The 144,179-nt window shown below is 42.5% G+C and overlaps 1 protein-coding gene across 1 annotated transcript; it reads right to left on the bottom strand.

Annotated features, from left to right (window-relative positions):
- Positions 1 to 70,504: 70,504 nt before the first annotated feature.
- Positions 70,505 to 119,749, bottom strand: LOC135460668 (guanine nucleotide-binding protein G(q) subunit alpha-like). The gene is made up of 5 exons (XM_064737572.1): positions 119,700 to 119,749; positions 117,165 to 117,293; positions 116,074 to 116,203; positions 81,733 to 81,886; positions 70,505 to 75,092 (listed from the first exon to the last, which is right to left on the bottom strand). The coding sequence occupies exons 1-5, from the start codon at positions 119,747 to 119,749 to the stop codon at positions 74,902 to 74,904; spliced, it is 654 nt and encodes a 217-aa protein (XP_064593642.1). The 3' UTR covers positions 70,505 to 74,901.
- Between the last annotated feature and the right edge of the window lie 24,430 nt (positions 119,750 to 144,179).

Raw genomic sequence — 144,179 nt, 5'->3', positions numbered from 1 at the left:
AGTAAACTACTTATATATCTCTTTTACGGATGTTAGCAATGTGTTACCACTAGATAAATGTCCTTTGTTATTATAGCTATTGCTCTCAAATCCTGCACTAATCTATATTCACCACTTGGCTTCTTTACTGGAAATATTGGTGTATTAAATTCTGATTCACATTCTTCTAAAATACGGTATTTCAATAATTTCTCAATAATCATTACTATTGCTTGCCGTGCCTCTGGTTTTATGGGATATTGTTTGACTTGTACAGCCCTTGCCCCTTCTTTTAACTCTACATGCACTGGTTTTGCCAATTTAGATTTTCCTGGTATATCTGTCTCCCATACAGAGGGAATCACTGCATCTTCTACCTCCCTAGGGATAGAGGGGCCAGGTTTTTCTTTGATCATTAATATCTGTCCTGTCTTTGATTCAGGTATTTTCATTATAACCTCTCCATTTTCAAAGGTTATTACAGCATCAAGTTTCGCTAGCAAATCTCTCCCTAAAAGTGGAATTGGACACTCAGGTACATATAAAAACTCGTGTGATAAAACCTTGTTTTCAAAACACAAATCTAGGGGTTGCAAGAATGGCCATTTTTCCTCTTTCCCTGTAGCCCCAACTATTGTTATTTGCTTGTCCCCAATTTTGTTGAAGTGAACAGAGCGACCCACCTTTGTTGGTTCAGCATCTGACTCCGATTTATTGATCAACCAGGCAGTTTTTATAACAGTGGTAATTCACTTCATGCATATTGCAAAATCTGAGCTCCCGATAGGCTGTAGAGAAAACTTCAGCTCCTCCTTTTGTTTACAATACCTGAAGTTAGTTTATTGAAACCAAGGTCAGTGTTCTCACCATGATATGAAAAGTTCTCAAAACCATTATATCTGTTCCCAGTACGGCCATCTGTTCCCGGAGCAGCCAAGGACAGAATATTGCCTGTTTTTGAGGAAACGGTCTGAGAATCTTGTTGTTTATATAAAAGGTGGCTGAGAACCTAATTATTTACAGGATCAAGCCTGGGAAAGGCTGCTTTTTCCCGTAGCTGAATACCTTCATGGCCTCTTTCTTTAAGCCATGTTTGAACTAGGCTCTCCACACAATTTGTCCTTGCAAATCATTTAGTACAGTGTAAGTAGCTCCTGTATCTATTAGAAATCTGACCTCGTTATGCCCTAACTGCATATTTATAACAGGCTCTGGAAGTTGTTTTACTGGTTCTATGTCTAGTCAGCTGGTATACTCCCCCAAAATCATCTCTTTGGTAACCTGCTGGAACTGATTGCCCTGGCAGGACAAGTCTGGACAATATCGCTTCCAATGCCCCTCCTGCTTGCAATATGCACATTGATTTAGGTTTAACCCTTGCATAACTGGTCTCCTACCTTGGCTATTCCTGTTACGTCCCCTGAAATTTGGGTTCCCTTTTCCTTGTATTACTGCCAAAAGATTCTGCTGCTGCCTTTTACTATCTTCTCTTTTGCGATTGTTATATACCTTCCAGGCTACCTCAAGTAGCTTATCCAAATTCCTTAATTCCTCTCCTTTCAATTTTTGCAATTTTTTTCTAATGTCATCTTGTGGCTGACCCAAGAATATGAGAGTGAGCTGAACCTTTGCTTGTTCTGTGTCCATTTGGAGGTCTCTATATTTCCTTGCTACCTCCTTAAGCCTCTCCAAAAACACAGTGGGAGATTCTTTCCTTTCCTGTCAAACCTCATATAGTTTAGACCAATTTATAGTTTTGGGCACAGCATTCTGAACTCCCATTTGGATCCACTCCTGATATTTCTGCAGTTTCCTCATATCGTAAAATAAATTAGGGTCCCATTTTGGGTCCTCAATTGGGAAATTTTCATCTAAATTCCCTGTTACAAGCCTGTTTCTGATATCCTCTCTTGCCCTTTCTTTGGCTGCCTTAAGTACCATCTCTTTCTCAGTAGAACCCACCAAAGTATCTAATATTACTTGTATGTCATCCCAGTCAGGATTCTGAGTTTTTATAACTATTTTTACTATTCGTGCCATTTTATCAGGATTTTCTCTCTAAGTTCCGGCTGATTGTTTCCAAATAACTAAATCTGCAGGGGAAAAAGGCACTTTTACAAACACTGGCCCTTCCACTCCTACACCTTGTCGCAAGGGGGCAATCACAGTCCATTTTGGTCTGCCTATATCTTTTCTATTCACAACTGGGGCAAGCTTTGACTGGCTCCGAGTTCTGTGGGCTATTGGAGTCGCTGATTCATTACTGTTGCTATCTTTTTCACTTGCATTCCTCCCCTTTCTTTCTATGACAGTTAGGTTTTGCTCATCTTCCAAGGAAGAGGAATCAGGTGACGATGGGAGAGGAGGATAAAGAGGGAAAGGTGTACTAGAAGAGACAGGTTCAGGACTAGGCAGTGGGATACGGACAGATGAAGCAGGTGGGATAGGGTTAGGTTCTCTTGGTCTTATTGGAGCTACCTGTAAATCACTATCTGTATAATTTTCCTTACGCAGGCTTTCTTTCAAGGCCAAGTGTTCTAGACAATGTTTCTCACAAACCCCACTCTTATCACTTGCAGATGTTTTAACCACCATTAATCCACATTCATCCTGCCATTCTGGCTTTCCCCGTAAATAGAAAAACAAATCAACATATGGAACTTCATCCCATTTTACTTCTTGTTTACAAAATGACATTAATTGCGAAATAGTGTTATATTGCAGAGTCCCATATTTTGGCCATTTTTCGCCATTCTCCAAGACATATTCTGGCCACCATGTATTACAATAATCAATCAACTTAGCCTTATGTAATTCTTCTCCAAAATTACCCTGTTTACAATGTGCTAATAGGCACCCCAAAGGAGAAGTTTGCGGAATAGAGGCATTGCTGCCCAAAATCCCTTTAAGTTTCTCCATTTCAAATATATCACAAATTGCCGAACCCGCAGCGCTTTCACGACTGACTTACGGACGGCGCCTAGGCAATACCACAGGAATTCCTTAGCCCAATCCAAGCGTAGCTTTCACTGCGTCTTATTGGCAGGCACCCAAACCAAAATAGAAAGCACCTTACCTTTCTCCCGGGGATGCTGTGAGCAGCAGAAGCGGTCGCGGCCAATCGAGCTCCCCAAGAAATCCCTTGGTGCCAGCTGGAGCGTGGTCGAGTCACAAAACTCGCTTCAGCAGCACAAAGGGCACCATCTGGGTCGCCAAATTGTTAGAGTTCAGAAACACATAATCACATAAGCAATTATATGCAGGTGCTTTTATTCAGAGCTCTGGGAATCGGGGTATTACAACCCAAATCTGATTCCGACCATACAGTCAAGATGAACATGTTTTTATATTCTATTGTTATATAACTTTCATGTTAATTATTAAACTTATATTGTTCTATTATATACATAGATTTCAGCTAAGCGTAGCCCCCCCTTAAATTTCCAACATAGTTTCTCATGATTCTTCTTTTGATTATATAATAATTATATTTAATTACTAAACAATCATCACATCTAACAATTATATCATTTATCATACTGCTGACGCAGGTGCAGTTGATCTGGGAACACGCAAAGCTTTACACTTTTAGATTCTATCTTTAACTTTTTCCACGGCTCCACTATCAGAGTCATAGTCATGAGTCACTGTATCTCAGGATTCTTACTTGTACAAGTGTATACTTGAGTGCAATATCACTTTTCTTTTATCTTTGGATTCTTTTGCCTTGACCTTATTAAGGCAGAATATTTTATACCAGCCTGTAAGGGATATTTTGGAAGGCCTGGATTCCCTTCCCAGTCCAGACACCACTGGACTGGCTGGATATATTCCCATTGCCCCGTTTTAGGGCTGTTCCATATTTCCAGTATTTGACATCCCCAATTGTGGCAGCAGCTCTCTGGCTACAGAGAGCAACACATAACTTTCCCAGGCATCATCCTGGGAAAGGCTATGAGAAGATCAGAGAAAAGAATGATAAACAATTCTTATCTTCACTTGCTGCACCTGTTGTTGTGAACATGTGGAATGTGTTATGGAGATTTGTTTACCAAAGGGAGGTTTCTTGCTTGGCCAATGGTGATGGTGTTTGGATTGAAGGACCAATTGGGTCCACCTGTATCATGACTGCCTGTAAGGGCAATGGGTTTCTTAATAAGTATAGTATAATAAAGCAATTGATCAGTCTTCTGTGCATCATGGAGTCAATGCTAATTATTACTCGGCTGGGGGCCTGTGACAACACTCAAGGGATATTATTGCAGTCTATTGGCCAGTTAATATTTCCAGTGGTTATTTCCAGATCTGGGTTTTAGATATTGCAATTCTCAGCAGTACCATCCGTATGTGTCCATGGTAAGGAATATTCTCCTTCCATCCCCATTCAATTGGCACGGATGCTATTTCCTTCCCATGTGTTCCCAAATTTTTGTCAAATTGCTGACTAAAGCTCCCCATGGAACTAGATTTTCTGCAAAGGTTTGTGTTGGCCAACAAGCTGTTATAGAGATTGCACTCTGTAATCTGCCAAAATCTTGTAGTACATGCTAGAGGACACCAAAAGGGAATGACCCCAGAACTAAGAAGGAACAATTTGGCAGACCAAGAGGCTAGAGATGCAGCTGAAAATGAGAGTGAGAGGGTTATGGTAATTTTGATTACAAGCAAGGAAGAATTGGAGATTCCAAAATTTAATGAAACAGAAGAGAAAGGGTTAAGTAAGATGGGGAAGAGCGAGATCAATCTGGAAAATGGAAACTCCTTGATGGGAGGCAATTACTTAATAAGCCCCTCACTAGGAAAATATTGGATGATATACATAAGAAGACTCATTGGAGTACTCAGGCTTTGTGTGATCGCTTTTTAAGGAATTATGGGTGCATTGGGATCTTTGGATTAGCAAAGCAAGTAACTGAGAGATGTATCCCTCGCCAAAAGAGAAATAAAAAGGTTATGAGAAAAACAACACCAGGAGGTCGTGAATTAGCTATGAGACTATTTCAAAACATCCAAGTGGATTTTGCTGAACTTCCCCAAGTTCAGAGATGGAAGTTTTTATTGGTAATAATAGACCATTTAACTTATTGGGTGGAGGCTGTCCCAGCTGTTAGAGCTACAGCTAATGTGGTATGGAAAAACCCTTTTGGAACAAATTATTCCCAGATATGGAATGGCTACCAAGATAGACTCAGACAAAGGAACACATTTTATGTCTAGAGTCCTATAAAAAATAACTCAAGCCCTGGGAATAGAATGGGAATTATATACCCCATGCAACCCACAGAGTTCAGGCCAGATAGAGAGGATGAAATGAGACAGAGTAAAATTCCCTAGAGTAGAAATCCATTTTGATTTAGGTGAAATGTACATCTTTAAGTCTGTGTAGCCTGACTGCAAGGCCTAGGCTCAAGAGAGACTGCTTCAGTGAAGGACAGAGATAAGGAGGGGGAGACAGAGAGACTGCTGTGGAAGCAGGTCAGCCTGACCTAGGAATACTTTCTGATAAAGAAGAACTAGCAGCAAATGTCACACGAAATTCGTAGAAATGAATATGTATGAACCTATTGTGAAAATGTATGCATATGTATTTGAGAGGGGGATAGAAAGGGACCTGAAGTTCCCAGTTACACAGACCTTTAAAGGAGAGTAATCTCCGCATGCATCTGGCACTGTAATTAACATACCGGCTTTACAACTTTCACAAAGTTGTGGAGTTTTTTGCTCTCTCTCTGCAAAACATTCTGGCAAGCCAGCCAGAAGGAACCGTCTCTGTCCCCACAGAGGCAGGGGAGAACAGACGGACTCCTAGGCGCGCCCCAGGATTTTCCTGGAGGGGCTACGCTCATCTCAGCTTGCCTCCTGCAAGGACAAACAAGGACCTGCTGGCCTGCGGAGGATACGGTATGTATTGAGGGACCCCCGGGGGAAAGGAGAGATAGGACGGCTGAGTAAGTCACTCAGAGACGTCTGAGTGCTTGGCCTGTGGTTGCAGCCGATCAAGTGGCTAAAGGGACAGGGGTTCACTGCCTGATAGAGCAGCCACTAGTGACCCTGGGGGTGGGTCAAGTGAACCTGTGTGTTTGTGTGGTGTCGGGACACTGTATCATTGTATGGTCAATGCATTGTGTGGTTAGTGCATTGTGTTTCTAATCATGCAAGTCTATAGGTGTACGGTGTATAAAAGAGAGTATATCTACAGTGCGGGGGGGTTTCTACCCACTACAGAAAGTGCCGAGTGAGGCCTGAGGCACGAGCCAGGGCAGGCTGTGGGGGCAGGGAGCGCCCAGCAGAGAAGTAGAGCAAGTAGCAGAGAAGTGTAGGTGAAGACGTCCATTGAGTAAAGGTGGTGAATTATGGTGTAGATTGTGAACGCTTTTACTGTGGCTAGACAAACCCAAGGAGTTCTTCTTCCCCGGTGGTTTGGACTCGACCCCTAGGAGTTTGTGAATCCTGTGAATTATTAGATAGATAGAGGAGATGAACGAGTTCATTTAGAGGGGGTTTACCGGACTTCAGCTGGTACTATACCAAGTCTAGCCTGGGTACAACCTGCCGTATAGGATTTAGAGTTCCCTGTAATAAACGGAATAGCCTGCCTCTGCGGGCAATTCCTGAGAGCCTTGGGTGCATCAAGAGGCTGGCACGGTGCGTGGGTATTATTGCAGTGTGAAATTTGTGAGAGACGCTGGTATTGCTGTTCTAATAAGCATCAGGGCACATGCTCCGAGTGTAAATTAAAGTTTCCTGATCAAGCTGATTCAGAACCTAAGATCTTAAAGCTTGTGTGTGAGAAATCACATCTGATACCTGCCACCTGGAGCTGTGTGTAGGAGGAAGACTGGGAAACTACTGTGAAGCTCTATGAAGAGAGGTTTGGGTGGAAGCGAGATAGAGCAAGGAGAAGGAGATAATGAGAGCTAACCAGAGCAAAGAAGTTCCTTGGGCTAGCCCCTTGGGGTGCATCCTGGCTCACTGGAAAGAAGGCACCAGTAGGGGGGGCTCTGAGAATAAAAAAGAACTTATCCAATATTGAACGCGCTGGTGGCCATTATACAGGTTAGAGGACGGAGCAAAGTGGCCTCCCACTGGAACTTTAGATTATAATAGCTTACTGCAGTCATTGTTGTTTTTAAGATGGGAAAGTAAATGGGATGAGGTTTCGTAAGCTGATATATTTTTTGTTTTAAGAAATCACCAAGAATGGCAAAGGGACTGTGTTTTGCGGAGAAAAGAAGAAACTTCACAACTTTATAAAAGTTGTAAAGCTCGGTATGTTTATTTACGGCACCGGACACATGCGGAGAAAACTCTCCACAAAAGGCATGCGTACCTCTGAGAACTTCAGGTCTCTTTTTATCCCCCTCTCAAATACATATACGTACAATTTCACAAAAAATTCATACTTATTCATTTTTATGGGTTTCTTGTGACTTTTACCACTAGTTCCTTTTTATCAGAAAGAATTCCGAGGTCAGGCTGACTTGCCTTTACAGCAGTCCCTGTCTCTCTCTATCATCTTTTGTCTCCCCCCCTTTATCTCTGTCCTTCGCTGAAGTAACTTCACTGAGCCTAGGCCTCGCAGCCCGGCTAAATAACTACGATTTCTAACCACAGGCTCAACTCAAAAATGTACATTTCACCTAAATTAAAATGGATTTCTATCCTGCGAAATTTTCACTTTGCTTCAACTGAGGTATCAGACTGCCCTCAGATCCACTGGTCTTGGCCCTTGAAAAGTAAAACAAGGCAAAGAGAGGGCAAATCAAACATTGTTGTTCCGCATGTAGTATAGGACAACGGTGTATGAGATCAGATAAGGTTGATCATTCTGAAGAGCAAGAACGAGATACATTTGAGTGGATGAAAGCTCCTCCTAGGAGGAGACAGGTTGAAGATGAAGAGGAAAGAGACTTCCCCAAAAAGGAGGAGGACTCAAGCTGAGAAGGCACATCCACTAGAAACCACCCCTCCTCCGACAGTCTATTTGCATCTAGAACTAGGAAGCAAGCAGTGTTACAAGCCCCTCTGCGAGAAGCAGTGGGACAAGAAAGAGGGACATTAATGATTAAAGTGCCATTTACCACTCTTGATTTAGAGGCATAGGAAAGGATTGCTAGGAATTATCGTGTTGATCTGATACTTACTGCCAAATGTCTACGATATGTTATGAAGCAACACAATCCAGATTGGGCTGACATCCAGTTACTACTGGATGCTTTCACTGAAACAGAAAAACAGTTGATCTTAAAGACAGCAGGGACTTTGGCAGAGGATTATTGCAAGAGCAAGCAGCTAGATGTAAAAGAACATTTCCCCCTCCAAGACCCAGAATGGGATCCTAATACATCAGTAGAGGTAAAGAAATTAGCAGATTATCAAGAGTGGATAGCAACAGGAGTGGAAAGAGCTATTCCAAAGACCATAAATTGGTCTGCCTTATATTCCCTTAAGCAGGGGCCTTCTGAGACTCCATCTGAGTTTCTAGAGTATTTAAAGGATGCTATGCGTCGTCATACATCATTAATTCCGAGATCTGAGATAGGGATTGTTCGGTTTATCTCCCCCCGAAAGGTTGTGGTGATTCGAGTCCGTCCAGGGACGCCAAGTGTCCGGTTTATCTCGGCTGTTTGAGGGGCCTGGAAGGCCCGTGGTGGCCTTGGGGCAGCCCGCGTATCGAAAGACGAGAAGAGGCTTCAGTTCTTCTTTCTGGTTTTATGTTTATTAATTGTTTATCTAAAAGATGTTCTTTCAGCCGAACAGAGATCTGCACAGCAGTCAGCCATGGGCACACTGTCTCGTCCCCCTGACCGCCACGTATCTTTATACCCCTTGCTACGTATACAATATTTATCATTTTTCCCCAATACCATCTATTGTTATAACTCGGTGTACTCTTAGTGATAACCAATCCAAAGGTGCCACCGTGGCCAAAGAAGATGGAGGAGAAGAGGAAGAAGAAGGAGGACAGGACACACCCCAATTCCTCCATCTTACTCCTCCAAACCCCCCTGTACATAAATCTTAAACCTTGTGTCTCACTCTCTAATTAACTAATCCCTTCACCATTCTCCCTGTGAAGCCCTCATCCTTGTCGTCTCCTGCGCAGGGTTAAAGTCCTGCCACCAGACACTTCTGGCAACATTCCAGGACTCCCGAGCCCCCCCAGGGTCTCGGTGGCTCAGCATCTCAGGACTGAGATCTTGAGATCCGACATCTCCCCCTTCTGTTTGCCCCAAGAAAACCTCTTTTACAATCCGATTCATGGCATCTGGGACGACATGGATGAGGACTAGGAGAGCTATTACAATATAAAATCCTAAACTGTTAAAGCATAAAATCCTACCCTTAAAATTCTTCTCCAAATGGGAGAAATGTCAAAGAAATCTGCCCTTAAAATTCCTCTCCAAATGGGAGAGATGTCAAAGAAATCTACCAGCTGATCAATATATGATCCTTTGTCAGTTTCCCCTGTAATAGGTAAATTTACCCCATTGCCTATTGCAATTCAAGACCCCAAGGAGAAAACCTCCCAGTCTTTCGTTCTTATACAGAAATATTCAAGACCCCAAAGAGAAAAACCCCCCCAGAGTCTTTCGTTCCTCTTGTTTCTCTTCTGAGTTGTCCTTTGCAGTCTGAGTCCCGACTTTTGTCTGAGTATTCGTTTCTTCTTATATCTTGTTGAGGAAAATCGCTGCATAGTTGCAGACTCGTTACGAAATGATGCTGTAGCTCTGCTGAACCGATCCGGCCTGTCGTGCACTTCGGTCATTCCCCCACGAGGTGGCGCTGTCACCGGGCTCCGTGGCTGGGATGACGTCATGAACACAACTGCCTCTCGTTCGGCTGATTGTCGTTGTTTGCAAGCTCACTTGAGACCGGGGCTACCTGGCTTTTGATTCAACTGACAATAGGGTTAGAACACACACGCCTCCCCAGGAGGGAAGAGGCTTGGACTCCGAGGGTTTTAACCAAAGGCACCAAGTCTGGAGAGGGCCCCTCCTCGCCCGAGACGTTACCGGGGGTCTGGCCCGCACCCGCCCGCGCTCTATTCTCTGCGCATGCGTGCTTTCCGAGCCGCTCCCTGTCTCTCCCGAGGTAATTTCTCCCTCTCCCTTTTGTTCCGGCCCTGAGATTTCCCCCCCTCGGTCTGACTCTGTCTCCTCCTCCTCCGACGCTGTGTGTGCAGCCCCCCTCCCGCCGGCACCCGCGCCCGCCGCGATTCGGGCCGATCTGCGCACCGGGTTTTTGCGTCACAACCGTGCGCCTCCTACGTCTCTTCATGGCAGCTTTCTGGGGCTGCGCAAATCCCCCTGTTTCGCTGCCTATGTCAGACGCCCCGGCGTTGGTATGTGGTTCTCCCCCCGGGTTTTCGCGAATTTCGCCTGCTGCGAGCGTTTCCGCATCCCTGCCGGCTGGGACCGCCGCCGCCCCCAGCCCTGAGCTAAGCAAAGCCGCGCGAAAACACGTGTCCCTTGTTTTTTCTTCACCCGCGCTCCCCGCCTGCTCCGCCGCAGCCTGGCTGCCCTGCTCCGCCGCCGCGGCGCCGCGAGAAAGCGCCCCCCCCGATCCCTTCTCTCCCCCCTGCTCCCCCCCTTCTGCTCCTGAGTCCTCCTTGCTCTCTGGAGTTTCCGGACGCTTTAGGGGTTTTCTGGGGTTTCTGGGTTTTGGGACCGGGGGTTTTAATATTATTTCCTGCCCTCTTTCTCCAAGAGCATTTCCTTCCTGGCCTTTTAAGGCCAGAGCTAATTTTTTCGCGGAGCTTCGCTCCCCCCCTCTTTCTGAGGGTCCTCCAGATGTCTGCTGCATCTGTTGGTTTTCCTGGCATTTTGTTTGCATAGAAATCCCTTCCAGCATTATTCTTGCAGGAGACAACAGCTTTAATGCTGTCTCATCCTTTTTAGTGGCTAAGAAATATAAATGTCTGTTTATCTCCTGCCAAAACCCCACTTCGAATAGCAGGCACGTTTCTGCCAGTGGGTAGTTTAGCCTTGCCCATAGCAATAATTGTTTTAATTCTTTCTTTGGAATTCCTTCTGTATATGCTTGTGTCACGCCTTGTAAGGCGGACAAAATTTCCCGATGTTCCTGGGAGAGTGTGCCCCCCATGTTCTTATTTCTGGGCCTTCTTACCAAATCTATCGTCAGGGCAGTCCGGAGGTCTCGGTCTCTGTCCAGCAGATCACGAGAGGTGGTCCCAGGGCGCCTTTCTGGGTCCGGTCCGGGCTGTTCTGCTACGAATTGTCTTCGGCAGAAGCTGAGAGATGGAATTCTCAGTGACTGCTGTTTTTTGCAGACTCTGTTGGCTTTTTTGTTTTTTCTCCTCTTCTTTCTTTTTTTTTTTTTTTTTTCTTTTCAGGCTTCTTTCCTCAGGAGTTATCAGTGCTCTCCTGGGACCTCGTCTAAGATCGGAGCTGTTCCCTTCGGTCTTCTGGTTTTCAGGGCTTTGAGGTTGCCCCCCCCCGAAAGGTTTTGTGGTGGTTCGTGCTCACCCAGTGGAAGCCAGTTGTCCGGTTTTCGGCTGTTTGAAGGGCCTGGAAAGGCCCGGAGTGGCCTTGGGGCAGCCCGCGTATCAAAAGACGAGAAGAGGCTTCAGTTCTTCTTTCGGTCTTTATGTTTATTAATTGTTTATCTAAAAGATTTTCTTTCGGCCCGACAGAGGTCTGCTCAGCAGTCAGCCATGAGCACACTGTACTGCCCTCCGGACAGCCACCTATCTTTATACCCATTGTTACGTGTACAATATTTATCATTTTTCCCCAATACCATTTATTCTTATTGCCCGGTGCACTTTTAGTAATAACCAATCCAAAAGTGCCACCATCACCAAAGAAGATGGAGGAGAAGAAGAAGAAGAAGAAGGACAGGACATGCCCCAATTCCTCCATCTTACTTCTCTAAACACCCCTGTACAGAAATCCTAAACCCTGTGTCTCACCCTCTAATTAACTAATCCCTTCACCATTCACCCCGGTGAAGTCCTCCTATCCTCATACAGGTGTCGTCTCCTGTGTAGGGTCAAAGTCCAGCCACCAGACACTTCTGGCAACATTCCAGGACTCCCGAGCCCCCCAAGGGTGGTCTCGGTGGCTTGGCACCTCAGGACTGAGATGCTGAGATCCCACATGCCATGGTACAAAGGGCATAGGAAAATGAAGATTTCTGAAGCTTCTTGCGATAAAGAACAATACCAGGAGAAGACCAAGGAATGCAAGAAACTTAGATAAAGGAACTCCTCTATCTCCAAGCTAATCAAAATCGACAGACGTACTCAGATAAGCATCAAGGGACCAAAGTGCACATGCAAAGGAGAAAAGTTCAAAAGTTCAATCATGAAGAAGACCATGGCCTTAAGCCTCAGAGACCACCTAAAGACCCCTTGCAACCACCACTGTGAACAATGCATGCTCAGAAGAGCGTGGATCTAATTACCATATGAGGCGAGAACAAGTGGGGCCAGGGGTTGAATATGCATGGAAAAGTTGTGCAATGTAATGTATATGGAACACCTTTGTGAATAAAAATGTGGCTCAGACCAGGGCTTGGGGCACAGCTTTTCACCAGAGCTATCTCGCTTGTGCTGGGTGCTGACAATACATATCCACTTCATAACTACATCAGGTTGTGGAGTCTATTTACTCCACGTATCGCTTCAATACTTCTTGTATGATAGTCAAATTTGCCTCTAGATACTATGTGCTACAACAAGTGCTTGATAGGGGACACAACCTTGACCTATATACATGTTATAAATGATCAAATCGTGAGCCAAAATTATCAAAAATTTAGTAAAGATTTATTAATTTTTCTGCGAGACCAAAGTTCGGTCTTCAAAACCACCACAGCCAAAAAGACAGCGTCGAGCCCAGGATCAGTGGCGGGTGAACTCGGATCTGACCTCCCAAGTGTCAGAGTCCCCCCTGTTCACGCTTGCGGTTTCTCACAGTGAGGTTTTATACAGTTTCTTCTGCCCGAGGCAAATATGACCGAATTATCTGTGTCTCTTCACATGCATCACTGTTGCTTTCCATGTGCAGAGCTGGACAAAAGTCCAGTCCAGGTGTGCCATTGGTGTCAATTGACTTCGGAGGAGCCGTGTATTCAGATGTATCAGGGTGGCATCGCTGACTATCTTGATAGATGGAATCGGCAAGGCAATAGTTGCTCTCGGGTGGCTCCCCAACAACTTGGGAAACCCACGATCATCATCCTGGAAGCTTCTATTCTTACGTTAAGGCATCGATCATTATCTTATCTTGTGTCCGGGAACTAGTTGAATCTAAATAAGACAGCTGTTCCCGGCAGGGGTGGTCAAAATACATGGTTTGGATTTCACAATATTTTATACCATACATTAATAGCATGAATTATCCCTTCCATATATTACAATACACAAGCAGGGTTGTCTGGTTGACTGAATGAACTTCAAAGTGATAAATGCTTTGTTCTGTATCTAGACAAGTATCTTGATCATTATTCATATTTCCTTCACATATAAAACCTAATTGTCTTCTCATGGCACATGACTCTATATTAATAGTCTGCCACTTCCCTTCAACTTTCCATGCCCATATTGTGTTCAGAAGGATATAGTACAGTTCTTTCATGATTCAACCCTAAGGTGACTATTGGGTATATTAAATCCACTAATGCATTATGTATAGTCAAGACAAAAGCAGTCACTACACTTGTGACAGGATCATAGGTAAAATTGACAAAGACCCACCAAGACCCACCAAGACTGAAGTTCTCTTCCCGTTGTGGTAATGTCTTGGACACTTTCCACTGAGTGGTACCTAAAGCTAATGAAGAAGATTGTAGAGGCTGTTGTAACTTAATTGTGTCACGACCAAATACAGTTAATTTGTTCATTAATACATCTGAATCCATTGTATTCAAAACCCCCAGTCCTGTTCCTAATAGTCCAGTCAGATCTCTTTTTCCTCTGAGCGTATATGATGTACACTTCTCTAATCAAGTGGTCCCATCCATAAAAGAGGTCTTAAGGAATGGGGTACACTCCAGTCTAATGGCAGAAGCATTTACCTGCATTGTCATTTCTACTTGCTTCAGGGACCATTCTAGGTTAAGCAGTAGTCTTTGGATTCCAGTCTTTTTAATGGCATATTGTGACCACAGTTCTCTTCACAGAGAGCAGCAGGCACAACTTCCCCAGGATTTTTCTTGGGGAAGGCAGTGAGAAAGCTCAGAGAAGAAGAAAAACAATTCTTATCTCTACTTGCTGCATCTGTTGTTTGGCACATGTGAAATGTGTTATGGAGATTGTTTACCCAAAAGGGATTTGTTAATTGGACACTGGTGATGGTGTTTGGATTGATTGACCAATTAGGTCAAATCAGTGTCGTGACAGTCTGTAAAGGGTCATGGGTTTTTCTTTAGTATTAGCTGTAGTATTAGTATAGTATAGTATTAGTATGTAGTGTAATATAAAATAGTATAGCTTAATAAAGCATTTGTTCAGCCTTGTGAATCATGGAGTCACAGTGCATTATTCCCTGGCTGGGGGTCGCCCTGCATCAATAGCATATGGTCCAATTTTGGTAACTATAGGTTGAACTGCCTCTTTTAGGATCTGGGTGAGTGTAGTCTTAATCTGGGCAGTCTGTCTTGATAGTTGCATTGTTCTAATTCTATACTTCCGAGAAACACCACAAACTTGCATTATATTATAGTCAATTCTATAGTTCTTGTCTGCACATCCTTCTATTCTGAGTCTGAATTCAGGGCAGTTGCTTAAGCATTTGTCACAACATTCATGGCCAATCAGGATGAGTTCCGTAGGTTCTCGATAGAATTCAAGGAACCCATCCTGAACAAATGCATATTCACATCCCCAGACAGATGACAGATCTCCCTTCCCAGACAGATGCATTCGTAACTCTCATCATTTTCAACAAGGACCTACGGGAGTAAAAGTCATAAGCTTTTCCTTCCCAAGTATAAATACCAGTTGCATTGTGCCTATTAACTTCGGTTGTGGCCATAGCTATGATTGTGAAGGACACAACTTTCCAAATTGTACTTGCCATTCTTTGAAACAATGTCATTATAAATACAAACTAGACTAAAATTTCTTCCTACAATCTATTTATTTTTCTGAGTGAGTTTTAATTTCAGTTCGTTAGTGTAACTTTCCAAACATCTCCTGGGTCCTTTTTCACTCACATATGGTGGATCCAGGCATTCTGTTCCTTGACCTTGATTGCAGTAAAAGTGGTGAGGAACGCTTGGAAGGGTCCTTCCCACTGTGGCTCCAGAGTTTTTTTTGCAAAAGACTTGACATACACATAATCTCCAGGCTGTATGTCATGTACTGGTCCATCTAATTCCCTGCTCCGAGCCCCAGCCACGTGCTTCTCAATTTCTCTGAGTTGTTTGTTTAGGACCACCATGTAGCTGTGTAAGTTTTCTTCCCCTACTTGAGTTGATGTTCCCTCTTGTACCTCATATGGCCTTCCATATAATATCTCAAAAGGACTTAATTTCTCTTTTGTCCTTGGTTTAGTCGGGATTCACAGTAACACTAATGGAAGAGCTTGGGGCCAAGGTAATTTTGCTTCTTGCCCTAGCCTTATAATTTGCTACTTGATTAAATGATTTATTTTTTCCACTTGACCACTTGACTGGGAATGATATGAAGTTCCCAGTCTATGCCCAATTGGTGACTAATTTGCTGTACAATTTTTGAAATAAAATGTGGCTCCCTATCTGAAAATATTGTGGCTGGGACTCCAAAGCGTGGTATTATCTCTTGTAACAGTACTTTAGTCACTTCGCACGCCTTGGCAGTTCTGGTAGGAAAGGCTTCCGGCCATCCTGAAAAGGTATCTGTCAATACCAATAAATATCAATGTCCCCCTTTCCTGGGGAGTTCTGAAAAATCAATATGCCACTGCTCCCTTGGCCCATAGCCTCTTCCAATTTGTCCAAGTTTTGGTTTAGGAATATTTTTTGGATTAGTTTAGAGGCAAAGACTACATTGTCAAGTCACTTAAATAACTGTGCCTTGTAAATTTCTGGCTACAATCCTATCTTTTAAATAATTAGACAAAGCATCTATTTCCCAGTGGGTTTTCTGATGCTCCTCTTTCACTAGTGACCATAACAAATAGGAGGCGACTACAAGCTTTCCTTTCCCTTCTTGTGTAATGGTTCATCCTTCCTGCTTGTATTTCCCATTCTCAGTCTCACTAAGTCTCTTGTCCTTCTTGTTATACTTTGGCTCACCTTCTATGGAAATCTATCCATCTGGAGTTAAAGCTGCTTCAATGGATACTTTACCTTTAGCTGCTTCTTTTGCCTCTCTATCTATCAGCTCATTTCCTTCTTCCAATTCAGAGCTCACTTTCTGGTGTCCCTTGATATGCATAATAGCTACCTTTGCAGGTAGCTGGACTGCATCTAACAATTTTGCTCTTTCTTGTGCATGATTAATGTTTTTCCCTTGTGAGTTCAATAGTCCTCTTTCTTTCCAAATAGCTCCATGTGCATGTACAACCCCAAATGCATATCTTGAATCTGTATAGATGTTGACTTCTTTCCCCTTTGCCAATTCTAAGGCAGGGGTCAAGGCAATTATTTCAGTCTTTTGTGCAGAGGTGTTCGTTGGTAATGGTCCAGACTCTATTACCTCTCTGCAGGTGGTAACTGCATACCCAGCATGCCTGTTTCCACTGATGACATAGCTGCTTCCATCAGTAAACCATGTCTCAGTGTCCTCAAGAGGAGTGTCCTTTAGATGTGGGTGACTGGAGTAGGTGGCTTCTATAGTCTCCAGGCAATCATGGATCACTGGTTCTCCTGCATTCCCACTAAGAAAGGAAGCTGGCTTCACAAGGTTAGTGACCAAAATCTCAACATGATCTTGCTCTATCATTATAGCTTGATATTTCAGGAACCTCTGTGGGGAGATCCAATGTCCCCTCCTTTACTTCCAGTACTGTAGACACTGTATGGGACACTAGCACAGTCATCTTCTGGCCCAGGGTGAATGTGCGTGCTTCCTGGATGTTCAGCACCACTGCTGCAACAACTGTGAGACACCCTTGCCATCCCTTTGCTGCCACATCCAATTGCTTGGGAAAATAGGCAACTGCCCTCCAATACAGGCCCAAGTCCTGTGCTAGTATGCCCAGGGCAATCCCCTGCTTCTCATGAGAAAATAGGAAAAATGGTTTATTCACATCTGCAAGTCCCAGAGCTGGGACTGACATGAGGGCCTTCTTTAACTGGTTGAAGGCTTGTGTGGCTTCTTCTGTCCATTGAAGATCTCTGTTCCCTTCTGTGATTAGGGCATACAGGGGTTCAACCAACAGTCTGTAATTGTAAATCCACAATCTTCACCACTCCATCATTCCCAAGAAGGTTCTTAGTTCCTTTATTGTTTGGGGTTTTGGGGTCTGGCATATTGCCTCTTTACGGTCTTGTCCTAGAGTCCTTTGTCCAGCACTGACCTCATAACCCAGATAGTTAACTGTTTATCTCACTATCTGAGCCGCCTTCTGAGATACTCAGTACCCTTGTAAGCCTAAAAAGGTCAGGAGGCTTACCGTCCACTCTATGCATACCTCTTGGGTTCGAGGAGTAATCAGGAGGTCGTCAACATACTGCAACATCTGTCCTCCTGATGGGGCTTCCCAGGATTCCAGATGTCTTGCAAGCTGTTCTCCGAATATCGTGGAACTGTTTTAAAAACCTTGGGGCAAATCTGTCCATGTGAGATGAGTCTTATGACCACTTCTGGGAATCTCCCACTCAAATGCAAAAATTTTCTGGCTGGCTTCATGGAGAAGGAGGCAAAAAAAAGCATCTTTCAAATCTAAAACAGTAAACCAAGTTAGTTAGTTCAGGTGTTAAAAATGTTAGCAAAGTATATGGGTTAGCCACCACTGGGTGTAGATCCTCAGTTATCTTATTAACAGCCCACAAGTCCTGTACTAATTGATATGACCCATCAGGTTTTCAACAGTCGAGATGGGAGATTTAAAGTCAGATTGACATTCATTCAGTAGCCCTAACTGCAAAAAATTCTCAATCACTGGGCTAACTCCTTCCCTGTCTTCATTTTTTCAAGCGATACTCTTTGACCCTAACTGGTTGCTTTCCTTCTTTAAGCCTGACCTGCACAGGGGGTGCGTTCTTTACTCTTTATGGTACACTAGAAGCCCATACCCCAAGAAATACCTGATCCATTATATTCTTGTTAACCTTTTCTTCATCTTCAATTGTGGTCTTATTATTTTGCTTCATTAATTGGTAATATTAAACTCAACATTTCTACATACTGTTGATCTTTGACCTACAAAGCAACCTCCCCATTTTTAAATATGATTTTTTCTTCTAGCTGCTCCAACAAATCCCTACCCAACAGTGCCTTTGGAGCATTGAGCATATACAAAAACCTATGAATTCCCACTTATTTTCCAAGTTTATATTTTAATGGTTTGCAAAAATATGCTTTTTCAGATTGACCAGTTGCACCCATTACCAAAACATAACTGCTGGAATGTTGGGGGACACAAAACAGATGATGGACTTTGGACCTGGTTACCATAAGAGATTTGATAACAGTATACCTTGGCAAAAGCAAACGGAACTTTGAAAATTAGACCTAGATTGCAAGAAGATAAAATCAGACAGGTTTACCAGAAAAAGAAAATCCCATTAAACTCTGCAAGCAAGAGATGTTGTTATATGCATAAGTTTGTGTATGCGATTTTAACCTAATCATTGTAGTACATATTACTAGTCTCCCTGAAATAGTATATAAATGCTTATATTGAAGTGATACGTGGAATAAATTAATTCCACAACCAGATATAGTTATGAAGTGGGTATGTATGTCAGTGCCCAGCACAAGCGAGATCGCTCTCGTGAAAAGTTGTGCCCCGAGCCTCAGTCTGACCCACATCTTTATTCACAAAGGTATTCCATATGCAATACATTGCACAACTTTTCCATGCATATTGAACCCCTGGCCCCGCTTGTTCTCGCCTCGCATGGTAATCAGATCCACGCCCTTCTGGGCATGCGTTGTTTGCTGTGGTGGTCACACAGGGGTCTTTAGGTGGTCTCTGAGGCTGAAGATTGTGGTCTTCCTCATGACTGAATTTTTGAACTTTTCTCCTTTGCGCATGTGCTTTTGGTCCCTTGGTGCTTTTCTGATTGTCTGTTTGCCTTGATTAGCTTGGAGATGGAGGAGTCCCTTTATCTGGGCTCTTTGCTGTGGAGAGCCTGGTTCAAGCATGGCTTAAAGAAAGAGGCCATGAAGGTATTCAGCTAAGGGAAAAAGCAGCCTTTCCCAGGCTTGATTCTGTAAATAATTAAGGTTCTCAGCCACCTTTTATATAAACAACAAGATTCTCAAACTGTTTCCTCAAAAACAGGCAATATTCTGTCCTTGGCTGCTCTGGGAACAGATATAAAGGTTTTGAGAACTTTTCATATCATGGTGAGAACACTGATCTTGGTTTCAATAAACTAACTTCAGGTATTGTAAACAAAAGGAGGAGCTGAAGTTTTCTCTACAGCCTATCGGGAGCTCAGGTTTTGCAATATGCATGAAGTGAATTACCACTGTTATAAAAGGTGTTGAATTTGATCAATAAACTGGAGTCGATGCTCATCAATCGGATGGTCGTCTCCCTTCACTTCAACACTTTGCATCCCTTGGTCTTCTCTGGTATTGTTCTTTATGCAAGAAGCTTCAGAAATTTGCATTTTCCTATGCCCTTTGTACCATGGCAGAGGTTTCTTAAGTAAAAAGGTTGAAATTCAACACATAGTTCTACAGGCTAAACTTAAAAATGCTTAATTCATATTGCTAATTCAAGTGAACTCCAAAAATCTCTATTTCAGTATCCCACAATAAAATCAGATTCTGATCACCGAGTCAATCTCCCCATCTGTCTCCATTGCCGACAATTGGAGCCTCCGTGTGAGGAAATGAACCGGCCTGACTGCCGGCAGTCGGCGAGCCCCTGTAACTGATCACAACAGCCAGAGAACCGTGTTTGGGCCTGCAATCCCTCTCTTCTGGGACTTGACAGGTGAGCTAGGGGAACTAAAGGAATGGGAAATGAAATACCCAAAGAGAGAGACGTCTATGAAACCATGCTTGCCCTTCTGGGCAAGCATGACTCCCCCATCGTAAAGAAGAACCTTAAGTCACCTTTACTCCCATCCTGGAGAATACTTTCTAAGACGCTGAAAAAGCAAGAGTGGCCAGATGCTGCCAGCCCCCTACCCCACTCTGGCTCTCTTCACTCTGATTCTTCCTGCCTGCTGGAAACTGGCACCTCTGGTACTGAAGAGCGGCCACAGCCATCAACCTCACCCCTGCCCAGACAAAGGAAGGGAAGGCATCCTTTCTCACAGTTGTTAGCAGTTTATATCACTGACCACAGCTCTAGCAGGGAGGAAGGGGGAGCCCTTTGATCCAGGGCCTATAGACGCAGATTATGAGACTGGTCCATTCCCTCCTGACCCTCATGATAACTGGATGCAACTAAAGAAAAATGCTCTTAAGGAGGGGGACCCCCAAACTTGCGGGAAATGTCAGCATTTGAACAAGGACTGTTTTGAAAAGGGGGAGGCCAGATCCACAACTCCCGGTATTTGCTCTCGATGCAGTAATCAATTTCGGTCCAAGTATGATTTTGAAGGGTGTCCGATATGGGGAAACCGGAGCGGAAGCACTGAGTGGTGCCATGTGAGACACAGATGCCCCAGCCAATGCTTCAGAGGGACCACTGCAAGCCTCAACCCAGTCTCCCCAAACAGCCTTCACTGGACCACAGGCAGCCCTGGCCAGACCACTGTGGCTGGCACATGACCAGCCACACCAGGGGTCACAGGACTGGATATATCAACCTCCAACACAGTAACGTTGCCTGATTCATCAATTCATTTGATTCCCACAGGAGTTTTAAGGCCACCTGGAAAACGTATGCATACTTTGTTTGTTTGTTCTCCCTGGGGCTATAGACTCTGATTGCCTTGGGGAAATAAAGATCATGCCTTGGACTCCCCAGCCGCCCTGTGTAGTCCTGGCCATGAGCCATATATCCTAACTGTGAAAAGTGCATATTATATGGCTCTACGCAGAGATTTACTATATGTATTTTGTTGTATTGAATTGTAGCGTTGTATTACCATTTTAATATTAGGATAAATGTAGTCTTGTAGTTGAAAGGTAACTTTTGTTGTTAAAATAAGAAACTATGAAAGTGGAATTTTTTTTTAAAGAAAGGAATGAGGCACTCAAAACAGATAGCAGCCACAGGACACCTAAATCTTTCAGAAAAAAGGAATTTATTGTTCTCTTATCAGAAGAAACTGAATTCTTCCTGCCTAGCTAAAGTTTGAAGGCGCCTTAGGATTAGGAAAAAGAAGTTGACGATGACTGTTATAAATAAAAGATCTGCCAATTTTTTTTTTTGGAAAAAAAGAATGCAGTACCAGTTGGACCAGTTGCCACCAAGGTGGACTTCTACCTGTTTGTTATTGTAGTCACCAGTCATTTTAGTTAATTGTTCCTTTTGTATCGGTAAGACCCTGCCTGAGGCTAAGTTCATAGTTCTTCTCCCCAGAGAATGAGAGGAGGGGACATGGGGGCATCAGAGAGAATGCAAAATTAACCTCAGGACCAGCATGCCATGGGAGGCTACTCCACCAAACTTACCGAAAAGACCTCAAAAACAAGGAGCCAATACAGAATTAAGAGATTAGAGTGATGTCTGGACTTGAAGAACAGAGTACCGAGCCTGCAGAGATGCTGAAAACCTTTGTTGCCCCTCGCCCTAAGCAAGAAGACTTCAGCTGAGGCCAAGACCCGGGATGGCAAACCCTAAAGTTGCAAAACACGGGATATAGCCCCACTGCTCTCGTGTGGATGGGACGCCCAGCTCTGCCCCTTAGTGGACAAAGCTGCCAATTCCTCGTCCTCCGAGTCACCCTGGGAGTGGTGATGGCAAACCGCAGACCCGTCAAGCTTCCCAACCTTGAGCTGATCACTTTTAATAAAGGCATTAAAAGGAGAAAAAAGTCTTCTGCCCTGTTTATTTCAGCTGGGAATTCGTCCGGGATAGCCACGCCCGAAGAGGACACCAGGACTAGCCATCTTGGACCACCAGGACAGCTGGCTATCAGGACCAGAGAAGATTGGCTCAGGACCAGTGACACAGAAGAGCACTGGACTGGTGATAAATATCAGGTGGTGGGAGTAGGAGACGAGTCGGTGTGTGTGTGAGTGAGATGAGGGTAGGCAGGTCGGACCCTCGACCTGAGTGTGGACCCCTAAGTACCGCGTTTTCAGACTCCCACAAGGGGGATGACTGGGAACAGGGGGAAGCGAGTGGAATTAGCGTGAGTGAGTCGTCTCCTAAGGGGGAGAGACGGCCCCCCTCCGGGTGTGCGGAGGAAATAGTTGTCTGAGTGGCAGGCTCTCCCAAAAGTCCTGACATAGGGAAGTCAGGCAGATTTCAAGTCCCAAGAAGGATTCGGGCAAGCTTACAAGCCCTGCAGGCAAATTATGTCCTGACAAAGGGGTCAGGCACAAATCCCAGTGAAGGAAGCTGGGGTTTGTTTTTAAGTCCTGATACGGTGAGGTGTAAGATTTGGAAGGTTAGGCAAACTAGAAATCAGGCAACTGTTTTTCCTGACAGAGGGGAGTCAGGCATGAATCGGCCTCTTATGCCAGGGTTTCCTGTTTTTTAAGTCCTGATAGATATAAGACCTGACATTGGTAAAGTTAGGCAATCAAGAGATCAGGCAGTTGTTTCAGTGTAAAGTCCTGAGCGTCAGGCAAATATATTTTTCTTGAGATTACCTGTCAGTAGAGGCACCTTTGGGATTTTTTCTGTTGAAACCCGAAAAATGGGCAGGTGTAATAGTAAGAAGACAGGCAAGAGATTGGGGAATATACCTCCCAATAGCCCCTTAGGGGAACTGTTAGAAAAATGGGATTCTGTAGAGGCCACGGAAGGATTAGATAAGGTGAAGATGATCCACTACTGTGTAGAAGTAAGGCCAGAATTAGAGGTGCAAGGAGGATGGCTTTGGTGTGGGACAAGGGACAAGTGGATGTTGTCACAGTCGAGGCGGTCACGACATAAAGCAGAGACCACAAGCAGTCTCAGTTGGCAACACTTGGCAACAGTTTATTAGTGAAAACGCCTGATCTTTTATACACTTTCCAGTTGTTTACCCTTCTTCTACGTTAGCTATTGGCCACAATAATTCAATACCACGCCATTGGTGAAAAGTTACTCTAACTCCACCAAACTTTCTAAAAATGCTTCATCCAGCTGCAGAATGCTCTTATCTTTCTTCTCTCGATCTCCTTGGTTACAGCCTTGGAGAAAGCTCCTTATCAGCTTCTTCTTCTTCTTACTTCTCGCTCCTTTAGCTAACAGGCCCGCTGCTAGCCCCTTCCCCAGGATGCGCCAACAACTAAATCATTATTTGACAGCTCAAGGAGATACTGATCCTGAGCAATTATTGTATGTAGCTTGCTAGTTAAAGAGTGCTGTTGGGGATGAAGGTGTGCGAATTTGTAAGGTGCGGAAGAAAAAAGAGGGGAATGAAGGAGGGGATGCTGGAATTGGGAAAAGATGGGACCCCCTGGATTATTTGCCTCCTGCTGCCCCTCCACCTTATAATCCTCTTCCTCAAGCACCTCAAATGGCAGGTCCGGTTCTTCCCCCGGCTGCCATCTCATTACTGCCTCCTCAAATTCCTCCTTCTACCTCTTTGGCTTCCTCTATGGTAGACCCGGTATCTCCCCTAGTAACCACTCCCTCACCACCCCTTCAGCTCCTCCAGTTCCTTCTGCACCACCACAAGTGCCTATTCCACCTGCTGCATTCTCCACTCCTTCTCCAGCTCCACTTAATATGTACTAAAGCTCTTCTCCCCCTCCTATTGCTGTCGCTTTACCTCCTCCTAGTTGGGACACAAGTGCCTCCTTGCCTGGTAAACAGTTATCACCAAATACATCTGCTGATCCGCAGAAAGTTCAGGGTAACTGAAATAAACAGGGCCAGGAGACTTCTCCTTTTTAATGCCTTTATTAAAAGTGATCAGCTCAGGATTGGGTGGCTCGGCAGGGCTGCAGTCCCGATCGCGTCTCCCAGGGCGACTCAGAGGAGGAGGATATGCGCAGCTCTGTCCACTGGGGGCAGAGCCGTGGGATCCGGTCCTCGTGGGAGCCTTTAGGGCGTGGTGTCCCCGTCAGATCTTGGTTTCCGTAGCTCTGTCCCGGCGTCGGGACGACTCTCTGCTCAGGGCGAGAGGGGCTCCGAAGGTGTTCAGCATCTCTGCAGGCTCAGCACTTGGCTCCTCACGTCCAGACATCACTTTAGTCTCTCAACTCTTGTTTGGCTCGTTGTTTTTGGGGTTTTCTCTGTGCCTTTGGAGTCAGGGTCCCAAAAAGCATGCTGGTCTTGGAGTCACTTTGCATAACCCCCCCCACCCTCTCAGGTGTTTTCCCTATGCTGGGAAGAGTACACCTTAGTCTCGGGGAAGGGCCATTACCTCACCCTAGCCAGGGCTTTTACTAATACAAAAGTGGCGATAAGCTACAATGACCCGTGATTACAATAACAATGCACGCAGAACCCTGGCAGGGACAGAGATCTGGCTGCGTCCCTGTAACTCTTTCTCACAAAAAAATATTAACCGAATTTTTGTTCATAACAGTAACCCTGATATCTCTCAAATTAGTAGTTTGGCGTCTGACGATGGGCCGTACTGTAGTACCAGATCCAGGACCTCCAAGGTAGAGAGACTTTTCCTCCTAGACCCAGACACCACAGAAAGTCAAGTGCTACTAAAGGTCCGATTTGTTACCAAATCTTGGCCTGATATACAGAGAAAACTAGAAAAGAGTGAAGATTGGCAAGAGAAGGACATTAATGAGTTATTAAGAGAAGCATTGAAGGTGTATTTAAGAAGGGAAGAAGAAAAAGCAAAGGCCACGCTGGGATCATGGTTGCGGTAGCTAGAGAAAGTGCAGGGGCAAGCAAGGTAACAAAAGAATGGGCAGGTCCACCACCAGGAGGAGGCAAGGATAGGCCAGTATTGTCAGGTACAAGAGGGATGGAGAGACCTCAAGTCCTTTTGAGTGAACGACACTGCTATTATTGTGGAGTAACTGGACACTTCAGGAAGTTTTGTAAAAAGCTCAGTCTCCATGAAGCAATATCCAGGGAACAAGAAGCCTTGGAGAGGGTTCTTAGAGGTGAGAACTGGGTGTGTCAGGGGCTCTACACTTTAGGGGAAGCGATGCAACCTCTAGAAATGCCCTTGGTAAACATTGAGGTGGGACCCCTAAATTAAGAATTGGAATTTTTGGGTGGATACAGGATCAGATAAGTCCTGTCTCAACAAAGTACCAGAAAGTATAGTAAAATACCCAAAAACATCTGGAGTTAGACAAAACAGCTAGGTGGAAAGAAATCCAATAGCACTGGAACTGGACAGTAGCACTTAACTCATAATAAGTGATGTGAAAGTAAAAGGTACCCTATTGTTGTCTTGTTGTGTGTGTAAGAGTGAGTAACAAGCAAAGTCAGCCCCAACTTCCCGGGTGGGTGGGAAGGTGGGGCCAGTGGAAAGGTGTGTGTGACCTGCAAACCAAGCTAGTGTTCCCTGGGTGTGTGAGGGGGCCATAGCTGATGAGCGTGAGTGATATGCAGAGAGCCTCACAGGTGAACAGGTACCAGAGGCAACCAGAGTCAGGGCCCTTCCAAGAGGCCCAGAGATACTGAGACCTAGAGGCCAACCCCAAGGTGAGGGGGCCACAGGCATCCGTGATTTACTAGCAATAAAGATCCACTTTGTGTCTTGAGGGTGTGAAGGAATGTGTGAAGGTGAATGAGAAATAAAAGTGAGTGAATGTAGACGAATGGAAGTATAGGTAATGTGGATTGTGCATTGCAAGTTTTACCACATCTCCTTGGAGGGAGGTGTATTGTGTTGAAAAATATAGGGGGAAAAAAATTGTTTCAGGTGTAGGGAGTTGAAAGAAAAGTGGTATTTAAGCTGTTAGTGAAAGTGAGAAACAGAGGCAGGAGATGAATAGATAAGATCTTGAAAATAGAACAGAAAACCAGTAAGTTAGATACACAGAAAAATAGGAAAGTAAAAGCACTTTGGGAGTTAAGTTAGCTAACAGAAATACAACTCCTTGCAAAATACAGAGTATGCAGAAGTTGATGAGAGAAACATGCAAGCTATGGAAAAGGAGAAATTAACCAATTATACATAACATTAACCCAAGAAATTAAGTTTTGATAAAATCATAAAACAGTAGACCATTAAGGCCTATATTTGAAAGCCCCTTTCAGGTACTCCTCATTGCTAATTCCACTGTGCAGACCAGAAGAAAGAGTTGGACCCACATCACCAGATTCCACCCCACTCTCCCTCTGGCATTGGCCCTCTGGCATTGGACCGGACTCCACCCCACTCTCCCTCTGGCATCGGATCTGACTTGACCCCGCTCTGTCTCTGGCATTGGACTGGACTCCACATCACTTTTTCCCTCTGGCATTGGACCAGATTCCACACCCCTCTCACCTCCTGGCACTGGACAAGATTCAACCACATCACAAGTTAACTCACCTGAGTATACTCTTATAGAAAGACCAAAAGACTTAAAGTTGACTCTCAGAAGGAAGAGTCAAAAAGACCGATGAACTGCATAGGAAAAGAGTTGGTATCAGAGCCATAACATAGCTTAAAATGTTTCAAGACAGTTCTGTGTGTAAAATAAGTTTGTAAAAATTTTAAGACTGTAAATAAGTAATTCTAGTTAAGTTCCCCCAATTTAGTTCCAAAGACTCCAGCTTAATCCTCTACAGAGCACTCCCCTAGGAGAAACCAAAATTAGCAGGGAACAGACCAAGAGAGGTTTAACCAGAGAAGCGGGTAAAAGGAACTCTAAAGAGCTTGGAAGCTTCTTCTCAGCAAGGTCCCCAAGACGCAAGGCCGAGTGGGCAGGTCATGCAAGATGATCCATACTGGACTCTTGGGAAGGGTAGTAATGATGGCTCTAATTGCTGGTGGTGCTCTGGGGAGCCCAGGAGAGCCATGCAGTAAGTGCTACCAACCCCTCTATAAGGAGGAAGAAGTGAGCTCCTTGTCTAGAGTCCACATCAATTCTAACCCTAATTATGTTAACCTCTCGCAATTGGTCCTTTGTCAAGAAGATAAGATAATGTATTGGATAACCCAGAATACTGCCACTTTTAGGCAGCAGCTCCTGGGAGAGTGCCCTGTAGGAGAAGCCTGGTTGTGTTTTGAATGTGATGCAACTGAAGCAAGCTTAATAGATCTAGTCAAAAGAAAAGAAATAGTAAAAGCAGTAAGAGAGATTGTAATAATATTTAGCAGTAAAGAATTCGGCTACCCGGTGGATCCCAAGACATCCAAATAAATTAGAGTCTGTTGAGAAAAAAGAAAGAGACAAGTGTATCTACCATGAAGTATATGAATTTCATGAGTGTACTGAAAAAGAGATAAACCCCTTTTGGAAAATGAAGGAACTGTGCAGATATTGTGAATGCCCAACAGAAACTAATAACACATTTCGAGAGAACCCTAAACACCTGGTTTTGATCTCTAGTACTACAGCATATACTAAATTGTCAGGAGACTGCTCTGGCAGCTGCACTGCTAGAATGATAAAACCAGCTTTCTTCATATTACCCAAAGAAACTGAATCAAGTTTAGGTGTTCCTATATACAATGATTTAAGAGAAACCAAACAGAAGAGGCAAAGTGCAATAGAAATTGGGAGAATCCAAAATTGTAAGAGCCAAGTTCAGACCCCGATATCTATGTTAAAGAGAATAATCAGGCTTCAGGCAGTATTAGAGATAAAGAATGCAATCATTAGAAACATCTCAAACAAAATTAAAAACTAGCATATGTAAATAACCAAGATCAAACTCCCACACTTGATTCCAGCTGGTGGGATAACCTATGGATTTTCAAAAAAGATTTATGGGAAAAAGTAATTTTCCTCACTGTGTGTATACTTGGAGGATTGCTCTTTTTACTATGCTTATTTCCCTGCTTCATTGAAATAGCAGTATTGGCAGTGCAGACGAACCTAAAGATCTCAAAAAATTTTAACCTGAAGAAGTCAAGAACGGTAACAAAGTAAAGTAACCATGATTACCAGAGTGTTCAAGAAATTTATAATCAATACAAAAAAATAAAGAAATATGAAGCTCATGAGTCAGAAATTGCAAGTTGATGCAAGCTTAAGTTTAAGCTCGATCAAAGAAAAAGAGGGGGGACTGTTATAAATAAAAAATCTGACAATTTTTTTTTTGGAAAAAAAGAGTTGCAGAACCAGTTGGACCAGTTGCCACCAAGGTGGACTTCTACCTGTTTGTTATTGTAGTCACCAGTCTTTTTAGTTAATTGTTCCTTTTGTATCGGTAAGACCCTGCCTGAGGCTAAGTTCATAGTTCTTCTCCCCAGAGAATGAGAGGAGGAGACATGGGGGGGGGGGAGCATCAGAGAGAATGCAAAATTAACCTCAGGACCAGCATGCCATGGGAGGCTACTCCACCAAACTTACCGAAAAGACCTCAAAAACAAGGAGCCAATACAGAATTAAGAGATTAGAGTGATGTCTGGACTTGAAGAACAGAGTACCGAGCCTGCAGAGATGCTGAAAACCTTTGTTGCCCCTCGCCCTAAGCAAGAAGACTTCAGCTGAGGCCAAGACCCGGGATGGCAAACCCTAAAGTTGCAAAACACGGGATATAGCCCCACTGCTCTCGTGTGGATGGGACGCCCAGCTCTGCCCCTTAGTGGACAAAGCTGCCAATTCCTCGTCCTCCGAGTCACCCTGGGAGTGGTGATGGCAAACCGCAGACCCGTCGAGCTTCCCAACCTTGAGCTGATCACTTTTAATAAAGGCATTAAAAGGAGAAAGAGTCTTCTGCCCTGTTCATTTCAATGACCAGACTGAATACTGTGTTTGAATTGAATTTATGCATCATGTATATGTATGAATATTCAACAGGCTATTGCTTTTAAGGGTTAATCCTTTGTTAACGGGTGTCCTTTTTCAGGCTTATGTTGCCCAGAAAAAGATACCCGGATACCCTTAACTCTTTGTTTTTTATTGTCTCATATTGTCCTAATCCGAATTTTCCAAATGATTATTACTCTAATTGTATTACTATTTTTATAACCATTTTATTACTATTAAACTTTTAAAATTTAAAAAAACAAGCAATTGGTATTTTTCACACTAACTCATACTTTTTCCAGCGGTACGCTTATCTGCATCCCCGATAACTGAGAAGAGGGAGAGGGATTTTTGGTTCCACAGGAGTCTCACAGATTTTATGGACATACAGGAGCCGATGTGCCTGTTTTCTCAAAAGGCCAATGGCCCAGTGAGTGGCCACTAACTGTGCCTCAGATACTCCCAGGCAGGGGTGGGAATGGGAATGGTGAAAGCCTAAAAATCCAACACTTGGTGCAAATAACAGGGCCTGATGGGCAGATCACCACAGTAAGCTTTTTGTGCTGTCTGTCCCCCTGGTTTTGTGGAAGAGGGATGTGTTAACACAGTGGAGAATTTTTATGCATTCAGATTATATACAGGAGTCATCTGGGACACTCAACACGCCCACAATGGTCCTTGGCTGAAGTGCCCCAGACACTTTAAAGCATTGGAAGGAGCAGCCCAGCTATCAAAAACCACAGTTCATACAGATCTAAAGCCCTGAGGGACACCTAGCCGGAGTCAAACTTCCAGTTACTTGCCCTTTTTTTAACAATGTATTTTGTTGTGAATTTTTTGGTACAGGTATTTAGTATTATATAACTACATCTCTTTTTGGTTTAGCCTTCAATGTTTATGTTATGAACAAAAATTCGGTTAATATTTTTTTTGTGAGAAAGAGTTACAGGGATGCAGCCAGGTCTCTGTCTCTGCCAGGGTTCTTGGTGCTTTGTTATTGTAATCACGGGTCGTTGTAGCTTATCTCCTCTTTTGTATTAGTAAAAGCCCTGGCTAGGTGGGGTGATGGCCCTTCTCCGAGGCAGTGCTCTCTTCCAGCATAGGGAAGACACCTGAGAGGGTGGGGGGGGTTATGCAAAGTGACTCCAAAGACCAGCATGCTTTGAGACCTCGACTCCAAAATGCAATGAGAAAACCCCAAAAACAACGAGCCACCTAAGAATTGAGAGACTAAAGTGATGTCCAGACGTGAGGAGCCAAGTGCTGAGCCTGCAGAAATGCGGAGCCCCTCTTGCCCTGAGCAGAGAGTCGTCCTGACGCTGGGACCGGGCAGGATCGAATCAGGGAAACTAAGATCTGACAGGGACACCACGCCCTAAAGGCTCCCACGAGGACTGGATCCCCCGGCTCTGCCCCTAGTGGACAGAGCTGCGCATATCCTCCTCCTCTGAGTCGCCCTGGGAGACGCGATGGGGACTGCAGCCCTGCCGAGCCGCCCAATCCTGAGCTGATCACTTTTAATAAAGGCATTAAAAAGGAGAAGAAGTCTCCTGGCCCTGTTTATTTCAGTTTATATGCCATTACTCTTACTAAGTCAAGCTTAAATCTATCCTACAAGCAATCTTTAAAGCTGCTGCAGGGGGTGCAGCCCCACCTTCCTGGCACCAGCCAGTGTTGAGATTTACCTTCTACCATGAGATTTGTGATTTTTAACAAGATTGTTACCAGAAAAATTCAAAGGTGTTAGTACAGAGGTGGTGTCTTTTTACATATTAGTAACATAGCAAAGCTACATCGTTCAATAAGAGGAGTTAGATAAGTTTTAAATTCAAGATTCTTTAGCTCACATTCAAGACAAATCTTGAACTTTATCTGTACTGATATTTTGAGACTTAATTCCACTGTCAGCTTTATTAAGTGCTTGCTATTTACTCCATAGTTGTAACAAGGTAATTTTATTGTAAAGACTTCAGTACCATTGTTTACTTGCATGTTGTTTATTTTTATGTTTAACTGTTATATGACAAATTTTAAGTAACCTTTTTGTAATAATAAAGTTTAAATGAGCTAATTGTTAAGATGGATTTTTGCTTAGTCTAACTGATGTTAACTTTAAGTTCTTTTAGAGACACTTTATTAAGGTTATGTTTTAGTGAAGTTGATTTTAAGTTTTGTTGAAGTATGTAGTAGCGCACTAAATAGCTTATGTAGTTGATGTTTTTACCCTGGTTTATTCCCCCTTCCCCATCACATGGTGTGTCCCCATACCCCCCCTTTTTTCTATTGTGGTCTGTCCCACGGGTGGCCCCTCCCCTCGCCCCTCCCCAGTGGCATCCCATTGGCCATGGTCCTCCATCCCCGCCCCCTATCCCTGGGGTATAAAACCCCCAGCAGGTAAGGGCCACGCTTCTTTGCTTCCTGGGTGGTCTTGGCCCCTCCAGAAAACGAAACCCACATGGCCCCTGCCCCCAACCAGTTCAGGAAAAAATTCCTCGGAGAGAGGTGGAAAGTACCTGTTTATTTGACAGACACAGCACCCCCCAGCACACAAAATGAACAATACCAGATGACACCGCTTTGAGAAAGATGACAAAATCAGAAAGTCTCTTTCGGGGGTGGTTGCTCTGTTCTCAGTCCCTCCGGCGCTGAGGCAGCTGCTGCAGCCAAACCTTTGGTGTTCCCGGGTCCCAGTCTGGAGCAGGTTCAAGATGGTCACAGAAACAGGAGAGGAGAAACAGTCCAGGAAGGAATGTGGACTGTTTAGCTAAACTAGCTAATAAGCAGAGGCAAAAGCAGAGCAGAAGCAGAAACAAGAGCAGAAAAGGGAGCCAGCAAAGCAGCAAGCTAAAGCAAGAAGAGAAAAAACAGCCCGATGTACTGCCCGTCTCTGTGTCCCTGATAAGAGAAACCCAAACAAAACTTCCACTCTTCAGAGCCGGTCTTAAAGGCACAGAACAGATGAATGGGGATACAAGCATCATAACGTCACCCCAGGACACTCAGCTAATAAACTGGATACTTGTCTCCACGTGGCATAGAGCGCTTCTCGGTCTTTTATCCTCTGTCTATGCAATTCCGTGTGGGCTTGAGTCCTGAGCAAGCCAGATTGGACTTATATAAAGCCCAGAGACCCACAGATTCTGCAGAAGTGTACCTATTTGAGTTACAGGATACAATTCCTTTGCTATACAAGTTAATGACATAAAGTCTGAATGAATTTTTGTTAAAATGTGCTCATTTAAATTACAAGATAACGCTATTTTGCTATAGAAATAAGAACAGATTTTGCTATTTTATTTTTTATAAGTTGTATTGAAGAATGTCTCCATATTATGACTGTAATTAGTTATGAATTATTTAATGCTTTCTTTTACTTTTTTGCTTTAATGTCATGTATATCTAGGGAAATATAGCCTCAATTTCTTAAGACAATTTCTACTGATATATTAAGTAACCCTGATTATATTGTTAATCTCATGATGTGAATTCACTGACTTTTTATAACAAGCATTACTTTATTCATTTGCTGTTTGTCTATGGTACCATTGACTGGTTAACGAAAATTGAGAAAGCCAGCTACTTCACAAACTTTCACTTATTGTTGTATAACTATTTATAAGACAAATATTATTTTTCTAACTATTGCTATGAGTAGAAAAGTTGCCCATTTTTTAAAAGGTTTCAGAGTTGGCAGGTTGGTCTAGTCGCTGCCAGGGTGGAGTTCCAACTGTTTGTTGTTGTAATCACCTGTCATTTTCGTTAACTACCTGTTGTTGATGGTTGGAGAATCCCCCTTTTGTCGAGTGGCACCCTGCTGCTTCCTGGAGGATGGCACCCTGATGTGAAGAGGAGGGGACATTAGGGTTGGCATGCAAATGACATCGGAGCTAGCATGCAAATGAAGAAACCCCTCACCAAACCTAACAAAAACCCCTAAAAACAATGAGCCAACACGGAATTGACGGATCAAAGTGATGTCTATACGTGAGGAACAGAATCCAGTATTTGCTAAGACCCTTTTTACCCCTCACTCTAACCTAAAAGATGTCAGCTGGACAGAGGACCTCGAATGTCATACCTAACAACTGGGAATCTCCCGATGCTCTCGTGAAGACATAAGTCCCAGCTCTGCCTGCAGACCAGTGGACAAAGCTGCACTTCTCCTCCGTGCCACTTCTGGAAGTAGCAGCCGAGTGAGCGTGATCTGTCGGTTCTTCCCACCCGAGCTGATTTTTAACAAAGGCATTAAAAAAGGAGAAATATCTCCTGCCCTATTTATTTCACTACTACTACTAAGAGGTTTCTGAAATATATTAAAAAGACTCTTCCAGTTAAAAGCCTGGACCCTGGCCAAGTCCTGGCCTTAACTAGTAGAGAAAATTTTATGCACCAAAATTATATTCAAGTAATTTTGACTCACCAAATTTGGACCTATAATAGCTAAGCCTCCTTTTAAGGCAAACTTGGAAATCATACCCGGGAATGATTTTCCAAGACCCCACTTTAAAAAATAAAGCTTGCCAATTACTACAGACTCTAAGTAATAGTACAATATTAAAGAAATTGATAAGTCATTGTTTTAAATCACCATTCTATATAAGTTTATTGTTATGTTACATATTGTTTTACTTTGATAGTACCTTCATGCTCATAATGAGAAACACACGTTATTAAAAACCAAAAAATTAGGGGAGAATATAGCTCCTCCAGAACTTTACACTAAAAAACTTTTTGTTGAAAGCAGATCAAATCACATCAAATTGGATCCCTTACCCTCCTGAAACACCATTGGTGGAACCCCGAGTATTAGAATTCCTGGCTTCTGTTAAATTGGATTTTTGTGTTAATTTTAAATACATAGGAAGAAATCAGTCTAAAGCTTGGGATGTTTCTCCCTATCACCCTGTGTATAAGAATCAAACCTTTTGGTACAATTGCACTTCTGGCAGCCTTTCTAAATCCAGTAATGCAGCTGCCATCAGGAATGTTTTTAGTTTATCAGGATCAAGCCTGAGCCTTTTAGTGGCTGGAGTTTTAAACTAAAAGATTCTTTTTAAGATAGGTATATATGTGGTAATGTTGATAATAATTTTATTAATCATTATACCTTTCAATATGTGCAGAGATTAATTAATAAGGCTATTAATTAATAAGGCCATTTAGTCAAAAGGAAAGAGGGACATGTTGGGATGTTGGGGGACACAAGACAGATGATGGACTTTGGACCTGGTTAACATAAGAGATTTGATAACAGGATGCCTTGGCAAAAGCAAACGGAGCTTTGAAAATTAGACCTGGATTGCAAGAAGATTAAATCAAACAGGTTTACCAGAAAAAGAAAATCCCATAAGCTCTGCAAGCAAGAGGTGTTGTTATATGCATAAGTTTGTGTATGCGATTTTAACCTAATCATTGTAGTACACTTTACTAGTCTCCCTGAAATAGTATATAAGTGCTTGTATCTCACAATAAAATGGGATTCTGATCACCAAGTCAGTGTCCCTGTCTCTCCATCGCCGACATATAATCATCTGTTATAGGCATCAAAGCTTTATTTAACACCGAATATGTTGCTCCCATGTCTTCCAAAAGTTCCATTTTCTTTCCATTATCCCCTAGCTTAATTTTAACCACAGTGTCTGCTAGGATGAGACCCTCCGGTCCTCCTCAGTCTGCTCTGACGTATAGAACCACCCCTTCCCTTTTGGGGTTTCCTCTTCTGTGTTCATCACCTTCTCTCCATTCCAGACATTGGTTTTACCGGTCACCAATTTTCCTGCAAAATGCACATTGATCTTTCCCAAGACAGGGTGGACCTTTTCTTAGTGGTCCCTGCCCACATTTCCATTTTCCTTCTTCTCTCGCTACTGCTACTAGTTTTCTCATCCCTTGTTTGTATTCTTCCTCTCGATTGCTAAAAATCGTCCTTGCTGCTTCTAGTAAGGCTTCTAAATTTCGCCCATTTGGCCCCTGGATCTTCTGAAGCATATGCCTAATGTCCCCTGTGGACTGTCCCAAAAACAAATTTACTAACTGTTGTATCCCATCCCATGAATCAGGATATAAAAATGCATAATGACGCATTGCCTCACGCAAGTGATCTAAAAATTCAGAAGGACCTTGTCTTATTGTATACAGGGCCGCCCAGTTTATGGTTTTAGGGATTGCCTTTTCCATTGCTTTTGCTATCATGTCCTGATAATCTTCCAACTTTCCCAAAACTTCTGGTACATTTGGATCCACACCATTGGCTAATTAGGCCCAACACCCTTCTTGTAAACCTCTTATGAGAAAACAACACCAGCTGCAAATATTAACAATTGTTTTAATTCCTTCTCTGAACTTTCCCAAAACTTCCCAGAGCAATGCCTGGGAAAGTTTATCTGACTTTCTTCTCTGACCAGTTTTCAGTATCCACAATGGGTTTGTTCTGTTGTCTTTTTCCCAACCTGGAAATGAAACTCAAGATAATTTTAGTAAGGAGGTAATATAAGAGTGGATCTTAATTTGAAGGTCTCCAGGGGCAGATATGGAAAAATGTCCACAAAAGCCCATCGCCACAGGGGTGAGTACATTTTTATAGGTTTTAGGAAATTAGAATAATTGGTAAAAAGCACCAAATAGGAGGACAAGTGGTGATGCAATTTCCCCCAAGTTAAAGCCCATTCACTGGAGTTCCCCCCCTGGCACTAGCTGTACTTTGTCCGTGAAAATGTATCTTGAAGACTTGTTCTCAGCCTTGATTCCCAGGAAGAACCAAGATAGCATAGGGGCCTTGTATCTCCTGGGCTTGTGTCATGGTTTGAGCCTGGCACAGAGCCAGTGCCCCCATGAAAATGCCTCACCCTGGTGTCTGCTGTGAGATGTGACCAGGAATAAGCAAAACAGGCTCTAACTTAAACATAAATAACACTTTATTACCTAAAACTACAGGAAAAAATAGGAAAGACTATAAGGAAAAGAAAAGAAAATTGAAAACCTTACGAAAAAACCATTTTCCTCCTCCCCACCACCTGACTTTCCCAATCCAATACATTCTCTCAAAACAACTGCCCAGCCTTGGCCCCACACGTTAGTATACTCAAACTGCAGTTCATGAAGAGGAAAAGGAGTCCTTCTTGTTCCATAGGCTTTTCCTGGAAACAGTGAAATCCTGGATGCTTCCTTGTCACTTTGGCACCGCCCGGAAAGTCCATTTGCCGCTTGTGACATGTTCCTTCCATGCTCAGTGCTCTCACCACCGAGACATGGCCAGAGCTGCTTTTAGGGTGGTCTTTCAAGGATGCCTTGTCTCACTCCAAAAAGGCACAGTCTCTGCTTTTGGGACAACTGTCCCCCCCATATATTTCCAACCCCCTGGGGCCGGGGGGTCCTCACAAATGAACCCTCCTGGTTTTGAGGCACTGCCTCCCCCTAAATGCAGTCTGTGTCACAGGAACAACTGAGTCCATGGCTACAAGAAAACGTCCAGCCAAAAGGCCACTCCAAATCATCTCTCCCCATCCAATCATCTCCACAAACTCCGGGCCAAAGTCCTTATCTCATATCATCTCTCATCTCCCTTCTTATTCAGCTTCGAGGAGGATTAGCATTTTCGCAAGGCCCCAATCATGCAAGAAAGGGTTAAAAGTTTTCAGTCTCTGTCTGTCCTGGGACGAGATGATACTCCCACACGTGCTGCTGCTGCGGCCGGCCGGGCTCTCTCTCTCTCCCCCCTTCTCCTCCTGGCTGGCTGCCATCACATTCGGTGCCGCCGGCTCTCTCTCTCCGGGGGGGGGGGGGGGGAAGGGGCTGGCTGCCCGATATCTCGATGTCTCTTGGGGCTCCGCCACCCTTCCATCCTCGAAGCCCCCCCCCGAAGCCCCCTCAACCCCATTTCTTCCAGGCCCCGGGCCTACCATGTGGCTGGCCCCTCCCCCACCCAGCAGCAGCGGGCCGGGCGAGGGAGAGAGGTCTGAACTCCTCGGCCGACGAGGTCCAAAGAGGAAATGCCAGGGCAGTGCCCTGCTTTTAACCCCTGTGTATTCTCGGAGGTGTGTCCAAACCCCACTGGCTACACCAGGTGTCAGTATGAAACCCAAAACCTTCATTGGTTTGACCACAGCTTCCCAGAATTCCCAACTTCTTCCTGGTCAAACCATGACAGCTTGGAACTCTGGAATTTGTTTTTCTGCCTAGGGAAAGGTAATGGAAAAGTACTGGGGAAACTAGCCACTAATACAATAGGCTACAGAGTTACAAATATATGTGCCAAGAATACAGAGAACATATAAAAGAAAAAAAGGCAAAAACCAAACTGCATCAGTTCACCTTTGCCAAGGGCAGGGGGGGGAATTAAGGTTTCTTTTCATAAAGACTGTTCACCAAGGGTTTGAGTTTCACCGAGTGAGGCCAAGTGGCTTTAATCAACAAAAAGAAGATTCCTAGACTCTGAGAGTTTAATATCAACATGTTGGGAGCAGCCAGAAGATACAGAGAAGACAGACATTAAGAGACATCACACAGACACACACACACACACACACACACACACACGCACACAGGCGGTCTGAGACACCTAGTCTGGGAAAAGATTGATAAGAAAACCAAAGAATGGTGACTAAATTAGCATTGAAGGCAAAGGGATCAATAACGGATAGGAAATCAAATACTAAGAATTGTGTCATGTAGAGCCAATGAACAAGAATTTCTTTGGGGTTTTTATGCATAAATATGTGAAAAGTCTAATAAAGAACCATGTGTGATGGAATGATTTCTACTTGTAAAAAATGAGGTTCACTCTCCTGGTATAATTTAAAAGTTTAATAAAGGACAATAAGATATAACAAAAAAGCAATTTTAACAGTTGGGTGCTTGACATTCAGCTAAGAGCACACCTGCTATTTCAGAGACACCTTTTACATACCTTTTCTATTGCATCAGTCTATTGCATATTAATAAACAATTGTGTATATTCAAACTTTTCCCCAAACTAGTTTATGTGGATGTGACAGTCTGGTCAGAGAGTGAGAAAACTAGATAAGTTTTCCCAGAATTGGTTTGCACGACTTTAGAGAGTTGAAGACAAACAATGATAGCTTATTATTATAAACAACCTGCAGATGTTGTTTTCCTACTCTCTGTTTTCTTGTTTTTTTCAAAGATTGTTTATAAGAAAGGCGTTTTGTTAATTAGCCAATCAGGTGAAATGAATTGATTAATTGGCCAACCAGGTTTGTCTGTATCAGAATAATGTATAAAAAGGAGAATCCAAAGTAAACCTGCTGCGCTGTGCAAACCAGCCTTCTGGTGAGTCTGTGTCATTTCTTACTCAACAGCAACAAGTTTAGGTGTTCCAAGAACTGTTTAGCATGGCTCCTCCTCGGGTCAACCTTCTTAGAGCATGCTCATTTCTTGGCTGTGGTTTTAGTCTGTTCTTATTATCACCTCCAGCTTGGGCTTTGGTCCACACTTTCTACATATGGTAGATGCTGTGAGAAATGACTGCTCACTTTTAAAATTTCAAAGGTTTATTAAACCTTAACAAAAATTACAACAAAGGAATGAATAAAGAAAAAGTTTTCAGCACTGGGAGTCCCCATGACTATCAGCCACATGCTCCTCTACAAAATGTATGCTCTGCCTTTTATATTCTTGGCTTTTCCCAAAGTTTTGTCAGTCAACTCTTTTTCTGCCGTCTATTGGTGGCGATTACTTTCTTACATCTTTTTGGAGGTCAGGTGTTGTTATGCTGTGCCTCCTGGTAACAAGCCAGCCTCCTCTAAATGTCTTGACTACTAAGGCTAATAAAAGGGGGGAAGGGGAAACAGGACTATGGGATGACATATAACAATAACATTCTACATAATATCTATCTCTTAATTGTGAGAGCCAACTATTACATTACTTATCTATAACAGTGCTGATAGTTGGCATGTCAGTAGCAGGGGTCTTCATACGTTCATTGGATGTTATCTCAGCTAAGTAGGCAATTTGATTACTACAAGCATAACTATATCAGCTATTTCACTACTATGTCTAATTTTAGTTAATAGCAGAAATAAAAACTATATCTTTATAGCAAAGTTAATTCAACATTATACATATAGCATCCATTTTAATATTTGTGAAAAGCCAATATTATAATACGTATTTATAACATACTGAACATGCTGGCTACATGTGGATGAAATGATTTCCATTGCATATCCTGTCCAGATTAACATCCTGTTCAGAATCAAGTAATGCCTGATTCTCTAACACTTAAAAGATAGTATTGGACAGTTTCGTTTATTCCCACAGTTTTGGTGACAAATGAACATCTAAAATGCAACATTCAAGTCTTGTTGCAAGATCCATAGATGGTGATATATTTCTAGTCTTATCCTTCCTTCCTTCCTTTCTTTTTCTTTCTTTCTTTCTTTCTCTCTCTCTCTCTCTCTTTCTCTTATGCATTTTCTTAAGTGATATTTTTATGCTTTCATACTGTTATATTACAACAGATAATAATAACACAAACAGCTACACACCTGCTTTCTATGGCAACCAAATTGTTCTAAAAAAAACCCTGCACGTATATGTTGATAAACACCAATCATTCAGTATCATTTCACTCTAATCCACCCCAAGAGATCTATTAACAAGAACCTGTGTTACCCTTGCCTTCCGGGGTGGCTTGTAACATTAAATTAGTATCACAGACAGGATCCCTTGGATGTGGTGGAGTGATCAGTGTGGTCCAAAGCTGTTTTAGGATTGTCATGACCCAGATCTGTTGGAAAATTTTCTCCTGAAGAAAGTCTGAACTGTCACCGAAACTGCAGCTAAAACAAAAACTTTCCAACAACATTTTTAGTGTTCGAGAAACAAGGCATTACTTTGTTCTGGCCAGGATGTGCAACAGAAATAATTTCATCCACACATAGCCTGGGTGTGCAGAGAAAATCATTCCATGACACATTAATTTTACTAGATTTTACCCCAAACTTTATACAGTCAAAACCCATAGAAATTCATTGGTCCGATCTTCATTGGCCTGATCTTCATTGGTCCAAAGTTATGCAATTCTTAGTATCTGCTTTCATATTGGTTATGGATCTCTTCGCCTCAGATGCTAACTAGGTCCTCATTCTTATCTCTCTTTTCCCAGACCAGGTGTCTCCAACTATGCTAGGGGTGATGTTTGGAGTTGATGTTCTGTTAATGGTTGTCCATGGCCGTTGATGGTCGTTATCTTTTGTATCTTCTGTGCTACTCCCAGTCGGCTGAGATGTTAAGCTCATGAGGCCTCACTTGGTGGAGCAATGCCCTGGAAAGAAACTTCAATTCCCTTCCCCAGGGGCAAAGGAGAAAAAAGATGACTAAAGTTATCAAAAAAAAAATTGAACTTGGTATATTTTCAAAGAGAACAAAGCCACATGGGGTAGTGGGATGTCCTGAAGTGATTTTATGATGCTTGTATCCCCAGTCATCTGTTCTGCTTATACTAAATATTGAGTTCTACCCCTTTAAAACTAGATCTGCGAGCAAAGGGAGAAGGAAGTGGCGGCACACGCTTTGTGCGTACAAAAGCTTCATTTTCACTTCCTCAAAATTCCTTCTCTCTCTGTGTGCTGTCTGCAGCATGGAGAGCGGGAGAGAACTCTCCTTTGATTTTGATAGTATAGGGATAAAATATTTCTAAAATCATGGGATATTCAGGGGAGTTGGAAAGAAAGGTTGGGCCAGATTGGCCCTGGGAAAATGTTAGGCCTTACTGGATCATGTAAAACTGCACCTGTATAATCATTTAATGACTATGATAAAAGATATGACTGTTAAATGCGATGATTGTTTGGTAATTCAATATAATTATTATAGGTTAGTTGCGGTGGGGAATGAATCACCGACTAATATATCCAAATAAAATGAAATTTATTAATTGATAGAGCAAGCGATAATAGGCAAAGTCAGTGCCCCGGGCACGCTGGGTGACAGGAGAGTCTCCGCTCTAACACTGCCGCACTCTCCTGATTTTCTGTGGAGTTCTTATACAGTCCTTCTTCCGGGTCGATGTGTAGTACTCTGCGTATTCTTCTTTTGTGTTTAGGTGGTCATAGTCCACCTCCCGGGGTCTGAAGATGAAGGCTGGTAATTTTCCTTTGTCTGATTCCTGGAATTTTTAGGTTCAATCTGCTGAGTTCCTGGAATCCTAGGTTTACTGAGCGGATAAGCTGATACTGTGTTATCAATCATAGCAAACCCCCCACCCATATTAACAGTTTACTAAACAGATAAAAAAATGTTTGTGAAACCAATTGTCTTTTGGTTTCACCTTCCTTATCCTTTAAAGTATGGAAATTTACTTAAACAAACTTGAGGTGATGCAGCAGTCTTACTGGAATAACTTTGTCAGTTTTGATGAACAAACTTAAAGTTTTAACCCATTACAATAATTATTGTTTAATTGTAACAAGAATCATGAGAAAGGATGATTGGGGGGTTTGATAGAAATTACAAAATCCATGCTTGGATGAAATCAATGCATACAATATGTGAAAAATGCATATTTTATGATTGGCTTTTCACAAATATTAAAATGAATATTATATGTGTTATGTTAGAAAGTTATGCTGTATTATTTTTTTAAGTAGTGTGTTAAATATAGTTTTAGGTCATAACATAATGCTATAATAGAAACTATGCTATGTGAGGTCCTTTTTTTTAAAGAAAGGACTCGCAGCAAGATAGCAGCCACAGGACACCTAAATCTTTCAGAGAAAAAGAATTTATTGCTCTCTTATCAGAAAAAACTAACTTCTTCCTGCCTCACTCAGGCCTGAAGGCACCGTCAGGATTAAGAGGAAGAAGTTGACACTGACCAGACAGAATCCTTTGTTTGAATAGAATTTATGCATCATATATGAGATGTATGAATATGCAACAGGCTATTGATTTTAAGGGTTAATCCTCTGTTAATGTATGTCCTTTTTTGGGCTTATTTTGCCCAGAAAAAGGTACCCAGACCATTCGTAACTCTTTATTTTTATTGTCTTGTGTTGTCCTAATCCTAATTGTCCAAATGTTTATTACTTTAATTTTATAACTATTTTTATAACCATTTTATTACTATTAAATTTTACAATTTTAAAAAAAAGTGATTGGTGTTTTTCACGGAAACTGTATTTTTATAACAAAGATACTTGACACATATAAAATCCATTTTAATATTTGCGAAAAGCCAATATTATAATATGTATCTATAACAATCCCAATACAGAGTAAGTGAAATCAAAATGCAATCAGTACAGGTTTTTTCCACTTTCTCGAGCTATGCACTGGGCCCCAAAAAATATTTGTCCTGGTTTAGGGCTAATTTAGGGAGGAAACCTCTGAAGGGGTCCCTCTAGAAAGCAAATTCAAACGGCCCCTCCCCCAACTGGTTTGGGAAAGATTTCCTTGGAGAAAAGTGGAAAAAATTGTTTATTTAACAAGAAAAGTATTCACAGGCATGAAAAATTAATAATATTAAAAAATTAAACCTTCCGTTGTTCTGAAGAGTAGGCAAATTTAGAAAGTCGTTTTGGGATTCAGAGAGAGTTCTTTTTGTGGAGTGTAGTTTGGCTTACTCAGTCTCTTATCAGCCTTTTCTGCGCTGGAAAATGCCGCATCCCTGGCCCTGGTGGGCAACAGGCATGAGTTCCCGGTGGTTTTTTGGGGTTTCGGTTTAAAGCAGGGCTGATAAGTTTTAAGAAAAAGAAAAGCCACCGTCCGAGGAACTTGTCTGCCTCAGCTAGCTAAAAAAACTAACTAAAAGTGTTATCATTCAGAAACACATAATCACGGAATGATTATATGCAGGTGCTTTTATTGAAGAGCTCTCGGTGTCAGGGGTACAGACCAAAATCTGACTCCAACATGGGTTAAGGATGAACATGTTTTTATACCCTTATTGATATATAACTACATAGTAATTATTAAACTTATATTAAACTTATAGTGTTCTATTTTGTGAAAAACACCAATCAAATCTTTTAAAATTTTAAAAGTTTAATAGTAATAAAATGATTTTAAAATAGCAATCTAATAAGAGTAATAAAAATTTTGGACAATTTGGATTAGGACAATATGAGACAATAGAAACAAAGAGTTATGGACGGTCCGGGTAAGCTTTTCTGAGCAGCATAAACCTGAAAAAGGACACACGCCAACAGAGGATTAACCCTTAAAAACGATAACCTGTTGCACATTCATACATCTCATACATGATGCATAAATTCCATTCAAACAAAGGATTCTCTATTGGAATATGAATCCCAATATTACCAGTTAGATTGTGCCTGGGCCAGTCTGACCCTCGCTGCTAGGCCAAAGGCGGCATCTGTGGTGTATCACCCCAGAGACACCTTTAGCTTGCTGGTGGTTGCAGCCGGGCTCTAAACAAGTCCAGGCTTGTTAGGAACTCCGTTTACCTCAGGAAGAAGGCTTCAGGCGAAGGTGAAGAGAAAAAAGGAGAGGATTCTGCTGGAGGGTTATATCCAGTGGTTTATTCCATGGTTACAGAGGTCTGAATCTTGGGAAGAGCTCCAACAGAATCCCAACCGCATGGCCTGCTTCACCTTTTAAGCTCAGGGGGAGGGGACAGGTGAGCCACCAACCAGGTGGGGGAGGGCAGGGTCTCAAGGGACGAGGGACACCTAGACAGGCCAATGACCTCTGGGCCTGAGGGGCATCCTTTGAACTTGCCCAACCGCACGATGCCTTGTTGGAATGTTAAGCCTGATTGACAGGACTCACTCAGCAAGGGGGTGAGGGGGGAAGGGAGACGGGTATTGGCACACCTGGGGAAGGGACCTGAAAGTTTAAAACACACCGCAACAATTCTGTCTGGTCAGTGTCAACTTCTTCCTCTTAATCCTGACGGTGTCTTCAGCCTGAGTGAGGCAGGAAGAAGTTAGTTTTTTCTGATAAGAGAGCAATAAATTCTTTTTCTCTGAAAGATTTAGGTGTCCTATGGCTGCTATCTTGCACAGTTTCTATTTCTGTAGTTAATTAAGTTTAGAGAAATAGCTGTGTCCTGGGTTGAAAGATATTTGTGTATTCTATTTTCCATCTGTTAGAGGTGGAGCAGTTATCTTCTGTTAATTGTGCAGTGTCCTGGGTTGACTACATGATGCTTTTATCCCCAATTGTCTGTTCTGTTTATGTTGGATAATATGTTTTTCACCTTTAAGACTTGTTCTGAGAGCGAAGGGGGGAGAGAAGAAGCGTGGAGTTTGTTATCAGAAACTGCACTTGCTTCCCCGCATCCTGCTCCTGGACTGTGTGGTCTGCGGACTGACAGTCAGCGGGACAGAGCTCTCCTTTGCTTTTAGTTAGTCTTTAGCTATCTGAGGCAGAGAAGTTCCCTGGACTGTGGGTTTTCTTTCTCTTTGGGCCTGTTTAAACATACTCTGCACTGAACACCAGAAGAGCACCGGCAGCTCACACCTGTGGCCCACGTGGCATTTCCAGCATCAGAGGGACTGATAAGAGACTTAGTGAGCTGAGCTAGAGCCCACGAAGGGGACTTTTCTGAGTTTGTCATCTCTTTTGGAGGGGCGAGAGGTTTTATTGTTTAATATTGTTCATATTTTGTGCTGGTGAATGCTTTGCCGTTAAATAAGCAGGTTTTTCCTATTTTCTCCAAGGAAATCTTTTTCCGGAACCAGTTGGGGGAGGGGCCACTTGAAATTGTTTTTCTAGAGGAAACTCCTTTAGAAGTTTTTCTCCCAAAATTGCCCTAAACAAGGAAAGGCAGTTTATCTCTTCTACAACCAATCCTCCCTCCAGGAGATATCTTCTGTTAATGGGCCACTGATTCTCACTGCATGACTGATAAAATTACATCATCCCATTGTGAGATGCTCTGCCCAGAGGGAGGAGCCAAGCATCCCTACCTGGATACAATCTGAGATTTGGAACACCACAGTCAGCCTTCTCCCACTGGATTCCCAGAGGAGCAGCTTTCTTTTCCACTGGATTCCCAGAGGAAGACCAGGCTTATCTACACCACCACTGGACCTTCAGAGGAAAACTACATCCTTATACAGGATCACTGCTTCAACAGAACCACATCTGTCACTCCAGGAGGACTGCAACCACCATTTAATCAGGACTGCTACCAACACCCTGGCCAACAGGGTGTTAGGTTCTATTCTGACTCTGTCAGTGGTTTGTTTTCTGGTTTTTTGGTACTATTACATTTGCATTTTTTAACATTTGTGGTTTTAATTTTCCTAGTAAAGAACTGTTATTCCTATTCCCATATCTTTGCCTGAGAGCCCCTTAGTTTCAAAATTATAATAATTTGGAGGGAGGGGTTTTACATTTTCCATTTCAAGGAAGGCTCCTGCCTTCCTTAACAGACACCTGTTTTTTCAAACCAAGATAAACTGATATAAGTATGCTTGTGTTAAAATACCTGCTTGGATGGGATAACATCCAATGAACATAGGATGCAGAAACCTGTTACAGATATGCCAACTATCAGCACTCACCATCTGAAGACAATGTAGGCTGGGGCCAAAACTGAAGATGATGATAAAAAAGGACTAAAACCATAACCAAGGAATATGCATGCTCTAAAAAGGTGGATCCAAGGAGGAGACATGCTAAACAATTCTTGGAACATGTAAACTAGTTTAGGGGAAAAGTTTATTATGCATAAAGGTCTATGAATATGCAACAGGCTGATGTAAGGGAAAAGGTATTTAAGGGGTATCTCTGAAGAGAACAGTGTGCTCTTGGCTAAGTTCCAAGATGCACCTGGCTGTAATAACTTTTGTCTCCTATTGTCCTTTATTAAACTTTTATAATTTTCACTGGAGTGTCAATGCATTTTTCACAGGATAAAGCAGTCAGTAGCCAAGCTGCTTGAATTTATACTGTCTCTTTAGGTTGACATTGTTACAGATAGGTCATGTGATGATTTGCTCTTGCAATTAAGGGATGATTATTGTGTATATGTTAAGAGAAGTTCTATTGATGTATAGCTATGCTATTGTAGTTTGTTGTTTAGATGTCCTCTGTTCTCCCCATAGTCCCCTTTCCCCCTGCCTCTAATTTGTTGCCACCAGACAGCCTGAGTTGTCTGAGACATGTAAAGGGAGGCCATGTACATGTACCCCTTGCATGGGGCAGTTGGGAGTGGGGAAAGCTTGTTGCTAGGGAGGCGTGACATGACAGCACCTGACCTCCAATCAAGTTGCAAGAAAGTAGACTCCACCAATGAACGGCAAAGTAGACTTGAATGACAGACTTTGGGAGGGGCCAGGGCTGCCTGACGCAACCCCCAGGGGTATAAAAGGCAGAGCAGCCATTTTGTAGACAAGCTTGTTGCAGCTGGATCACTAACTCCCAGCATGCTGTTGCTTTCCTTATTCAGTCTTTTGTTGTGTTTTATTAAGGTGTAATAAAACTTTAAAATTTTAAACGTGAGGGTCATTTCTCACAAGTTCTTCATGTTTCTCTAGTCCCTAGGCCTGTTTGAGGTTTTAATACCTTTTTAGTCCCTAAGCTTATTTTTTTATCAAAAAATAGCTCCAGTATTGTCCCTCACACATAACTTTTACAGTAGAGTGGCATGGATTTGGATTACTATTTTGCTGGGTGTGGTGATAATGGTTTAAAAGGAATTTCCAAAGGTACTGGAGTTTGTTCAAGATATGTATGGTTTATGGTTTCTTCACCCTACCCTGCATCCTAGTTCAAATAGCATGTTTTGAGGGTTTATTAATAATTGCACCCAATTTGTTAGAGGAAGAGCAGGGGATGAGAATTTTTGGCCTTTCCTTTCATTCTTCTCCCTTGATTTTGTTATGCCACTTTTTGAGAATGTTCAGTTTCCCCTAAATGTTAAAGAGACCACTTTCCTGGTATTTTATCTAATAAGCTTTCTCTATATGGTCTGCAGCTTGCCTAGAGTGAGGGATGATATGTCGAGAGGAACTAATGAGATCCCTGACCCAGAAGTAGACCCAGATGTAGAAAATCATGAATAGTGTAGAGAATAGAAGGATATGAGCAAACCCTGAAGGAATTTTCCAACCCTATTGCCTAAGACTTTCCATGTGAACAAATAGTAAACCCAGCTAAAGTGAGAAAATATCTAAAAAAGAAGTGTAATGATGATTCTAATAAGAAAAAGCTCATTTCAATAAGATAGGCTCTAACATATGCTTATTGCACACTGCTGGATAATGTAGAGCAGCAAATTAAGGCAGAGGGGCAGGGAGATAAATCAGCAACTACCCCAGTCATTCAGACTGCAGCCAACACCCCAGTCACTCAAATTGTAGCTAAATCAAACAGTGAGCCTAAGCCAACAGCTAAACTAGATGGTGAACCTAAGCCTCAAGCAATAGCTGTTGCTCCTACCACTAAAAACAAAAAACACACGACCAAAACCAATCAACCAATAGATGATGATGATAATGTGGGGGAAAAACCCTCAAAACCATCTCCAACAACTGACTCAAAATCAAAAATCACTATTGAGTCCTCTTCCTTAAAAAACCCTTCATAACCTAAAAAAAGATTACACTTGATGACCTAATGAATCTATAATTAGCTGATTAGCCCATCTTTTGAATGCTACATGAGAAGCTACAATTCTTAAGGATACTAAAACAAAATATTTAAGATCCTTCTCACATGATCCAGTTATCAACCAGAAAATTATGAAGATAGATAACTAACCCTCACAATCTCTGGGCACAAATCTTGCAATGTGTAAAAGAAAAATATCTGTGTGCAAATGATCTCTATATGCAACAAACCAAATAAAAAAACATACAATAAAAAATTCAATGCTAAAAAAAAAATCAGTGGCAAAAATTGTCTTCTCAAATAACCTAACAACTAAAAATCCAAAATTAATACCACATGCATCTGTGATGTGATGAAAACTTGTACAACTTGGGCCACAAAAATATGCTTCTGCTTTAAAAATAATGAAGCAAGATGACAGGGAAGAAACAGTGTTTAATATGGCGAAGAAGCTCCGAGCATATGCAGATGCTGTACATGGCCCAACACATATAAAAATTGCAACTGTGAAAACAGATATGCAAAAATTTAAAAATAACATAGAAAATAATTACAAAAAACTCAAAGAAAAACTTGAAAAGGGTCTTCTTCAAATACTGACAATACAAATCAGAAGTTCTAATACCAAATGCAAATGTCCCCAAATACAGAAAGCAAATACACCCTATGAAATGAGGTGTGGCTCTTCCTGCATAATTGTAGGAAAAACATGAAGAGGTGAAATGGAAGACCCACTACTGGTCTAGCACAATGAGTGCATGAATTAAAAGAGAGTAAGACTCAGAAAAAAAATTCCACCAAAAAAGAAGCAACTCTAATTGCCCACAACCAAACTGCCAAATATGATAATGATAACATGTCCAATCCCCTTAAAAGAACCTCTAAGACATATGCCCAAAGAAAGAAAAAAAGATAACCAAGCTTAGAGAAGCCCTGCCTGTAACCAAACAGAAGCAAAAAAACCTACCTGCATCTTTTGGACTGTGTAGATTCATTAGCCTGGCGCATCAAAACCACAAAAATGTAAAGCCTTAGTTAACACTAATGCGCAATACACACTAATTCCATTGAGATATGTAGAAGCATAATTTATTTCTATTACTGTTGTGACAGGAAAATCACAAGATTTGACTTTGATAAAAACTGAAGTGAACATAATGAAAAATGAGTGAAAAAACCATCCCACTGTGACTGGCCCAGAGGCCCCATACATTTTGGCCATAAACTTCCTCCCAAGTGAGTGTTTCAAAGACTAAAAGGAACTCAAGTAGGTGTTTGAAAAAGGAATTGTGGAGACAGAAAGTATTAAACAAATAAACACCTTTCCTGAACTATCAGAAAACCCATACATAATAAGATTTCTGAAGAAGGAAAAGCAAAAAATACCATTCGCCACTTCAACAGTACACCGCCAACAATACAAAACAACTTGAGATACTGTAATTCCCATCCACAAAATAATCCATAAATTAAAAAGCCAAAAAGTAGTCGACAGAACCGACTCACCCTTCAACAGTCCCATTTGGCCTGTGTGCAAATCCAAAAAACCCCTAAAAGTTAACTATAGACTATCGTACCTTAAATAAAGTGACTCCACCATTAAATGTTACTGTATCAAACATTTTAGAGCTCCAATATGAGCTGGAGTCCAAAGCAATGAAGTAGTATGCCACTATTTATATTGTGAATGCATTTTTCTCCATTCCTGTAGCAACAAAATGCAGGTCTCAATTTGCCTTTACTTAAAAAGGCATGCAATACACCTGAAACCTATTGCCCCAAAGGTAAAAGCATAGTTCTAGCATCTGCCAGATACTAATCCAAACTGCACTAAAAAACTATAAAACTCCAAAACATCTGCAACAGATCGATGGCATCATTGTTTGAGAAAACATGGCAACAAAAATATTTAGGAAAGGAAAAAAATCATTGAAATCCTCCTGAAAACAAATTTTGCCATCAAAAAGAACAAAGTTAAATGACTTAGTCGAAAAATCCAATTCCTAAAAATGAAATGGCATCAAATTCCCACTGATGTCATCAACAAGATCACAGCAATGTCTCCACCAACCAACAAAAAAATCCCACAAGCTTTCTTAAGTGCCATAAGCTTTTAAAAATGCATCTTCCTGAATACAACCAAATTGTGAGCCCTCTCTACCTAATCACCCACAAAAAAAAAACCCTTTTCAATAAGACCCTAAACAACGACTAACCTTTGCCCAAATCAAACAAAAAATTGCTCATACAGTAGTCCTTGATCCAATCAAAACAAGACCAAATGTGAAGAACATGCTCTACTCCACAACCAAGAACCATAGCCTGTCCTAAAGCCTTTGGCAAAAGGTGCCTTGTGAAACTCCAAGCCCACCACTAAAATTCTAAAACCAAAACTAAAAAAGTCTAAAGCCAACTACACCCCAACAAAAAAAAAAAATCTTTGCAACGTATAAAAGAGTCCAAGCCACCTCAAAAAAAAATAGGCACTAAAACACTCCTCCTAGCACCCCAACTACTAATACTAAAGTAGATGTTCAAAACCAAAATGTTCCCTCTACCCACCATACCACCAATGCCACATGGAGCAAGTGAATTGGTATCATCACACAGTGTGCCCATATTAAAAAACTGACGAGCCCTAAAATTTTAAAAATAATTATAAATTGACCCAAAAGTGAAAATTTTAGTCTCATTAATGAAGACGAACAAAAGCAAGTAGCATGTGCTAAAAACTCCACCATACAACTGTCAACAGAAAAAACATGCTATGCTCTTTTTACTAATGATTCTTTTCACATCATAAAAATAAAACAAAAATTAAAAACAACCATATAGAGCCCAACATAACAAGTTGCAGAAGCTGCTAAAAGAAAAAGTAAATCAAACCAACTTGCTAAACTCAAAACCATTCAAATAACCCTAAACATTATTTAAAAAAAAAGTGGCCAAAACTCTACCTTTACACTGATTCATGAATAGTAGCCAATGCTCTGTGAAGTTAACTAGAAAAATTTTAAAAAGCTAATTGAAAATGTAGAAGAAAACCAACCTAGACTACTAATGAGTAAAAAGCCATCACTACCGAAGTAAAATAATCTATCTGTAAAAGTCCACCATATAAATGCCCATGTCCCCAAAAATAAAGCTAATAAAGAGCACCGATACAACAAACAAGTAAATCAGGCTGCAAAAATAAGTGTCAAAAATAAACTTTTTTGGCAACACAAAAAAAAATTGTTCCTACCTTAACGGACTCATGATGCCTCAAATCATCAGAATAAAGATGCCACCTATAATTGGGCACGAAACCAAAAAATAAATCTAACCATAGACAGTATTCCTCAAGTTTTCCATAACTGTAAAATGGATGCTGCAATCAAGAAGTCTAAGCAAGAGAAGCCCCTAGGATATGGGAGGCAGTAGTCTAAATATAAATATGAGAAAGCCTAACAAATTGATTGCATCACATTGTCCCAAGCACAAGAAGGTAAACGCTATGTACTCACCATAGTAAAAACCACCACAAAGTAATTAAAAACCTACCCTATACCTCACACTACAGGCCATAACACCATCCTAAGCCTTAAAAACAAATCCTTTAAAGACATAGTACCCCTAAGAAGACTGAATCAAACAACAAGACTCATTTCAAAAACAACCTTATAAATGGCTAAACTAAAGAACACAGCATTGAATGGATATACCATATCCCCTACCATACATCAGCTACAAACAAAGTAGCAAAGAACAATAGACTTTAAAACCACCTTAAAAACAGAGTGGAAACTACTTCAAAAATTTAAAACAACATCTAACAAAAACCACATTATTAGTTAACACCCAAAGTTCCATTAACCAAACAAGTCCTGCCCAATCTGAACCCCTGCATGAAATAACCGAAGAAAAAGTCCCAATAGTGCATATCAAAAGTTTGTTTAAAAAAGCTATTTGAATAAATTCTGCCTTGAAAACAAACAAACCCATTCATAAAGTTGTCTTTGCTCAAAGACCAAAATGCACTTAATAGATGTGAAAAATGCATATTAGCTCTTCGCAAATATTAAAATGAATACTATATGTTTTACGTTGAAAAGTTATGCTATATTAATCTCTTTTCAGTAAGTCCTGGTTCAGGGCAAATTTGGGAGAGAACCCCCAAAGGCGCTCCTCTAGGAAAGCAGATTCAATCAGCCCCTCCCCCCAACCGGTCCAGGAGAAAATACCTCCTTGGAGAAAAGTGGAAAAAAACTGTTTATTAAACAATAAAACCTAAACAATATTAAACAATAAAACCCCTTGCTGCTCCAAAAGAGATGACAAACTGAGAAAGTCCCCTCCCCAGATTGCAGTTCAGCTGACTCAGTCTCTTATGAGTCCCTCTGGTGCTGGAAATGCCGCGGCCCAGGCCTGGCCCAGTGGGCCACAGGTGTGAACTGCCGGTGCTCTTCTGGGTGTTCAGTCCAGAGCAGGTTTGAACAAGTCCAAAGAAAAAGGAAAAAGAACTCACAGTCCGGGGAGCTTCTTTGCCTCAGCTAGCTAAAACTAACTAAAAGCAAAGGAGAGCTCTGTCCCGCTGTCTGTCCATCTGCAGACAACACAGTCCAGGAGCAGGAATGTGGAGGAGTGAGTGCAGTGCCTGAAAACAAACTGCGCTTCTTCTCTCCCCCCTTCACTCTCTGCAACAAGTCTTAAAGGTGCAAAACTTATTATTCAGCATAAACAGAACAAGATTATTTGGGATAAAAACACAGTAGTGTGGTAAGTAGTTTTTAGGCTATAGCATAATATTAAAACTGAAACTATGTGATGTAAGATACTTTTTATAACTAGCTCACAGAATGGAAAAGATAATCAAGAAATTCTTCGCATTATCTTCTCTGGATAGAGTTAACAGCAAACAGACAACAAGATCCCAAGAAAAGAATTATTGCCTCCTTATCAGGAAAGCCCAGACTTTGAGGAACCAAAGAAGATTGATTTACAAGATGAGGGGGAAAAGCTGAAATTAGGCAGAAACACCCTGGTGTGAAAGAAATGTTTGAATCATGTATTAGATATATGAATATGCAATAAGCTATTGCTTTTAAGGCACAATCCTTTGTTAGCAAGGTGTGCCTTTTGGTGGAATGCCAGGCACCCAGACATCTGTAATTCTTTGCTTTTTATTGTCTCTTATTGTCCTAATTTTTATTACTATTTTCATTATTATTTTATTACTATTAAACTTCTAAAATTTTAACACAAGTGAATGGCGTTTTTCCCATAGATAATGCAAAAAAAATGAAACAACACAATGTGTACCTCAAGAAAATCAGATTGTTGGGTAAGAACCTTATACAAATATCACTGTTTATGAAATGTCACTACCGCTGTCTATTTATAACTATATACTGTATGTATGTATCTATGTATGTATGTATAAATATATGTGTGTGTAGAGTTCAAATATATATTAATTTTGGTAATAAACTGATGATATTGGGATAAAGGGTGTAATGTCCTAGAGTGACTTTAAGATGCTTGTATCCCCAGTCGTTTGTTTTGCTTATACTAAATATTAAGTTCTGGACCTCTAAACCTAGATTTGAAAATGAAGAAAAGAAGCAGTGGCACACAATTTGTGTGTACAAAAGCTTCATTTTCACTTCCCCCAAATTCCTTTCCGATTGGTGCTTGTTGTCTGTAGCATGAAGAGCAGGAAAGAAGTCTCCTTTACTTTTAATTAATTTTTTTAAACTAGCGAAGGCAAAAAAGTTCCTCAGACTGTGGCTTTTCTTTTTCTTAAAACTGATCAACCCTACTTTAAACCAAAAACAAAAAAAAACAATGAAAACTCTCACCTATGGCCCACCGGGGCCCAGGATGCAGCATTTTCCAACACAAGCGAGACTAATAAGAGACTCAGCAAACCAAACTACACCCCACAAAAACCACAAAAAAACTTTCTAAATTTTCCATCTCTTCAAAACAATTAAAGACTTCATTGTTTAATATTATTCATTTTTCGTGCTTGTGGATACTTTGCTTATTAAATAAACAAATTTTGTTCACTTTTGTCAAAAAAGTCTTTCCCCAAACCAATAAGGAAAAAGGCCACTTAAATTTGCTTTTTAGAGAGACCCCTTAAAAAGTTTCCTTCCTAAATTTTCCCTAAACCAAAACATGGGTAAAAAGACATTGATCCTCAGTGGGTTATTGAAGAGTATTGCTACCAAAGGTGAGTCAAATTGTGACTGTCTATCAGAGACAGAAATGTTATGGTTAATGGCTTAAACATTGTTATTAAGGACCATTGGCCCATTATGGTAAAACTGTATAAAGAAATTGCTACCACCAAAGCCCACTCCTCCCTGTATATGCCTTCTGACTGGAACTTTGGACTGTAAGTTAAGCCACCAAAGGGAACTTTAGATAAAGGTGACACTATTGTTCAATTATCTTAGGTCTAGGAAGAAGTAAATAAGGCAGAGGGACAAGAATGTATCCACAAGGAAGCCAAACCCAGCAGCTGTCCTGAAAATCAGCCCTGTCTGGGTTTGAGGTGGGGGAGGCCATAGCCCAAAAAGTCATCTGCTGAAGCCAGGTTTATACACACTCCCCCACAATCAAGAGGGACGGAGAAGAGTTTTGCGTATATGGCATAACCTCTGGTCAGAGGGAATGAGCACCCATTCTCCATTACATGAACAGGCTCAGCTGTAAAACCTCCCACCCCAGGAAGGACATATACATGGAACATTCATGTGAGGGGAAGCTGAAGAGGTGTCACTAACCTTCAAAGACCCCTGAAGATGCCCCAGACTCATTCCTGAGGCCTTGCACCAGACAACTGCAATTGATGCAACTGATCCAGTCTGTTGCAAGAGACAGTGTCAAACTTGCTCTCCCACCAGGGGAGGTATCCGGGCATTCCCACCTGGCCTGAACATAAACTAATCCATTGTTTCTCAGGACCCTCAACACCAAGAATACCAGATGGAGAGGATCAATGGGACATCATTGGGATCCACGGAGTGGTGATATTTTCTACCAAATCTGTCTCTGTCACTATCTTTCATTCCCCCACCTCTTTTCTATTTCTTTCTCTCTTTCTTTCTTGCTCTCTCTCGCTTTCTTTCATTTACTGTTAAATAAAATCCATACTATTGACTTTGGCATATGGTCTCGTTTGCACCTTAATTCAGGCAGAGGCATCTCTCTAAAAATTTTAATAACCAGATCTTGCCATTATTTGGAGTAGTCATTGCAGGATACTGTCCTCTGACCCAACATGCCTTTGACAATAGTACGGTTACCCCCTTTTTGGAGTTTAGGGTTCCTTCCATAGGAATTCTCAGAAATGTGGACATAACTTCCTTTGAGGGGTTGTAGAGTTTAAGGTTCTTTCCATGGGAACACTCAGAAAATTGAACTCTGTGGAAGTGATGGGGATTGTGTCATCCTGAAAGGAATGAGAGAGATTTGTCTTTACAAACAAACTGTGGGTCTGTTGATAAATAAAGTTACATACTGAGAAATAAAAGAAAAAAATGGCAAGAACCATAAATTCCATAGGAATTCCACTGATTGACACAAGGAAAAGAAAAAGAAGGGGGGGTGGTATACATTAGAAGGGGGTCTGTATTAAGTCATTTGGGAAGCCTGTACCTCTCAAGTACCTCAGCCAGTGGGGAAAGAGAGAGGAAAATGTGGCTGGGAAATTAGGATAAAAAGGAGGCTGTGTCCTCTAACAATTTCAGAAATCCCAGGGGAAATGCCTGATGGCCTCTCCCTTTATTCAAATAAAGTTACAGGACTCCTCTGTCTCCTTTTTGGACATAAACCTCTGGTGTTTGTGGATTAATTTTCCTGACAAAATGGGCACTCTTGTCCAGGATATTTCCACTGTTCAGGGGCGTCAGGCAGCGAGAGGAGCTGAAGTCGCACCTTCACCCAGTTTTGGTGATCAGCTCCCCTTGGTGGCGGCTGGCACCAAGCGATAGATTGGGTTCACGAAACAGTCCAGGAGACAGGCGAGTGGCCAACCAGGGGGGTCTGTGAAGAGTCCACAAGGAAGGACCACTGAAAATCTCACCAGCGAGTAAAATGGGATCTTCAGGGAGTAAACCTGGGAGGGCACCCATGGAGAGTAGCACAGGTAAAACAAGGCACCAATGGAGGGCTGCAAGGGTAAAGCCAGGAAGGGACCTCAGGAAAAGAGATGACGATCTCAAAATATCTCCAAAGAATCCCTTGGAAGAATGTGGAGTTGGTTTACACATTCTCCCAGAAGTAATTAAAAACATGGATGCCCAAAGGGGACAATAAGGGAAAGCCGAGAAAGGGTATCGACAATCCATGGGGGGGGGGGGGGCAATAAGGAGAGTTGAGGAGTCTTGACAACAGGGGATGGACAAATAGTCTTAGTGTGTTGGAAAATAATTGGTTGAAAGGGAGTGTGCAGAGATATGGTTGAGGCAAGTGAGACAAAGGGGTTAGAAATTAAAAGGTGATTGATTCAGAACAGCTGTTTAGGAGATGTATATTGCTTAGCATTTGCTGTGCTTGCAAAGACAGGAGGCTTGCAAAGAATACAAGGATACTGTGATAACGAACTGTGCTTACCAAAGCAGGATGGAAGAAGGCCAGACTCGCAAGGCTGACAGATAAGAGTGTTAGCGTTTAGGAACACATAATCACGGAATGATTATATGCAGGTGCTTTTATTGAAGAGCTCTGGCTGTCAGGATTACAGACCCAAATCTGACTCCGACATGGGTTCGGGATGAACATGTTTTATATTCTATCATTATATAACTTACATATTAATTATTAAACTTACATTGTTCTATTGTGTACATTGATTTCATCCAAAAATGGATTTCTCATGATCCCCCTCAAACCCCTGAACATAGTTTCTCATGATTCTTCTTACGATTAAACAATAATTATATCTAATTACTAAGCAATCATCACATCTAACAATTATATAATTTATTATATACTGATTACACAGGTGCAGTTTCACATGATCTAGCAAACACAAGGCCTAACATTTCCCAGGGCCCACTCTTAACATTTTCCCAGGGCCTACTAAGCCTAACTTTCTAACTCCTCCAAATTTTCAATGATTTAAAAATCTTTTACTATCAAGAGGGGGTCCTCGGACCCCAAACTGGCCTCAACCAGCCTTGTGGTTTTAACTGCAACCAAGAGACTAGAGAGCATGTGCAAAAATAGAAAGTGAAAAGTTCATCCTGAAGAAGATTAAGAAAACTTTTTTGCCTTCCTCCCATGGAACCATTAGACTACCACCAGAGAGCACTGCGCGAGGGCAGGACTGATAAACTAATTATAATACGAAGCGGGGATAGGCGGGGCTAGGAAATGAGTATGCATGGATGTATTATGAAACTTGATGCATATGTAACATTTTAGAAAATAAATAGAGGATTACGTTCTTCGGGAGGCATGCATGTTTTTGGAGGAGCTATCCCCCACGCGCCTCAGTGCCGAATAAATACATACCTACATTACAACTTTATGAGTTGTGGAGTCTTTCCGCATATCACAAGGACCATCAGGACAGGGCGCAGAGGGAGCATGGACTGGGGGCCTGTGGGGCAGCCAGGACTCAGTGCCTGGCAGTGCTTGACCCTGCCCCAGGCAGGGGACGGCAGTGGCTGCCGACCCCGTGAGGCTGCAGGACTCAGGGCAGGAGGCAGGGGGAGAAGCCATTTGGACACTACAGCAGGACAGAGACTGGCTCTGGTATATGGTGTGTGATGAAGAGAGTGAGCACAAGAAGGAGGAGGAGGAGGAAGAAGGAATATCTGGTAAATGCAGATCATATGTAGAAGGATTAGGATTTTCTTTTAAGGATTTTGTTTGGTTCACTGGAGAAAGGAATGATTATGAGCTGTGGGAGAATGAGTACCCATAGGCAGTAGTGGAGGGGACTAGAAGAAGGGCAGAATAAGTCCCTGAATGAACTGCTTAGAAAGATACAGAAAGCGTATGTAAAAGGGGATGAGGAAAACGCAAAAGCAAAACCAAAGATGATGACAGTTTTTATGGCCCTGGAGGAATAAGCCCCAGGGTCCAAGGGGGTCCTCTGGTGATGGGTTTCTCCTCGAGCCAGGTCTTATGAGCTCTCAGAGAACCTATCACACCCAAGATAGCTCAGATACCTCGAATTGCATAAAATTAGCAGGATGGCTTCTGAGGTAGTGTTGGAAACTGAAAAAGGTTTAATAAAAGGAAAAATAACAAAGCTCTTACAGAGAAAAACCGAGCCAGGGGCAGGAGGTTCCTGCTCCTGCTAACACACCCCACAAAATCAATTATTTCCTTTGTTCTCTTCCTTTTCTAGTGAATTACCTAGGTGGGACCTTTTGGCCTCTGTCCCATTGGGTAGCCCTATGTTTGAGGTGAAGTCCCAAAGGTCCCATGAGGTGTCTTTTAGTTCTGGGCTTTTTGCCTTTTTAAGGAGACAAAGGATAATTTGATCACTCCGTCAACAGGGGGCACATTCCTACAGTCCTTAGTCTCTGGGAGATTACTCTTATCGAGTGTGAGGGAAAGGTATCCCTATGAAGATGATATTCCATGTACCTTAGGAAAATGGACTGCAATAGAGAAAGGCATTCAGTACCTGAGGGAGTTAGCCATGAAAAAAATTATATATTTTGACCTGGACAATGCGCAGCTCCCCACAGATCCAGGCACCCACAAAAGTCACTCGCTCACCCTCCCCTGCTACAACTGGTCAGAGGAGAGAGAGAAAAAAAAATTAATGAAGGCTTCTTGAGTTGAGATAAGGACCAGGAGAAAACACTCCTAGGGCAAAACAGGCTCAGCTTAGAGGTATGGAGTGAATTTATTACTAACAAAATCAGAGGAGGATTATAAGAAGTAAAATAATCCCTTAGAAACACCTTTTCTTTCCCTAGCCTCTCCCTCCTTCCCACTGACAGCACAGGGAGACGGGGTGGGGGGGTTTAGTCAGTTCATCACCTGAGATTTTATTCCAGTGCCCAGGGAAAGTAGTTTCCTTGCTGCACCATGAGGTCCCTCCCATAGGAGACAGTTCTCTGTGAACTTCTATGTGGCTCCAAATCTCATGAGCAGCAGTCCTCCCAAAACTGTCACTCTTCCATGGGGTGCAGTTCAGTGGGTGATGCGATTTGGAAACTCCAGGAATATGAAGACAGGATTCCTTCCTCCATCACTGTGGCTGTGGAAAAGCTATCAGATAAAGTGACAGATAAACTGACTCATAAGTTCCAGAAATTCAGAAAGAATATGTCCTACTCCCCTGCTGTACAGGCCTGCATCTCAGCAATTGACAGCAGGTGTTCTCTTGCTCAAGAGAGAGCATGTAGAAGGACCACATCACAGGGTACCCTGTGGTTTTACCTGTGGGAGGATGTGAAGAGGTGGGATGGGCAACCTACCTTAATCCTATATGCATGGTTGTGGGAATTACAGGGAAAAACAGCCATAAATGAGGTTTTTTTTTTCCCCAGGAAAGTTGCTGCTCCAGGCTCCAATGGACAGTTTTCCAGGCAGAATGGAAGGTCTGATCATTCGTCTGACTCTATGGAGAGAAGTTCTAGTCCATTTCTACAAGATGTTAATGGGGAACCTTGTGATCAGTATTAGAGGGGCTCTGCCTCCAGCCAGGTGGAGTAGATAACTGGCTTGTGTGGATCCAGTAGCCTGGTACATCAACCCCACAGGAGTGCATGGCTTTAGTAGACACTGGTGCACAGTGTACCCTAATGCCATCAAGCTATATAGGGACAGAATCCATTTGTATTTCTGGAGTGACAAGGGGATCCAAAGAGCTGATTGTATTGTAGTCTGAGATTAGCCTGACTGGGAATGAGTGGCAAAAGCATGCTCTTGTGACTGGAGCAGAGGCCCTGTACATACATGTTGCAGTTTACCTCAGGAAAAGATATTTCAAGGATCCAAAAGGGTATCGAGGTGTCCTGGTTTAGGGCAAATTTGGGAGAAAACCTCCAAAGGGGCCCCTCCAGAAAGCAAACTCACGTGGCCCCTCCCCCCAACCAGTTCGGGCAGGATTCCTCAGGGAGAAGTGGAAAGAACCTGTTTATTTAACAGGCAAAGCACCCCTCAGCACACAAAATAAACAATATTGGATGACAAAACTCTTTCACCGCTCTGAAAAAGATGACAAATTCAGAAAGTCTCTCCTGGGAATGGTCACTGTTATCAGGCCCTCTGGCATTGGGAATGGCTGCTGCAGGCCACAAAGTGCAAACTCTCGGTGTTTCCCAGGTCCCAGTTCAGAGCAGGTTGGAGTAGTTCCAAGAAAAGGGAAAGAAAAACAGTCCACGGAAAATTAAGACTGCCTAGCTAAACTAAATAACAAGCAGAAGCAAAAGCAAGAGCAAAGTGAAAGCAAGTGCAAAAAAAAAGCAAAAACGCAGCACTATACACTGCCTTGTCTCTGTGTCCCGCTGACTGTGGGGGAGTGAGCTGGCTGATAACAAAACAAAACAAAATAAAACTTTAGTCTTTAGGACCAGTCTTGAAGGCACAGAACATAATATCAGCATAAACAGAACAGATGACTGGGGATATAAGCATCATAATGTCACCCTAGGACACGCAGTCGAATGAAACAGAGCAACGCAGATCCACCAGGCAAGGGCAAAAGGGAATTAGTCTGTTGCAAAAACCAGGCCTTTTTAAGCAGCTAGGCCTTTTCCTGGATTGACTATATGATGCTTTTATCCCCAGTCGTCTCATTCTGTTTATGTTGAATAATAAGTTTTGCACCTTTAAGAGTGTTCCAAAGAGTGAAGGGGGAGAGAAGAAGCAGCAGGTTTTTTTTCAGAACTGTACTCACTCCTACACATTCCTGGTCCTGGACTGTGTTGTCTGCGGCTGGACAGGCAACGGGACAGAGCTCTTTTTTTTGCTTTTAGTTAGTGTTAGCTAGCTGAGGCAAAGAAGTTCCCTGGACTTTTGGGTTTTTTTCCTTTTACTTTGGACCTCTTGAAACCTGCTCTGGACTGAACACCCAGAAGAGCACCAGCAGCTCACCTGTGAGCCACTGGGCCAGGCCTGGCCTGCGACATTCCCAGCACCGGAGGGATTGATCAGAGACTGAGTGAGCTGAACTGCAACCTGGGGAGGGACTTTCTCAGTTTGTCATCTCTTTTGGAGCAGCAAGGGATTTTATTGTTTGATATTGTTTAGGTTTTATTGTTTAATAAACAGGGTTTTTTCCACCTTTCTCCAAGGAGATATTTTCTCCTGGACCAGCTGGGAGGAGGGGCCGATTGGATCTGCTTTCCCACCGGAGTTCCTTTGGGGGATTCTCTCCCAAATTTGCTCTAAACCTGGACAAATTACATACCTTATCAGTTACATACGTTTAAAATACAACAAACATAATTCAATCAACCACCATACACCATGATGTGAACACGCGATGGATATATAACTTGTTTTTCTACCTCTAATTCAGCTAAATCATTCCCAGAGATCTACTTAGCTGAAGTAACAGGAGTGGGCCATGAGTTTACAAGGGTAAAAAGGCCTTCATTTTATAAAGCTTTACTTATTCGCGTGTCTTGGTCTGAGACAAGTTTAGGGGGAAACATCCTGAAATGAACTCTCCTCTAAAGAAGGCCTATTTTGGCACTCCCTCCCCCACTGATATGAAAGGGATTTCTTGGAGGAAAGTGGAAAAACCTGTTTATTTAACACACAGAGAATCCACAGAGCATGGGGAAAAAATGAATGCTTGAGTCTCCTCGCTGTGAAGAAAGCTGGTGGATTTAGAGTTCTGCTCGGCTTCTCCTGAGTTCAGAGCCGGGATGTGGCATCCCTTGCAGCCTTCCCACCAGGCCACGGTATGGGGCTCTTGGCGATGTTCTGGTGTTTGGATGGGAGCAAAGCTGAACAGCTCCAGAAGAAGCCACAGAAATTACTGAAGAAATACTCTTACAGTTCTGGGAAAACTTGTTGCCTCAGCTAGCAAAAAGAAGCTAGTTGAAAGCAAAAAATGAAACTCCTCCTGATGCCTTGTGAAGGCTGACCTAGAACAGAGGCTAGACACAGTTAAAGAATATAGTAGGTATTTATTAGAAGGCCTCAATGGATACACCTTGGGCAGTACAAGAGCCCAGCCAGGGCTACACCCAAGATGAACCCAAAATGGCCACAAACTGGACAACCAGTCATGAGGTCTCTCACTTTAATAAGTTCGGGTCCATTAGCATATTGGAGTGAATTGTCCAATTATAGCTTTAGATTATGAAGTCCTATCATTCTTGCTTTTCTCTCTTCATTCCATCATTGTTTATGCTCTCGGGTCTGAGATTTGGATCAGTTGTCCTTGGTCCTCAGCTAGAGAAGGAATTGTTTTGTCTAGCTACTCTGTGAAGAGAGCTTACCATCCCTTAGTATGAAGCTGAAAACTACACACTTTAGCAGTAGAGAATGTGGAAATATACAAGGTAAAACTGGAGGCATCACTCTGTCCGATGCAGAGCTGAGAATGGAAGGGCCTGTGTGAGCTTGAATACAAACCGCCGAAAGAATTCCTCCGGCTTACCCCCCGCTCCCTTTGGGCCCAGCTTAAAACTACAGGATCCACTTCTGGGCATAAAGCAGATGATAGGGGAATACAGTATTTTTATAAAACCACCCCAAGACACTGCAACATCTCCCCCTTTCTTTGATTTTTGTGCAAAGGGTTCGTGTACCCTAATGTCAAAACAGTCTGTACCTGTAAAGCCATTATCTTATTAAGACTATTACTGTTCATCTGCTTGATACAGGATAAGATAGATAGAATACAGATCACAATCAATAAAAACCCATCAAAAAGCAACAATGCCACTGAAAAAGAGACCTGAAGCATAGGAAAACAAAAATATAGTGTCCCCAGGAAGTGGAAGTAAATGTCTACTGTTCCAAAGCTCATATGGCTGGAGCTCAGGGGCCATGTTGTTTAGGCAGGAGGTAGTCCATTAGCTGAAAATGCTGACTTTGACACTACTGAATATCTTTCTGGAAGCATGGAACAGGGAATAACTGAAGAAGGTCAGCAGGAACACAATAATATGATCATGGGTGCAGTGGGACACAAGGTCTCTGTTGGCAGGCTGCCCCGGTAAACCTCCAGACACAGCCATGTTCTTGCCAGTCCTACCCCTGCTCCCACCTTAGCTACAAGGGCTGAATGGTGATCAGGTCATTTTTCCTCTCACTGGGCCTTGTCTTCTCAGATGTGAACTATTGGAACTCTGGTTACTGAGAATTTTGGACTTTCTGTGCTGACAGACACTGACCCCCAAGAGAACACTGTGTTTAAGATGAGTCAATAGAGAAGGCTTCCAAAATTGAATGATAGAACTGGGATTATGGGTGTGTAGTTTGCATAGAAGTGTGTAATATCACATAATAGAAAACCTAGAGTTTAAGGTTTTAAGATATAATAATACATATAAAGCAAGATGGAGGTTTTAGGGCAGAGACTAGTCCTTCTTCTTCATCTTCTTTATGGGTTTGGGTAGTATTGTGTAATTAGATAAAAAATCTGCATTGCAGGCCACGAGTAGCTGGTTATTGGGTTAAAAGTTAAAAAAAATTAGTTTTGGTGTGATTTCTCAATTAGACTGTTTATCCTGAAAAGGCCTTGTAAGAAAGAGATAGAGCTCCATTTTTATTTTGTTAAAGTGCTGTAAAACTCATGGTTTGTGAGACTGTAATATAGATAAAAACTAATAAATATCTGAGTCCGAACGAGTAATACCATATTGCACATTTAATCCTGACCCTAGCAAAAAGAAGATAAAAGTCCCACAGCGATCGATGTTTGTCCAGACAAGCAGGTAACCACTTTGGACCTGCTGGCGATAGAACACATGCATAGCTTCTCCCCCAGGTTAGTAAATCAGCTAGGCCTTGCCATTGCATACCCAATTGTGGATCCTTATGTAAAACTTTCAGAAACTGGTTCCGCACACACAAATCTTTGGAGCAGTATCACTGTGCCAGAGATCAAAACTGATGATCTGCTTTCAAAAATTTTAGTGTAAATATTGTATTATTTAAATGTTCTTGAGGAGCCATATTCTCCCTTTTTTTTTCTTGACAACATGCGCATCTCTTACTACGAACATAAAGACAGCATAAAAAAAATAAAGCAATACATGTAATAAGGCAATAAACTCACATTGAGCAAAAATAAGCAAGGTAGTACAGGTAATCATTAGCACATGAGAAAAAGGATGGTGATTTATAAAAATACATCATCAATTGCCTAAATACTGTACCATCACCCAGAGTCTGCAATAGCTGGTGAGCCCTGTTTCACAATAAGGACTTGGAGAAGCCTTCCCTAGAAAGGTTTCCAAGTTTACCTTGAAAAGGGATCTAGCTTTTATAAGCCCAAATCAGCAAGTCAAAGTGACCTGATTACATTTTTAGTGCAGAAGCACCCAGGTGTGTTGGCATACTTCTGACCAGCTAGGGCCAGGGCTTGACCAGAGCCAAGGCATTAACTGGAAGGGTTCCCTAAATATATCCCATAAAGCCTCTATTAATATCAGTTGGGAAAGTTTCTTAAAAATTATATGTCTTGCAGATGACTACACAACAGTATGTGAAAGTTTGTAAAGCAGCTGGCTTTGTATTTTATCTTTAGCTAAGTAGTCAATGGTACCATGAACAAACTGCAAACAACCAAAGAAATGCATGCATAACATCAAACAATATCTTATGGTTAATGCCCATTACAAAAGGTCAGTGAATGCATGCTATGATATTAACAGCATATTCAGAATTGTCAATACATCAGCAGTAATTGTTCTAAAAGATCAAGATTATATTTCTCCACACGTCTATGCATATATGACAATAAAGCAAAATAAAAGCAAGAAAGAAAGCACTAAACTGCGTACAATTAATAATAGCCAAAACTTGTAATTGTTACTTATTCTTCTGTGCTACCTATGGAAGATGAAATATCAAAGATTGTGATTAATAATTATGTTAATTGACCAATGCAGAACATTTATACCCATAGAATCTTTGATGAAATTCAGGATCTAATAAACCACATCTTCACATATTTTTAAACAACGTATTATCTTATATTCTTAAACAGTTGCTTACCAATTCTCCATTATAATTGCTTCAGTTGGTCTAATCTTATCTCTATAACAAAAGAACTGTATCTTTTAATTTAAATGAGCATGTTGCAACAGAACTTCACTCAAACTTAACGTCACTTAAACATAACAGAAAATAAACCTAACAGAACTTAAGGTTAACATCACTGAAACTGAACATAAATGTAACAGAACTTCAAATGAACAGAACTTAAACCTAACATCACTTAAACTTTACAGAACTTAACAGAACTCAGAATTAGCATCACTTAAATTTAACAAAACTGAAGTCAAAGTTGAGAGTGTTCCTTTAAAAGTTTCAGATACAACAGAATTTAACTCATTTATATTCCATCATTACAACAGTTAAACGTCAATGAACAATATGCAAGCAAATAACTGATTCATAAATGAAATAGCAGCAACAAGAAAGTCTAGGGTTTTACATAAATTAATTTTGAGAACAGCTCATGGTAACTACAAACATTATTGAAAATACCTGGTCATGGTCAGTACTTTTCTAGCATAAGCATAAGTTTGCTGGGTTGTTTTTTTTTTAAGTGCAGCTTTACTCCGAAAAATGACAACATTGTATATATATATCTTGGCAAATCAAGGACCTAGTGATATAATACTGCCATGAGTTTTGCACATGTAACTCGGTTAGGTCAGTGGGTAAGACTGATGTGTATATAAACAGCTACAAAGTCATGGTTTCAGATGATTCTAAAGTAGTGAGCTACTGTTTACTGCACTTGTGGTCCATCAGTGTATTTAAACTGTTTTGATATAGTCTGGAGAGCAGATGTGGGAAGAGATAAAAGAAATATTCTTGACTGAGAGACACTGTTTTACAAACTATAAAAGACAGGTGTTAGCACGGAGGCAGAAGCCTCCAATACATGCACCCTGACAAGTGTTCAGAACTTCTCCCCAGGATTTGGAAGCAGATTCCCTAGTTACTTTACTGGGGACTGAGGGAAAGGATCGCAACGTGTGCCCCACCAACAGTTAGATGGTAAGATACATTGAATCCTAAGTTATAATATTTCTTCGCTAGCTGTAACATTAATAGGTACCTTTAAACTCGTGCTGTATTTGCCTACTAGTAGTCTCTTTTTGTCCTTATTCCTGTGTTGTATTAGTTTGTTTTAAGTCTTATGTCTGTTAGTTTTGTGTCTATTAAATAAATAATTAATTCTATAATAGACTGAATCAGCTGTTATTAAAGAACTTCTGAATGAGAGTGGGTTTTGGGATGCTGGCCACCTCAGTAAAGCTACTGCATGCTGCTGGAGGCCTGGGCAAAAGGAGAGGACTTATCTAACCCCCCACATCCATTCATAACAGATATCAAGCCAAATTTCAAGTGTCAAGGAAGAATAACTACACTGAAATCACTAAGTAGCTGTACCTATTTGAAATGCTGTCACCTGTTTCCCCCTGGCTAAAGATTCACAATAAAGTTACCATATTAAAGCTGTGGGGTATAAAAGTAAGTGAACAGGCAAAGCCAGCACAGTTCTGCCTCCTTTAAAGTGGCGAGTCATGAGCCAATTATATATAAACCTCAAATAGCTTTTGCACGTAATGGTAATGGGAAAGTCAGGGTTTGCTTTAAAGTGAGCAAAGAAATGCCTTGATTGATGGGTGGCTATATCTACCATGGGCCTCACCCAGCTAATTGCTCCCAGCAACTTTTGTAAATCATGCAATGTGTTGACACCCGGCTGTAAAGTTACTTGCTGTGGTTCAGTCCAATCAGACTTCCAAATCAAAATTCTTGAAAAGACAGTAGACATCACACATGGCAAGTTTTATCAGTCATACAATATATCAGCATTTCTATTGAAGAATTTGGACCTTGCTGTAATAAATACATGTTGTTGGCTTTTCGCAAATATTAGGATGAATGTTATATGTATAATGTTAAAATAACTTTGCTTTTATTTCTGCTATTAACAAAAACTTAGTCATAGTAGTGGCAGCTGATAGTTATGAGTGAACTGTCTGTTTTGACAGGATAGCATCCAGCAAACGTGTAATGTGGACCCTGCTATTGATATGCCAACTATCATCATCTGCCATCTGAAGAAAAGTGTGGACCAATGTAGCAGACACAGGGCCTGCAAGGCCTCCCTGGCGGTCTGTTGCCTAAGATAAGAAATGCCTAGTCATGATGACTGGACCAAAAGACCCTTCTTCCACCTCAGATCCTTGTTATCTCTCTAAGACCATTGGTCATATACACCTCAACCCTTACTATTGGACTGTTTCCCAAAACCCACATATCCTATATAAACCCCTGCCTCTCCCAGTTCATCAGAAGACCTGTCCCTGACATCCTTTGCAGAGGCTGACAATAAAGACACATCTGTGAAACCTCACACAGCTCTTCTCCTCTCTCATCCCTGCGACTGCCAAGGCACATAGCAAGCAAAGAGCTGAAATCACTAAAGAGTTGAATTCACCAAAGAGCTGATCTCACTTAAAGAGCTAAGCTGCTTGCTAAGGTTGCCTGCAGCTGGGAGCCTGCCTGGGACACCTAGACAGGTTGTGCTTAGCGGGACTTCGCTATCTGGGACACCTACGGCAGCTGGGGTCAGACAGACCCTGAGACCACAGACCATATTACATCATAGCAGAAAAAAAGACTCCTCTCCTTGAGTGAAAAGAAAAAAGATTTTGAGGGATGAACTGACCAGAACCCCCACACCCTATCTCCCTGCACTATTGGTGGGAAAGAGGGAGGGGCTGGGGGGGAAAAAGGTGTTTTAAAGGCTTATTTTACTTCTCCTCCTCTGACCCTGTTAATAATAAATTTACTTTGCACCTTTAAATTTGAACCTGTTTTGTCCTTACAGTGTTTTTTCTTCCAGTCCTTATCTCAACACATGAGCCCTTGGTTAATTTTTTTCCCTCTCCTCTGCCCAACTGTAGCAGAAGAGAGTAAGTGAATGACTTTTGTGAGTGCCTAGCATTTGGCCAGTCTCAAACCATGACACACATCTATAAACAATTTATCTCATAAATAGTTTCAGCACCTATTTCACATATCTAAATATCACAACTTGCACTTGTATTTTTGTTGATGTTATTTTCACCGAGACATAAAGGTAAAAGAAGTCCTTCCTCATTGATCTCTCGCCTTTGCATTCTGCAACAGCAATTCACTGAAATTCTTACTTAGGAAAATTATTTGCATTCCAAAAATCTTATTTAAACTTGTAATCACATAATAGAGAACAAACTCATCATTGCAAGCATCCTGAAATTCTGTTTCTTCAGTCATAAAGATGTGAGATGCGATGATTGCTGCTAAAGTATGAGTCAATCTTGAAAAGCAATATGTAGGCCTCTTTCTGTTTTTTCAATCATCACTTAGGCAAACAAAACAAAGAAACAGTCTGCTTTTGCAGAACTATTGCAATCATGCAAAATACTTCAGAATTTCGCTTAAAAGCCTACAAATTCTGAATGTTTTCTATTAATAAAGACAGATGGTTATTTATTTTCCCCCATGCTTTTGAGTTTCTGTTGTACACAAACCAAAAAAATCTTTAGTAATAATGCCAAATAACTGCATTCACTGTACTGAACCTTAAATGTTTTGAACTTTCTGTCTGTAATAAGGATAATCAGGAAATATTAATATATGGACTATGAGCACAGAGCATGTATAATTAAAAAACTAATTATGGGGATAATACATCTATACAATATTGTCTTGGTTTGAAAGACAGGTGCCTGCCAAGGAAGACGGGTGCGGCGGAGTGTATTCGGCCACTAGGGCGAAGTCCGGCTAGCAGAGGGTCAGCGGCCGACACCCAGCTGCATAAACAGCCAGCCCCCCTTGGCGTCTATGGGCCTCGGGCTGAGCTGGCTTGCGGACTGGTCTCACGGCGTAAGGGACGAGAAGAAGGAGTGGCACACTTGCTGGGGGTGAAGGTCGGTTTATTGATGGCACTGGAGCACCAACCAGAAGATGGCACCAACCAGCAAAATGGCCCAGAACAGAGGGTGAAAAGGGGTTATAAAGGGGGAGGGTGTGCAGAGGAGGGGATTACAGAGAGCCAATGGGGAAGGGTAAGGGGATGAACTTAACATAACTGACACAATAGGGAAACCAATAAATACAAAGTAAGGGAGGGGCCCCGGGGCCACAGCCAACCATAACTCCCATAGGGAAGAAGATTCTGGAAAGTTGGGAGGAGTGGGGGGTGATTGACTGGGCCCAGGGAGGAGGAAAAGTTTACTTAAAAGGGAATAAGGGGGAGGAGAAATTATATAACATGGGTAACTGACACAAACCGAGGGCTGGGGTAACCATAGCAACATAACGGTCAGAAGGGCTACGGCGGGAAAACTGGGGAGGGCAGAACCATTTTACACTAAACAGAGGGGAACAATACATAAAATGGGGGAATAATACAATAAACCTAATAACACACTACAACAGGCGGGAACCTCCCTTGGAATGAAAAATATACCCCCTTGCCTCCAACTTCTTATAACTTTGAAATTACAGGGCTGTCAGGCAAAGATATGGGAAAAGGAGTAACAGTTCTTTACTAGTGTGTGTGTATATATATATATACACATACACACATATATATATATGTATATATATGTATGTATGTATGTATGTGTGTGTGTATGTATAACAAGGCAAACAAACAATAACAGTATCAACAACAAACAGAAAAAAAACAGAGACCCAATAACAGCCTTCTCCTGGCCGTCAAGCACTTTCCCCTTTGGTGTAGTTATAGTCACAACAGGCAGGGGCGCTGTTGGCTCCTGGTGAGGCTGTGCAGGTACACTGATTCTCCCACGGCTGCAGAGGGCGCTGTGGCACGAGCTCAGTGGCCTCTCTCCACATGGCCGATGGCAGTTGAGCTGGCAGGAGAGAAAAGGAGTTTCCTGTACAAACTCACAGGGGCCGTCAGTCCCGGTGTCCCTCCGGATGGCGAAATGGACTGTAGCAGGAACCTCAGAAGCTGCACACCCAGGATGACAAAGTGTAGCACAGTCTCTAGGGCCGTGCCAGAAGCTGCGGGGTGGCCAGGTGTCAGGTTAAAATGTAGCAAGAAGCCCTGAAACAGCAGCAGAAAAGAGCAGGGCTGGGCGGGGAATTGGTCCCATAGATAGCTCACTAGCGATGACTGGTCCCGGGGTGGGGCCGCACAGAGGGATGCCCCCAGGGGGCTCCCGGCGCAGCACTATCTCTGGGCTCCCGAGCAAGCAGAGGAACAGAGAAGCAAGCCAGTAAGCCCAGTCACAGTGCCAAAGGAGAAGAAAAAATACCAGGCAAAAACCAAAAAGCAACAGTATCTCTAGTAAGAGGCACTGTGCAATGTGGCCGCTGAGATGAATTGCCCCACCAGAAGGAAACAACCCCTTGCCCCCAACCTTCAGAATCCTGTGCTGGCCCTCCTTGTGATACTCCTGAAGCTCGGAGGGGGGGGGAGTGACCATTTCTGGACAAAACAAAACCCCCAAAAAAATTGTTATGGGATAAAAGCCATTCCCAAGACAAATATTTGTCATAAGAAATATTTTGGGAGAACAAGCCCAAATATATTTGAGAAAAGCTAAATGTCAAGGAATGAAGAAGATGCTATAGTACAAACCTATGGTGAAAAGTACTGTATTTTTAACTAACACGACTGTTAAGGAGCAGCATTTATGCATTATTTTTTTAAACAGAAAAACAGAAAACCACACCCTACTTTTGTTCCCCAAACAATACACGACACATGCATTTAAATGACACTTCAGAATAACAAATATGGTCTTTATTTTGTTAAACACTGCAAATTTTAAAAATGTATCTGACTACCCTTCCAATATATTGGCAAAAAAAAAAAAAAAAAGGATTTTCTGCAGCATGATAAATAAGAAATCCAGCAAGACTTCATCTTAGACCATCTTTTGATAGAAAACCCCCTAACATCACAAAAACAGCAGTCATTACCAAGAGTAAGATTGATTTGGTTGAATTCCCTTGCATTTTTGACACTACCTTCAACATCAGCTTTGCCCAAATGATTCTTCAATTCTTTTTTTTCCTGCAACATAGCTACTGTAAAAAAGCTCGAGAGAAAGTTACAATAAAAACCCTGTAACTAGATAAACAATGACCCTCAATGAATTACTGATTACATGGAAATGTTTGTTTTGACTGATAAATAAAATGGTAAATAAAAGCAAAAACAACAACAAAAAAGAGGAACTATCAGTCGTTCTCTTCAAACCAAAACACATTGTTTTTCATGATCACTACTAAACTAGCAAATTGGACAGGGACATACTATCTTAGTTGTTTATGTCCAAAGAGGGACTTTATCTGCAAAAGTGTGAAGGCCTCAAATAACCATTAATTATAAACAACAGGCCTTTTTAATTTCCTTACTTGCGACACCCTCCAAAACATATTTAATTTATTGATTTCTTAACTACAGGTAGGTAGTTTGTAGGCCTTGTTAATATACTGTGCACACTTCATTATTTTGCTAATGTAATGCAGGATAATCATGCAGACCTTCAATACTAGCAGCACATATAATAAATTATTTGGACATTATTTTTCTTTTCCATATGGGTTAACATGTCTCTGTTTTCTCCTATTATTTCAATATTTTGTGAAAAATGCATAACAAGGGAAGGACCATAAAGTTGAGCAATCTGAAAGTCTTGCCTCTCATGAACAAAAGCTCAGAGTCTAGCAATATCTTCATATGCAGCCCTTTTATCACCTTTAAAGTTTTTGCAAATCATGCAGGCAGTTCTGACTGATAACCAGCATAAAGCCTCTTCTCCACTTTCAAACTTTAAAAAGTGCTTCAAAATCATGTGGCAGTATGATTCAAAATTACAGGCTACCTTGAAAATCAGAAGTCTGAATTATAAAAGTAAACTGCCCTTATAGCTTCGTCATCCTATATATGTAAACAAAGTGCCAGCTAACTAGTGAAAAAGCAAGTTTAAGGTTTTTTTAAAACGTATTTACAGTTTTCTTTTACACCTAGAATAGTTTCCCAATGTTTTCCTTTTCTCCTCTCCCATTAATGACATTCAATGAAACAATGTAATTTTGCAAAATTAAAAGGGTTCCTGTCTTATTTTTGCCTTCAGCTTCATGTTAGAAGCACATACTTCTAGACTCAAGCACTATAATGCATAGTGGAAATCACTAATTAAAACAGCAACAGCAATGAAATATATTGCACGAGAACATCTGTCATTTAAAAATTAAATGCTTTTGTAAACACTGTCACACTGCAATGCTGTGTTAGGTGAGTTATGTAAGGCTTGTGTTAACATGCTGATTATATTTTTTCAGAATATGTTTAAATGATCTAAACATTGTCACAGGTTCAACTCAATTCAAATATACCAGAAGTAGCCCAGTGGCACACACATTTGAATTTTGCAATCACAATATGTCTATAAAGTGTGAGTAAATTTTTGGTTTGTTTTATACAAATCCTTTTTATATTAAAACTTAAAACCCCATACAATCCCCTGATATCCCATAATAAAACAAACCCAAACCTTCATTAGACAACACTGGCATGTTTTTGCTTTTTTCTCCCCTACAGTTCTATTTGTATCACTAAATCCATGGTGGCCAATGTATTCACAGGCTGAAAGAAAGGATATTATCAGACACTCCAGTCAACAGTTAAACCAGAAGATTTGTTATGTTCATAAGTAAGATCATGGCTAATGTTAGAATTACATATATAATAAGAACAGCTGTTCAGATGATACATTTAGAATGTCAGTGTCACTTTTTATAGCCTTCAACTATGTGCTTTAGCTTTATTAAACAAATTTTAACTGCTTAAAATTTTTAACATTAGCAACTTTGTGGTTGTTAACTCTAAGGTTTCTGTAATTTCTGAATTAATGTTTAACTGATCTGATGGTTTTATTATATTTTTAGGGAAATAGAATATGCCCATTAGTACTTATGTTCAATGGTTTGAAATGTCTCTAATTTCACTTTTCTAAAAAAGGCTATTAGAAAGGTAAAATTAACTGAAGTTGAATCTGCCAAATACAAATTGATATTTAAGAGCTTATATTCTAATCCTAGATATAATGGCATAAATTCTTCTAACAAAAACAGCTTCTACATCTGTATAAAGCCCTGACAAGATTTTAGCATTGTTTTGCTTTTGACTGTCCTCTGTGTGTCTCCAATTTACTCTTACTCAGGAATGTTCAAATGATTCTATATAGCACAACGCTACTACAGTTCTTTACTATTATAAGCTTTTTAAATAAAACCAACAAATACCTAGTCAGGAATAAACTGAAAAAAATGTACATTTTTCTCTTTAAAAAGTAAATAAAATAACATTATTTAAAATGTGAATCAGCTATAAGACATATTATACAATTACATAGATACATATCAACACAGCACAATCCATTTGCCCAAAATTAATGAATATAAAGCCAATATGGATGTTGGCATATATGCATGTACAATGATTATAGCATTCATAATTGCACTATACCTACAATCAATTTCCAATTATAGGGTGTTTTATGAGGGAACAAAACCTAGCAACTATTCTTATTAATGTTGTTTTAGAGTAGGGAGTATTAAGGATGAAAAACATCTCATTAGTATTTATTTTTAACTTCATTACTCAAGTAATAAGAGATTGTTTTCCCACCTCTCCTTTGCTGTTGAGAGGAAGCAGCTTCTGTGCTAAGTGCACCCTATTGCTATTTGGCAATGTCTGACCTCAGAGTTCTCTGTAGCTTGCTAGCAATCATGCACCCGGTCAAAAAACACCTTTCAACTCAAGCTTCTCATTGATGGGTGCTACATTTTTGTTATTAAAATTTTTCATGTTTAAATTTCAAGAGTGATTTGCATTAAGAAATCTTTCTAAAGAACATCAAGAGAGACTATTTTGCATGAAACCTATAAAATGTCTGTGAATAGGTTAAGAGGCAACCTTATCAAGAAAGGTTTCTGAATGTGATCATTCATCAGTAATAAACGAGGTGCTTGATATTATTAAAAAAAACACTGTATGCAATCTCATGCCATCTCTGACATAAGGAGAGAATTAAACTGTCTTCTATACACGTATACTTAGTAGCATGTTCACTCACACTGTTGTTTTTGGCATTAGAAAATGGAACACAATAAAAACAGGAACATATGAGTTAAAACTATGTTTATCATTTGGCAGTTGACTCAATCAGGTCAATTCCCAATCCATTAGTTTGGCATTTCAATCACTATCTTATGTTTCAAAAGTATTGGTCTCATAATAAGCCATATTTGGCAAGATTTTATATAGCAAAAAAAACACTTTAAAAAAGCTCTAACTTAAGAAAAAATGCACACAACTGAAAAATAAACCCCTACCCCTGTTTCCGGCTGTAGTCACTGGGGAAAATGTAGTGTCCATGACATTTCTACTTGTCATTAGTGATTAAAGAAAAGAGAAAATAATGACACATGGCAATTAAAAAGAGATTCGATTATATTCTATGAACATCTGAGGTTTATGTCTTTAATTATTTTATTGCTGTCTTCTATGCATCTTTCTGAGCTGTGAAAGTATGTTTAAATTCTAAATCCATACACAACTATTTCTATTTTGCAAATTCCCAATATTCTAGTCTCAGAAGTGAAGACAGAATGAGAACACTAATTTTAAGAATGAAAAAATATCATGCTATCAATACTTCTGATCCTTCAGAGAAAGCACATTCTGTAAAATTTGAATGACTGATCACTTCTGATGATAGTAATTTTCTTGGCCAAGTCACTCAACAGAAAATATGTTATCAAGGAATGCAAGTGGTAAAATGGCCATTGTATTTTCAAACATAGCGGGAAAGGAAGGAGGGAGACAATGGGTCAGGGAAAGAGGAAACCAGCTTGATTTTGCTGCAATAGCAAAAACCTGTTATCCTTTGTGAGTGTATGACTGAGAATTTAGAAACAACTGAGTCACAAGATTTTGCCTAAAAAATAAGAAAATGTACTGTGACTGTACTTCAGCATATTTTGGTTTTCCTCCATATAGTTTAAATAAAATCATAATATCAACTAAAAAACTCTGAACATTCACAGAGTGCAGGCCAGCAATAAATTAGTATTATGCAACTTGTTTTCACAGGTAATCCCGTCCCTATTGTGCATCTTCAATCACACAAAGGTGGTTTTGGAGGGCCTTTTGGGTACAGTTAGACCAAGTTGTATTCCTTCAGGTTTAATTGTAGAATTGTGTCCTTGACAGCAGCAAAGACAAAGCGTATATTCTCTGTGTCTGTAGCACAAGTGAAGTGGGAGTAGATAATTTTGTCACTATCTGGATTCAGGTCTACAAACATCTTCAAGATGAACTCTCGTGCTGCTTGTGCATCCCGTTGTGGTCCTGATAATTAAGAAGAAAAAGTCAGTTTCTCTTAAAGTCAATTCAGTATTTGAGCTTACTTAGGAGGGGAACCTCAGGAGCAGAAAACAGAATAAAGACTCAGTCTGTTATCTTTGTATAAGAGAGGAAGGGAAAAAATTTAATAACAAATACTACCATATACTATTTTTTCCCAGTGGGGACCATTAAAAAATGAAAATTGAAGGAAATTCCAGAAGGTGATAATAGAAGAGCTGTTCTTTTTGTGCTTTCTTCTTTCTTCAATAAGGTGTTAAAAATGGAGAGATGAACTTGATGACCCCACAAAATGAACAACAGAATAATTAGTTGCTTTATACTCATAAAAAAAAATTAACAGATCTGGTCCATTTTCAGTCTACTGTATTTAAACAGTACATTCTTTTAAAATGTAGCATAATCAAGTTGCATCTTAAACTAGTTTGACACTGTCCCAAACGGAATTTAATTTACTTTACCGTAGCGGGTTTGGTTCAATTTCCTCACACGGGGCACCCATTTCAATTTCAAACCACCACATTTAGTGATAGCAAGATATACATGCTTGCTAGTTGAAGTTTTTCAATTGCAAAACTTAATGTTCTAACAAATCAAATGTCTAAATTATATATAACAATTCTATTAAATTTAAGCAAAGTCTGTAATTCTCAGAGCATGAAGTCTATGTAACCAAACTGCATATTCTGCATTGCATAAGGCAGAAGGCAAAATAATGACTTCCAATCTCTAGGAGTGAGAATTGGTTCATGTTCACAGCCAAAAGAGCAGCACAGAAGTAGGAACATCAGCCACAAGTTAATTTTTTCTTATACTGTGTATACATATACTGTTCCAGTGCAATTTTCATAGGCCATTATTCCATTGTCCTCCTGTTTCTGCAGTGTGAATTTATACAGAACATGTATGTTTGCTGTGCCTCTTCCTCCTATCTCCTCATTAGTTCTGGTCTTGTTATATGACAGTATAAATACCAGCACTCAGCTGTTATATAGTTCTGTCCTTCAATGGTTATGAACTCTCTACTTAGGAAGTTAGCATGTGCCCACATAACTTTCAATGACTGCAAAACAAAACTTATTTTTAATATTTAAATACAAATTTAAGCATTTCTAATTTGGATAAATGCACAAATTATGTAACAATGGCATCACAAAAGATAAAATACTTTCTGGTATCTATTGGTTGCAAAGCCTTGTGGAAGGAGAACATGATTCTACAATATCTTGAATGCACATGAATATGTATGTCTATATATAGACATATACACAGACTTACACATTTTCTGAGATGTAGAGGATATGTAAACATAATAATTTCTCTGAACCAGGGCAAAGACTACTTCTAAATTTTTAAAATGTCTAAACACAACAGGTTCTAGCCTTTAGCTTCATCACATATTCTATAGAAACAGCAGCAAAGTTAATGTCTCTATTATTTTTTTTTTACTCTTAGGAAGTTTAAATATTTGTAAAGAAGACTCCAACACTTTCAAAGACAATGATTTCTTAAAAATAAGACATTTATTGGTTTAATCAACTTCCTAGAATTTTGTTAAACACTTTTACAGTGGGTAGGCACAGACAGGTTTTGTTTCTCTTTTAAAATCTACGGCACTATTTAAAGGCCACATCCAAATTTTGCTTGCCTAATAATAAGTCTGGTTATCATAACGTAATTCAATTTTTTCAGACTGGAATTCAAGTACAGAAAACTGAGATTAAAAAGAAAGTTTACCATCTCAGGTATTTAGAAAAAGGGAATGAACCAATGCTAGATTTACAACGCTAAATGGTTACAATCTAACTAATCTTGGAAAAGAATTCTAATACAAATCAGTAGGTTTCTTGTCCATAGCTCCCTTTTTAGCAATCTTCAAAGGGTTTCTCTATATGATAGTCAAGTTTTGTATAAAAAGCACTACAATTTAGCTTGGCTACGTTAACTTGGAATTGACAGCATTTATTTTCTTTGAAGACTCTGGAGAGGAGTGCACTCCCACAGATAGATATTTTTGAATTCTTTCCTTTCCAAACATGGTCGCTTTTTGTCTTTTTCCTTACTCCCAGCTCTTCATTCCAGTCTTTGAGTTGGTCTTTTAGTATGATCTCTGAAAGCATATCCTCATGTGATACTCTGACACTTGAGCACATCTCAGTCTCTCATCCAATGTTGTTATGACATACTGTGCAGTACAACTGCTTGGTTTAATCAGTCCAGTTTGCCATCCTGGTTACCATTTCTGATCCTGTCCTGGGTTGACTACATGATGCTTTTATCCCCAATCGTCTTGTTCTGTTTATGCTGAATAATAAGTTTTGCACCTTTAAGACTTGTTCCAGAGAGTGAAGAGGGGGAGAGAAGAAGCGCACAGTTTGTTTTCAGACACTGCACTCACTCGCCCACATTCCTCCTCCTGGACTGTTGTTGTCTGTGGGTGGACAAACAGCAGGACAGAGCTCTCCTTTGTTTTCGTTATTTTAGCTAGCTGGGGCAAAGAAGCTCCCTGGACTGTGGGGGTCTTTTTTTCCCTTTTCTTTGGACCCATTTAAATCTGCTCTGGACTGAACACCCAGAAGAGCACCAGCTGTTCGCACCTGTGGCCCACCAGGCCAAGCCTGGGCTGCAGCATTTCCAGCACCAGAGGGACTAATAAGAGACTAAGCCAAGCTGCAACCCAGGGAGAGGACTTTTCTGAGTTTATCATCTCTTTTGGAGCAGCAAGTGGTTTTATTGTTTTATAAACAGTTTTTCCCACTTTTCTCTAAGGAGATTTTTTTTACCAAACCGATTGGGGGAGGGGCCAACTGAATCTGCTTTTCTAGAGGAACCCCTTTGGGGCTTCTCTCCCAAATTTGCCCTGAACCAGGACAAATGCTGCTTTCTCCATTGTACTACCCACATGGGAAAAGTGATCCGACTGAAAAATACCTAATTCTGATAAGTTCTCCAAATGCGTCCATCTTCAACATCTCCAAAGAGGGTGTTGGAACAGCAGAGAGGGACACAGTGACCTGTGCAAGCCAAAGTTTCAGCTGGGATAGAATTAATTTTCTTCTTAGTAGATGGTTGTATTACGTCTGACTAAGATAGAGTTCATTTTGCCTTAGCAGACCTCACAGTGTTTTGCTTTGCATTGGTAGCTGGAAGGGTGTTGACAACACACCAGTGTTTTGGCTACTGCTGAGCAGCACTGTCCCTCTAACATTGCTTACCCTCATCAAGGGGCTGTGAGTGGGCAAGATCATGGGAGGGGACACAACCAAGCCAGCTGACCCAAAGTAACCAAAGAGATATTTCATACCACATAATGTCAGCTCAGATATAAAAACTAAGGGAGAGAGAAGGAACAGGGGGCATTCATTATTCTACAATGTTTGCCTTCTGGAGCCACTGCTACACATGCTGAAGCCCTGCTTCCTGGGAAGTGGCTGAACATTGCTCACTGATGGGAAGTAAAGATTAACTTTTCCCATTGCTTATGTGCACTCAAACTTTCACTTTTCTTTTTTTTTGCTTTAGTAAACTGCTTTATCTCAACCGACTAGTTGCTTTCCATCTTATTTTCTGTGCCCTGTCCCACTGGGGAGTGATGGAGTGATAGAGTGGCTTGGTGGGCACCTGGCATCTAGCCAAGGTAAAATCACTACACTGGTACAGTGCTGTGTTTTAGATTCAGTATGAGAATAATGCTGATAACACACTGATGTTTTGGTTGCTGCTGAGCAGTGCTTACTCTGAGTCAAGGTCTTTTTAGTGTCCCATGCTCCGCCAGTGAGGAAGCGCACAAGAAGTTGGGAGGGACCACAGCTGGGACAACTGACCTGAAGTAGCCAAAGGGATATTCCACACCATAAAACATCATGCCCAGTATATAAACTGTAAGAAGTTAGCCAGAAGGGGCCAATCATTGCTTAGGGATGGGATGGGCGTTAGTCAGTGGGGTGGTGAGCAATTATATTGAGCACTAATTGCTTTTATTGTACATCAACTGTTTTTATTCTGTCCTTTTCATTACTATTATTATTGTTATTATTGTCATTAGTATTATGACTATATTTTACTTCAATTATTAAACTGTTTTTATTTCAAACCATGGATTCTGCCTTTTTTCTGATTCTTCTCCCCACACACGGAGAAGTGAGTAAGCAACTGTGTGATACTAAGTTGCCAGATGGGAGTAAACCACAAGTCATCCATCCCATCTTTCCACCAAAAGAAATCAAATTAAACCATAACCTTCTCTAAGGGGTTAAGTTCAGCAAGATCTGCAGAATTAGACACTTAAATGACTTTCAGGTCTGGCCTACTTGCTATGGCCCTAATTGTCTATAACCTTTTTTTGTTTCCCTTACCCATGGTAAAGGAGAAGAGGAAGAAGGTTTCTCTGAGCTGACTGATTGAAAATCTGACAACCCTCTATGTTGAAATGACTGGCCTAGTAGATGAGGGGAGAGCAGTGGATATTGTCTAGTTGGATGACAGTAACTAGTGGAGTACCCCAGTAGCCAATACTGGATGCAATCCTATTTACATCTTTAATGATCTGAATAAGGAAGCAGAGTGTACCCTCAGCAAATTTGTTGGTGACATAAAACTGGGAGGAGTGGCTCCATCCAGAGGGACCTTAACAGGCTGGACAAATGGGCTGACAGGAACCTCATGAAATTGAACAAGGGCAAGTGTCAAGTCCTGTACCTGAAGAGTAACAAACCTAGGCACTAATATATACTGGGGGCCACCCAACTAGAAAGCAGATTGGCAGAAAAGGCACCTGAGGGTCCTGTTGGATACTAGGTTGAACATGAACCATCAGTGTGCCCTTGACAAAAAGAAGGCAAATGGTATCCTGGGCTGCATTAGGAGGAATGTTGCCATCAGGTCGAGGGATGTGATCCTTCCCCTCTAATCAGCACTGATGAGACCTCACCTGGAGTTCTTTGTCCAGTTCTTGGCTCCTCAGTATAAGAAGACAAGGGCATACTGGAGAGAGTCTAGCCAAAGGCCACAAAGATGATTAAAGGACTGGATGAAAGGCTGAGAAACCTGGGACTGTTTAACCTAGAGAAAAGAAGGCTCAGATAGAGATCTTATTAATGTGTACAAATACCTGAAGGAAGCATGCAAAGAAGATGAAGCCATGCTCTTGTGGATGGTGCCCAGTTACAGAAGAAGAAACACAGGAGTTTGCATTTTAACATCAGAAACTCCTTTTTTACTGTGAGGGTGACTGAGCATTGGGACAGGTTGCCCAAAAACGTTGTAGAGTCTCCCTCCTTGGAGATATTCAAAAGCCATTTGGACATATACCTGTGAAGCAGTCACTGGATGACCTTGTTTGAGCAGAAAGGTTGGACTTGATGATCTTCAGAGCTCCCTTCCAATGTCAGCTCTTATGTATGAATTTTTGTCTGGTTTCTCTGAACAAGAATTTAACACAGGTTTACCTCTACTTGAGTGATCATAACAAAAGGGCCCGTATAGCCTTCTCACCTGCAGGATGTCATCTAAGGCACCTGTCACACTTCTAACATGAAAATACAAGAATATATTCTATTTAACTGTCAGTTATCTTCTGTTTAGTACTATCAAACTAAACTTACACTGATTCATAATTAAGTATGGCCTGATCCTGCAGGCTGTTCATTGTGAACACATCCTTTCCTCTCAAAGAAGAAAAACATGAAACTTTTTCCTTCTATCACTGTCTTGTTTTGAAAATGAGAGATTTAATTTCTTTTGTCGCTTTTGAATCTGCTTTTCACTCTCTGGTGTGACAAAAGAGATGCTATTATTTGAATATGATTTTTTTCTCTGTTGCCAAAGCCTCTACTCAGTTACCTTTGAATATGTAGGTTTTCACCTCAGGAGAACTTTCTCAAAGTACAGCTTCTTTGGAAACAGCTTTTTGTTCCACATAATGTTTTCAGGGACAAGCACATTAAATTTCACATAGAAACATAAAATTAAAATAATGGAAACAAAGAAGAAATGGTACAATAAAAGGGTGGGAGAAGTGATATTGGTTTATCTGAGAGCCACAGAGAATTTATGACTTGTATACAGATTTCCAGCCTTAAACAAAAAAGCAACAAAACACAAGCCCAATTATAAAAGAGTATGTGAGATGTTGAGTAGAATGAAAAATGTATTTTTATATAATTTTAGCTTTATATTTCAGTTCAAATCCTCACCCCAACTTATGAACAAGGACAGAATAATGTCCATTGCAAATATGATGTTACTCATCTAGAATCAATAATTTTGCATGAAAGGTACTGCCGTTTTGTCCACTATTAATGGAGGTATAAGATGAATTCCTAGCAATCTAGAAAATTCCACAAGACTTCAGTGACTTTAAAAATTTGAAGCATTAAAAACTGTTATTCTTAATAATATTTTCCTTCTCATATAATTTTTAAAAAAACATGACCAGTAAGTCATTCAACTACAAACTAACCATTTGGTGTACTTAGTACAATTTATAAAGAAGAAAATGGATTTAATGAAGAATGGGTGATTATCTTTGTCCTAAGAACCTCCAAGCAAAATATTGGCAACGTTATTACATTTGGTCACTACTGCAATTTAAATGGAGTATGAGCTCTGGTGGCAATATACTTACCATCATACTCCGGGAAATAATCAACTAAATGGGAGTACATAATTTTCTCCTCTAAAAGATCTTTTTTATTTAAGAACAGAATGACCGAAGAATTCTGGAACCATGGATATGTGATAATTGTCCTAAAGAGTGCTTTGCTCTCTTCCATTCGATTCTGGAATTTAAAAATAAAAGAGATACATTTATGCATTTGTGAAAATAACTTTTTTTTTTAATCAATCAATGCAATTCCATTTTGGTTCATAAACATATCAATTTCATGTTTTCCACTTTCTTACCAAAAAGTAAGATTTAACTGATTCATTTACAATTCATAGGTATGTGGTATATTAAATACGAAGGGAGTTTCCTTTTGCAAACTCAATTACTCAAGCATGATTATTCTTTAGAACACAGGTCATGGACACGATAGCTGTAACAGGTACTGTTGTAAATACTGATTATGCAGAGTTATGATCAGTCAACAAATTCATGGGCACTGAAATGCATGTGGTTCAAGGCAGAGATAAATGTACAACAAGATATAATAACCAAGTTTCAAGAACCTTATTTATTTTATATGAATTTTCTGAATTTTAAATGCATGTAATCCTTAATTTTTTTAAAGAAATTGACATTAAAATAGTTCCGGGTAAATTTAGAATTTACTCATTGATAACCTGAGAATATTTGCCCAAATCAAAGGCTTATGACATAAAATCTTACAAATGGTAAATTTGTTTCTAACATCAAGTTAGCCTTTACTTAAGCCTTGTTTAATTGCTCCTGCAAAACATTTTGTGTGATAGTGGAAATTTAAATAAGTGAAGCATACAGTTCTGTTTGCAAGGGCTTCCTGACACTGTAAAATTCTGTGTGGTTCAATACAATTCTGAAGAACTGTTAGGCTGACACGATGTAGTTAATACAGAGTCAGAACAGAGTTCAGAACCAGAAATTAACTCTACTTCTTTAGTATTTGAAAATTCTAAGGCAGACCTGATTAGCTACTGCAGAAGCTTTTTTTAGGAGATGCCTCCTGAAAACAACAGTTTCACCATCAAACAGGCTGTTATGATCTGATTAATGAGAGATGCCTCTGCTCAAATTAATGTGCAAACAAGACCATATGCCAAAGTCAATAGTACAGATTTTATTTAACAGTAAATGTGAGGTAGAGAGAAAGAAATAGAAAGAGAGCAGGGTGGGGAGAGAGAGTGAGAAAGAAATTAAGCAAAAGATACCACCACCATGTGGATTTCTGCAGCATTCTTCACCCTGGTCTTCGGTGGTGGGGGTCCCAGAGTCATTCTACTGGAGGTACCACCTGTATACAGTCCAAGTTCCAGGTATCCAAGGGGTGGTCGCAGATGTTCCCACAACTTGGACTGGCATGGGTGTAAGTAGTGGTTTCCTTTCCCACAGTCTGCACAGTGGAATTTTGTCCGGTGTGCTAATTCCAAACCTTCACCTCTGTTTAAGCCTGGAATTAGTGCTTTCCTTTTTGCCATCCGTGTTTATCTCAAGTTCCTGTTGTAGTGGCTTATCTTATGGGAATAGTGTTTTAAGACATGCAATTGCACTCTTTAAGTCCTCACACAGGCTTCTAGAGAACAAAATCAAAGTGAATCTTGCAGATTCGGATGTTGCTGAGACATAGAATCATAGAATTGTTTAAGTTGGAAAAGGCCTAAAAGATTATCACGTCCAACCATTAACCTAACACTACCAAGTCTACCACTAAACCATGTCCCTAAGTGCCACATCTGCACATCTTTTAAATACCCTCAAGGGATGGTGACTCAACCACTTCCCTGGGTAACCTGTTCAAATTCTTTATAATCCTTTCAGTGAAAAATTATTTCCTAATATGCAACCTGAACCTCCCCTGGTGCAACTTGTGGCCATTTCTGCTTGTTCTGTCAATTGCTACATCGGACAAGAGACTGACACTGTTAAAACCTCCTTTCAAACACTTGTAGAGAGCAATAAGGTCTCCCCTGAGCCTTCTATTCTCCACACCAAAAACACTCATTATGCTCAGCTACTCCTCATAGGACTTATGTTCCAGATGTTTCATCAGCTTCCTTACTCTTCTTTGGATGTGCAACAGCACCTCAATGTCTTTCTTGTAAAAAACTGTACTAATTGCATTTTAGTTGTATTTACTCTGTATTGAGATAAAGCAGTCAATAGCTATGTTGCTTGAATTCATAGTGTCTGTGGGTGCAAGACTTCATGTGTTTCTGGTCCCTAGGCTTTTTTGAGGTTTTAATACCTTTCTGGTCCCTAGGCTTATTTTCTAATCCAGAGATAGCTCCAGTATTGTCCCTAACATGGAGTTTTTACAGTAGAGGGGCATGGATAAGAATAGCTATTTTGCTGGGCGTGGTGATAATGATTTATAGGAAATTTACAAAAGTGCTATAGTTTGTTCCAGATATATATAGTTTATGGTTTCTTCATCCTACCCTGCATCCCAGTTCCAGTAGCATGTTTTAGGGATTTATTAGTAATTGCACCCAGTTTGTTAGAGGAGGAGCAGAAGTTGAGGCTTTTCAACTTTTCCTTTCCTACTCCTTTGAATCTGTTACGTCACTTTTGGAGAATGTTCAGTTCCCCCTGAATGTTAAAGAGACCACCTTCCTGGTATTTAATCTAGTAGACTTCCTCTACATAGTTTGAAGCTTGTCTAGAGTGAGGGCTGAGATTTCCAGAGGGGCTGATGAGACTTCTGACCCAGGAGTAGACCCAAGAGTAAAAAATCCTGAGTAGTGTGGAGAATCAGAGAGAATGGGAGGAATCCTGAAGGAATTTTCTGATCTCCAAAGGAATTTTCTGATGCTCCAGGCTGGGAATTTTCACGTGAACAAATTCAGAACCCAGACGAGGTGGGGAAATACCTGGAAGAGAACTGCCATGATGACTCTAAGGAGAAAAAGATCATTGCAATAAGCTGAGCCCTGGCACATGCTTATCGCATGCTGCTAGATACTGTAGGGCAGCAGATGGAGGCAAGGGGGGCAGGGAGATATATCAGTAGCTATCCCAGTCACTCAGGCTGCAGCCAACACCCCAGTCACTTAGGTTGTAGCTAAACCAGACAGTGAGCCTAAGCCAGCAGCTAAACCAGACAGTGAACCTAAGCCACTGGCAGTCACGGCAGGAAAAAAGCACACAACCAAAACCAATTGGCCAGTAGACGATTATGATCCAGGGGAAAGACTGTCAAAGCCACTTCCTGATACAAAATCAAAAGTCAAAGCAACTGACACAAAATCAGAAGTCGCTATTAGGTTCTTTTCCCTGAAGGAACTTCTTGGCCTAAGAAAAGATTACACTCAATGACCTGATGAATCTATAATTAGTTAGTTAGAAGATAAGATGAAAGAGAATCACAAGAAACTCAGAGAAGAGATTAAAGAGGGCTTTCTCCAAATCTCGGCAGTACAGATCAGAAGTTCTAGTACCAAATGTAGACATCCCCCAGATAGGGAGAGAAGGTACACCCCATGAGCTGAGCTGTAGTTCTTCCTGCGTGATTGTAGAAAAAATATGAGGAGATGGGATAGAAAATATACTACTGCTCTCGCACAATGGGTGTTTGAATTAAAAGACAACAAGACTGAGAGAGGAAGTTCCACCAAAAAAGAAGCAGCTCCAGTAGCCCATAGCCGGACGGCCAGATATGATGATGACATGTCCAATCTCCTTAAAGGAACCTCTAAGACATATGTCCAGAGAAAGAAGGATAGTCAGGTTTAGAGAGGTCCTGCCTCGAGCCAGGTAGAGGCTAGAGAAAAGCATGTTTTTTTAAATATGTAGATTCATTAGCCTGGAACATCTGAACCACAAAAATATGAGGCCTTGGTCAACACTGGTGTGCAGTGCACATTAATCCCATCGAGACATGTGGAGGCAGACTCTGCTTCTATTGCTGGCGTGACAAGAGGGTCACAAGATTTTACTTTAGTAGAAGCTGATGTAAGCCTGACTAGAAATCAGTAGAAGAAACACCCTATTGTGATTGGCCCAGAGGAGCCATGCATTTTGGGCATAGACTTCCTCTGAAGTGGGTATTTTAAAGACCCAAAAGGACTCAGGTGGGCATTTAGGATAGCTGCTGTAGAGACAGAGGGTGTTAAGCAATTAAACACCTTGCCTGGACTATCAGAGAACCCATCTGCAGTAAGACTTCTGAAGGGGGAAAAGCAACGAGTACCAATTGCCACTTCCACAGTGCATCGCCGACAGTATAGGACCACTCGAGATGCTGTGATTCCCATCCATAAGATGATCCGAGAGCTGGAGAGCCAAAGGGTGGTCAGCAAAACCCACTCACCCTTCAACAGCCCCATTTGGCCTGTGTGCAAATCTGAAGGAGAATGGAGATTGACTGTGGACTACCGTGCATTGAATGAAGTGACTCCACCACTGAGTGCTGCTGTGCCGGGCATGTTAGAGCTCCAGTATGAGCTTGAGTCCAAGACAGCAAAGTGGCATGCCACTATTGATATTGCCAATGCATTTTTCTCCATTTCTCTGGCAGCAGAGTACAGGCTTTAGTTTGCCTTCACCTGGAGGGGAGTGCAGTACACCTAGAACTGACTGCCCCAGGAGGAGAAGCACAGTCCTACCATCTGCCATGGACTAATCCAGACTGCACTAGAAAAGGGTGAGGCTCCAGAACACCTACAGTATATTGATGACATCATTGTGTGGGAGAACATGGAAGCAGAGGTGTTTGAGAAAGGAGAGAAAATCATCCAGATTCTCCTAAAAGCCAGTTTCACCATCATGAAGAGTAAAGTTAAAGGACCTGCTCGAAAAATCCAGTTCCTGGGAGTAAAATAGTAAGATAGACAGTGTCAGACTCCTACCTGATGTCAGTAACAAGATCACAGCAACGTCTCCACCGACTAGTAAGAAGGAAATGCAAGCTTTCCTAAGCACCATAAAATTTTAGACAATGGATATTCCTGACTACAGCCAGATTGTGAGCCCTCTTTACCGAGTTACACACAAGAAAAACACTTTCCGATAGGGCCCTGAACAGCAACAAGCCTTTGCCCAGATCAAGCAGATTGCTCATGCCGTAGCCCTTGGTCCAGTCAAGATAGGACCAGATGTGAAGAACATGCTCTGCTCTGCAGCCGGGAACAGCAATGGCTTGTCCTGGAGCCTTTGGCAGAAGGTGCCTGGTGAAACTTTGATGCATTGGTGTTTGTATGTTTGAGACGTAACACACAACAGACCTCCCATGCTTTATCAGCCAAACAGCCTGGTTTATTGTTTCCCACAACCTTTTATAGGCAATTCAAAAACTCCCAGTGCTATACAGACATTGGTCTGGTTTCTGCACTCCCTCCCCAGACTCAACCAATCAAATGCTTGCATTTTAGGAGAGTTGTTATTGGTTGGAACATTTGTCAGTCAGCCCAGAGGCTAGTTCATGGAACTGGGCTGGATTTCTTATTTATAACTGGATTAATGCTAACTACAGATCAGCTTGCACTGCAACAAAACTCAAGGTCGACCACTAAGATTCTGGAGTTGAAGCTACAAAAGGTCTGGACCCAGCTACACTCCAACAGAAAAAAAATCTTAGCAGCCTATAAAAGAGTCCAAGCCGCCTCAGAAGTAATATTCACTGAAGCACAACTCCTTCTCATACCCTGACTACCAGTGCTGGGGTAGATGCTTCATGCAAAAATTCCCTCTACCCACCATGCCACCAATGCCACATGGAGCAAGTAGATTGCTCTCATCACACAACGTGCCCAAAATAGAAAACTGAATCACCCTGAGATTTTAAAGATAATTGCAAATTAGCCTAAAAATGACAACTTTAGTCTCACTGATGAAGAACAAAAACAAGTAATGTGGTGAAAAAGCTCCACGATACAACCAACTGCCAACAGAAGAAACACGATACGCTCTTTTTACTGATCGTTCTTGTCCCATGGTAGAGATAAAACAAAAATACAAAGCAGCCATATAAAGCCCAACATGACAGGTTGCAGAAGCTACTAGAAGAAAAAGTAGATCAAGTCATTCAACTGACCCTAAACATTGCTGAAAGAGGGAAGTGGCCGAAGTTCTACCTCTACACGGATTCATAGATAGTAGCCAATGCTCTGTGGGGATGGCTGGAGAAGTAGAAAAAAACTAATTAGCAGCATAAGAGAAAACCAATTTAGGCTGCTGAAGAGTAGAAAGACATCACTACCGGAGTAGAAAAACTATCTGTGAAAGTCCACCATGTAGATGCCCATGTCCCCAAGAACAGAGATAATGAAGAGGACAGAAATAACAAGTAGATCAGTCTGCAAAGATAGAAGTTATCAAAGATAGATTAGCAACACAAGAAAGAGTTGTTCCTAGCTCAATAGGGTCATGATACCTCAGGCCATCAGGGTAGAGATGCCACCTATAAGTAATCACAAGACCGAAAAGTAGATTTAACCATAGACAGTATTTCTCAAGTTATCCGTGACTGTCAGACATATGCTGTGATCAAGCGAGCCAAGCAGTTGAAACCCCTATGGTATAATAGTCAGTAGTCCAAATATAAGTATAGAAAGGCCTAGCAGATTGACTACATCACACTGCCCCAAACACGCCATGTGCTCACAATAATAGAAGCCACCACTAGATAGTTAGAAACCTACCCTATGCCTCACGCTATGGCCCATAACACTATCTTAGGTCTGAAAAGCAAATCCTTTGGAGGCATGGTACACCTGAGAGGACTGAGTCAGACAACAAGACTCATTTCAAGAACAGCCTTATCAACATCTAGGCTAAAGAACATAGCATTGAGTGAGTATACCATATCCCCTATCATGCACCAGCTGCAAGCAAAGTAGAGAAGTACAATGGACTGTTAAAAACCACCTTGAAAGCATTGGGTGGAGGATCATTCAAAAATTAGGAGCAGCATCTATCAAAGGCCACCTGGTTAGATAACACCCAAAGTTCCACCAACTAAGCAAGCCCTGCCCAATCTGAGCCCCTATATACAGTAGACAGAGACAAGGTCCTAGTGATATGTCAGAAGTTTATCAGGGAAAACAGTTTAAATCAGTTCTGCTTCGAGTACAGACAAACCAATCTGTGGTGTGGGAACTCAGCACATCACTCCTGATGTCCAGAGTTGCCGAGATAACCCTTGGGGGGCTCGGAAATCCTGGAATGTTGCCAGAAGTGCTTGGTGGTTAGACTTTGACCCTGCACGGGATGTGACACCTGTGTGAGGACGAGAGGATCACTTGGGGATAAGTGGTGAAGGGATTGATTAATTACAGGATGAAAACACAGTTTTGGAATCGTGGTACAGGGGGGTTTTAGGAGACAAGATGGAGGAATTAGGGCGTGTCCTGTCCTTCTCCTTCTTGTCATCCATCTTTGATGGTGATGGTGGCACTTTGGGATTGGTTCACACTAAATCTGCACTTGTCAATAAGGGTAAAAGGTATTGGAAGGTAAAGGTAAATATCTTATATGTAGTTTTTGGTATAAAAATAGACGACCGCCCAGAGGGAGATCAGTGTGCCCATGGCTGTCTTGCTGTGCGGACCTCTGTCAGGCCGGGAGACAACTTTGTAGATAAGAATTAATAAACAATATTGAAGACCGAAAAATCTGAAGACTGCTTTCATCCTTTGGAGCGCGGGCTGCCTCAAGGCCATCCTAAGCCTAACCAGGCAGAGACAACAGGCCGAGAATGGAGACTGTGGGGTTGTCTTTGCTCAGGGACCAGGTTGCACATAGTAGATAATGCAGAAAGACAGAACAACACAGTGTGTACATCAGGAAGATCTAATTGTGGAGTAAGAACCATGTGTAAATATTACTGTTTGATGAATATCACTACCATTGTCAGTATATAGCTGTATACTGTATATATATATATATATATATATATATATATATATATATTAGTTTTAGTAGAAAGCTGACGATATAAGGATAAGAAGTGAAATGTCCTAGGGTGACTTTATGATGCTTGGATCCCCAATCATCTATTCTGTTTATGCTAGATATGAAGTTCTGCACCTTTAAGACTAGTTCAAAGAGCCAAGAAGTGCAGAATTTGTTATCAGAAACTGCACTTGTTCCCCCACATCCTTCTCACAGACTGTGTTGTCTGCAGCACAGACAGAGTGTGGGAGAGGGATCTCCTTTGCTTTATAGCTATTTTTTTTTTTTTTTTGCTAACTGAGGCAGAGAAGTTCCCTGGACTGTAATTTTTCCTTTTTCTTGAAATTGTTTGAACGTGCTGTGGACTAAAAACCCAAAAGAGCACCAGGAGCTCGCACCTGTGGCCCACTGGGCCTGGGCCGTGGCACTTTCCAGCACAGAGAGACTGATGAGAGACTAAAAGAGCTGAGCTATATTCCATGACAAGGACTTTCTGAATTTTTTATCTCTTCAAAACAGCAAGAAGTTTTATTGTTTAGTATTATTAATTTTTATGCTTTTGAATACTTTGCTTGTTAAAGAAACAGTTTTTTTCACTTTTCTCCAAGGAAATCTTTTCCCAAACCAGTAGAGAGAGGGGCCGCTTGAGTTTTGCTTTCTAGAGAGACCCCATTCGGAAGTTTCCTCCCAAAATTTGCCCTAAACCAGGACAATCCTGTAGGATTTAGATCTTCCATTCTGTCCCTGCAATTGCCACCTTCGGGTGGGTGGTCTTTCCAAAACTGAGCCCCTCCTTCAGAAGTATATAAAAATATTTATCAGGCTTTTTCCCTTTCCTTGTTGTTATAAGGAAGGTAGACAGGATTTTGTTAAACACATAATAAACTCTAAGCACTTTTAAAAAAACTGTCCCGAAAGCCATCACTGTAAACTTGAATTTAAAATGTTTTATTGTGAAAAACTATTAGCCTCTTGTTTCTATTGAAAGGCTCACATGAATAAAACATCTTGCTTTTTGTAGTTTGATAGAATCAGCAAGTTTAAAAGAAAGTGGAGGCATAATAAAGAAGCAAAGAGATGAAATGTTATAGCTTAAATATTGATAGAATACTAATAGAAAGTAGTGGACTTTTAATGAAAATATTACAATTTGTATGACTTTATAAACTGTTAAACTTGTCACTCATATTTACAATGAGAAACAAGTGCAGTAAATTTATTTTGTGGTAGCTGATAAATATTCAATTTAAGCCTACCAGATAAATATTAGGAGAATTAATTTCTTACTATTATGAATGTCTTATTATTCTTGGGCAACCTGCTTTAGCTGACCTTGCGTAAACAGGCAGGTTAGACTAAATCATCTCGAGATGCCCCTTCCCACTTCAAGCATTCTGTGATTCAGCAAAGTACTTAAGTCTAAATTTAACTGTGAATATGTATGTATTTCTGCAAAACTGATCCTTTGCTTATCATTAGACATAAGAGGGAAATTGTATTGTAAGGTGGTCTGTTAGGAATTGAGTAGGAAAATTTCATCATATGCACATCTGTTGCTGAATAGCTCTTCCCAAGATGGAAACCTCCTACATTCTTTGCACTAAGATACTGGGGTGTTGTGGTGTGTTGCAATATCCTGTTTTACCTTCTCCCTTCCCCCTCGCCCCTCACTGAGTGTGCCCTGTCAATCAGGCTAACATACCAGCAAGGCGTCGTGTGATAGGTGTCCCTAGTACCTTGAGACCCTGCCCCTTCACCTGGTTGGTGACTCACCTGTCCCCTCCCCTTCCCCTGTCCTGAGCTTAAAATGTGAATGAGACCATGCAGCTTTATTCTGTTACCAGCAGTGGCCCAGTGCAGACGTATCTGTACTCATGGAATAAACATCTGGCTACCTTCTAGCAGAATCCATTCCCTTTCTCTCCACCATCGCCAGAAGCTCTCTCCTGAGGAGAACGGAGTCCTGTCTTGTGCCCCGCTGCACTCTGCCGCCAGCCAAGGTATCTCTGCGGTTAAACACCGCAGCGCTGCCTCTGGCCCAGCAGCGAAGGTCAGAACTGGCCTAGGCACCATCTAACTGGTTATATTGGGATACATATTCCAATATATTGGCGTCCCTGTGGGTGGGCTCGACTCTGCAGCCCGAAAAAGGACTCGCAGTTCCTCAGAGAAGCTTCTGCCAGCCGTGCATCCAGCTGAAAGGAGCCTGGCTTCAAGACTCCCAGCTAGAGACTTTGGGAATACTCCCAGAAAAAGTTTCGTGGACTGTTCGGTGCCTTTGAAAAGCCCTGCTTCATTGTGGTGAACAGATTTTCCAGAGGAAGAAAAGGGTAGCTTCTCTTACACCCAGAGAGAAGTCCTTTTCCGGTGGAGACCTGCCTGTACCCAGCCTACAGCTTCCATTTCACGTGAGTATCTCTGCTTTCGGTAGAGCAGAAGCTCAAAAACAGACTCTGCCGCGAGTTCTGTTCCTTTTTTGCCTTTGCATTTTGGCTGCGCAGCCCCACAGACGAGAATTCATAGCGTTCTAGTGTTAGCTTTCCTGCTGCGTGTTTCACTGTTTTTTAGAATTCGCGCCGGAGCGGGATCGCTCTCTGCCCTTCCCCCCCCCGGCTCAGCAGCGTGTTCAGACACGTGTTAGGAGACTCTCTTTCTCTTTCTCTTTGCGGGAGAGGGGGGGGCTCTCTTTCCACGTGGCCGGGGGACCTGCGGGGTCGGGCGTGCTCTGCACACGCGGCGGCGGGGGGGGGGGGCGTCCCGGTTTCGGCTGCCACGTGGAGTGGCTGCTCTCTCTGCTCCGCGGGGGCGCTGCATTCCACGGCGGGGGGCAGGGCGTGCCCTGCTGCTGCTGCCCGGGAATTTTAAAAGCATTATATACAGCTGCATTGTGAAGCTTTTGTCTGCTCGTTATCGCTTTCTATCTGTGGTTTTTTTAGAAATTGGTAGCTGATTTTAGCTTTGTTTTTGGTCAGGCGGGATTAAGTACTCTGCTTTTTACATCTATCATGGGTTCCAAACTTAGCATTGTACAAAGGGGAGTGTATTATGATATTGTTAGCATTCTAATCAAGAGTAATGTGAAATTCTCTAAAGGAAAATTGAAACAGTTTATAAGATGGCTTTTTCTGCAGTTCCCAAACATTTCCCTTGAAGAAATCCACAATATTCAATTCTGGGATAAAGTTGGGAATGATTTGATAACCTTAGGACAATCTGGGAAATCACCCTCAGCTAAATTTGTGTTCTGGAGTTTACAAATTCGAACAGCATTGCTCAAACAAAAGGAAATGGAGAAAAAGCCAAATGTAAAGCCATGTGCCTCTGCTCTCCCTGTTCCTCCCTCTCCCTCTAAAACCCCTAAACCTCTTTCCCCAAAAAAATCCCGAGCACGTGTTAGCTTTTCGGAGAGCAGTGATGTCCAAAATGGCCCCCAGTCCCTAGGGGGTGCACAAGATGGTGGGTGCCACGTGGCATCTTCCCAAACCGGGTCTTCTTCTTCCCAAAATCCTCTTAAGCATTCCAAAATTCCATCCCCATCCCCCTCTCCTCCTGTTCCTCGTGACACCTTCCCCCCTCCCCCCGCCTTTCCTGCAGTACCCTCAGCTCCGCCCCTCTACTCCTGCCAGGGGGCAGCTGCTGACGTGACGTCACCAGGTGACCCCGCCCCCTGTTCCCACGGTATCCCCGCCCCCTGCCAGCCCCTTGACCCCACCCCTTGTTCCCACGGTTTCCCCGCCCCTTGCCGGCTCCCTGTCCCCGCCCCCTCCCCGGGTTCCCACGGTGGGGACACACCCACTGCCTGTCCCCAAACCTGTAGCTGTGATCCCAATGCTTCTGATTCAAGGGATACAGAGCAGGGGACAGCAGACCCAATGCATGGTGCCATGTTGTCACTGGCCCCTGTTACGTTTCAGCCTGCAGCTCAAGCTGGAGCAGCCCCAACTGCTAATTGGAGTTCTTTTGGACGACAATTGATTAAAGAGATCTGTAAATCTCATAAAGAATATGGTCCACACAGTCCATATTTCCGTGGCCTTTTAAATTCTGAATTAAGTAGGACTATTGTGGTTCCACATGATTTAAAACAATTGTTTTCATGTCTCATGACATCCACGGAATTCAAATTATGGGAATCAGCATTGAAACAACTGCTAAAAGATGCTCTCCCAAGCTTACAGGCTGATCCAAACACAGCAAAAGACAACAATGGTAACCTTATTACTATTGACCACCTCTGTGGTGAGGGTCAATGGTCTTCTCCCTCAGTCCAAGCTGCTGCAATTCCTGCAGAAACACTTGAGAAAGTAAAGGTAGCAGCTGAAAAGGCATTCTTTTCCCTCCAACCTGAGGGGCCTTTTGAGCCCTATAGTAAAATCAAACAACTACCATCAGAGCCTTTTGTGAAATTTGTAGAAAGGCTAACTAGAGCCATTGAAATACAAGTTAAAAAGGAAAATGCAAGGGAAGCAATTTTAGAGGAAATAGCGTTCACAAATGCAAATGAACAGTGTCGAGCGGCAATCCTGAGCCTTCCTATGGAACCTTCCCCTACATTAAAAGATATGCTTCTAGTCTGTAACAGGAAAGTGCCTCTGATGAGTGTTGCTGAAGACTCCAGACCAAGGCTGCTGCCAAGACCACCTCAGCGTGTTGCTGTTGCCAGCCCTGCACCTTCTCTTTCAGCACAGCAGTACCCTGGGCAGCAGCGGAGACCGGCAATGGTTGAGCCCACTAAACCATGCCTGCTTTGTAATAAGCTAGGTCACTGGAGTAACCAGTGCCCCCTGAAAAGGGAATTTGATGAATTTAAAAATAGCAGGGGAGGAGAACTGCAAGCCCTCCCTGGGGGTCAACAACAAAAAAACGAAGAATAAAGCGCCAGCCTGCCAGGCGTGCAGACATAAAAGGAGCAGGCCAAGAGAATAAGGGTAGCAAAATAAATCAAGCGCGCGATAATATTAACATTTGTGTAAGTGAAGCAGGTGCTTCAAAAACCAAGTCCGCTAGTCCACTGTTAAATGTGAAACAAAATAACCTTTGTTATGATTTAAGTGATTCTGTATTAACCGCATCTTCTGTCAATGAGCCTTACAGGTTGCAGCTGACAGAGTCACTCCACCTGAAGGACACTGACTGGCATATTGTCTCTGTAAATCCTGAACAGAAAGGTACTTGGAACCAAATTCGTTGTAAGTACATCATCACTGGGGACAAAAACACACCACAAGAGATCGAAATTGCTCCGGGACTGACAACATCAGATCCCAAGCAATTTGTTCTCAGCCTGCACTGTTTCCACCCACCCCTGTTTCTTCCTAAGGGACAAATTGTTGCTCAAGCTATCCCTGTGCCATCTTTACCTGAAAATGTCGATAAACAAGGGCCCACAGTCGCCCGGGTCCAAGTTATTGGGACAGATAAACCCAAATTGTGGTGCAATGTCAGTGGGGGTGGGGAGTCTAAACGCATTGAAATGCTTGTAGACACAGGTGCAGACTGCACAGTGATTCCAGTACAAGACTGGCCAGCACACTGGCCTTTACAAAATGTTGCTGGTCACCTTCGAGGTGTAGGAGGTCTGCAATTGGCAAGGCAATCCAAAAGCATTATTCAATTCGAGGGTCCAAACGGACAATTGGCAAATATCCGTCCATTTGTGTTAGATTATTCAGAACCTTTGTTAGGGAGAGATTTAATGGCCCAGTGGGGTGTCACAATTAATATTCCAGACTCTCCACAGCATTTTTGTGCAGCAGTCATTAAACAACAGCGCCCCACTCAAAAACTTAAGTGGAAAACAGACGAACCAGTTGATGTGAAACAGTGGCCACTCAGTAAACAAAAAATAAAAGTGCTTGAAGAACTAGTACAAGAGAATCTAAGAAAGGGCCACATTGTGGAGACCATGTCCCCATGGAACTCTCCAGTGTTTGTCATCCAAAAAGCTGACAAAAAGAGGTGGCGACTCCTCTGTGACCTCCGACAAATTAATAATGTAATTGAAGATATGGGTTCTCCCCAGCCTGGTATGCCATCCCCAACAATGCTTCCTCAAGATTGGAAATTAGCTGTTATTGATATTAAAGATTGTTTTTTCCAAATCCCATTGCACCCTGACGATGCACCGCGTTTGGCATTCTCAGTCCCTTCTATCAATTCAGAAGCTCCTATGAAAAGGTACCATTGGACTGTTCTTCCTCAGGGCCTGAAAGTATCTCCAGCTATCTGCCAGTGGTATGTCTCTTCCCTGCTTTCCCCAGTTCGTGCAGCCGCAGAGAAGGCCATCATCTACCATTATATGGATGATATCCTTGTGTGTGCCCCAATGATGATTTACTAACACATGCGCTTGACCTAACGATCGATGCATTGATTGTTGCAGGGTTCGAGCTCCAGGAACAGAAAATTCAAAAGATGCCACCTTGGAAGTATTTGGGCTTAGAAATTGGAAATAGGACCATTGTTCCTCAAAAACTAGAAATCAATCCAAGGATCAAGACCCTTGCGGATGTCCACAAGTTGTGTGGGTCTTTGAACTGGGTAAGACCATGGCTTGGTCTGACTAATGAAGACCTTGCCCCTCTTTTCAATTTATTGAAAGGGGGAGAGGACCCAGGGGCTCCTAGGTCTATTACCCCAGAGGCACGGAAAGCTCTAGAAAAGGTTCAGATTGCAATGTCCACAAGACAGGCCCACCGATGCCGGCCTGATCTGCCATTCAAATTTATCATCCTAGGTAAGTTGCCACACCTCCATGGAATTATTTTCCAGTGGGAGGAAAAACAAACACCTAAGGCAAAGGACACACCAAAAAAGGACCGGGACCAGAGGGACTCTCTCTTGATCATAGAATGGGTTTTCCTCAGTCACAAAAGGTCCAAGAGGCTGAGAAAGCCTCAAGAGCTGATAGCAGAACTGATCCGGAAAGCAAGGACCCGGATCAGGGAGTTAGCAGGATGTGATTTTAAGTGCATTCACATTCCAGTTGAGTTAAAATCAGGTCAAAATACTATGAAAATACTCGAACAATTGTTTCAAGAAAATGAAGTGTTGCAGTTTGCTCTGGATTCCTACTCAGGACAATTTTCGGTAGCACGGCCCGCTTGCAAATTGTTTGAACAAGATGTTCAATTTACTTTAAAATTAAGAACTGCTCTAAGTAGGAGACCTTTAAAAAGGGCTCTGACTGTCTTTACAGATGCGTCCGGGAGGTCCCACAAGTCCGTTATGACTTGGAAGGATCCTCAAACCCAGCAGTGGGAGACGGACATTGCTGAGGTGGAAGGTTCACCTCAGGTTGCTGAATTGGCTGCGGTTGTTAGGGCTTTTGAAAGATTCTCAGAACCATTTAATCTGATTACAGACTCTGCATACGTGGCAGGAGTAGTATCCAGAGCAGATCAAGCAATACTGCAAGATGTATCTAACATTGCACTTTTTGAATTGCTCTCAAAACTGGTAAAGTTAGTCACTCACCGAGAGCAACCCTTTTATGTGATGCATGTCAGGTCACACACTGACTTGCCAGGGTTTATCGCTGAAGGCAACAGAAGGGCAGATGCTCTTGCTGCACCTGCAGTGATGGCCACTCTCCCAAATGTTTTTGAACAGGCAAAAATCAGCCACCAGCTTTTCCACCAAAATGCACCTGGCCTGGTTCGTCAGTTTAACATCACTCGAGAACAGGCCAAAGCGATTGTGGCCACGTGCCCAAATTGCCAACAACATGCACTCCCTACAGTGAGTACGGGAGCAAACCCAAGGGGGCTGAACAGTTGTGAACTGTGGCAAACAGATGTAACACACATACAGGCTTTTGGACGGCAGAAATATGTTCATGTTAGTGTAGATACCTTTTCTGGAGCGGTCTATGCTTCTGCCCACACAGGAGAGTCATCTATTGATGCTATTAAGCACCTCTTACAGGCTTTTTCTTTCATGGGCATCCCCAAGGAGCTGAAAACTGATAATGGGCCTGCTTATAAATCCAAGGAATTCGGGAGCTTCCTGCAGCAATGGGGAGTAGAGCACAAAACTGGCATCCCCTTCTCCCCTACAGGTCAAGCCATTGTAGAAAGAACTCACCGTGATATTAAAAGGGTCCTGGACCAGCAACAACAGGTTCTGAAGGTAGAACCTCCCCACATCCGGTTATCCAGGGCACTATTCACAATCAATTTTCTGAATTGTTCTTTTGACAGCCTGAACCCACCCATCCTACGCCACTTTGGGGGGAACAGTCACAGGTTGATGAAAGAAAAACCTCCAGTTTTAGTAAAGGACCCTGAGACTTGGAAAATGGTGGGACCTTACAAATTGGTTACTTGGGGACGTGGATACGCCTGTGTGTCCACCCCCTCTGGTTTAAGGTGGGTTCCTTCCAAATGGGTAAAGCCCTATGTTCCCAAAGTCTCAGAGAAATCTGCAGAAGCACCCCAGGTTGCTCACGCTGCCTGGAGAAGAAAACGCCGCGCACGTTCTCTGGAGGAAATTCCATTTAAGCCTCCTATCTGGAATAGTTTGTAATATATGTTTGTCTCAAGTTTTTGTACCAGTTTAGATCCCACTGTTCGTGTGTAGCCTCGAGACGTCATGAGACCGAGCCTGCTTCTCGTCCTACTCGTGATCATCCCACCTGCAATCTCCTACATAGTACCGCAGCCCAAACCACGTATGGACTACCTTGACAAAGGCTCTCAGACATCAACAGAGAAACTGACAACGAGCTGAATGGACTTTTCAATGGCTGGGGACTCTCGGGCTGGTTGGGATCTATTCTGAAAACTGTAAATTTAGTGCTGTTTATTTTAGTTGTAGTTATTGTAGTTTTTAGCATTGTTTTTGGAGTAATCAGACGCATGGCTCTCAAGTTAATCTCAAACTCATCTCCCCCTCCTGAAGTCTACCATTTGGAAGCCCTCAGTGCTCCAGTGGATGACCTGGAAGCCTCAGTAGAATCATTCTGCACCATAAACACAGCCCTCTTCTTTTTAAACAAAACTAGGGGGAGATGTTGTGGTGTGTTGCAATATCCTGTTTTACCTTCTCCCTTCCCCCTCGCCCCTCACTGAGTGTGCCCTGTCAATCAGGCTAACATACCAGCAAGGCGTCGTGTGATAGGTGTCCCTAGTACCTTGAGACCCTGCCCCTTCACCTGGTTGGTGACTCACCTGTCCCCTCCCCTTCCCCTGTCCTGAGCTTAAAATGTGAATGAGACCATGCAGCTTTATTCTGTTACCAGCAGTGGCCCAGTGCAGACGTATCTGTACTCATGGAATAAACATCTGGCTACCTTCTAGCAGAATCCATTCCCTTTCTCTCCACCATCGCCAGAAGCTCTCTCCTGAGGAGAACGGAGTCCTGTCTTGTGCCCCGCTGCACTCTGCCGCCAGCCAAGGTATCTCTGCGGTTAAACACCGCAGCGCTGCCTCTGGCCCAGCAGCGAAGGTCAGAACTGGCCTAGGCACCATCTAACTGGTTATATTGGGATACTTATTCCAATACTGGGGCACTTACATTTGGAGAATTTTCCTTTCATTTCACCATAAATTACTCATTATAACATTAGGAGCAGGAATTTACAGTTTATTTCCAGAATCAGATTTATCATACAATACCACTGGTCCTACCCAATGTAGAGTTTGACTACATGGGTAGCTTCAGAGTAAGGGTTAGGTTTATCAATGGTAAAACACCACAGTTAGATGAGAGCAGTTACTTTTATAACCTAAGAGAACATAAAGAGCATGACTGTAGCAAGTATACTGATGCATTGCTGAGACCATTAGCTACCACTGAACAACCAATGGTCAAATAATTAATCTATTGAAATGTAAACATATGTAAGTACTCACACATATCCCACTGAAATATCACTGAAATAACAGTAGAATATTATATCAGAAGTGTGAGCTGAAATTACCCTCTGAAGTCCATCTAGTCCAGCCTTTCACTCAAGTATAGTTATTAGCAACACAAGGCCAAGTCAGTCATTGCTTTGTCTAGGTAAGTCCTCCAAGAATGGAGATTTCACCACCTCCATGGGTTCCCTTTTCCAGTGCTAAACTAATCTCCAAGGGAAAACTGTTTCCCACAAACACATTAACTACCTGTTTGTACAGCTGAAGAAATATGAACTAGTTCTAGAAATACAGATGGGATAACAAGGAATATAGGGAAAGGCCTCTATTGGGGATCTGACCTTAGATGCAATGTGAAGGAAGCCTTGCCAAAACCAAGCAAGACAGTATGGCTCTGCAGAGAGGACAGGAGCAGTGGGGAGCAGGCAATATTTAATACCTCGTTCAATTTCTAGCTCTGATTTTATGAGCCAGCTCTACTGAGAAAGAGTAAGGGTCCATCCTGAACTAGGTGAAGTGTCTGGGAGAGGTGAAGGGTCTGTGGAGCTAAAGCTGAAGGAGAGGCCGCATTCCAGAGACAACAAGGAGACAGAGAAAGAAAAACAGAAAAACCACGAGGTAAATCTGCCCCCGGCCTAGGAATTCCTCCGATAAAGAAGAATTAGTGCTAAATGTCGCGCGGAATGAATATGTATGAACTTATTTTGAAACTGTATGCATATGCATTTGGAAGGGGGATAAAAAGAGGACTCGAAGTCTCCGGGGGTACGCATGCCTTTTGGGGAGGCTTGCGTCCGGCGCGCGTCGTAATAAAGGCATACTGGGCTTTACAACTTTTACAAGTTGTGAGGTTTCTTCCTTTCTCCGCAAATCACTACCTCACAAAATTGCTTTCAGCAAAAGCCTATTTCAGCTGCAATGGAAAATCACAGAATCACTATATTGGAAGAGATCTTGAAGATCATCAAGATCCACCCATGCCCTAATACCATCTGAAATAAATCATGGCACTGAGTGCCACATCCAATCTTTTTTTAAACACATCCAGCGATGGTGACTTCACCACCTCCCCTGGCAGATGATTCCAGTACTTTATCACTCTTTCCATAAAAAACTTTTTCCTAACATCCAGCCTAAATTTCCCTTGGTGCAGCTTAAGACTCTGTCCTCTCATTCTGTCAGTTGTTGCCTGGAAAAAGAGACCAACACCCATCTGACTACAACCACCTTTCAGATAGCTATAGAGAGTGAAAAGGCTAAAGACAAAAATTTGTGAATAGTTAATGTACAGAAATGTGCAGCTGGAGCTGGCTCAAGGCTTCTCAGTGGCTGACAGACTTTCATAGGAGTTAAGCATATGTCTTAACTCTACCTCCTCTTGGGATTTCTATCAGTTGAACACCACTGGAACCAGGAGGGGAAGCTATACTTGTTATTTTCTATATCTTCTCTGTCTTTCTCTCTTTCTCCTTCTTCTTCTAATTCCTTCTTCTCAGAGTTTTGAGTAACTTAAAATCCAATGGGCTTGGAGTCTGCTGCATCGAATGGACTAAGTTAATGTTTTGTGAAATGTTTTATGCTGATTGAATGCTACTCTAAACTTTTGACAAAGTTCTCTGATTTTCTGATGTTGCCAGTAAATATTTTTGTTGCTGTTTTGGCCTTTTGAGGATATTTTGTCAGTATTTTTTCCGTACATCTTACACAGAGTGCATGAAAAACTGTAAGCCCTTTTAAGAGGCTCATCAAGTGAGCTTTTGGGGCCTTATATTTGCTCCAAACCAGGTGCAGGCCCTTGCATTTGGCCTTGATGAACTTCATGAGGTTTATATGGTCCCAGTTCTTGAGCTTGTCCAGGTCCCTCTGGATGGCATCCCGTTCCTCACCACAGAGCTTTGTCATCTGCAAACTTGCTGAGGTTGCACTCCATCCCTTTGTCTATATGATTAGTGAAGATATTAAACAGCACTGGTCCCAATACAGCCCCTGAGGGACACCAGTTGTCACTGGTCTATATCTGGACATCAAGCTGTTCACCACTACCTTCTGGATGCAACCATCTAGCCAATTCCTCATCCAACAAATAAATGAGCCATCAAATCCATGTATCTCCAATTTAGGGAGAAGGATGTTGTGGGGCACTGTCAAAAGCATTACAGAACTTCAGATAGATGACATCTGTAGCTATTCTCTTGTCCACTGCTGTAGTCACTCCATCACAGAAGGCCACTGAGTTGGTCAGACAGGACTTGCCCTTAGTGAAGCCATGCTGGCTCTCTCGAATCACCTCCCTGTCTTCCATGTGCCTTAGCATAGCTTCTCAGAGGTTCTGTTCTATCATTTTCCAAGGCATGGAATTGAGGCTGACAGGTTGGCAGTCATTGGATCCACATACTGCCTCTTTGGTCTGTCATAAAAATGATTTTGCATTTCTGGCAGTGATAAGATCCATAATGAGACAGGAGCTGTTGCAGTGTATTGTAATAGCCTGTTTTAAACTTCCGGGCCCCTTCCCCAGGTGTGCCTATACCTCTCTCCCTTCCCCCTCGCCTCCTTGCTGAGTGAGTCCTGTCAATCAGGCTTAACATTACAGGAAGGCCGTCGTGTGGTTGGTCAAGATCAAAAGATGCCCCTATGCCCAGAGGTCATTGGCCTGTCTGGGTGTCATCCTCCCCTGAGACCCTGCCCCTCCCACCTGGTTGGTAGCTCACCTGTCCCTCCCCTTCCCCTGTCCCTCCCCTTCCCCTGTCCCTGAGCTTAAAAGCTGAATCAAGCCATGTGGTCAGTATTCTGTTGGAGCTGTTGCCAAGATTCAGACCTCTGTGACCATGGAATAAAGCTCTGGATATAACTCTCCGGCAGAATCCATCTCCTTCTTCCTCACCATTAGCCTGAAGCCTTCCCTCCTGACATAAACGTAGTTCCTAACAAGCCTGGACTTGTTCAGCTGCCCAGCTGCAACCTCCACCAAGCTAAAGGTGTCTCTGGGGTGATACACCACAGTTGCCGCCTTTGGCCTAGCAGCAAGGGTCAGAGTGGCCCAGGCACAATCTAACTGGTAATATTGGGATTCATATTCCAATATTTGGCGTCTCTGGGTGGGCAAAGCGACTCTGCAGCCCCAGAAGGACTCTCAGTACCTCGGGCAAGCTTCGGCTGCCATGCATCCAGCTGAAAGAGCCTTGGTTGCAATGCTCTCAGTTAGAGACTTTGGGATTAATCCCAGAAAGAAGTTTTGTGGACTGTTCGGCGCCTCTGGAAAGCCCAGCTCCTTTATGGTGAGCAGATTTTCCAGAGGAAGAACATGGTAGCCTCTCCTGCCCATAGAGGGGTCCTGCTCCGGTGAGGAGACCTGCCTGCCTGGACCTTGCCAGCTACAGCTTCAATTTCAGGTGAGTATCTCTGCTCACGGTGGAGCAGAAGCTCAAAAAACAGACTCTGCTGCGAGTTCTGTTCTTTTTTTGCCTTTGCATTTTGGCTGCGCAGCGCCACAGAGGGAATCCATTGCGTTCTAGGCTTTAGCGTTCTGCGGCATGTGTTGCTCTCTTTTAGAATTCGCGCCGGAGCGGGATTGCTCTCTTCCCTTCCCCCCGGCTCAGCAGCGCAGCGTTCTCTCTCTCTGTGCGGGGGAGGGGGGCTCTCTACACGTGGCTGGGGGATCTCTCTCGGCACGGGGTGGGGGGGGCTCTGCACACGCGGTGTGGGGGCCCCGGTATCGGCTTGCCACGTGGTGCTGGGGAGGCTCCTCTCTCAGCCCTGCTGGGGGGCTGCATTCCACGGCGGGGGAGGCTTTGTTTCTGCCTCGGCTCGGCAGGGCGTGTTCCAGCTCCCTGCAGCTGCTGCCTGGGAATTTTAAAAGCAGTATATACAGCTGCATTGTAAAGCTTTTGTCTGTTCGTTATTGCCTTCCTATCTGTGGTTTTTTTAGAAATCAGTAGCTGATTTTGGCTTTGTTTTTGGTCAGGTGGGATTTTGTACTTTGCCTTTTAGATCTAACATGGATTCTGAGACAGAGTAGGGATCCATCCTGAACTAGGTGAAGTGCCTGGAAGAGGTGAAGGGTCTGTAGAGCCAAAGCTGAAGGAGAGGCCACATTCCAGAGACAACAAGGAGACAGAGAAAGAAAAACAGAAAAAAACCACGAGGTCAATCTGCCCCCGACCTAGGAATTCCTCCGATAAAGAAGAATTAGTGCTAAGTGTCATGCAAGATGAATATGTATGAACTTATTGTGAAACTGTATGCATATGCATTTGGAAGGGGGATAAAAAGAAGACTCGAAGTCTCCGGGGGTACGCATGCCTTTTGGGGAGGCTTGCGTCCGGCGCGCGTGGTAATAAAAGCATACCGGGCTTTACAACTTTTACAAAGTTGTGAGGTTTCTTCTTTTCTCCACAAATCAGTTCGAAACTCAGCATTGTACAAAAAGGAGTGTATTATCATATTGTTAGCATTTTAGTCAGTAGTAATGTGAAGTTCTCAAAAGGAAAATTGAAACAGTTTATAAGATAGCTCTTTCTACACTTCCCACAAATGTCCCCTGAAGAAATCCACAATATTCAATTCTGGGATAAAGTTGGGAATGAATTGATAACCTTAGGGCAGTCTGGCAAGGCACCCTCAGCTAAATTTGTGTTTTGGAGTTTACAAATTCAAACAGCCTTGCTCAAACAATGGGAAATTGAGAAAAAGTCAAATACCAAGCCATGTACCTCTGTTCTCCCTGTTTCTCCCTCTCCTAGCTCAAAAACCCCTAAAACTCTTACCCCAAAACTTGGTATTTTAAAGAGAGCACACTCATTGGGAAGTCGATTCCCAGAGTTTGCTAAAATGCCTGAGTTGCCCTGTCCAGGCTGTGTGGAACCTTTCCCAATCCCCTGTGTCCCCTACTCTAAAACCCAGAGCACGTGTCAGGTTTCCAGAGAGCAGTGATGCCCAAAATGGCCCCCAGTCCCTAGGGGGTCCACAAGATGGTGGATGCCATGTGGCATCTTCCCAAACCTGGTCTTCTTCTTCCCAAAATCCTCTTAAGCATTCCAAAATTCCATCCCCATCCCCCTCCCCTCCTGTTCCTTGTGACCCCTTCCCCCCCCCCCCCCCCTTTCCTGCAGTACCCTCAGCTCGGCCCCTCTACTCCTCCCAGGAGGTGTCATCAGACGTCCCCGCCCCCTGCCAGCCCCTTGACCCTGCCCCCTGTTCCCATTGCGTCCCCGCCCCCTCCCCTGGTTCCCACGGTGGGGACACACCCACTGCCTGTCCCCCAACCTGTATCTGTTATCCCAATGCTTCTGATTCAAGGGATACAGAGCAGGGAACATCAGACCCAATGCATAATCCCATGTTGTCACTAGCTCTTGTTACATTTCAGCCTGCAGCACAGGGGGGGACAGCTCCAACTGCTAATTGGAGTTCTTTAGGACGACAATTGATTAAAGAGATCTGTAAATCTCATAAAGAATATGGTCCACACAGTCCATATTTCCGTGGCCTTTTAAATTCCGAACTGAGTAGGACTGTGGTGATCCCAAATGATTTAAAACAGCTTTTTTCCTGTCTCATGACCTCCACGGAATTCAAATTATGGGAATTAGCATGGAAACAACTGCTAGAAGACGCTCTCCCAGGCATGCATGCTGATCCAAACACAGTGAAAGACAACAGGGGTAACCCTATCACCATCGAGCACCTCTGTGGTGAGGGCCAGTGGTCTTCACCCTTAATCCAAGCTACTGCAATTCCTGCAGATACACTCGAGAAAGTAAAAGAAGCAGCTGAAAAAGCATTCTTTTCCCTCCAAACTGAGGGGCCTTTTGAGCCCTATAGTAAAATTAAACAGCTACAATAAGAGCCTTTTTTGAAATTTGTAGAAATGTTAACTAGAGCCATTGAAATACAAGTTAAAAAAGAGAATGCTAGAGAAGTGGTTTTAGAGGAAATGGCATTTACAAATGCAAATGAACAGTGTCGAGCGGCAATCCTGAGCCTTCCTATAGAACCTCCCCCTACACTAAAAGATATGCTTCTAGTCTGTAACAGGAAAGTGCCTCTGATGAGTGTGGCTGAAGACACAAGACAAAGGCTGCTGCCAAGACCACCTCAGCATGTCGCCGTTGCCAGCTCTGCGCCCTTTCCCTCAGCACAGCAGTACCCTGGGCAGCAGCGGAGACCAGCAATGGTTGAGCCCACAAAACCATGCCTGCTTTGTAATAACCTAGGGCACTGGAGTAACCAGTGCCCCCTGAAACTGCAATTTGATGAATTTAGAAATGGCAGGGGAGGAGAAGTATAAGCCCTCCCTGGGGGTCAACAACAACAAAAAAACTGAAAAGGGAGCGCCGGCCTGCCAGGCGTGCAGACACAAAAAGAGTAGGCCAAGGGAATAAGGGTAGCAAAACAAATCAAGCGCGCGATAATATTAATATTTATGTAAGTGAAGCAGGTGCTTCAAAGACCAAGTCTGCTGGTCCACTGTTGAAAGTGAAACAAAATAAAATTTGTTATGATTTAGGTGATCCTGTGTTAACCACTTCTTCTGTCAATGAGCCTTACAGGTTGCAGCTGACAGAGTCACTCCACCTGAAGGACACTGACTGGCATTTTGTCTCTGTCAATCCTGAACAGAAGGGTACTTGGAACCGAATTCGTTGTAAGTACATCGTCATTGGGGACACCAAACACACACCGCAAGAGATTGAAATTGCTCCAGGAATGACAATATCTGATCCTGAGCAATTCGTTCTCAGGCTGCACTGTTTCCACCCACCCCTGTTTCTTCCCAAGGGACAAATTGTTGCACAAGCTATCCCTGTGCCGTCTTTACCTGAAAGTACTGAAAAACAAGGGCCCACAGTCGCCCGGGTCCAAGTTATTGGGAAAGACAAACCCAAATTATGATGCAATGTCAGTGAGGGTAGGGAGTCAAAACGCATTGAGATGCTTGTAGACACAGGTGCAGACTGCACAGTGATTCCAGTACAAGACTGGCCTGCACATTGGCCTTTGCAAAATGTTACCGGTCACCTTCGAGGTGTAGGAGGTCTGCAATTGGCAAGACAATCCAAAAGCATTATTCAATTCGAGAGTCCAAACGGACAATTGGCAAATATCCGTCCATTTGTGTTAGATTATTCGGAACCTTTGTTAGGGAGAGATTTAATGGCCCAGTGGGGTGTCACAATTGATATTCCAGACTCTCCACAGCATTTTTGTACAGCAGTCATTGAACAACAGCGCCCCATCCAAAAACTGAAGTGGAAAACAGACAAACCAGTTGACATGAAACAGTGGCCACTGAGTAAACAAAAAATAAAGGTGCTTGAGGAACTAGTGGAAGAGCAACTAAAAAAGGGCCACATTGTGGAGACCATGTCCCCATGGAACTCTCCAGTGTTTGTCATCCAAAAAGCTGACAAAAAGAGGTGGCGACTCCTCTGTGACCTCCGACAAATTAATAATGTAATTGAAGATATGGGTTCTCCTCAACCTGGTATGCCATCCCCAACAATGCTTCCCCAAGATTGGAAATTAGCTGTTATTGATATTAAAGATTGTTTTTTCCAAATCCCATTGCACCCTGACAATGCACCGCATTTGGCATTCTCAGTCCCTTCTATCAATTTAGAAGCTCCTATGAAAAGGTACCATTGGACCGTTCTTCCTCAGGGATTAAAGGTATCTCCAGCTATCTGCCAGTGGTATGTCTCTTCCCTGCTTTCCCCAGTGCGTGCAGCCGCAGAGAAGGCCATCATCTATCATTATATGGGTGATATCCTTGTGTGTGCCCCCAATGATGATTTACTCACACATGCGCTTGACCGAACGATCGATGTATTGATTGTTGCAGGGCTCGAGCTCCAGGAAATGAAAATTCAAAAGATGCCACCTTGGAAATATTTGGGATTAGAAATTGGAAATAGGACCATTGTTCCTCAAAAACTAGAAATCAATCCAAGGATCAAGACCCTTGCGGATGTCCACAAGTTGTGTGGGTCTTTGAATTGGGTAAGGCCATGACTTGGTCTGACTAACGAAGACCTTGCCCCTCTTTTCAATTTATTGAAAGGGAGAGAGGACCCAGGTGCTCCTAGGTCTATTACCCCAGAGGCACGGAAAGCTCTAGAAAAGGTTCAGATTGCAATGTCCACAAGACAGGCCCACCGATGCCGGCCTGATCTGCCATTCAAATTTATCATCCTAGGTAAGTTGCCCTACCTCCATGGAATTATTTTCCAGTGGGAGGAAAAACAAACACCTAAGGCAAAGGAGACACCAAAAAAGGACCAGGACCAGAGGGACTCTCTCTTGATCATAGAATGGGTTTTCCTCAGTCACAAAAGGTCCAAGAAACTGACAAAGCCTCAGGAGCTGTTAGCGGAACTGATCCGGAAAGCAAGGACCCGGATCAGGGAGTTAGCAGGATGTGATTTTAAGTGCATTCACATTCCAGTTGAGTTAAAATCAGGTCAAAATACTATGAAAATACTGGAACAATTGTTTCAAGAAAATGAAGTGTTGCAGTTTGCTCTGGATTCCTACTATGGACAAATTTCAGTAGCGCGGCCCGCTCACAAATTTTTCGAACAAGATGTTCAATTCACTTTGAAACTGAGAAGTGCTCAATGTAGAAGACCTTTAAAAAAGGCTCTAACTGTCTTTACAGACGCGTCCGGGAGGTCCCACAAGTCCGTTATGACTTGGAAGGATCCTCAAACCCAGCAGTGGGAGACGGACATTGCTGAGGTGGAAGGTTCACCTCAAGTTGCTGAATTGGCTGCAGTTGTTCGGGCTTTTGAAAGGTTCTCAGAACCATTTAATCTGATTACAGACTCTGCATATGTGGCAGGAGTAGTATACAGGGCAGATCAAGCAATTATGCAAGAAGTGTCTAACATCACGCTTTTCGAATTGCTCTCAAAACTGGTAAAGTTAGTCACTCACCAAGAGAAACCATTTTATGTGATGCATGTCAGGTCACACACTGACTTGCCAGGGTTTATCGCTGAAGGCAACAGAAGGGCAGATGCTCTTGCTGCACCTGCAGTGATGGCCACTCTCCCAAATGTTTTTGAACAGGCAAAAATCAGCCACCAGCTTTTCCACCAAAATGCACCTGGCCTGGTTCGTCAGTTTAACATCACTCGAGAACAGGCCAAAGCGGTTGTGGCCACATGCCCAAATTGCCAACAACATGCACTCCCTACAGTGAGTACGGGAGCAAACCCAAGGGGACTGAACAGTTGTGAACTGTGGCAAACGGATGTAACACACATACAGTCTTTTGGACGGCAGAAATACGTTCACGTTAGTGTAGATACCTTTTCTGGAGCGGTCTATGCTTCTGCCCACACAGGAGAATCATCTATTGATGCTATTAAGCACCTCTTACAGGCTTTTTCTTTCATGGGCATCCCCATGGAGCTGAAAACTGATAATGGGCCTGCTTATAAATCCAAGGAATTCGGGAGCTTCCTGCAGCAATGGGGAGTAGAGCACAAAACTGGCATCCCCTACTCCCCTACAGGTCAAGCCATTGTAGAAAGAACTCGCTGTGATATTAAAAGAGTCCTGGACCAGCAACAACAGGTTCTGAATGTAGAACCTCCCCACATCCGGTTATCCAGGGCGCTATTCACAATCAGTTTTCTGAATTGTTCTTTTAACAGCCTGAACCCACCCATCCTACGCCACTTTGGGGGGAGCAGTCACAAGTTGATGAAAGAAAAACCTCCTGTTTTAGTAAAGGACCCTGAGACTTGGGAAATGGTGGGACCTTACAAATTGGTTACTTGGGGACGTGGATACGCCTGTGTGTCCACCCCCTCTGGTTTAAGGTGAGTTCCTTCCAAATGGATAAAGCCCTATGTTCCCAAAGTCTCAGAGAAATCTACAGAAGCGCTCCAGGTTGCTCACGCTGCCTGGAGAAGAAAACGCCGCACGCGTTCTCTGGAGGAAATTCCATTTAAGCCTCCTATCTGGAATAGTTTGTAATATATGTTTGTTTCAAGTTCTTGTACCAGTTTAGATCCCACTGTTCGTGTGTAGCCTCGAGATGCCATGAGACCGAGCCTGCTTCTCGTCCTACTCGTGATCATCCCACCTGCAATCTCCTGCATAGTCCCTCAGTCCAAACCACGTATGGACTACCCTGGCAAAAGCTCTCAGACATCAACAGAGAAACTGACAACGGGCTGAATGGACTGTTGAAAGGCTGGGGACTCTCGGGCTGGTTGGGATCTATTTTGAAAACTGTGGTTTTAGTGCTGTTTATTTTAGTTATAGTTATTGTAGTTGTTAGCATTATTTTTTGGACTAATCAAATGCATAGTTCTCAAGTTAATTTCAAGCTCATCTCCCCCTCCTGAGGTCTACCATTTGGAAGCCCTTAGTGCTCCAATGGATGACCTGGAAGCCTCAGTGGAAAACACTGACCCTCCTGTAGAGGAAGAACTGATTTACCAACCATGGTTTGGCAATCATTCTGCACCATAAACACAGTCCTCTTCTTTTTAAACAAAACTAGGGGGAGATGTTGCCGTGTGTTGTAATATCCTCTTTTAAACTTCTGGGCCCCTTCCCCAGGTGTGTCTATACCTCTCTCCCTTCCCACTCGCCCCCTTGCTGAGTGAGTCCTGTCAATCAGGCTTAACATTCCAGGAAGGCCGTCGTGTGGTTGGTCAAGTTCAAAAGATGCCCCTATACCCAGAGGTCATTGGCCTACCCTGAGACCCTGCCCCTCCCACCTAGTTGGTAGCTCACCTGTCCCTCCCCTTCCCCTGTCCCTGAGCTTAAAAGCCGAATCAAGCCATGCGGTCAGTATTCTGTTGGAGCTGTTGCCAAGATTCAGACCTCTGTGACCATGGAATAAAGCTCTGGATATAACTCTCCGGCAGAATCCGTCTCCTTCTTCCTCACCATTCGCCTGAAGCCTTCCCTCCTGAGATAAACGGAGTTCCTAACAAGCCTGGACTTGTTCAGCTGCCCAGCTGCAACCTCCACCAAGCTAAAGGTGTCTCTGGGGTGATACACCACAGTTGCCGCCTTTGGCCTAGCAGCAAGGGTCAGACTGGCCCAGGCACAATCTAACTGGTAATATTTGGATTCATATTCCAATAAGGAGCCATTCACTCAGCCCAATTACTGGACCATCCTGGATGTACAGACTGATATGTGTACTGGTTCTGGCTGGGATAGAGTTAATTTTCTTCATAGCAGCTCATATGGTGCTGTTTTGGATTTGTGACCAAAACAGTGCTGACAACAGTTATTTCTGAACAGTGCTTTTTCAGCATCATGGCCTATTCTGCTTCTCACACTGCCCTGCCAGTAAGTAGGCTGAGGTGGACAGAATATGTGGGAAGGATGAGGGGAGAGGGATGGGGAACATTCAGTGTTATGACATTTGTCTTCCCAAGTAACTGTTAACACATGATGGAACCCTGCTTTTCTGGAAATGGCTAAACATATGCCCATCAATGGGAAGTAGTGAATGAATTTCTTATTTTGCTTTGCTGGTGTGCACAGCTTTTGCTTTACCTATTAAACTGTCTTCATCTCAACCACAACAATCTGGAAAAATCCTCCTGCTATATTGCTGTTTACTGTAGTTGTTTTACTTGTACTCTTGTTGGTTATTCCTAGCATGCCCCTCTTTTGAATATGCTGTAGATACTGTTCTTAAGGACGGTCATAGAATCATTTAGATTGGAAAAGACCTCAAAGATCATAAAGTCCAACCAGTAACCCAGCACTGTCAAGTCCACCACTAAACCATGTCCTTAAGCACCATGCCTATACATCTTTTAAATACTGCCAGAGATGCTGACTCAACCACTTTTCTTGGTACGATGTTCCAATGCTTGACAACCCCTTTGATGTATAATTTTTTCCCTAATGTCAAATCTAAACCTCCCCTGGTGCAACTTCAGGCCATTTCCTCTTGTTCTATTGCTTTTTACATGGGACAACAGACTGATATCCACCTCCCTACGACCTCATTCCAGGTAGCTGTAGAGAGCAATATGTTCTCATCTGAGCCTCCTTTTGTCCAAACTAAACATCCCCAGCTCCCTCAGCAGCTCCTCATAAGACTTTGGTTCCAGACCCTTCACTAGCTTCATTGCCCTTTTCTGGACACGCTCCAGCACCTCGGTGTCTTTCTTGTTGTGAGGGGCTCAAAACTGCATGCAGTACTCAAGGTGCAGCCTCACCAGTGCCAAGTACAGGAGAATGATCACTGCCCTAGTCCTGCTGGCCCTGCTATTTCTGATTGTGACGGTTTTGGCTGGACTAGAGGTAATTTTCTTCCCAGTGGCTGGTATGGGGCTGTGTTTTGGATTTGTGCTGAACACAGGGTTGATAATATAGAGATGTTTTTGCTGTTGCTGAGCAGGGCACACACAGAGCCAAGGCCTTTTCTGCTTTTGTATTGCCATGCTGGCAAGGAAGTTGGGGGTGCATGGTAGGTTGGGAGGAGACACAGCCAGGACAGGTGGCCCAAATTGACTAAATGGATATTCCAGACCATATGACATCATTCTCAGTATATAAAGTGGGAGGAAGAAGGAGAAAGGGGGGGATATTTGGAGTGATGGCATTTGTCTTCCCAAGTAACCATTATGTGTGATGGGGCCCTGCTCTCCTGGAGATGGCTGAACATCTGCCAGCCCACGGGAAGCAGTTAATTCCTTGTTTTGCTTTACTTGTGTGCATGGCTTTTGCTTTCTCTATTAAACTGTCTTTATCTCAACCCATGAGTTTTCTGGCTTTTACCCTTCTGATTCTCTCCCAGATGCCACTGGTGGGGGAGTGAGAGAGTGGCTGCATGGGGCTTGGTTGCTGGCTGGATTTAAACCATGACACTGACACAAGCCAGGATGACATTGGCCTTCTTGGCCACCTGGGTACACTTCTGGCCCATATTCAGCCAACTGTTGACCAACACCCCCAGGTCCTTTTTTGCAGAGCATCTTTCAAGCTACTCTTCCCCAAGAGGTACACCAGAACCTTGTCGGTTGGTATCCTAACTTGCTAATTCTCTCAGCTGATGGTGAATGTCAGGAAGGGAACTGATTCTTGGATTTGTACATAGCATACTGCATCTGTGAATCAAGGTTTTCCTGCGGTAGGAATGCTGGTATTGGTGGAATTGTGGGGCTGTGCATGAAAAATCTTTGTTAGATATTACTCTATTTAGGCTAGTCTCTCAAAAACTGACTACTGACTGCCACTTTGGTAAATCATGGATCAGAATTCTATGCCCTCCAAAACTTTAAGGGCTATCATCTGTCCCATGAACAATAACAAACTATGCAACAGGATTCATCTTACACCATGCAAACCTACAATGCCAATATTGACAATTGCCTGAAAGACACCACTTGCTGCTGTGACCTTATCAAAATAGGTGCCCCTGGCCTATACTGGCTGTGCAGCAGCTGTGCCATGACAATGCTCCCATGGAGAGAGAGGAGGTCTACGCACCCAGACTAATCATGCCTGCAATGCATGTTGAAGTAAACCTCTTCAGGACCCATGTCCATAAATATCCTGATGCCCTGTGACACTGGTGTGGTTTTAACCCTTTAGTAGAATGAGCATGGATATTTCACCAGCTTCCCTGAACTTCCTTGTCTAGGGGTCTCTGAGCTGGAGAAAGCAATCATTAAGTTCTCTGCTACTCTGGAAAATATAGAAAATGTACCAATTTATGCCATCCAAGCACTGCAGCAAGAAGTTGCTCAAGTACCACAGACTACTGTTCAAAACCACTAGCTTCAGAGTACTTGACAAAGTGGGATTTGCACATTAGTAAATACTACTTGCTGTGTCTGTGTCAGCCAAAATCTATGCTAGCAACTGAAGATATTCATTGGGAAATTGGCAAATTGTGGTCATGGCTTACCTCTTAGTTCCCATATCTCAGGGCATCTGTCAAAATATTTTGGCTGTGCTTTTTGAAATTATCTAATTTGTCATTATTTATGTTTTGTTTCATATCAGTGTATGGGGTTGTGGACTGTGTTATAAAACATTTTCCAATCATGTCAAGCCACTCCCTGACTGGGGTTGGGGCCACTAGATATAAACAAAAGCTGGTTGTAATCTTTTTCACAGCCTCTCACAGCAACTGGGAAAATGCAGTAGCAATTGTGGCAGGACATCCCCTCTCTACCACAAAAAAACTTATCTGCTTATCTTCTCTATCCATCAGCTGGTGCATAGCTCTGGACATTCTCTCCCCTCACATGAATTACTGAGGGAGGTGAGATCCCCAGCTGATAATAAATATCCCTTGCCTTGAGAGCAAGATGTAGAGAGATAAGCCAGGAATCCTGCACTGAAAGGCACTACTTTAACAACTATAAAAGCTACACAAATTTTCACGGAGGTAGAAGTCTCCTACACACTCCCTGGAAATGCGTAGGACTTCTCAAAACTTGGACACATCTTTGTGGTTACTTTTCTGGAAACAGAGGAAAGGATCATATGTGTGCCCCATCAGAAATTGGATGGTAAAATACATTGAATCCTAATCTATACTATTTCTTCGCTAGCTGTAATAATAGGTAACTCACTTGTGCACTCTATTGTTTATCTACTAGTAGTGTTTCTTTTGTTTATCCTGTGTAGGAAGTAATCTGTAAAAGTCATATATCTGTTAAATTTGTGTCTAGTAAATAAATTATTCATTTTGTAATATACTGACTCAGCTATGATTAAGAACACACGAGCAAGAGGGATCTGGGGTGCGGGCCTCCCCCCAACAGAGCTACTGCCAGAAATCTGAGTCAAAGGCAGGACTTTTTTAAGCTCTCCTCTCCATTCATAACAGTAATCACCTCCAGATGCCTGCACAACTGATACTTGATAGAGGTGATTCTACAGTACCTGTCTTGTGATACACCACCTTTCAACCTCTGACTGTATAACATACCCTGTAGGTGTTGGAACACCAACCTCACCTAGATTATTATATAACTAACAACCCATCAAAAAAACCCTTGCCTATAACTCCATGTCAAATGATGATTTGAGAGAATCACAGGGTGGAAGTGACATCTTGCCTTCTGACACCCTGTCCCTTTACCAATACTGTTATCTTAGAAAGTCTGCCAACACTCTGCCCCCGACCTACATTGTCAAAACTCTTTTCCACATTTAAAATGCATTTGCATGATTGGCTGTTTCTGCCAGATGACCCTGACATCAAATGTCCCTGGCAGTCCACCAGAGCCATGGCATTGCTTATGATCCTGTACTCACTATTGGTGATTGGGTGAGTTGCTATATGGGGGAATTTTTGTTCATCTTTCTTTCTCAATAAAGCTTTGTTTTATGATGTATTACCAGACTCCATTACTGTTTGGACCACAACATCAAATATATGCCTTACAAAACAAAATAAAAGCATTCTGATACCTTCCAAGTTAAAAAAAATACAAAAAATTAATGAGAAGATATATTCACTGTATAAGCAACTGATTTTTTTTTCTTTGTAACATCTGTACTTTTTAAGGAGATGTCTGATGATATAAAGACTGTAATGAGATTTCTTTCTTTCATGGGAAAAGTATAAATTTAAAAGCTCTCAGAACTCCTAGTCTTTCTTGAAAAAAATTAATATCGAAAAAGTTGAGAATACAATCATGACTGCCCCAGGACATGTTTTACCTTGGAATATCAACCCTTCTCTTAAATAATGAAATCAACATATATATACAGTCATGAAGAACAACAAAATGTTTTCTTTTTTTCACCTAAATTTTGTAAATGATTGCTAAAAACTTGCATAGAACAGTGTTGGTGAGTAACTCATGTAAGTTTGATGAATAATGGGAATAGTCTTTATGAAAGAAAAAGTCCAAACATTAAATTTCCCCCCTACTTTTTAAAATTGTGTACATAACACTGGGTACTCCTGCACTTTTCCTACCTAGTTCATGTATCACCACCCATGAGTTTTTTACTTCTGTTATCTTTTGAAATAGAAACAGAAGTAGGATATATAAGCCAATATAAATCCTATACTTTAAGTCAATGGAATGAAGTTTACTACTATAGGGTCTGTTCGAGCAAAGAATATATGAATTTTGTTTTCATTCCCATTGTATTTTTATGGCTTTGCTGCACAACATTAACCATGCAAATAGCTACAATAAGAACATTACCGTCAGCTATTCCACCTTTAACACAAAATAGATGGGTTCCACTGACCTTCCATGGAAGAGATTAGTTTGTGTCATATTATTTAAAGATTAGCATCTTAATCCATGAAGAACTTCTCATTTCATTCCATGCAGTTGCATACAACTGCTGGTAGATATTTGGAAAACAAGCCAGCCTGCTTTGAAAGCGTCTTAAAAGGACTAGCAACCTTTTGTTTTGCTGCTTAGTATGAAGTATTCAATCTATCATTAAACTTTACTGGTCAAAAAAAATTAATATCCAAATATACATGTAAAAACACACATACCAAAACTCTCTACAAATTTGTGTTTTAATCAATTTTCACATAAAATTTAAAATTAATTTTGGGTTTTTTTTTCTTTAAAACTGGTGATTTATGCTAATGCTTGCTTACCTCATTGTCAGACTCCACAAGCACTTGATCATATTCACTAAGAGCTACTAGAAACATGATAGATGTGACATTTTCAAAGCAATGTATCCATTTTCTTCTTTCCGATCGTTGGCCTCCTACATCCACCATTCTGCAAAATTAACAATGATCGCATCAACTCCACAAATACCTTTGCAGATAAAAATGCAAACACATGAAACACTGAATTCAAGAATTTAATTGAAAACAATTTTCTTCTTCTTAAAACTGTTATCATTCATATTAAAGACTAATGGAATGTGTTGTAAATAAGTTATCCTATTTGCTTTTTAGTTTGATCTGCTTTCTGAATTTAAATTATTATGTGTCTCAAAGCCCTCAAATTTCTGTTATTCTAAACACTTATGATTTTGAGTCACAATTCTAGAATGTATGCTCTGCATATTCAGCAGAAATGCATCCACGGAATTAAGTTGGTGGCCTGCCATTCTCCCAAGAAATTGCCAGTCAAAATTCCAAACTTGTCAAGGCTGCCCAATTTTAAGAGTATAAATAGTATATAATCTGTTTTACTGAAGTTGTTACTAGCCAAAATAGAAACTCAAATTTGCTGGCAGAGTGTACTCCAAATTTATTATGGATCTCAATGTAACTAGACACTCAGGTGTCTAACTTGTACTTGTAACTGCATAGTTATTCTTTAGCAATTGTATTTGCCCTCAAAATGAGCTGTGGGGAAAATTGTAAGAATGGCATTACATTTGCAAAATATCACTTCTCTATAAAAATCAAGTACAGAAGTGGTACCTTTCCATTTCATAATTATTAATAATAGTACATTTGTACTAATTTTATTGAAAAATTACTTCCATATTTTCTATCAATAATAACTACCTTCAGAAAAAGACAAATCTGTCTCTCATTCTCTTTACACCTTTAACAACAGCTGCTAATCATATATGGACAAAAACATGAAAATAAAATTAACAGCAAGCTCAAATTTAAAAAAACATTGACTCATTTGTATATTTGACCAATATCTTATACATGGTATTACTAATGTAAAAGGAAACAAAATAAACAAAACAAACGGGTGTTAAACTTTTTTCTACCTGAAAATGACGCTTTGTAAGTCAAATGGGTATTCAATGATCCCTGTTGTTGGGACTCGAACTCTAAGCACATCTTGCTGAGTTGGCAGGTAGGCTGAATCTGCTATGCGGTCCAAGTCGTTAAGGTAACTATAGATGGGAAGAAACAACAGGAATGTAAGACAGTGAGACCATAATGTCACTGAGGAAAAGAGAAAGGTAGTCTTAGGAAAAGAAATGAGGTGTGGGATAGGAAGAAGTACAACAGGAAAAAAAAGCAATAATGACATAAAAGAGGAAAGGAAATTAAAAGGAGTGCTCCAGTCTCTCTCTCATTTTTATTATAATTATTGCTATTATCATTATTATTGTTATTATATGTTACTTTGTTTCATTAAACTGGTCTTATCTGAACACATGAGTTTTACTTTTTTTCCCCCCAATTCTCCTCCCTATCCCACTGGGAAAGAGAAAAGCAGGGGAGTGAGCTGCTGCATCGTACTTAGTTGCTCGCAGTGGATATAACTTTCGATTATTTTATCAACTTAGAGGGAATTAAACATGTTTCTGACAATCAGTCTGAAAGCTTTGTCTGCATCAGCAATACAAAATTTCATTCAAAACGCTAAAATCAATAAAATCTCCATATATTTCTCTTTAAAGCTCATGTTCCCTCTGATTCAAAATAATATAAATAATTTTTTTAAAAATCATCAGTGGGTAAGCGTGTGTATCATAGGGATTGTCATCAGAGTATTTCTGCTCTACTGCACCCACTGCTTTGTACAACATCTGAATATTTTAGAATATAGCAGCAATTAATTGTTTCTCTTTACTCATGTACAATCTTCCCAAAATGCCAGTAGAACAAATCATCAGACATGCTCAATACCATTAAAATGACTTTTGTATTAACCATGTAAGAGTATACTTTTATTTTTCTAGAACTGCATACACATTTTCCATTAGAAGGAATGGGGTAATGGCATAATTTTTTTAAAGTAACTTATTAGGTTGACAGACCATTTCAAAATGCTGAGCAGGAATATGGAAAGTAGAAATTAATAAAAGTGGATATTTACATGAAAGGAAAAGATTACTGGAATACTATTATGACCTAAATGCACACTACCAGCACACACAATTTTCAAATATTATCATAGCTATTACAATAATACAGAACATTTAGATTTTTATTTTTTTAGAAAAGTATGGAATAGTTCCAGTTGGAAGAGACCTACAACAATCATGTAGTCCAACTGCCTGACGTCTTCACTGCTGGCCAAAACTGAAAGCATATTATTAAGGGCATTGCCTCTTAAACACTGACAGGCTTGGGGCATCAGCCACCTCACTAGGAAGCCTCTTCTAGTGTTTGATCACCCTCTCAGTAAATAAATGCTTCCTTATCTGGACCTCCCCTGATGCAGCTTTGAACCATTCCTACACACCCTGTGAGTGGATTCCAAGGAGAAGAGCTCAGCACATCCCTCTTGTGGAGAGTCAGGGGCAAGCATACGGAAGAATCTCGGTCTGTATGGTTAGATAGGACACCCCCCACGCTGCAGTCAGACCGTTGCTCCGTGCCTGGCCTCACCCAGGTGGACGTGAGCAGAAGGAAATGACACTGACTGCCCAAGCCATAAAAACCCTTGTGACCCCTCAATAAACGCCATTTGCTGTCCACCACATTGGTGTCAGGAGCATATGGACCGACTGACCCTGGGCTTTGGGCCACTGTGCCGGACTTAGAACCAGTTCGCCACGTCTTGAAGGCAACATCTGGTGCCGAAAACCCAGGAGACGATCAGCGCCCGGGGTTCAGGGATTTCGCCTGGACAGGGGACCGGCGGCTGCACAGCCCCCGGACCTGCGTGGACCATGGAAGCCATAGCGAAGTGTTGCAGTGTGTTGCAATGTCCTGTTTTAAACTTCCGGGTCCCTTCCCAGGTGTGCCTATCCCTTCTCCCTTCCCCCTCGCCCCTTGCTGAGTGTGCCCTGTCAATCAGGCTAACATACCAGCAAGGCGTCGTGTGGTTCGTCAATTTCAAAGGATGCTCCTCAGGCTGGGGGACATTGGCCCGTATAGGTGTCCCTAGTCCCTTGAGACCCTGCCCCTTTCACCTGGTTGGTAGCTCACCTGTCCCCTCCCCCAGAGCTCAAAAGGTTAATGAGACCATGTGGCCGGCATTCTGTTAGCAGCAGTTGCCCCGGTTCAGACCTCTGTAACCATGGAATAAACATCTGGCAACCCTCCAGCAGAATCCTCTCCTTTCTTCTCTTCACCATAGCTAGAAGCTCTCTCTCCTCAGGTAAACGGAGTTCCTGACAAGCCTGGACTTGCACCAGTGCCCCACTGCAATCTCCAGCAGCCAAGGTATCTCTGGGGTAAAACACCACAGAAGCCGCCTTTGGCTCAGCAGCGAGGGTCACACTGACCCAGGCACAATCTAACTGGTTATATTGGGATTTTTATTCCAATAGCGAAGGTCGTAAGTCAGATGCATGCGCAATGGAGTATTGAGTGTAAGCTTAAAGACCTATGTCTTGCATTACCGAGACTGATTAAGCTTGGGGCTACAGAAAGCCCAGTGGATATCCTCCATCCGGGGGTTTGGGATAATTGTACAAAAGCTCTGGCCGAGGAAACTATGTCCTCAGGCTCAGGGAAAGCCCAAAAATCGTGGGGCAGAGTTATCCAGGCTCTGCAAAAACCTCGGCAAGAGCAAGAAACCTGGAAAGCCGCGTGGACTTGTTTATTAGCCATGCCGCAGGTGGGGGTGGGCGCGGCAATGCAGACCACGGAGGACTTTGATCAGATCGGCTGCACGGAACCGCGAAAGCCGGATTCCCCCGAGCAGACCGATTTAGCATCAGAGGGGGGGGGAACACGCGCGGGCGTTTTGGCAGGGGCTCGCAGAGGAGGCGAGAGAAGCGGCCGGATTGTCGGACCCCACAGGGATAGATAAAAAAGCCCCCCCACCTTATGCGTTTGAAAATGGCGCCGACGCGAGGGTGCAGGACGGAAAGGAGGAGGCGGGGGGCAGAAATGCCGACTGCTTGCTTAACAACGCATGTGCGGGTGAGCGGGGAGAAGGGGCAGCCCCCGCGGAGGAGCGTAAGACCAATCAGAGCGCTCAGTTCACATTAGGTCCTTATAGGGCAAGCACCTCCCCCAGCAGGAGGCGGGGGGACCCCAGGGGGAGGAAACGGCCCGACCCATGCAAGAAGGGGCGGGGTCGGAGCCCGAGAAAACGGCAGAGCAGCCCGGAAACATCCGGCTAGTCGACTTCCGGCTCAGACTTGGACTCGAGCTCTGAGCTCGAGAGGGGATCGGGGGGTTCCGACTTGGATTCTAGTTTTAACAGAAAGAGAGCAGCGGCATATAAGGTCACTAGCCAGAGCGCTCCTGCATGGGTGAAGGGGTTATCAGAGAAAGATCGAACCCCACTTACAGACTGGCGGAAAATAAAAATAGCGTGCGCGGAGTGGGCTCCGTCTGCCACTCTGGTGTTTCCGGTCCGTGAGGGGGGGCAGGCGGAAACAAAAGGACCTACTCCTCTGTAAATCCGAAAGACGTACAGGCAATTATTAAAGCGATTGCAGACAGGGGGATTAATTCTGCCATGGTTTCCACACTCATTGACAGCATTTTTGGAGGGGATGACATGCTACCTTTTGATATTAAGTAGACTTGCTGGATGATTTTTGATGGGGCAGGGATGATCGTTTTTAAACAGGAGTGGGAGGACAACTGTATAAAGCAGCTAGCTTTGGTAGCCGGAGCTGACCATCCACTGCACAGCTCCAGCATACAGAGGCTAATGGGCACAGACCCCACTACGATCACCCCCCAGGCGCAGGCTGAGGGCCTGCGGGCCCATGAGGTTATGACAACAACCCGTGCTGCCCGAGAAGCTATCCGTGTTGCTTCCAAAATAATAGCCAAACGCTCCCCATGGTCCAGTATAAAACAGAGTGAGAGTGAGAGCTTCACTCAGTTTGTGGACCGTCTTCAGGCAGCATTAGATTCCTCTGCATTACCCTCAGAGGCGAAGGGTCCTGTGCTGGCAGAGTGCCTACGCCAGCAATGCAACTCAGCCACCAAGGACATCTTAAGAAAACTGCCACCTGGATCCAATGTTGCTGCCATGATCAGACATGTTGCAAAGGAAGAACACCTAGCTCCCATCCAAGCAGCAGTTCACACTGCAATAACCAGTGTGATGGCATGCCTTAAGCGTGGCCAGGCAGGCCACGTGGCAGTAAACTGCCCCCAGCCAGGACGCCTACCAGCAGCTGCTCTACCATGCGAGGGGAGACTTAGGGGACCATGCTGGGCATGTGGAAGGAAGGGGCATTTATCTAAGGAATGCAGATCCAGGCCTCAGGGAAACGGGAGAGGGAGGGGGCAGCCGGGCCGTATCCAGCCTCCTCCCACCTGGAACATGCAGCGGCCCAGCTACAGCAACCCCCAATGGGGCACAGGGCTCTCATGCCCACCACCACCCTCTCAGGGAATGACCAACTTTGTCGCCCAGCCAATGGCTCAATCAAACCCACCTGCACCTCAGGAATACCAAGAACAGCCCCCTGGGGGCGAGGTCCCTGGGTGGCTTTGGCCATGAAAGCATGGGAACGAGACCCATGGGTGGCCTTCGCCCCGAAGGTGGGCAAGCACCCACTGATCGTGTGGGAAGTGTGTCGTCTCCACAACAGCTCTGACAACTCGGCCATCTGCCTTCCCTTTTGAGTGGACACAGGATCAGATGTCACCGTCATCCCAGACATACATTGGCCTCGACCATGGAAGCTAGAAGAAGCCCCCATGGTGGGCGGAGTCGGAGGGCTGTCTCTAGCCCACAAAAGCACCCAACCAGTAGCAATAACCCTCTGCACTGAGAGAGGACGAGGAAGAACTATCACCCTCACTACGTACGTTATGTCGGATTGCCCACCCTTGTTGGGGAGGGATGTCCTAGCCCTGCTGGACGTTAGGGTGACAAATTTATTCTAAGGGCCACTGTCACATACCCGCCATTGCCCATCAAGCTGACTTGGAAATGAGTTGATCCGGTGTGGATCGAGCAGTGGCCCTTGTCAATGCCTCGAATGACTGCTCTCCTTGAGTTAGTTAGCCGTGAATTACACAAGAATCATATAGAACCCTCCACCAGCCCATGGAATACCCCGATCTTCCTAATACCTAAAAGGTATGGTGAAGGCTTTCGTCTCCTGCATGACTTGAGGGAAGTGAACAAAAGAATCCAGCCTATGGGCCCCGTGCAAACTTCGCTGCCCATGAACTTGATGATACCAAGAGGACAACCCTGTGCAGCGCTCGACATCAAAGACTGCTTCTTTTCTATTCCCCTGCACGAAGACGACAAAGAGCGTTTCGCCTTCTCCATCATCTTCCCAAATAGCCAGTGGCCCAACCTACATTTCCGATGGAGGATGCTTCCACAAGGGATGGTGGACTCCCCTACCATCTGCCAGATCACAGTGGACCAAGCGCTAGCACCAGTCCGGCAGAGCAATCCGACTGTGACCATTGTGCAGTACATGGACGACATCCTGATTGCAATGCCATCAACAAGACAAGTAGACCAGCTGGTATCAACCATCTCCGAGACCTTAAAGACAAATGGCTTCGAGGTAGCGAGTGCGAAAATAAAAAAGGGACCGTGCGTGACCTTTCTAGGAGTGGGAATCACAAGCTCCTACATAAGTCCTCCCCAGATGAAAATCCACCGGGACATCAAGATGCTCCAAGACGTGCAACAGCTGGTAGGGTCCTTACAGTGGCTCCGCAACATCATCCTGATTCCTTCCGAGGTCATGGACCCTTTAAATGACCTCTTGAAAGGGAAGAACCCATGGGAGCAGAAAACCCTGACACCAGGAGCGATAAGCTCGCTCAACTTCATCGAACGTCAGATGTCAGAGAGTGTGCTCACCAGATGGGATTCAAGTGCCCCAGTCGATCTGTATGTCCACTTTACAAAAAAAGGGGGAGTGGGAGCCTTAGCCCAAGGACCCCCCGACAAAGCCCAACCGATACTATGGGTGGTCTTGGGGAAACCGTTGCGTGCCTTTTCCCCGGGAGTCGAGTGCCTCAGCAGCCTCATTATGAACGGCAGGAAACTCGCCCTAAGACATCTGGGCATCGAGCCTGCCAAGATATACTTGCCTTTTTGCAAACAGCTCTCTGCGCAGTCAACAACAACATCTGAATATCTAGCCATGGCCCTTGTAGGCTTTGGAGGAGAGATTCGCTACACAGAAAAACCCCCTTGGACTCGGCTGCTCACGGTCATCGATATCGACCTCCCACCAAAAGGAATCGACCGACCGCGGGCAGGACCAACCATCTTCACGGACACATCATCGCAGACCTCCACCGCAGCGGCAGTATGGCAGTCAGGAGAACAGTGGCAATGTGTCAAGGCAACCGACCCCACGCTTTCAGTCCAACAGCTTGAAGCAGCAGCCGTAGTGCTAGCGTGCGGACTGTTCCCAGAAGAACACCTTAACATTGTGACTGACTTCATATTTGTGGCCAAGCTCTGCCTAGCCATGTCCGGACCAGGTGTGTCAGTGTCCACAGTGGCAACGATGCTGGAGGAAGCACTCTATTCACGGAAAGGCACCATATCAGTCATCCACGTTAACAGCAATGACCCGATCAAAGGATTCTACCAAATAAGCAATGACAAGGCTGACGCCGCTGCAAAGGGCGTATGGACACTGAAAGAAGCTCGTCAGTTGCACGAATCCCTTCACATTGGAGCTAAAGCACTTGCGAAAAGGTGCGGGATTTCTACCGCCGAGGCAAAGCACGTCGTCGCCATGTGCCCCCACTGCCAGAAGTCACCGCTGTGGTCGAGTGGCGTCAACCCCAGAGGCCTCAAAGCCTCAGAAATATGGCAGACAGACTTTACACAATGCCAGCTGTTGAGACCACGAGCGTGGTTCGCAGTTACCGTAGATACGTACAGCGGCATGATTGTGGCCACACAGCATCTCAAGACCGATTCCAAAGTGACCATCCAACATTGGCTAACAGCCATGGCATGGCTTGGAGTGCCAAAACAAATCAAGACAGACAACGACTCAAACTTCATTTCAAAGGTGGTCCAAGCATTCGTCTCGAAATGGAACATCGCCTTGGTACATGGCATCCCATACAACAGCACCAGACAAGCCATTGTTGAAAGAGCAAACCAGACTCTGAAAACTAAGCTGGAAATACTAGCAAAGACAGAAGGCCTCACCAATGCCATTCCCCCGGGTGACCAGGTGTGCATACTGGAGACTGCGCTGCTAGCGTTAAATCAATTCCCTAGGGGGGATGAAACAAACAGTCCTGCCCAGAGACACTGGGCCACTCGAGCACTAGAGGAAGGCCCACGGGTGGTGATCAAAAATGAACTAGGGGAGTGGGAACAGGGTTGGAGACTAGTGCTCACAGGGCGGGGATATGCAGCCATTAAAAAAGACGGGGACATTAAATGGTGTCCACTCAAATCTATTAAACCAGACCTTCAAAGAGAAACTTATGAGAATTGTGAGACTTTGTTTGCAGGACTGGATCTTTGGACGCCCCCGCAACCCATATGCCCCACTAGCGGGAAAGAGAGAGAGGCCATCGAGCGACCAGACATCCCCTGAGAAGCTTGCACCATCAATATCAAAGCAGCAACGGTATCTCTGTGTGATCTTGTTTCTAGGGTTAGTAGGCGGAGGACAGGCAGACACAAAATATTACCCTCACCGGCCATTCAGGTGGGTTCTACGCTATCTCTCACGTGAGGGGGCCATCAAAGAAACTGTTACAGCCGACAGGGAACCCCAGATTTCAGATCAGACAATCCACGCCAATGCAGATGGGACACCCTCCGGAGACGCAATACCCTAAGTCAGGTTACGGGCCAAGGCACAATGCAACCTTGGCAAAGCAGATGGGCAACGTCTGCCGGGAATTCGTCAGACATAAGGGAGGGAAGTTCCAGTGGGTGATCTGAGCTGCGTCGGGAATGTGGGTCTGCCAACCATCTGGGGTTAGCCCATGTGTACCCCTTGACAAATTCGATCATTCTACTGACTTTTGTGTCCAAGTTCTAATTGTCCCCAGAGTCCTGTATCGCCAGGAAGAAGAGGTGTACCGCTTGTTCGAGGAACCCAATCGGCTCTACAAACGAGAAGTGATAACAGGCGTCACCATCGCAATGCTCCTCAGTTTAGGAGCTACCGGCTCTGCCACAGGCATCTCGGCCCTTGCAACACAACACCAGGGACTGGCACAACTGCAGATGACAGTCGACGAGGACTTGCAAAGGATCGAGAAATCCATCTCTTCCCTAGAAAAATCCCTTTCCTCACTCTCAGAGGTTGTCCTCCAAAACAGGAGAGGACTGGACCTCTTGTACATGCAGCAAGGGGGCCTGTGTGCCGCCTTGAAAGAGGAATGCTTCTTTTATGCAGACCACACCGGAGTCATCAGAGACTCCATGGCCGAACTGAGAAATCAGCTAAACCTAAGAAAAGTGGATAGAGAAGCTCAACAGGGCTGTTTCGAGTCGTGGTTCAATCGGTCCCCATGGCTCAGCACCCTGATTTCTACCCTAATAGGCCCAGTCACTATAATCTTACTAACCCTAATCTTCGGGCCTTGCATATTAAACAAACTGGTGCTATTCATTAAAAGGCGTTTAGAAACGGCTAACATTTTGTTTCTCGAGCGCCGACAATTACTTGAAGGCGTGCCAGTTACTAACACACTTGCAATTGTACACTAATTCTACTAACCCATGAAATTTTGTAACCTCTACATTTTATAGCTTTGTAAGATTTTTACTAATCATGGGGGGGGGGGGGGGGGGGGGAATGTGGAGAGTCAGGGACAAGCGTACGGAAGAATCTAGGGCTGTACGGTTAGATAGGACACCCCCCACCCTGCAGTCAGACCCTTGCTCCATGCCTGGCCACACCCAGCCGGACGTGAGCAGAAGGAAATGACACTGACTGTCCAAGCCATAAAACCCTTGTGACCCCTCAATAAACGCCATTTGCTGTCCACCACATTGGTGTCAGGAGCATATGGACCGAGTGACCCTGGGCTTTGGGCCACTGTGCCGGACTTAGAACCAGGTCACCACGCCTTGAAGGCAACACCCTCTCCATGTCGCTTCCTCAGGAAGCTGCAGAGAGCCATGAGGTCACCCCTCAACCTCCTTTTCTCCAAACTAGACAAACCCAGAGTCCTCAGCTGCTCCTCACAAGACATGCCTTCCAGCCCTTTCACCAGCTTGGTGGTCCTTCTCTGGACGCCTTCAAAGACCTTCACATTCTTACTAAATTGTGGGCACCAAACTGCATACAGCACTCAAATTGAGGCCCCACCTTTGACAACTCATTGATAAAGGGTTTATCATAGTTCTGGTTGATCATATTTTATAAGTCTTTATTAATGCAGTGAATTATATTCAAGGATTCTTCATATCAGGTTGGATCAATGAGTTGAGTGGATCAAATGTTATGAACAAAAATTCAGTTAATATTTTTTTTGTGAGAAAGAGTTGCAGGGGGGCAGCCAGGTCTCAGGCTCTGCCAGGATTCCTAGTGCTTTCTTATTGTAATACCGGGTCGTTAAGGCTTATCTCCTCTTTTGTATTAGTAAAAAACCTGGCTGGGTGCGGTGGATGACCCTTCCCCCGAGGCTGTGCTCTCTTACAGCATAGGGAAGACACCTGAGAGGGTGGGGGGGGTTATGCAAAGTGACTCCAAAGTCCAGAATGCTTTGTGGGACCCCGACTCGAAATGCAACGAGAAAACCCCAAAAACAATGAGCCAAATAAGAATTGAGAGACTAAAGTGATGTCTGGACGTGAGGAGCCGAGTGCTGAGCCTGCAGAGATGCTGAACACCTTCGGAGCCCCTCTCGCCCTGAGCAGGGAGTGGTCCCAACGCCAAGACCAGACAGCCACCGGGGCAGAGAGAACAACACCTGACAGGGACATCACGCCCTAAGGCTCCCACGAGGACTGGATCCCCCGGCTCTGCCCCTAGTGGACAGAGCTGCGCATATCCTCCTCCTCTGAATCGCCCTGGGAGACGCGACGGGGACTGCAGCCCTGCCGAGCCGCCCAATCCTGAGCTGATCACTTTTAATAAAGGCATTATAAAGGAGAAGAAGTCTCCTGACCCTGTTTATTTCATCAATTGGTGATGTAAATGATTTTATCTGAGTTCATTAAGAGTGTGAATATCTCTGAGTTAACCAGTCCCGCATGGGAGGAGCATATACATGGCTAAGCTCAATAAAGAGTATAAGAACTGAACAGCTAGCAGAAGAATATTGAAGAGAGCAACAGGCTTGAATTGGTTTCAGTCCACATATTCCCTCCTGACACCTGAGGATGCCTAGCATCCTGACAGTGAGCACATAATAGAGAACAGTAATGACAATCACACTGGTATTGTCTCTGGCACAAGCAGCAGCTTTAAATGAAAACATCAACACATCAAGCACCTTTTCCAACTGCAACTGTGCAGGCCAAATCCTCACTCCAGCTGCTTCTAACTACACCTTTTTCCATAAGTCACAGTCCATGCTTAACTCTTGCTCTTGTGCAATGTCTCCATGATCTATTGCTGTGAAAACTATCTCAGCTTGTTTGACTGATACAGACTGGGAAGTTTGTAACCTCCAGCAGGGAAGCAGGATGGAGCTACCTTTTCCACTGGTTTATTTGCAAGCAGAAGAGGACATTTAATTTAAAAGTTATATAACAAAATGATAGGGCCACATGAAATGTCTTTAGAATCGCTGAATTCAGACTACTCTGGATGAAGAGTAAAAGTGAACACTATCAGAAAATGAATATTTTTATTTTTTTTATCATTACCTATTAAAGACAATTCACCATGGCTTTTAAAGCATTCATCTACTGAAGTTCTAATCAAACTACTGACAAATACAGTACTCATGTGAGAAAACATGCAATCTTGGTTTAAGACAATTTAAAGGGGAACACTCTGAGTTCTTTCCCTTTGTTTTAACCAATCCCTTTCCACCAATAAGGAGAAGCAAAATACAAATAGACATAAGTGAAAAAATAACAGTTTACTAACAAGCAAAATGGCAACAGGCAAAAAACCCCAGTAAATAATCACTAGATACAAAATTGTTAAATCTCACAAACTCCCAGAGAACAGACACCTAAAATGGAAGAAATTCCCTTTCCAAAATGGCTCCTGCCATTGGCAACCACATGTAAGGAGACAGGGAAAATGGCATCTGACCCTTCCCCCAAGATGGCAGCCTTTACAGGTGATCACACGGTCTGGGAGACAAGGGGGAAGGATGGTGGCAAACCCTTCTGGGAAGGTAGGAGCTTGCGGAGCAGTTCTAGTGGCAGATGAAGACTTGCCGGCATGTGTGAAGTAAGCACCGTCTCCTGCTGCTTCCTCCTGCCACCCGCTGGAGTCCGCTGGTGTTGGTGCTGCTGTCTTCCGCACTGCAGTTGTGTTGGGGAAAAAGAACTGGCCTGTTGGCACCGATGCAGGGTGACCTGGCCCCAGGGACTGAGGCTTGCATTGCAAAGTTCACTTCGAAACAGTTTTTGATTGTGAAATGCAGTTTTTCTGAGTGGCTACTTTTGCAAGCCCAGAAAAAAAGCCAAAAAACACAAAACAAGCCCCTCAAAAGTGGAGCCTCCACCGTCAGCAAATGCTGCCAGGAGAGAGAGACATCTCAGCTTCCAGGCTCCAACTTAAAAAAGGACCGCAGCAAAGTTCTCTCCCCCTCACCCGGTTCTGTTTTCTGGCTGCAAGGTCTTAAAAAGGCACTAACAATTTTTGGGCACAGATAGATATGGAATACAACAGCATTTTGGGTTACCCGTGACATGTGCACATATAAAAATTTTAATCACATAACAGGCATGCATAAGGGATTTTAGGATAAGGGTCTAACTAAAAAAAAAGACAATGCCTAGATAAAATTAGAAGCCCTTAGAAGCTTTACCACATACATGCATGCACAAATTCTGCAATCAGATATTGTGACACAACTGCTGGTTCAGTATACACAAGAAGTTGCTACACACATGCGCTCTTTCAAACAAACAAGGAAATTGTCATAAACATGAACTTTCACAAAAAGTGTTGCCAACTAGTGCCAAAAACATATTTTGTTAGTTTATTAACTTCAAATTTTAAAAATATATTAAGGATACAGATCTTGGAAACATCCTGACCATTGTCTTAAGGTGGAGTCCAAAACCAGATAGTCACTATTATTACTGAGGAGTCAGTTATACAGTTAGCAGCAACTATGCAAACAATTTAGGGCAGAACTACATGGCACTAGGATTTTATTTTTATCACCTGCTAAGAAATATCTTATTTTGATGAGACAAATTGTGGTTATGACCTCTCACCCAAATGGTATGTACTAAGCTAAGCATTTTACAAAGGAACAAAACAAAGCAAACAAAAAAAAAGCATGAAGTTACTTTTAAAAAACCCCAGTAACCTAGTAACTGCGTAAATTTACACTACAGACCGAGTCTAAGAAGTTAATTGTAGCTATAATTACTTTACTTTTGTAAAAATTAATTTCTCTGGCTGCTGAGGTTCTGAGGTTACTATCGCAACAGGCAGAAGGTGCATTACCAAAGTAATGTGTATGTAACAAGCTGCTGACAGTAGCTATTGCTTAACATCAGAAAAAACTGCTAAAGTATACTTGTGATCTGCAAACTAACCAATCAGAAAAAGAAGAAAACCCTTTGTTTCCTAGTCAGTGTTGGGAAAAAAGCACTTACTTTTAATGAATTATATATTCCCTGTGACAAGGGCCAAAACTACAATCAGCCTTCAAAGAAGTTACCAGGCTATGAAGGTGCTAATAATACCCTTGAAAGACTTTCAAAGGAACTATCTGTCCATATTACAAAAGGAAAAAGAATGTGATAATAGGAATAGACTAATTAGCTTTGCATTTTCCCATATTTTTCTCATCTAGAAATCAGACAGAGAAGTGAGAAGACTCCCAAACTTAATAAAAAAACTGATAAGGATAGTAGAACAGAACAACATTTTACTCTTACCAAATAAAGGGAACAATGTAGACTTGGAGAAGTAGATAAGGCTGATAAAGCAGGAGTCATGCAAAACAATGGTATTGCACTTTCTCAAGAGTTGAGGTCAAGGAATGGCCACCTAGAAATTAGGACATGGGACACTGAAGACCACCAAAGACCCCAAAAGACTATATAAGGACTTCCAATAAGGGGTGCGACTATGTAAAATAAAGTAATACATAAATACATATAGAACGAGTAAGCAGAGATAGGTAATGATTATGTAACCAGTGTGTATGATAAAAACTGTTTACCTGATGCTCAGTGCACTCAATTAGAGGGAGGATCCTCCAAGTACCCAGCACTGCAATAAAGAATGCCTGCTTTCTAATACTCAAAACTGTGTTACCAAGTTTCTGTCTGACTGATTTCAGTATCATTTTCTGGCCGCCAGATGGGACACTCTGCCTGATCTCCTGTGGATACAAGTGATCTCTGGATCTTCAGGCTGGCACCGAGACTTTCCTGGAGAAGACCACAGTTCTTCGGACCAGTCTGGGACACAGGTAGGATCACATTCAATACTAAGGCATTTTTTTGGGAATCCTGACCATATAAGGCATGTAGATTTTCCGGCATGTTTGGTGGATTATTTGGTATTCTGAAATTCAGTGTATGACTTGGTTTTTTTGATTGATGGATAATTGTTTTAATTGTTTTGTATTTGTATCTGTATTGTAACATTTTGGATCTACTATTTGGAGATGGGTAGCAGACAATAATTTTGAAAAAATTCCCACTTGGTTGCACTTTGTGACATTGGAGAAAGATTGGTGGGCCCCCTGGGAGAACAGCTATCAAGGAGAATTTGACTAAGTTTTGCAAATAATAGTGGTCATTGTACAAACCAGACTGGAGAAAAGTGGCCACAAAATGAAGCATTCAAGTATAATACATTGTTACAGTTAATGTTTTTAAGACGGGAACAGAAATGAGATGAGGTTATGTATGCTGGTATGTTTTTCACTTTGTGGAATCATCTGGAATGGCAGAAAGATTGTGGCTTGAATCCAGCCCACTCAGACCCTTTTAATCTGGCTCTTGAAAAAAAAGAATCAAGGAAAAGGGTTAAAACCTTGTTCTATGTGCAGCATAAGAAAAATTTGTTCTAAACATCTCCTCAAAAAAGAGTATGATTTAGATCTTATGGTCAGTCCTAATCACAGGTTGGATGGGGAAACAGATAATCAGGTTGCCAAGACTGATATTAAGGGGGAATTGGCAAGTCTAGAAGAGAAGATAGAGAGGATGGGGAGGATGTATCAAGGAGAAGAGGGTTTTAGCCTCATTGCAGGGAGAACTAGAGCTAAACACAGAGATGTAATAGTAGCTCCCCTCCATCAGACAGTAGGTGCAGACAGTCCAATCACAGTAAAAGTGCAGTTTTCACTAACCTACCTTAAAAATTGGAAGTTGATGGCTGGCACCTACCGAGATGACCCAGACAAAATGGCAAAAGCATTTAAAATTATGATTAAAACTCAGGACCCAGACTGGAAGGTTATAGATACTATGTTAGAAATGTTGTTTGATAGTATTGAAAGAGATGGTTGTTAAAACCAGTAGGAGGTTGGTGGAAGAGCAAATTTTGACAGGTAAATACCTACCAAATTTTTAAATCACCTGAAAGAAATGGTTCGAAAGTATATTAATATTGATTCTGAAACAGAGGGAGAAACTCATTTAGCCCCCATATTTGTGAGGCAATCATCATGTCTTGGTTTGAAAGATAAGTGTTTGCCAAGGAAGGCGGGAACCTCCCTTGGAATGGAAAATGTGACCCCCTTTGCTCCAAATTTTTATAACTTTGAAATTATGATGCTTTCAGGCAAAGATATGGAAAAAGGAATAATAGTTCTTTACTACAATATATCTATATACATGATAAGGCAAACAAGAGCAACAACAACCAAAACCAGAAACCCAATAGCAGCCTTATCTCAGCTGTAAAGCACTTTCCCTTTTGGTGTAGTTATGGCCACAGCCAGCAGGAGGTGCTGTTGGCTCCTGGCTGGGCAGGGCAGTTGCAATGATTCCCCATGGCTGCAGAGGGCACTCTGGTGCTAGTTCAGCTGCTTCTCTCCACATAGCCAATGGTGGGCAAGCCGGTGGGAGAGATAGAAAAGGAGCTTCCTTTACAAACCCACAGGGGGAGCTGGTCTCAGTGCCCCTCCGAAAGGCATGATGGATTGTAGCAGGAACCTCAGAGCAGCAAGCTGAAATGGCAGAGGCAAGCAGACCCCAGGGTAGCAAACAAAATGTAGCAGAAACTCTGCAGCCATGGCAGGAATCACGGGGGGTCAGGCAGACAGGGTGCTGGGTAAAGTGTAGCAAAAAGTCTGAAGCAGTGTCAGAAAAACAGCTGAGCTAGGCAGTGGCAGCCAGACTTGTGCAAGCAGCTGTCACACACAGCTGGGTGACGCACCCTCTGGGAAGGGGGAGGAGGTTGGGGTCCCCTACCCAGTGAGGTCAGGTGTTGGAACAGTCCCGGTTCAACAGCTGCTCTTGCGCGTAGAAGCTCACCCACAATAAGTAGAAGCTGTACAGGATGAGAACTCCACAATGGAAGCAAATCCTCAGGGCAGCAATGATGCCCTAAGTTTTAGCTTTCATATTTTCCAGATTCTGTACTGTGTTAGTATATAACTCTGAACTTCAAATAAAGTGTTAGCAAGTTCTCTTCACAGGGTAGTTAGACAAAACAATCCTTTTCCAGCCTGAGAACCAAGGACATCATTGCAGCTTCAGGCCCAAAAGGTATGAACAACAGTGAATTAAGAGCAAACTGGGAAGATGGGACTTCATGACCTGAAGCTGTAATTGGACAATTAACTGCAAATGGACCAAAACTTATAAAAGTCTGAAAACTCATTACTTGGAGTCCATCTTAGTCCATCTTGGGTGGAGCCACGGCTGGGCTCTTGCACTGCCCAAAGTGTATCCTTTGAAGGTCTTTTTAATAAATGCCTAGTTTATTCCTTTAACACTGCCTGGTCTCTGTTCTAGGTAGCTTATTTAGGCATCAGCAACAGTCCAGCACCAAAATCCGTACCTCTCCACTCTGATCCCGAGAGCAAGGTAAAAAGGAGCCAAGCCCAGCCCCTCACCCCCCAGCCAAAATCTCAAGGTATCTCTGCCTTTCCCAAGAGAAAGCCCCTCAGCTGTGAGAGTGCAGTCAGCTGCACCCCTCACCCTCCTCCTTGGCTACATTTTGTGTCTCTTTTAAGTACTGTCATTATAATCTCTTAGGCAATATATGGGAGAAAATTCCCTGAAAGAAAAAAAAAAAAAAAAAAAGAAAAATCCTAGCTTCCAACACCTCAGACAATATTAGAAGGAAATTACAAAAGGCTCGGGGACAAGACCAGTTGATTTTGGGAAGCTGTTAGATGTTGCTTGGGGAGTTTATCAGAATAGAGAAAACCAACAAGAAATAGCCAAACAAAAAGTAGTTGCAGTTGTGGAAGCAATTTCCAAAGGAATGGTGCCCCTGAGGAAAGGAAGAGGACAAGGGCATAGAACCCCTACCTTGAACCTCCCTGGGAGATTTAGTATTAATCAATGTGCACATTGTAAGAAAGACAGACATTGGAATAGGGATTGTCCACAGTTGAAACACAAAAGCCTCCCCGTCATGGCCATCACCAATGAGGACTGAGGGGGACTGGAGGGTTCTTCCCCTGCAGAACCTCTGCTTACAGCTAAGCTGGGGAATGAGGAGGTAAATAAGGAGGTTGAATTCTTAGTAGATACAGGAGCTAGTTACTCTGTGCTAAATCCAGTAAAAGAAAACTTGAGTAATGATTCCATAATGCTTGTTGGTGCAACAGGGAATTGTGAAACTCGGCAATTTCTCAAGCCCATTGATTAGGAAAACAGTGGATGACTCACTAGTTTTTGTATCTACCCAATTCACCAAAGCCTCTCCTTGGGAAAGATTTATTGGAAAAACTAAATGCTGAAATCAAATTTTAAAATGGCAAAATACAAGTTATTATTCTATAACCTAATTATGTGGAAGCCTTAATTTTTACACTACAGTCTCCAAAATCAGGCATGATTCATCTGCCAGTATCACTTGAGGATGCAGTGATTTCGATAGTCTGGGCTGGAAAGGTTCCAGGGAGATTCAGAAGAGCAGAGCCTGTAAGAACTGAATTGAAACCTAGAGCAGGACTGGTAAAGCAAAAGCAAGACCCTTTGAAAACAGAAAGCCATAAGGGGTTACAACCCTCTGTGGAAAAAATTATAAAACATGGCCTATTGAAGGAATGTGAATCCAAATTTAATACCCCTATTTTGCCAGTTAAGAAGGCAAATGGAAAGGATTACTGGCTGGTACAGGACCTTAGAGCCATAAATAAGATAGTAGAAGATATATACTTAGTAGTAGGAAATCCTTACACCTTGCTAACAACCTTGAGTGAAAAAATGAAATGGTTTACAGTATTAGATTTGAAAGATGCCTTTTTCTCTATCCCTTTGAGTACTGAAAGTCAAGAGATGTTTGCTTTTGAGTGAGAAAAGAATGCTAGCTACAACTTTCTGTACCTAGAGAAGGCTGACAAAGCAGGAGTTATGCAAAACAACAGTATTATGAGAAACTTCTCTCACTTTTAAATTTTAAAGGTTTATTAAACCTTAACAAAAATACAACAAATGACTGAATAAGGAAAAATTACAGAGCTGGGAATCTCCGTGATCAGCAGCCACATGCTCATCTACAAAATTGATGCTCTGCCTTTTATACCTTTAGCCTCTGCCAAAGGTTCGTCAGTAAACTCCTTTGCTGTCCATGGGTGAAGATTACTTTCTTACATCTTGGTTGGAGGCCAGGCGTTGTTATGCCACGCCTCCTAGTAATAAGCCAGCCCTCCCCATATGCCCTGACTACTAAGGCTATTGCAAGGGGGAGGGGAAAGAGGACTATGGGAGGACATATTACAATAACATCACAATATACCTTAACATACACATAATATCTATCTCTTAATTGAGAGACCCAACCATCACATTACTCATCTATAAGAGTATGGTGCTTACTTAAGCGCTGGGGTCAAGGAATGGCCACCTAGAAATTAGGACATGGGACACTGAAGACCACCAAAGAAGACCCCCCCAAAAGACCATATAAGGACTTCCAATAAGGGGTGCGACTATGTAAAATAAAGTAATACATATAGATCAAGTAAGCAGAGATAGCTAATGATTATGTAACCAGTGTGTATGATAAAAACTGTTTACCTGATGCTCCGTGCGCTCAATTAGAGGAAGGATCCCCCAAATACCCAACACTGCACTAAAGAATGCCTGCTTTCTAATACTCAAAACTGTGTTACCAAGTTTCTGTCTGACCAATTTCAGTATCCGAACAAGAGTAGTTTTAACTAATAACACTCTTCATTAATATGGTTAATACATTATATTCAAAATAACCTTGTAATTGAACATTCAGCTTTGAAAGGAATGAGAGAGATTTGTCATTACAAACAAACTGTGGTTCAGCTGGCAAATAAAGTTAGATACTGAGAGATTAAAGAAACAATGGGAAGAACCATAAATTTCATAAGAATTCCACTGATTGACACAAGGAAAAGAAAAAGCAGGGGGTATACAATTAGAAGGGGGATTTTATTAAGCGATTTGGGAAGTCTGTACCTCTCAAGTACCTCAGCCAATGGGGAAAGAGAGAGGGAAATGAGGCTGGTAAATTAGGATAAAAAGGAGGCTGCATCCTCTAACAATTTGAGAGACTCCATGGGGAAATGCCCCATGGCCTATTCCTTTATTTGAATAAAGTTCCAGGACTCCTCTGTCTCCTTTTTGGACATAAACCTCTTTTGTTTGTGGATTCATTTTCCTGACAGCTTTATTTAAAATCCCAAGTTATGCCACCTAATGAAGACTGGCCATTGAAACATATCTGAACTTACTTTCAATAAATGAACTTCTGAAACATTTTCAACATAAACAAACATGGGGCAGGCACTTCAAACTAGCATCCATCTCCATCCATTAATTACTATTTTTCAGTATCTTTGAAGTCACATTTCTGTTGGAAATAGTCCCATGATATATTAGCATTTTCTCAGGATGAATTCAATCAGATGAACTTCCAACCAGCCAGCCTCATCTCTGTGCCCAGGAAGATCATGGAAAAGATCATCCTGGAAGATGTGTCAAAAACCATGGAAGACAGAAAGGTGATTAGAGAGAGCTAACATGGTTTTACAGAGAGCAGTGGGTCAATGTCCAAATGGAGACCTGTAATAAGTGGTGTCCCTCAGGGGTCCATATTGGAACCTTTAGTGTTCAATACCTTTATTAATGACATAGTGGGATTGAGTGCACTCTCAGCAAGTTTGAAGATGACATAATGTTGAATGGTGAGGTTGATACACTTCAGGGAAGGGATACCATCTTGATGGCTCAGGAGAGTCTCCATCCTTTGCTGGATGCAGAGAATAGCATAGTGTCGGGATGAGGAAAAGGCCGAGGTACTTAATGCCTTCTTTGCCTCAGTCTGTAATACCAAAGCCAGTTGTCCTTAGGATCCCAGCTCCCAGGACAGTGGAATCAGATGATCTTTACATGTCTCTTCCAGTCGGAAACATTCTATGATTCTATGAATTTCTGTAACTCTCAACTCAATCTAGTATATACTCCAATTAATCAAGAGACGGCATTAAGGGATGGGCAAAGGTAGATAGCTATAGTCTTCATCTATTTCTAAGTCCTTTTCCTTTCTAAGGCCAAGAATAAGATTGCTTAATTTAGGAATACTGCCTAGTACCTCTTCCCAAACTCAGGGTATCTGGTGGAGTGAGATACTAAATTATTAATACTGGCATGTTAATAAACCCCATGCTTAGATGAAGTCCTGCTGGAAGTCCTTATGAACACAGGAGAAATTCTTGGGGATATACTGCCTCTGAAATGCACTGCTTAGGAGAAGGAATGTGACTGGCACCACACTAGAAAGCAAAATCTCTACACATAAATTTATTGAGATAGAGCTGGTTATTTACACTAATAAAATGGTTAATCTAAGACTAGTAAAGATGACTTATTACAACACAGTCAACAATTAGACCTTTTCTTAATCTATATGAGGAGAGTGGGAGTACAGGGGAAGAAAGAAGGGAGAAAACCCAAGAAATTAGGTTTATTATTTAACAGAAAGTTTGTTCAGGAGATTACAGGGAGGAGGTAAGTAGGTTAAGCAGCATCAGGAAGTCTAAGAAGATTGACTACTGGAACTGCACCCTACCTTCCCTGGGATAGTCTTGTCTGGCAGACAGGACACATGATATGGAGGATTCCCTATGCTCTCTCCACCTGGCAAAATGCAGTGACTTAAGATATGGGGGTGGTGGCATCCTGCCTGATGCAGCAGGAGCATCTCCTCTGTGACTACCTCTCCCAGGTGTCTTAGGTATGAGGGTCTGCAAGTGGAACCAAACAATGATGAGGATGATGGTCCATCTATGTTGGAGGTGTTGTCAAGGTTAAGCTGGCCTATGCACCATATCCAAACCATTTACATAAAGAAAAAAAGGCAGGTTATTGTCATAGCAGACTCTCTTTTGTGGGGAATGAAAGGTCCTATGTTTTCCTTTGTCCTTCCAGTTGCAGGGAATGATGAGGAAAGTAACAGGAAGAGCCAGCTGATCGATACCTGGCTTTGTGACTGATGAATTTTGGGTTTTTAATCACAGGTCATTCCATGTGACTCTAGACCTGCTGGTGTCAAATGAGATACATCTTTGTCAAAAGGGAAAAAGGGTATTTGTGCAAGAGTTAGCAGGGCTCATTGTAAGAGCTTTAAACTAGATTTGAAGAGGTAAAGGTGTAGCAGGCACAGGGCCTGCAATGCCTCCATGGCATTCAGCAACCTAAGATAGGAAATGCCTAGTCATGATGACTGGACCTAAGAAGCCCCTCTTCTGCCTTCAGATCCTTGCTTATCTCTCTGTAAGACTATAGGTCACATTCGCCTCAACCCTTACTACTGGACAATTTCTAAAACTCCTGTACCCTATATAAAGCCCTACTTTTGCCCAGCTCGGCAGAAGAGCTGTCTGTCCCTGAGAACCTTCACAGAAGACATCAATAAAGACATCTCTGTGGAACCTTACACAGCCTTCTCCTCTGTCTCCTGGCATCTGCCAAAGGTACTTAGCAAGCCAAGAGCTGAAATCACGAATGAGCTGATAATCACTAAGAACTCAGCTTGCTAAGACTGCCTGTGGCTCTGGAGCCTGCCTGAGGGGCCCGGACAGGACAGGTCGTGCTTAATTGGATTTCTCTGTCTTGGGCACCCATGACAGCCGGGGTCTGAGAGACCCCGAAAACACCAGAGTTGCCTCATTAAGGGATAAAAAAACCAAGCTTGCTATAGATAAGCCTGGAATCAGCATGCCAATGTTTGAGGGACAGTGTGATAGTAACGTCCTTCAATCCGATCCACTATATGTTGACTGCTCTGGAGTACATTTGAAATGTCCCTGTATTAATGTGCACAGAACCATAGCCATTTCAGTGGAGGTAGGGGATGGAGATCCTTGCAGCAGCAAAGATGCAGAGGTTGTTAATGCATTAGAAACCATGGAAGCACCTAAGAACACTAAGGCAAGGCTGTGGGTATTGTCTACCTCAACTTTAGTAAACCCTTCAACATCATTGCTAACATCATTGTCTTGGAGAAACTGGATGCTTATAGCTTGGATGGTGTCCTAGGGTGACGTTATGATGCTTGTATCCCCAATTGGGTGTTCTGTTTATGCTGTATATTATATTCTGTGCCTTTAAGACTGGCTCTGAGAGCAAAGGCAGGGAGAAGAAGAAGCACAGAGTTTTGTTATCAGCCTGCACTCACTCCTCCACATTCAGCTGGAACACAGAACGCCACTGTGGTGTCTGGGCATGGACAGGGCAGAACACGGCGCTCCGTTGCTTTTTAGTTAGTTTAGCTAGCTGAGGCAGTCTGAGTTTTCCCTGGACTGTTTTTCTCTCCCTTTTCTTGGAACTCTTCAAACCTGCTCCGGACTGGGACCTGGGGAAACACCGAGAGCTCGCACTTTGTAGCCTACCGGGACCTACTCTGGGCAGCAGCCTTTCCCAGCAGTGGAGGGACTGATAACAGAGCGACCACCCACAGGAGAGGCTTTCTAAATTTGTCATCTCTTCAGAGCAGCGAATGAGTTTTGTCCTCTGGTATTGTTAATTTTTTGTGCTGAGGAGTGCTTTTCCTGTTAAATAAACAGGGTTTTTTTCCACTTCTCTCCGTCAAAATTTTTCCTGACCCGGTTGGAGGGAGGGACAGTGTGGGTTTGCTTTCTGGGGGAGCCCCTTTTGGAGGTATTCTCCCAAATTTGCCCTAAACCAGGACAGATGGGTATACTCTTCACTGAGTAAAATACTGGCTCAGAGACTGGACTCAAAGAGTTGCGGTGAATGGAGTTAACCCCAGTTGGAAGTTGGTCCCATGAGGTGTTGCCCAGGGCTCAGTACTGGGACCAGTCAGGTTTAATATCTTTATCAATGGTCTGGATGAGGGGATTGGGTGCACCCTCAGCATGTTTGCAGATGACACCAAATTGGGTGGAAGTGTTGATCTGCTTGAGGGTAGAAAGGCTCTACAGAGGGATCTGGACCAACTGGATCGATGGGTTGAAGCCAACTGAAGGATGTAGAGCACAAGTCTTATGCAAAGCAGCTGAGGGAACTAGGGTTTTTTAGTCTGGAGAAAAGGAGGCTTAGAGGAGACCTTATTGCTCTCTACAACTACCTGTCATACTGACAGTTCAAATTTAAAAAACCCACAAAATAATCTGATTAAGTAGCCTTAAGTCATAAGCTTTGGTTAACTCCATTTATTATATTTCTGTTCTTTGGGACCTGTTTCTTCTGGAATTGGATGGCGCTACACTTACTGAGTTATTGTTGGGATTTGGTGGGGGAGTTCTGTCAGTTTTCTTTTTGCTAAAAACTGTACTGACTGATGAGACTACCCAAAACAAGCAGTAATTTTGACCATGTGATAGAAAACAATAAGCTCTGAAGGGCAACGTAGTTTTTATGCACTTTTGAAAAATACATATAACTATTGTCTCTGAATTCCACATAAGCAAAATATCAAAGTAGTTGTAGCAGGAGTTTTTCCAACATCAGAGTTGCCAGACTGAGACAAGCATCCTCTTTGGGAACATCCAGTACAGTAAATGGAATAAATTTCCACTATAGTAACACATGCTGTGAGCAAAGCTAAATGTAAAGTACTGGTTGCATTTTCAGAAATGTGGATGTTTGCATCTCTGAGCCTCTTTACCACTTGCAAAAAGTTGAGGCATGCTTACCAGCTTCCAGAAATATCTAATCTTAGTCTAAAGTAAAATAAATATAGTAAAGCTTAGTAGGTGTAGAAGAAAGATGCACCATGTTCTTTTTATTCTTATCCCCATCCAAATCCTACCTAATTACTTCTCTGAATTTATAATTTCTACATGGCTCAAAATCAAAATTAGGAGGCAGCTAAAAAACTAAAGTCATCAAATGAAAAAACAGTTGTGCAAATTTTTAAAAACTTCTACATGGGAAATGGAGTTAAAAACTATAGATATGAAAAGCATATTCAGTACTGCATTAAAAAAAATCTTGAAAGAAATTCATCCTCTATACTGTTTAATGCAATCTCACTTGCCTTTCTGAATTTCCCTAGTTCAACTGCCTAATCTTCAGTTTTTCTACAGGAAGCACCATTACAAAGCAAATTCCATGCCTTTGTTCAAACCTTTCTTTTAGATTTAGTATGTCTATTGCATGATAGAATAACCATGTGTGTATAACTAAAAAAAAATGCATTAAATACTGACTGGCATAGATAAAGTGGGGTAGGAACTTGAGGGAGAATGATATTTAGTTATCCAAAATGTAATAAAACACAGGGAAGAGAAGCTAAACTAATATCCTCAGTGCTTGAGTAACAACTAGAAAACCCTTGGTTGGACGTACACAATGCCATAACTCATCTATCTAATGGGCTAATGAAAGTGAAGTTTCTTAGCAAGGTTATGGCAAGTTTTCCAGTTTCATTTTAAAAGTTTCCTATGGTGATGAGTCTTCACAAATTCTGCAAGTTGTAACACAAATGTGAGATGATACTTCTAACAACTGTATCTTGGCAAAACTGTTGCTTCTCTTACCTTTAGACTGAAAAACCGTGATACAATCAAACTGCTGACTAGCAACTTGTTCCTATTTAGGTTTAGGTCTGTAGAGTTTATATATAGAAAAAATATCTAATCTCACTCAGCTATAATTTCAGGCTATCCACACTGTGGTGTTGGTTTGCATCTGTCTCATACTGTGAATGGTTTCTTTGAAGCCATAAATGGAAGTGGTTTAATGGTAAATAAGTGGGTAAGTCACCCAGCAATGTATGTGGCAAGTGAATAATATCTTTTTATAAGTTGCACTCTTGACTTTAGTGCAGATACAAGTCTAGAAATTACTTAGAAAACAGTACGAACATAAAACCATTGGTGCACCCAGTGGTAAGAGGAAAATATGGAATCCATTTGCTGAGCTACCAAGAGGTGCAGATCAACTCCCACCTTTCAGGAAACTTACTTCCTTAGACACTCCTCCAACCCCTTCTGGTAAATGCACATCTATCAGATGTCTTCTTGCAGTGTACTAGCAGTGGATAGAAAACATCAAAAGTGTTGCTAAGATTGACAAAGCAGATCAGAAGATGACAGAATGTGCAAGTATAGAAACTTACAGAATATATTAGAAGCTAGCAACAGAATTTAGAAACAACAAAAATACAGGGAAAGAGATTTAGAAAGACAACACATACCAATGGTGAGGGGGAAAAAGCAACACTGAACAGATTAAAAATACCACTATTGTAAAAATGCTGGGGCAAAAAACCTCACAAGACTACAGGAGAGATTCATGCAAGGGATGAAGGAAGAAGAAGAATGAGATTGACACATGTTTAAAAACATATACAAGAGAGCTGGTGGCCAACAATGTTTCCAGTTTTATATATTAAGTCAGATGAAATTACTGAAATCTCACCAAGTCAGTAAGCACTGGATGCTTGCTTCTTTTTAAGTGCTTTGTCAATTGCAGTAATAAATTTCTTTTTTTTCTGCTTTGTGACATTGGGACTTAAAGCCGGCAAATTTTGTTTAGATGTTTGTCATGGTTTAGGCATAGTACTCCCCAATGTGAGAAACAACTGCTCACCTTGAAAATTTAGAAAGGTTTATTAAACCTTAACAGAAACACAACAAAGGACTACATAAGGAAAAAGCTGCAGCACTGGGAACTACCCCTCATGTATACCACGTGGCCAGTTAGTCTTCAAGATGGATGCTCAGTCTTTTATACCCCTGGGGGTTGCATCAGCTACCCCTGGCCCCTCCCAAAGTCTGTCAGTCAGTTCTTCTTTGCCATTTATCGGTGGAGACTGCTTTCTTGTAACTTGATTGGAGGTAAGGTGTTGCCATGCCACACCCCCCAAGCAACAAGCTTTTCCATTCCCAACTGCCCCATGCAAGGGACACGTGCCCTCCTTCTTTTTTACCTGTCCTAGACAACTCCGGCTGTCTGATGGTCACAATACAGGGGGGAAAGGAAACCATTGAGAGAACAGAGGACATCTAAAACATCACTAAAGCTTTTCTTAATATTCACACAATAGTTATCTTTAAATTGTGAGAGTCAATCATCTCATTATCCATCTATAACAATCCCCCCTTTTCTATTTTAAGAGTTATTTGGCTTGAGTAATTAACTTATTTTTAATAGTATCTGTTGATGTGGGTGAGGACAGTGGGAAAGGGTTTTAAGCAAAATGATTGGTAGAGTTTGTGAACAGAGGTCCAGTATGGCTTTTACCCCCACCTCCCATGCCTAAAGGGTTGCTGCCTGCAGCAGGGTTATTATAATCTTCTCGGTGGCAAGTACAGGGGCCAACCTGGTTTTGCCCTCTGGTTCTCACTATACTTCAGTTTTAAGTGAATCATTTTAATGTTTCTCATTGTTCCTCCCCTTAACAGATACTTGTAATTTTCATAGCACAATTATATTAATGACTAATTTAATTTAAATTTTTTGTTCAAAAATGTTACTTAAACAGTTATTTAAAGCACTTAAGAGTAGTCATGAGGCTTTTACTTGTTTTTCACAAAGTACGGTACACATTTAAACATTTTAACAAGTCTATAACAAAACTAAGGCACAAGGTAAGAATGTAAATAACAACAGTTTGACTGGGTTGGTTTGTATTACTGTTATAAACTAAGTTGAACTCTACATATTGTACACAGGGAGTTAGGGGCTCCTCTGGTCAGTAGAGCTCAGTAGTGATACATACACATTGACACACACAAACACATATGTCGCAGACATTTTTTCATAGAAATCCTTTCTTTCACATTTGTCCATCTTCTGGGAAGCAGAGCCCCAGAAGAAGAATGTAAACAATTGTTATCAGCTGCTGTGAAATGTAGCAGGTGCCCCTGTGATTGGCTCATCTTCCATGTTTCCAATTGGGGGCCAATCACAGAAGCAAGCTCGGGGACAGATTCCCTGGAGACAGAACTTTGTTATTCATTCTTTCTTTGTATTCTTAGCTTAGCAGCTCTCTGCAACCTCTATCCTTATTCTTTTTAGTATAGTTATAATGTATTATATATCATATATCAATAAATCCAGCCTTCTGATCAAGAAACAAGATTCTCGTCCTTCTCTCACCCCAGCGACCTCCTCAGGTCACTGTAATACACATACATGTTTTCTTAGGTGAGACAGCAGCTAGATGCACAGAGCTGTGCATCCAGAGCCGTGTTTCTGGGCGTGCTCAGCTCAT

This window comes from Zonotrichia leucophrys, unplaced genomic scaffold, assembly GCF_028769735.1.
Source record: "Zonotrichia leucophrys gambelii isolate GWCS_2022_RI unplaced genomic scaffold, RI_Zleu_2.0 Scaffold_84_193343, whole genome shotgun sequence".
In the NCBI taxonomy this organism is placed as follows: domain Eukaryota; kingdom Metazoa; phylum Chordata; class Aves; order Passeriformes; family Passerellidae; genus Zonotrichia; species Zonotrichia leucophrys.
Note: the sequence above shows the minus strand (reverse complement) of the source record. Positions and strands in the feature narration are given on the sequence as shown.

Excerpts from the sequence above, each read along its gene's own strand:
- LOC135460668 (XM_064737572.1), bottom strand. The coding sequence starts at position 119,749 with ATGGAGGATATCCACTGGGCTTTCTGTAGCCCCAAGCTTAATCAGTCT. Across the intron at positions 116,204-117,164 it reads TTACAAAGCGTCATTTTCAG|AATGGTGGATGTAGGAGGCC; the intron begins GTAGAAAAAAGT and ends TTAATTTTGCAG. Across the intron at positions 81,887-116,073 it reads TTGTGGAGTCTGACAATGAG|AATCGAATGGAAGAGAGCAA; the intron begins GTAAGCAAGCAT and ends TTTAAATTCCAG.